Here is a 144,179-nt window from a genome sequence, read left to right on the forward strand (position 1 = left end):
AGTACACCTGAAAAAAAGCGTCTACTGCTTGTATGTTTGAATTTGTGTTTCAGCAATACAGCTAAAAATGACTGAAGAAAGTTTATTTCTTTGGGGTTACATTTTGCTTGACTATCCAGTGTTATGTTTTTGCTTTAACATTTGAAGGGCCTGAGAGGGCTAGCGCTAACTCTCAGAGCTATGCAATCGTTTCAACCAAATGCTGAGAACCCTGGGGAAGAGACTTCCATTGTGGATGTTTAAAAAAAAAAAAAAAAAAAAAATTCTTATAACTGAATGGATGAAAGTCAAATCAGAATTCAGTTAAACAGAAATGCTTCTGAAAATTGTCCTTACTGGGATATTCTTAAATAGATGTTCGATTTGCATTTTCTAGTTTGGGATAAGCTGTACAGATCTAGAGTTCGTGAAGGAAGGAGCCATGTGACAGTCCCACTGTGGTCCAACAGGGGGCGTGGTTTAGTCAGCAAAAAAAACAAACAAACCCTGAATCATGAATTGTAACATTGAAGACCTATACGTGAAGAAATGCCACTTTTATTGTGTGTGTGTTTCGAGACCAAGAGTATGCCTACTGGTTTAGGTTTGATTACTGGTAACATTGGTTACAGTGATGTAATATGTTTTTATTTGTCCTCTGTCGAATGCTGTACAGGAAGCTGCTTTGTCAGCATGTCAAGAAATGATTGGGACTGATTTCATTTATTTTCTTTTTTCTTTTTTTTACGTCCTGTACAGTTCACTTTTTTCAAATAAAATTGCTTGTGTCAATGCATTCTGTTTTGTTTGTTTTTTGCTGTGAATATGGCATGTGTAGTTTTATCTGTACGTAACACATTTATATTTTAACAATCGGACTCCTCCTTAAAGGTAATTTTTTGTTTGAGACGTTTCTGTAATCCTCAAATCAGATGAAAAGATAAGAGATACCGTCGTCATTTTTCTTCATCATCAGATACACTGCAAACGCATACAACAACCAGCCACAAAATTAAAACTCCACACGGATGCAACCATCTGCCGCAACTGGGGGATGAGGGGAAGGAAAAAGGAACAAGGAAACTACAAACAAGTACAAATATGGCAGTTGGACTGGTACTTATATGGCACTTTTCTGCTCTCATTGACCACTCAAAAGACTTAACACTACAAACCTCATTCACCCAGTCACACATGCATCCAGACAAGCACTTTAATCTAATATTCACACACACTACACAGATGCAGTGCAGGGTTATTCTCCTGAACTACCACACTGAAATGACTTAATACCAAAGTGCTGATTTGTTTGATTTTTTTCTGTTCAGCTAAGTATGTAGACTTTGAGAACTCCCAATCATAGTAAATGATAGAGAACTGACAACATTTTATATAAGAAAATTCCAAATAGTCTAAACAATAAAAACTCTCATTTGGTTTGAACCCAGCGGTGTAGCAACAGAGAATCAGAGATGAGCAAAAACTGCTGATTATTATTATTTATTTAATTAATTAATGTGTGTGGTTCTAGTTTGATTAAAGCTGTGGTGCCCTAGTGTTTAAAAGGGAAACTATATATTTGTAACTGACTTTAAAAGGTTTATGTCTCCTGTAGGAATAAATAGTCTTAGGAGTAAATGTGTTATCTTGAAGATAGACTTTTCAGTGCTGACATTTTGGGGCAAATTTACTCTCTAGGATAAGGAGAAGAAAATGGATAGCTGGATTGAAAATTCAGAATGTGGGTTTGGAATATTTCTACATTGTGATACTGCTACTTTTTTAGAAACTTAAAAAAAACTTCCTCTGTTTGAATATTCTAGCATAAAAAGCTGAACCACTATTACTCATAGTATAAATGATGAGTAAGAGTTCTAAAACAGCTATTTTAGAACTCATAAGGATAAAAGGAAATAATGGTGCCCAAAGAAGCCATTTTCTTGCAATGTTGATTGGAAGCCAGTAGGTGTCACCATTTGATCAAACAAAAGGTGGCCCTTCTTTTATATACAGTTTACAACCTTAGCTCTCAGTGACCATTGTCATCACCATCTTCAATCCCAGTCTAGTTTACGTTTAGGTAGCTGGTGGTGCACGAGTACTTCACGGGTTTTAAAGGTTCAAGATTAGCTCTTGTCTGTCCACTTGTTCTTAGACTGTGCACAATGCAGGGCACTGTATTAGTGTTTTAATAGCCATGAAAATGCACAGGTATCTACCTCGTGTTTACGGGAAAATGAAGCATATGATATGTATTTGTGTGACGCATCCCACATTGTTTTGCAGACAGATCCATTCTGATGGCAGCAGGAGGGAGAAAAGACAGATGGAGGGTGTGTGCGCACACGTGTGTGTGCATGTGTGTCCTTAAGTGTGAATGCATGTGTTTGTGTGCTTTTGCCAATGTATGTCTATGTATAGCACAACACAGATGTTGCAGGAACACTGCTGTTGGTGGTTATTCCCCTAATGAAGAATGCAATAGTGACATTAAGAAGGCAATAATCCTGAGGAAGAGGTCAGCTTTTTCCAGTCAAACAATTTGTCTCAAAAAAGATAAAGTTGAAAAATGACTACATCTACATCAGCTATGCTTGTAAGCATAAAGGAACCAAACAAAAAAGAATACAATAGAATCAGACACAATAGGATGCTCTGCAATCTGCTAAGGCAAAAAATAAAATAAAATAAAAAATTATAATTTGCTTGTGTCTTTGTCTTCCCTTTCCATACAGTTCCATAGGCGTAACATGTTATGGATGTAATCTCTAAGAGGATTCGCCCTGCTTGGTATCATGGTACATGTTAATTTCTGCTCTTTATGTTCCTTATTGAAACAGACCCTAGATCTCCCAGACCTGAAAGCCAGTCGGCCAGCCAACCATCATCAATTCACCCCTAATCTCTACCCCCACTCTTTCTATAGCTAATCCGTTGTGTTGGTCATTGTCATCTGATCGTGTGTGACCTTGGCTGCTCGATTTGCTGCTGCCTGGTAGCATAACGTTAACAACTGCTGTCCATTGCAGCCAGATATTAGTGGAAGAAAGTGATGATTCCTATTTCTCATCTAACCTGAAAGGAGAACATGACTAAAAATTGGGTAGATATACTGTATGTGTGTTGAAGGTGGAGCATGATAGCAGGCCGATCGGGTCACCAATCTTCTTTCATAGAATGAAATTGTAAGCTAATTAAGAATAATCCAGTTCAGATATCTGATAATTACATATGTTTTAACTCATATTTTGAGCACAGCAATAAAATTGTTATTAAAACTGGTATGTAAAGCCTGGTATTGGATAATGAAAAATAAAAAGAAGAGAAAGAGGAAGAAAAGAACTGCAGCATGATAATTAGATTAGTCCTTTTTTTTTAAAACTTCAAATAGGCCCTTTCAAAAAAATCTTGCAGAAGATGCACATTTGAGCCATCAGTTGGCTTCCTTTAACATGTAAAGCAGAGAAAATGTGATTTGAAGTTTTAGGAATAATGCATGTGAAAAAAAAGATTCAGGTTTACTCAGTACTGAACTGAAGGCGTCATGGTCACTGCTGTGACTGTTCTTTAAACAGAAGCAAGTAAAATCCATCTTTGTTCCACAGAAATGTGGCACACTATGCATAACAGCTGTACATGAACCTCAACACAGCTTAGCAAATGTGACATGACAAGCAGCGATGGTGTGATCATTACTGGATAACTCACTCTATAACCATGAAACTTATGGCCATAAAAATCCCACCCACACCTCTGAGCTCGCCCCGTGGCTGTTTTCACTCGTCTGGATACTTCTCATTGCAGCAGGGACAAAAGACTGCAATCATAATCATCATGTCTTCATTGTCTTTCAGAACGGCCACGGCAACCTCCGCCATCAGAGTACTCCCGGATTTTCCCGCCTGTGTCCCCACCCACACCTCACACTCCCCTCACACCCTCCAGGCCCCTGGTCGATCTGTCTATCTGCCCCTGCAGTGACTCCTCATTAACACATGAATAAAGACGAGGAAGGGCCTGCTAAGGCTTGGACGCCAACAGACGGCAGCAGATTTGCAATTCAAACCTCTGACCATCTCCTCTCCCACCCCCTCCTCATCCTTCACATTCTGTAACCTATGGCTGGAACTGTCACCAGCATGACTGAGGATGCATGTGTGAAAGGTGCAATAGACAGTGTAGTTCCATGCTTATGCATGCTTTAGTATTAATAGGCAGAGTGCAAATACATGTTGACGAGAGAGAACTAATACCTTCTAATTAAAATAAGGTAAAGTACAAGGGAATATCAGCTTTTAAATGGGAACAATAGCATGGAGTAATATTTGCCTTACAAATATGAAACATTTCAAAGGCCTTAATATACAAGAGAATAACTCAAAACGTAGATAAAGAATTTTTTAATTTAAAACACATTCTAATTTTCACAACTACGAAACATTTAACTACAGCTAAAAAACTAAACAAGGTTTAATTCACACTTTCAAATATAAACCCCTAAACTGGAGTCCCCTCCTTAAAATTTTTGTGACTATCTTGCACAGTGGCAGCTGTCATGTTGACTTATACGAGTATACACCTACCAATTTGCAGTAGCTGTTACACTCCCAAGGTGATAGATAAAGATGCTCCAGGGAGTTACAAATCAAAAAGTGTGTGGCACAGTGGCATTACATGGAAAGGGTGCCTTCCTACTTCCCTCCACCACTCCTCCCAGTACTGCCATGCAGAATTCATGAGTTGGATCACACCCATATTTAAACTCAGCCTTCATTTACGTCCAAGGTAGACGCCTGTAAGATATTTTAAGTCTGACTTGCAAGGTTGTGACTTGAGCTCTTTGACAAAATGTGTCCACAGACAGACATATCTACACAAGAACTCAAAACCGCTTCTTATCATTACATCAAGTAAAAGTAACCGATTTAATTGTTCACAAACAAGTAAATTAATAAAACCAGTAACCTAGTAACTTTTAATGGAATTCAAATAAATGTTTGTATAGTTTACTTACAGTCTGCATATGAATCCATATTTTAGTGGTTTGTTTAATAAATAATAAATATGTTTGTTTCCAACGCAATAATAATAATAATAATAATAATAATAATAATGTATGATTTAAACAGATTGACGGTTACGTCTCCACGTGATTTGACAGAAAACGATAATAATTTGCCGCTTCCAAATACGTCATTTCCGACTCCCCCTCCAATACTTCCTGCATGTGCCGACAATATGGCAGCGTCCATAGCGATTCATCTGGAGTTTGGGTAAGCGACTATCGAGTGTGTGTGTTCGTCTCTGAGTTACACAGACAGAGCCTCGCTGTTAGCTTAAGACGGTTATCGTGTGAACAGGGAGAAAACGCTCTCAGCTGCACAACTGAAAACTGCTATAGCGGAAAGTCCTGCCAGCCGACTGCCTCCTCCACTGCTTGATACTCGTTTACTCAGCACGGAGTCTTTCCCAACGTTGTACCAAAAAGTAATTTCCGGTATTCCAAAAAAAAAAGTTTGCTGGAATTTAAATGGTTATGGATGACTTTTTGCCTATAATCTGTCAAAAAAATATGTCAATGTGACATATCGCTCATGAATGATATCAATTAAACATGAGCTTGAGAGAGCGTTTCTGTCACAAGGACGAAGCTGCAGTCAGTTTTTTTTTAAACAAATAGACTTTCATTTGATCTTTTTTTTGAAATCCGGGTAGGAAGTCTCATTGAAATTAAAATGTATTATTTTTTAAGATGAATCTGGCCAAGAGGGCAGCAGACATCGCAATAAAGATAACATAACAGTTCTCTAAACATTAGTGACCAAAAAGGACTACCGGTAGATCGATGTAGGTACAATTGCAGTCATAAAAATACTTGCAAAACATTTCTTTGTTTTATCTTTATTTTATATGTAACGAATTCATATATCCTGTTCATTACAGTCTATATAGAAACATTGTAAATCACTTTTTGGCAGATGATGGTACTAGACTGACAAACTCGGTAAGTAAGATTAATCTAGAGTGCTGAGTATAAGGTAACCAGTAGAAGTACTATCAACGACTACTGTGAACCTCAGACTTTGGCTAGAGTCAGAATTGCTTGAGAAAATAAGGATTTGAGACTAGCTGTCCTAGACTGATACAAGTGCAAACTGAAAGAAAGCAATATCAAATCTAAGCACACGTAATGTGATTTTCTATGATGCAAAGAGATGACAAATTTAAGGAAACCCCCTAAACTACAGTCTAACGATCTGATGGCTCTGCTACACAGTGGCAGTTTCACTTACAGGGTCCTTGCAAATAACTGTCAAGTTCTGATTGCTTGCCTTCATCCACTGACAATACATTTGCAACCTGATGGCAGTATGTCTTTGGACTCTGGGAGGAAGCTGGAATACCAAGAGAGAACATGTGCACGCATGGGTAAAACATAGAAAGTTAAATTACATCTGAACCTGGCTTTCTGTGAGGCAATGGTGAAAAAAGAGAAAATACTGCCATGAAGCTGTATTGCATCACTAGCCACAAAAAAATGTAACAAAATGTAATGCAATGAAAATGGTCAACCTACAAAGGGCTTAATTCAAAGACAATGTGAAAATCAAAGTGATTAAAAATAACTTAAAATGGTCATTTGTATGGCTCCCACATGCTTGTGTGCATACCTGACAACATTGGGGCATGCTCCTAATGAGATGATGGTGAGACGATAGTGTCTGAGGGTATCTCCTCCCAGATCTGGACCAGAGCATTGCTGAGCTCCTGGACATGGTGATGGAACATAGTGTCCTCAAGGTGTTCTGTTGGATTTAGGCCAGGCGAGCGTGGGGGCTGGTCAGTGGTATCAATTCCTTCATCCTCAAAGAACTGCCTTCATATGCTCACCACATGAGGCCAGGCATTGTTGTGCACCAGCAGAAACTCAGGACCTACTGCATCAGTGTTGGGTCTGACACTGGATCCAAAGGTTTTATGCTAATATCTAATGGCTGTCAGGCTGCCTAGCGTGTAGAAGTCTTTGGGGTCCTTCCATGGATATGCCTCCCCAGACCATCACTGACACACAAGTAAACTAGTCAATGCTACAGGCGGCATAATGTATTGCATGGCTTGTCTAGACCCTTTCATGTCTGTCAGATGTGCACAGGGTGAATCCGCTCTCATCTGCGAAGAGCACAGGGCCCAATATAGGGTGTCAGACCATCGGACTACCCTCATGAAGTCTGTCTCTGACTAAAGAAGCATAAACAGTCTCATCAGTGGCCTGGTGGAGGTCATGTTGCAGGGTACTGGCAGTCCTTTCTATGTTCCTCCTTGCACAAATGACCAGATATGTGTTAAGGACCTTCTATGGCCTTGTCCAGCTCTCCTAGAGTAACTGCCTGAATCCTGGAATCTCCTCCATGATCTTGGGACTGGGCTGAGAGACCGAGCAAACATTCTGGCAGTGGCATGTATTGATGTGCCAACCTGGAGGAGTTGGACTACCTGGGTAACCTCTGTAGGGTTCAGGTATCATCTCAACACTACTAGTAGTGACAATGACCCAAATGTAAAAGTAGTAAACAAACAGTCTGAAAAGATGAAGAGGAACACCAAAGCTGGGGAAACTGATTAGCAGTTTTATTTTAGTAGGTAATTCAGACACGGGCCTAAGTTGGCAGCATAACCTTTAAAGCAGAAAAACAAAGAAATTGTATAGATAATATACACAGTTCACAAGTAATGTTGTTTCATAGACCTGTGGAGGTTACATAAGATTTATGTCCTCTCCACTGAGGGGTGACGGTGTCACTGTGTCTGATTTTATTGGCTCTACAATCACTATCAATCTGCCAGAGACTGCAAAAAAAGTACCCTACATAATAATTAAACTGCATTAGATGTAATCATCTATTTCTACACTATGTTTTGTAGTCTTTTGTTTTACCTATTAAAATAATGTTTTTCTCCCCAAGTCCTTTCTGTTCTACCTTCTCTAACTATGTTGTTATAATTATTTTAAATGTGATTGTAATTGTAGAAGTTATAAATGCCTAGCTTTGGTAGTTATTCGATGAAGTGCCACACACACATTCTTTATTTGCATATCTGCTCTTTCTTTGTATAGAGGAGGAGCAGAGCTGCTATTTAATGGTGTGAAGAAGCATCACGTGACTCTTCCAAGCCAGTCAGAACCTTGTAAGTATCACCAGTCCCCTGTTTGTACACGTCAAAATTAGAGCCTAAAAGACTTCCACTGTTTGCATCAGTGTCTATTAAACCTTAAGGACCATACCATTGTTTCTGAGTTCTGACAAATCAAAGAAAGCTGCTAGTACCCAATATGTGTTCATGGTGGTACATTTATATATACAGCACAGCTTGACTGTTGAAGAAAAAACTGTACACTTATCAGTCTTTGTTTTGATGAGTGGTCTGCAGGTCCTCTGTCTAGCAGTGCACAGATGCACTGCCTTGGTTTGTTAACAGCAGGCAATTTGTAATCCTGTGCATGTGTTAATGAGAACTTTTTAATGTGCAAAAATGTCTAATATTTGCTTTGGAAAGGATAGGCAGGGATTTAAAGAGATGATTATTTGATTATTTCTACATTGCAAGTTTTGTACCTCTGGCTCCAAACAAATTGGATTAATACAGGTCATTCAGCCTAGAAGAAAGGAAAACCTGCTTTCAGCTGGACTTTTTCCTCCCCAGAAAATCAACTTAGGACCAGGGTCATTGAGGAAAATGAGTATATTAAAAATATGGCTTCTTAGAGGTTAAAATGAGTAGTAAATTTATTGAAAACACATGTGTGCGTGTCACAGAAATGGCGGACAAACCAGAGAAATATGTGTCTTTGGTATTTGTTTAAACAAAGGGTGTTCATCCATGGTCCTGACGTTACCACGACAACAAAAAGACAAAAGTTGACCAGAACAGGGAATGTCAGCTTCATGTGACCTTGCTGTGCCAGCTGACCCCTGTGTGTGTGTGTGTGTGTGTGTGTGTGTGTGTGTGTGTGTGTGTGTGTGTGTGTGTGTGTGTGTGTGTGTGTGTGTGTGTGTGTGTGTGTGTGAGAGTGAGAGTGAGAGAGAAAGAAAGAGGTGATGTTTTGCTTTATAGCATAGCTCTGGGTTTTAAAGACACAGGTGTACACACATTCTGACAGAACACTACTCGCCTCTGTTCTCGTGATGTTAGGCATAGCTTCGCTCAGTAGGTTTGCTGATCCTGGAAATGTTGCTACAAACCAGCAGACGTCTGAGTGTGTGCGTGAGAGTGCGTGTGGGTTCAGAGAGGGTGCAACTGGGACAGATATAATGGGTTCTGAATCCTTCGTATTTCTTTTTTGACCCCAGCCGGTGATTGATGACCCTCAACTGAAAAACCCCACCCCCTCTCTTTCTCTATCTCACCCTCTCTCACGCAACAAAACCCCCATAGTCTAAGGACCACGCCATTTTTGCCCGTCACATCAGCAAAAAGATGGATAGCTCATCCCACTCGCACGATTGTCGTAATTGCACAAAGGCAGAAAAGCAAAAAATTAAAAAAGACCGGCACCAAAGGAAAGGAAAAAGCAGCAATGGTTTTAAATCGACATCAAAATGGCGCCCTTTCTCTCCCCTCCCTCTGTGTCTGCTTTTCGCCCACGCAACGCCGCAATCCCAGGATGCATTACGAGCTTGTGACGCACTTTCTCTCTGCCTTGTCTGTTTGGTCCCTCATTTTCTTTTCCCCTCTACCTGGACCGTAAAGCCTGAACCTCGAAGCTTCTCCACAACCTCCATCTTTTCCTTTTTCATCTCCCAACCTAATTTCTATACATTGTCTCTTAACTGTAAAGCACTGCATCCATATAAGTCTTTCTTTTGGGTTCAGGCTGGGGTTGATTTATATTTGTAGGCCTGTGTAACATTTTACAAGAAATCGATTGAAAAGGCAGTGCCTGATGTTTCCTCTTAAAAATAAATAAATAAAAAAAAGCGCTTAATTGATTAAAGTCTGAATTATCACTAATCTGTATATTGAGCTAAAGCAACCCTGCTTTATTTTCTAAGTGAAACTTTTAGTATGTTTGCCTGTTTGTTTAAAGACTGGAATATAAGAGGCAAAAAATGTGAAGTGAAAGAGGGGGAAGAGTGCTTTTATGAGTGTATGTGTGGGTGAGAAAGAGAGAGATGCAGAAAGAGAGAGCCAAAGAAAAAAGTAAATGGCTGAGAGGATGAAAGCGTGAATAAGAGGTAATGGTGGGGAAAAATACTAATAGTCAAAGGCAGGCAGGAGTGTAAAGAAAGGAGTCACCACAAAGAAGGAGTTATGACTGCTGTAGTGATTAGTTCTGTTTTTAGCCCCACAGAGGTGCAGGTCAATATTCCCTGCCTTGTACATTTTGTGTGTGTGTGTGTGTGCACATGTTGCAAAGGGGGAGCTATTTCTTTTTTTATATGAAGTCCTGCAACCACAGAGAACTAGCTCTGTCATTATACTACTGAGTTGGCAGACAGCTCTACAATTAACCTGCACACAGGCTTGAAACTGCACGTGCCTGACCTCACTCCCAAAGATCTTATGCATCACGTTTTATGCCTTTGCAAATCTCAATGTTTTAATGTATTTATATATATGTTAGTGTTATTTTTTATGTGTTACTTTATTCAGTCACTGTTGTTTAATCTTGATTTTATGAAAGAATAATTAAACCCTGAACTCTTTTTGTCATATAGTAGCACATGAGCCCCATTGCAATGCCTGTCTCTGTGTAATCTCTTACCCTGGATCCTGCTAAATGCTAACTGAAAGTGTGCATTATAAATGAGCAGAATAATGCATTGAAAAAAGTAAAGCAAATCCAAATGTGCCTCCCTGTGATCGTTCAGTATTTTGCTTGCATTTTCTGAGTCTGTTTAATGTAAAGCCTGCAGCCTTTGTGCCGTGTTATTATGATTTTTAGCTCTGCCTTTGATCCGTCTAAACTCTCGGATCTCTGAGTGATTCATTGCCTACCTGGTACAGATTCTTCTCTTTACACCTGGCTTTGGAGGACTCATTGTCATCCACTCATCCTCATATGTGCTGCCGCACTCCTCCTCGCTTTGGAGTATTTGTTCTTCCTCTGCACTGTTTATTTCTCTCCCTTTTTCCTTGTACATTTCCGTCCCCTCGTCTCCTCTGTTCATTCGCTCCTGTGTAAACTGGTCAAGGAGGCCATTTCTGCTTAGTTGATAGGGCGTCTGTGTGTATCATATGGCTACCAGCGATTGCAGATTGGCTCTGAATTGTTTTCACGATTCGACAACCCCAATGTACGTCAAGTAGACAGCTTTGATCGGACACACACAAACACGCAGACACATAACCAGAAAACACTCATAAGAAAAAACAATAAATTTCTGCGATTGTGTGCGTGTTTTACTTCTGTTGCAGTTTTGTGTGCTCACGTTAGATCAGTGCACCATATTTAAACAAACCCCAGCTAACGCCCAGACACCTTGAATCTTAACGTTAAAGAGAGCCATAACTCTAATATATATTCATTGTTATTCATTTAGCAGGGATTTACTCTAAAACCTCTCGTTGCCGTTGGCTTTTGGGGCTGTCATTAGCTCAGGCTTTTGTTGAGGGAAGGTCAATCTGATTGTTCAAGAGGTCAGACTCATAGAAAATTCAAGTAACGCTGATGTTCAAGCTCAGACATTGCATTTAATGTGTGACAGCAAAGTTGCTACTCTGAAAATCTGGTTTTGCGTTTGATTTTGTTTGTTTAGTACTTACAAAACAAATCACCTTAATTACAAAGTTTCAGATAAATTGATATTAGTCTTACATGATTTGAAAAAAATCTATGTATTTACATTTTTCCTTACTATTTTAATATAATGAAATAACACATTTCAGTTAATACAATGAAATTTCAGGCTTTAGATTGTCCATTTGATCATTTATACACTAAAATAATTTCTTTTATTTCTTTCTACCAAGGTGAAAAATGTTGCTCTTGGCCATTGACATCAGACAACCTTCCCCCATTTTCAGTGTCCTCTCCTTCCCCCCAACATACACATACACTCATAAATATACATGCACCTACACACACACACACTTCCTGTCCCTTCTGGTGCCTCTGTCGCGTCACATCGACCAGGGGGCTGGAATCATGCACCTTGACCCTTAACCCTTGATCTCTATGACCCCTGTCGTCTGCGTGTGTGTGTGTGTGTGTGTGTGTGTGTGTGTGCGCACATAAGACATAAATCTGTTTACACAGTCACACAGTGGGGACCTGCCTCTGTTTTGGGCACAAAAATAAGTCTTCAATATGTAAAGCATTGCATTTTAGTAAGCAGTCTCTCTTTAGTTTAAGTAAATATTAGTTATGGTTAGGCTTAGGGTAATTCTCCAGGACATGAATGCAAGTCAATGCAACGTCTTGTGAAGTCATGTGTGTGTGTTTGTGTGTTTTCTAGGGGACATGAAGCAGCTGCTGGTCTGGATCCAAAGGAACCTGCTGAAGGAACGACCTGAGCTGTTCGTCCAAGGAGACTCTGTGTGAGTGCACTGGACACACCTGAAGTAGATATGTAATTCATTACATTACACTGTCATTTGAAAAAAAAAAAAACAACAAACAAACTTTCAGACATGATCAGAATAACTCTACGGGAGCATTTTTGCATTTTGGGAACAGTGTGTAGGGGGGCTTTAAAAAAAAAAATCTTTCCAGCAGCTAAAACTGCTGAAATGTTGAGGGGGGAGAGTCTAGCCTTCAGGTTGTAGGTTTCAGTAAGATGATTACCTGTGCACACGCATCACACATGCTTGTGTATTTGTGCTTGTATGCACACACGTGTTTGTGTGTGTGTGTGGATCGTGGGCTCACAGCAGCCTTATAGGATTGGCTGACTTTTACAGCTGCCTTTGTGCAGGACTATTTATAGCACCATCTAACCAGTGAATGGAGAAAAAGACGGGTTACCTATAAACCTTATAGAAGAGATGTGTGTTTGTGTGTGCTTTATGCTTGCAGCACACATTGTTTTCTGAGCAAACCATCATTAAGGTGCTGCTTCATTATCTTTTAAAATGCTCCATGGATCCTGTGTGTGTGATATAGTTTACAAGCTTCTCTTTTACTCTTTTGTTCTTTGTCAGCACAGCTTTGTTTTGGGTGTGCATGCATGCTTTTGCAAATGTGTATTTGTTCTCGCAGGTTCCTCTCACAGAGCATCTAAGAGGTGGATAAAGGACAGATGATCACAGGCATTGTGACTTAGTTATCTCTTCAGTAAAGAAAAAAACCCACATTAGCATCTTTTATTAAAAGACAGTTGTCTGTAATCGTTCACAATTATGACAATTGTTTTAAATTTGTTTGTTGTTGTTATTTTTGGGGCCCTGATAATTTTCATTTACATTTTCTTTTTTTTATATCCTCATTTTCTACCTTCTCTTATCACGTTCGGTTTTTGAGGAATTATGACAGATAATACTTGTAACAATAAGATCAATATGTAAAAATATTAATTACATATTTGTAAATAAATCACTTCAGATAGACAGTATATTACATTAGCAGCAATAAGAACAGAAGCAAAGTGGGGGGGTTGTGAGTCACCATGGCTGTAACATGGAAATCTCACACATATCTCTGACATGTAATACTCAATAGTCATTTTATCATTTTAAGACTTAAAAATAATAATGATAAAAAGCTGATTTGATTGCTTCCTGTCTCTGCATAGATTTTGACGTTCGGCAGAATTCATCGCTTTTTAAATGTGTTGTCCGTGAATGATATTAGTAGAGTTTGTCAGCCTCTGTCAAAGAAATCCCCATGCCATGCACCAACACAAATCTGTAGTTGACAATAGTTATTATTTTATTTTTTTAAAAATATGTACATATTTTAATAAACCTGTGTGTAAAACATTATAGTCGTTTTTTATAATTGTTATTACAGATTGAAATTTGGGAGGAAAAACATAAAAATCCCATAGTTTCGACTTCTGCTTTAAAGATTTTCATCTTTGTGCAATACTTTATTATATTTTTTATTTTAAATATTGGGATTTTTATCTCTTTTGTTTTTATTTTAGGTTTTTTTAGGTGTTTATTTATTAATGTATTTTTGTAGTAAATTGATGAAATGTTTGTGTACAGCATGTATGAAATGAGAGCGAGCTACCTGTTTCTACCTTTTACACACGTGTGTGCCTGTGGTTGAATCTGCGTTGCCTTTGGGAGATACGTCTGACTGAAAATGGTGTTGTGTTTTCCCACAGGAGGCCTGGGATCCTGGTACTTATCAATGATGCAGACTGGGAACTGATGGTGAGCACTGGGAAGTTATGTTTACTGTCAGAATGTGTGTGTGTGTGTGTGTGTGTGTGTGTGTGTGTCCTAACAATATGTAAAATTGTTTCTCGTGAATTTCACTGCATTTAATTTCAAATTATTTGAGATTACATATGCTTGCATCTTCAAAACTAAAAATGCAAAAAAAAGATGGGGGATGTGGAAAGTTGACTTGTTTGGTTGTTTGTTTTGTTTTTATTTTTTCAGTGTGTTAATGTTTCATATAATCAGGAAGAAGCTGCGGGGAAAGATTGTCCTTGGGGTCTCTTATCTGAACTCATATTTACATGAACACACAGCCTGAACACTACAGTTTAAATGAATTGATTCAATTACAAGACTCGGGATGGGATGTAAATGAAAAGTTTGGCATTGATTGGACCCCAGTGGGAACAGGAGCGATTCACACATTTATTTTAATAAACGCAGCTTTTTCTTCAGCGACTTGTGCAGATTTTTTGATTCTCAGTTATTTTGTGTGTTTTCTACACCTCAGGGGGAACTGGACTATCAACTACAAGACCAAGACAACGTTGTGTTTATTTCTACTCTTCATGGAGGATAAAAACATTTTTTTTTTTAAAAAAGAAGAAGGCAAGGATTTTAAATGTTTCCTAACAGTTCAGCCTTTTCACAACATCATCTCTTCTTACTGCCCCACCACCACCACATCCCAGCATCACATCACCCTATTGGATGTTGCAGATGTGTCAACCTGCCCAGCGACAACTGAGAGGATTGATGATGTTTTATGGGAATGAGGAGAAATTCTCATATAGAAAGATGGAAACTGTTAGACTGGTGTAATGGGAAGCGATACAAATCCTGGTTGCACTGGCCATCTCCCAGGCACCAATATCAGTAATCTACACTTACTGGGTCTGCCTTCATCTCCATGCAGACACTCTTCCTGCATGTCTGTCCTGAAGGTTAAAAATTAGCTGCAAATCACCACTTTAGGAAAAAAAACCCACACGTTACTCCCTCTTCCATTAGTGTTTCAGAGCAATGTATTAACATTTAATAAATGGTTTATTACACACTGACTGTGCTTTAAGTGTTTATAAATATGTAAACAATTAAAACCAACTCAAAGATATTTAATATGCTTACATATTTGTTATGTTGCTGTCAATGTGTTCATATACAAACAGCCAGTTACATGTTTGTTTGTATTTGACAAGTCTATTACTTCCTAAAAACGTATTTGTATCCCCTTGAGAGCATTTTTTTAATCTCATGTAAACCTTTTATGAAATGTTTTTCCTCAATGTATTTTGCCCTAAATGTCTAAAAAAAAAAAGGTTAATTTTTTTTCCTTTTTTTTACATTTTTTTACAATTTCATTGTCTTTAAAATTGTCCTTCGTTTTAATATATACATCTATTTGTACCACAGTTTCTGTCACATTTTTTCTGCTACTTCCCCCCCCCCCCCCTGTTTCAACATTCAGTTTATCAGGATTTTTTTTTTTTTTTTTTTTGGCTTGTTTTTTGGGGGGTGAGGGGTTCTAAACCTAGACGACAGAAAAATGCTACCAAAAAACTAAAGTAAAGAAGACGTTCTTTATATAAATTTGTACACTATCACAGCTGTCGTTTTAAATTTACAAATACCGCATAAATCGCTAGAAATTACCTTTTTTCCCGTAGCGATCGACCTCGTATCATAAATCAAGTCACTGTGTGTTTAGGCAATTAATATCGCACCTTTTTCTATTTGTGTTATTTGTATAATTTTTTGTTACAAATTCCAAAAGCACAATGTGTCTTACTACTTCTGCCAATTGCAAAATCTCCCTCCTCCAGCGGAGTCCATTTTTTGGCTGCAAGGTGGTATCACGCACAGGGGCCGCCTATCCAAATGTTTAACACAGTGAGGGTTTTACATCACGCTTCGATAATCCCTGATGATAGCTTATACGTGATCGATTTGAGACCAGCTCGTGTGTTCCCAGCGCATTTTTAGGCTGATTAGACTACACTTGGGAGAGATTTTACCTTCATATAACCAAACTCATGGAGAATATTCATAAGAAGGGGGTGGGGGTGTGTGCGTGTAACATATATGTTTGTGTGTGTGTGGTGAAGGTGGTGGGTGGGGTGTGAACTACAGCACCACTGCGGGAGGTCGAGGTCTAGCCTCCGGGCTGCCCTCCCTTGAACGCCCGGGGCGACCTAAAACCTTTTCGCGGTTGTGGAGTCCGATTTGCAACGGGAAACTAGCCTATAATGGCCGGCAGAAAGGAAATGCTAATGAGGCTGTGAGGGGGTTAGAGAGGAGAAAACGTTGCACTGTGTCAGCTAGTGCTGGCCGAGGATGATGTACTCAGCAATGTGTGTGTGTGTGTGTGTGTGTGTGTGTGTGTGTGTGTGTGTGTGTGTGTGTGTGTGTGTGTGCAAAGAGAGACAGGGGTTTAATGTGAGGAGACAAACAGAGCTTGTTGCTCGAATAAATCATTTGTCTTTAAATATCAAGGATATGTAAAGTTGTGGAGATAAATTCTGGTTATCTTTGGCTGGTTAGTTAAATCTGGTTTGTAGCTACTTTGATATGTGGATTATGAGTGCATCCGGTGAAAAACACCTGAGGTTTGGAGAGCTACCTGGGCCTACATTTCTGTATATAGGTAAGTGTGCACAGTGACTAGCTCACTGTGGAGGATGCTGCTGCTGCACGGTGGGAGAGTCGACCTGGCTTCACAGCTCTGGTTATAACAGTGGAAATAAAAAGCTGAAGCTCTCTCTCTTTCTCAGGTAAACACCTACTTAGTAAACAATGGCGAACAAACATAAAAGCCTTATTTACGCGATTGTTCATTTTACATCAACCTGACAACATGGTTAAAAAAATTATATTTTGAAAATAATATACGAATTTTTGCCATATTTTTTCCTCTTGCTTTTCTTTTTTCTTTCGCTTTGTAAATGTCAAGCTAATACTTTGTTTTCTATGTAGTTTTATCGCATGTAAGTTTATATTGTGATGAAAAAAAAAAAGAAACAAAATTTGCTCTATTTTTTGATTACACCATAGAGAGAAAGCGGGAATACACATTTCACTTAAGCCAATCAAAACTTACTTCATCGTCTTCGAAATTTAAAAAAATAAAATAAAATAAAAAGAAGGCATTAGAGTCTATCGCCACGTTATAATACTAAGTCGCTTACCACCACAATAGCAAAACACTAAGTCTATGGATTGCTAATAAAATAGTTTTTTTTCTTTTCGTTTTTTTACATGAGTAATTGTTACTGGTTTACTGTTCGAAGACATTACACCAGCCACTCTGTTTTAAAATGATTATTTTAGAGTGTTTTGTAAAATAGATAGTAATAAATTACAATAAAAACGCTCTCTCAATATGTCAAGCAGGAGAACATACTTGTCCTCTGTATGTCCCCTGCGTTGGACACAGAAGCGTTTATATAAGAGCAAACATGATGCACTAATCCCCTGGAATTAAGTGAGGTTAGTCTTTAATGTTCAACAATACTGTGTGTGTGTGTGTGTGTGTGTGTGTGTGTGTGTGTGTGTGTGTGTGTGTGTAAGAGAGAGGGAGTGAGTGAAAGACAGGCAGACAAAAGAGATGGAGAGAAAGAGGAAAAAATGCTCATATTTTGAAATTAAATTATGAGCAATTTTCCATGATTTTTGACAAATGTAGAATTAAACAGTTTCTAGGTTGTATTGCTCGAAAATGTTAAAGTTATAAATTCATTTTTGTAAATATTTATGAATTTAAAAAAAAAACCTATGGATAGTTCAGTAAAATAATCGCATTATTTTTGAAGTGGGTATAGTTTTATTCTTTATGAACAAAACAATAACGTCGAAGCATCCAATGGGCCAAGAAGTGCCCCACGTGATTTATGAATGACGCTGTTTGGCTCCAGATATTTGACACCATCAAGCCCTGCTTTTCTTTGTTTTCTATATATATATTTTTTATATAATACTACTACACCTTGACATAAATAAACAACGTAGAATCTTGTGGTGGAAGCAATAGATACTTGAGTTTAGTCTGCTGAGCCCTACTTAGAGATAATGTGCTGTAGATGTGTTTTCAGTTTATTAATAAATTTTTAGGAATTGTTGTTGCTATTTTCCATTACGTGTAGTTTATATGGTAAACGAAAACGTTAAACCTTAAAGTCTGTCTATTAAACCCGTTCACTGCTTAATGTACCCGATGGTTTTTTAGCAATGGCTCGTCTCATCCACAGCGTGCATGCTGCATACAGGCCTCACTCTCTGAGCTCTCAACTTACTGCTTTCTCCTATTTGCCAAAGACAGTCAATACATTGATGCTTCCAGTCGATATTTGCCATTTAAAACAAACAGTCTTGATTAGATCTTCGACAAAGTGTAAATACCAATCGGGCCAACCACAGCACACAGCCCGAAAAACACATTACATGAGGCAGAATGCGGTTTCCTCCACTTTATTATCCCAGTCTCGCGACTTTTTCTACATATCATGCATAAATGTGGTTTGTCCCTTACCTGAAACGAGACAGATACAAAACAAAACGAGATTTAAGCCATTTCTACTGGTGTCTTTGTGGGGTTTGGGGTGTTTTTTTTCTAGAGGCCCACAATTTCGGATGTGGCGCTTGGCCAAAGACAGCAGTGACGAATGTGAGTCTGCAGCAACAGATGTCCATACACAATTCTTGGGGTTGAATATGAGTTTACTCAAGAATTGCGTTTGGACAATCAGCCGCTAAAGACTCTATATATCCTCTGCCAGAATGAAAAGACGAAATTAAGCATTTGATTATTTGACTCACAAATGTGCACGGGCAGTTATTGTATAGGTCCATGGGTGCACCTGCTAGCCTGCCTATTTGGCCTTTGACAGTATTAGCTGCCTCTGACACCGAAAAAAAAACCCCTGCTTTTTTCCCTCCCCCTCGTTTCTCTACAAGATAGGGAGTTGCACTACTGTGCATTATTTTTGACATGCTCACTGCTCAGCACTGCCTCTCGGATTCCTCTTTTCCTGTAAAGAAAAAAAACTGCTATACATTTCAAGCACTGAGTTGTTTCACTAAACCTATATATATATATATATATATATATATATATATAATTTTTTTTTTGCCATTACAGAAAAGCTGTATTACAACTTCATTTGCCTTTCCTTTAAAATCATTGTACACTCACAGAAACTCAACCTTTCTACTGATAAATACTTTATAAAAAGCCCACCCCTTTGCTGTTTAACCACTGATGCGGTCACAATCACTTTCCTCTTCCCTACTTTCTTTTACAGCTGCTGTCTTCACTCCATGTGTTAACACTGGTTGCTAGTTGTAAAGTTTGTCTACCCACATCTCTAGGCCCTTAAGATGGCTGAATGGACAATGCAGTTTTAAATAAAAAGGTATGTCCTTGTATTTCCTCCAGGAGTCTTACTTTTACAGTGTCTCAAAAGAGTTTACAAGCTGGGAATAAGACGAGCCGCTTAGGCTTTATTTCATCTTAAAGTCCGACGTGAGAACGCCGGGAAAACGCCATTTCTGCACCTGTGTAATGTCATCGATTTAGGGAAGGACTCCTCAGTTGATGGTGCCTCAAGATGCACAATGGCTTTCCACGGATGTTAAATTACAAAAAGAAAAAAATCCGCCTTATATTTGAAAAACAAAAATAGAGGTACTTCGAGCGGTTCTTTCTTCTGCTGTTTATAGCTGGTGACAAAACCGAAAAAATTTAAAAGGAGACCCCCTTAGTTCCCGTTGGTGCGTCCTTGGTTCAGTTCCCACGACGCGCGTTCTCTCGGATCTCGCTGCTCCTTTCCAAATGCCCCCCAGCGAGCAGCGTCGGATACTGACAAAAAGCAGCTACGGGGCAGGAGATGTGCGGGCTTCGTACACTCCAGACAGACGGTCCTGTCTTCCTGCCTTCCTTCCACCCGTCCTTTACGGGTCTCCCGGACTGACTGACTGGTTGACTGGATGCATGTGTCTCTGCCCTCCTGGCTTTTCCTTTAAGCCTCTGCAACAATAAACGCTGTGGCCGCGACGCAAGGCGGAGAGAGGAGTGGAGAAGGTCCTCGCTTGGTACTGAATTTGAATAACACCACGGGGTGATAAATGTCCATTGTACTGCTTAAGTAATGAATCTCCGCTGTCCTCTATGTCACACACACACACACACACACACGCTCGCGCACTCACACGCACACACGCCAGCAGCTGCGATGAGGGACCAGCAGCCCCTCTTAAAGATACAACAGCCCTATTTTCTACCCAAAAAGAGATTACAATCCCGACACTGTTTACTCTCTGACCGCACTGCATGACGTTTAGTGTTTCTCTTGTGCCCCCTCTCTTGTGTGAGCAAACTAGTGCAACGCTGTAACCAGGCACTTGGACATAAAGCGGTGCCTTCAGCGCCATGTGCAGCCATTCTGCCCCAGAAAAGAGCTGCTTACTGTAGGCCTGTAAGGAGAGTGTTGTCCGAAGTGACAGAAAATGAGTGGATTATATGATGCTCGTGTGACAAGCGACTGATGGGGTAACAGTGGGCATGTTGTCTTGTGCTTTAAATTTTAATTGTAAAAAATCTGTAGCACATTTAACAAGCAAGCAAGAGAACCAAACTGCAGTATGGTTTCCTTGCGTAAGCGACGCAATATATTGCACTGTACTCCAAATTCCTTATATGTGCTTCCGCAGCTGTTTTATAAACCCAGGGGTTAAATAGTAGGCTACTGCCCTCAATTACGGATACTGGTACCAAATGTGGTATGATCATATTTGAAAGGTAATAAAGGAAGAGAGACAAATTATAAAGGATCTTTGAGCGATTTCTGCTTGCAACACTTAAAAAAAAAGGCTCCCAAACACGCAGGCTTTTATTTTCATGTGCACAAGTTCTTGTTTTGTTTTCGTATAACGTTCCCGTTCGTGGCAACAGCTCAGGTGGTTGAAAGTCTTGTATGTGTGTGCTCCCCTCTTACTTGAAATGAGAATCTGAATCATGCCCATCTTGTTGTCGTGCATATCAGCACTTTTTAACGCTGCGTTTGCGCTGCAGCTTTTTGACGCTTGCAAACGCCTCTCTCTCTCGCTCGCTCTCTCATTCTAATAAATCATCCTGACTGATCCCGCCCCAGGCGCAGGGGGTCCTCCTCTTTAAAGCTCAATCCGTTTTTTCCCCTTTTCATCCCTCTGAAGAAGCCGAGTTAACCTCTGCTGATCCACACAGCCAGAGACCCTCTCAGCTCCAGCCCGCCTCTCATTCATTCAGCCAGTCACTCATTCATTGCTCTTTTTTTTGAGTGTTGAAAAGCAAAACCCTCCATCTCAACTCCGCTCTCGCTCACTCTCCCTCTCTCTGTCTTTTCATGACTTGAGTTGGGAAGAAGTCAAGAGGGTCCACTTTCACTCTCACCTTGACATCCTTCACTTGTGTTGCGCAGGGTTATGGATTTAAAAAAAAAGAAGACTGACTGCTTGGTTATATTAAACATATACTGCATCACAGAGACATCTGCGACACAGTTTCTTTTGGTCTGAAACTTTCTGTTGTTGCAGCTCTGCAAACCTTTTAGAATGTGCATAAGACGTGCATAAGACTACTTTTCTAACTGTTATTTACCATTTCTAGGTGATTTGATCAAAACAAAGGCTAGGTAGCATTTCGCAAAAAAAAAAAAAAAAAAAGTTAAAACACCATCAGCCAACATCAGCTGTTGAATTAAAGCCTTTTAGCTCAGAAGCTTTCATGTTGGCTGTTGGTCTTGGTGGTGTATAGTACGGGTGTGTGTGTGTGTACACAGAAACAGTAGGGGACTGGTGGGCTCCATGCAGGGGCCACTGTGCTTCCCTCCATTCACAAATCAATGTTTAACCCGCTGGCTAAAAGGCTTGGCAGGGGACAGGGAGGCCCAATCAGCGAGGTGGGCTATGAAACCATCCCATCGAGAGATGGAGATGAGAGGGAGGACAAAGGCGACAGGGGAATCCTTAAAATAAACCTCCTCTGGTGAAGGCATCTCCTCCTTGCTGCCAGCTACAGAGGTAGGAGAGTAAAGAGGTTAGAATGAGAGGCAACACTGTTGCAGGGAATGTCACTGACATTTATAGTGGACTAGCTGCTCAGGCAAGCCAGGACGTGGAGTCAAAGGGACAAAGAAGTAAATTGGAAGGAGAGTTTTTTTTAAAAAAGACAAAAGGAAAAACAAAAATTCTCAGGCCATAAATCTTCCTGCTGGTGCACTGTATTGTGTAAGATGATCTTGTTTATGGCAGCTTATAATATCTAGTGGAGAAAGTGATAGCGCTTTGCAAGTGTTAAGGCCAGACAAGAAACATGCAGTTGTACTTTCATTTAAAAACCAATTATGCGCCACACAGTCTCCCATGTTCATAAGCACATTTGTTTATCACATGTCATTGAGTACATGTCTTCAGCTTATTTATATAGGCACTAAAAATTATGGGATCTTGTTCTTTGCAGTCGGGCAGCCAAACCATTAAGAGTGCAAATAACTAAAAGATACATTGTTTGAGTTTTTGGGGGGTTTTTTTGAGAAAAGTTGATTCATCAGAGATCTGAGGTTCAATTTGTAAGAGTAGTAAAATGTTGGATCGTGAAATTAATAAATCTTAAAGAAATCACCAAGTGGTGTAAAGGCTGAAATGAAAAGATTAAGAGAAAATTCTCCTGTAAGTGCAAAACTGAGTGCATCCTTCGACTCTGCACTCAGACAAATACACTCGCTTTACCCTCTTACTTCTTCACTGCCACCATCACAGCCACACACACACTCTCACACACACACACACACACTCCTTCCCCCTCAGCATGCCGCTGCCTAAACATCCCCCAGAATTCTTTGACAGTGGCTGCTCTGTTGCTTGGCAACGGGGAGACGGACAGCGTCATCCAGGGAGCAACGGAGACGATGAGAAGCAAGGAAGTCTGCACTATTCTCACCGAGACTGTACAGATCATGGGGGCAACAGGGTGATCAAAAATATCCAATAATTTGTTTTTTATGTCAAATTTTGAACGACTAAAAGAAAAATGACTCAGTTGCGCAGTTGTACCAATTTTGCTGAGTTTTGCAAGTCATGAAAAATTTGCATTATATATATTTTAGATTTTAATCTTTATTTAACCAGGCAAAAATGAACATATCCTTTCCAACGATAAAAGCTGAAATGAATGGGAGAACACAACCAGCAGACAAAAACAACAGAACAAGACACTGAAGAAGGAAAACAGCTGCATGATATTAACAAAAAAACTCAGATAATGAAGTTTTAAGATCTTCATGAATGAATGTCTCAGTCTGAGGATGTTTCATCGCTTCTGAAAAGTGTGTTGTAGGCTACCTCAAACCAGGTTATCAAGGTTGGTGCACAGGGGTAATATCTAAGGTTAATCATGTACTGGACTTCCTTTATTTAAATAGAGAAGAGATGTGAGCTAGTTTGAGATCTTCGTTGGTAGAGGTTTGTAAACATGTCACATGATGCTGCTGCTTCTTCTTGAGTTTAAGGAAGTCCATCCAGTCTTAGTAATGAAGCACCATGTAAAGGTTATAACTGCTGGAGGGATGTTGGAGCAGATGGCAATGCAGAGTATCCCCATCCATCCATCCATCCATCCATCCATCCATCCATCCATCCATCCATCCATCCATCCATCCATCCATCCATCCATTGTCTTTTGTGTTGGGGAAGCTGTCTTAGCGCAAAAGGTTGAACACACTTGAACAGGTTGCCAATCTATTGAAGGTTTATTTAGTATATTCAAATTTAAAAAATCCATTAAGAGAAACTTGTCAATTTTTTTGACATTGTCCTGCGTCCTGGAAATCTTCACATTTGTGCAATAAAAAGGAGAATGTCGACTGAAAATCCAAACACCACTTTATTCAATTTTTTTTTCCAATTAAAAATGTTATTTTATTTAAAAAATAACACCGGGTCTTACTCATTATTCCTGTTACTGTCAAGATCTTCAGATGAAATTACATTTAAGTATAATGTCTTAAAAAATGAATAAAATCAAAATCCTTGATGTTTCATTGTTGACTCAATTCAGTTTAAAATGTCTATTTCACTTTAAACCAAACTGGCTCAATGTCAGTGTAACTGCGATCATCTTCTGTAAAATGAATCAACTTGACAGGTATCTTAATCGATTATATTAAAACGACCAATAAAAAATAAATGACATCAAAATAATTGATTGCTTTTAAAAAAAAATTAATTAGAACAGATGTGACCATGTGTCACTGACCTCTTTAATCACATTACCTCCAGCATTCTGAGCGTTCGGTCTGAGCCTGAGGTTGTTTGTGCTGACTTGGTGGTGTTGCATGAAGACAGGACTTCAGGTATTCTAGTCCTTTTCTACTGAAGCAATTCTGTTTAAGTGTTTTAGTCAAACAGCACCTGGGAAAACACACACACACCTGCTGTTTGGCCCAGTAGTCAGTTTATCTGCACTGTTGCCACCTCCAGAGCATCCCCTCTTCATATTGCCAGCTACAATCAGAAAATCACATCTGTAAGACTGAGTGTTGTGAAGTTAAAAATGAAATGAAATGCAGGTTTGTAAATGATTCCAGACATGCTCGTTTCAGTCAGACTTCAACAAAACGAGTACCTGTAAAACTCTTGGGGAAAACATGGATCCAAGGCCTAGAATAACAACATTGCAATTAAAATGCTGAACATAATTTTCTGATATTATTTCCTAACAGTAAATGTAAGGATTCCTAAAAATCCATCTGATATGCATCTTTAAAACTGAGCTACTTCCATGTAAAACTTAACTCAGTTAGCAAACATGTGCTGGCTAACAAACATACTTGCTTACTTAAAACTGCAATATCGGTTGCACTTCATGAAAATTTACTTTGGAAAGATGAGTTTTGATTGCACAATGAATCAGACTCCAACCTAACAAATAACTTAAACAGGTGTTTTGTGCTAAAGATGAAAACAAAATACTGAAAACAACAATTTAACAACAGCACCATATAATTTTAAACCAAACCCAATTATGTTTAAAATGACAATATTCTGGAGATTAAACAATAATGGTAACTGTTGTTGTGGCTGTTTTATTGGACTCTGTGCAAAGAAAAAAAAAAGCGGATGCTCAGTTGGATATGATTTCAAATGAACCGCACAGCTCCTTAAACTGTGCAAACATGACACTCCTGAGACACATGCAGGAGGACATGCGAGGTGGGGAGCAGACAGAGCGAGGCTGCCGTAGCTGCTGAGTAAGAGGGTCTGTGCCATGACTGAGCCCCTGAGTGACAGGTATTGACCTGCCCAGCCAAAAGACGTCTCTGTGGGAACGCTATTGATTATTGCCACAGCAATAAAGGTCCCGGAAGCTTGCGAGAATGTCACGACTCTGTGCTGCCCACCAGTTTTGGTCCCAACACACAAAAACAGAAACACTTACACTTTGTCACATCCAAACTTACAGCCAATCATTCGCTCACGCTGACAAGAATTTCCTGGCCCAGCAAAGAAAAGATTAAAGATAGAATAGAGGCTGCGTGACCAGTTAGGACATGTGCGTTCTGTATAGATATGAGAGTTGTGAGTATCTTGCAACCTGCACAAATAGAGCTAAAGCTATGAGTATTGATGGCTAACATTTGAGGTGATTTACGTATATTTTGTATGCGTGCATGCACAGTCCTGGTGTCGCTGCAGCTTTCTTTTGCGGTCTCTGCTGCAATCTGGTCAAAACAATGAAGATTTTCTTTTTGTCATTCTCTCGCTTTTCTTGTCCGTCTGTCCCCGATTCACACACAAACGCCACCTCCACCCTTGACCCTGCAGTGAAAAGTTAGTGCACCCGAGGTTGAACTCTCCCAGATCAGCTGCAGCCACAAGCGCTGAGAAAGTGAGCCTGACATACGTGTATGCGTGCACATGAGCGTGCGTGTGTTTTTGTGTGTGTGAGCGTGGCAACACTTGGGGTGTCATGAATAGGAGAGATTTGACCCTCAACCCTTGTGACCTGTCCACACAAACAACTCCTATGCCCCAAGTCTGCCATTGTCAGCCTTGACTGCCTTCGTTTATTCACAGAGCCCGCCAAAAGAGCCAAAATTCATTATATACGACTTTGCTTATTATTTTCCACCCACACTAATGCATCTCCCCATTCTTTATTTTTTCTCTCCACTGCCCTTTCCATCGTTTCCATTCTCTTTTGTCTGTTCCCATCAGTCCCCTTTTCGCACAGCCTCTGTCCTGTCCATCTTACATACAAGTGAATTTTCCCTTGTATGCCGAGCACTCTGAGCATCAGTTTTTAAAACATTTGCCTCCTTATACTCACTAGCCCCATGGGAGCAAGCACATCTTTTCACGTTTATTTTCTACTGTTGTTCTAGACGAAAAATACAATTGAAGATCTAACTGTGTATATGTGCTTATTTCCCCCCGTACGAGTGTGTTTTAATCCTTTGTTTTAATCTGCTCTCCCGCCACACCTACACCCTGAAGCCAATGCATCTGTCTGCCCCTGCATCTTCTACTTGGCTATTGGCCATGAATTTTCTATTGCCCACATACTGACACTCAATACATTCAAGATGACCTTTGACTCTTTAATATACTGAGGAACACCCAGGCTACTGTACATCTTCTCTTGTCAACAGGCCACTCGAAGCTCTAGGACTGCAATAAATAAGAGCCACAGTGCAAAATGGAAAATGATGTTACAAGCTGTGTTTAAAATTTGGAAGCTCCCCTTTGATTAAAACCACAAACTTCCCAACTTTCTCTGTCAAAGCTCTATAGTATTTAAATGTAAAGATTTACAATGAATATTAGGTTGAACATGTCCCTTAAAAACATTTACACTTGTTTTCATTTTTGTTATTTTTGTTTTTTGTTCATGAAGCCTCAGTGTCTCTGTAGCAGACACTGCGTTTCTTATAAGGCAAATGTCAACAGAGTAAAACTGACCTTGCAACTATTATATGCATGCAAATAAGTACTATATAGCATGAGTGAATGTAGTGGAAGGTGACATACGATGAGAACGTCTCGAAAAGATAACTATTAAGTAGAATAAAATAATAAATGTAAAAATAACCTCGTAATTGATCCTAATTGCAGCATTTGAGAAAACCAAAGGATCAAAGGCCTCAGGAAGACGTGCGCGACATGATGATTCTTCTCTTGGATCAAAACCTCCCTCTGCTGGTGAATCTCTGTAATTGCTACTCTTTGGCTTCATATTACGACAAAGCTGGGTTTATTCAAAATCCCTTTCTATTTCAGATGTATGTATCAGAATATCACACATACAGACTAAATGCCCATACTGTGGTCGGAATATTTAAAAGGCTGTGACTGGTTTACTCAAAAACAATAAATAAATAAATAAATTTTTGACTAACAAATTGCCATGTTTAAATGCCCCCCCCCACCGATTTCTATCCCTGGGAACATTTTAATGATATTTTTAAGGATGTTCGACCTTAAACTTTTAAAACTTTATTCTCCATCTTTCTAATCTTTCCAAGGGTATCCCACCGCTGTAAATACCAGTGTGGCCAAATCACGCCTCTTTCCCCTCTTTCTGTTTTTTTTCCTACAGGAAAAGGTTTATTACAGCGGAATATAACCCTCTCTGGCTTTAGGATTGGGTTTGCATTTCTCTTCAGAAGGGGCCAGCTTGTACATGAAGAAAGGGGTTGAACATTTGGGAAAGCCCTTTTTTCTTGGACTGCTGACGCGTACCGCGGCTACGTGCTGCTCCGGAGCCCCGCGGATTACTTTCCAACTTTAACAGCCTCCACCATGATACTTCACTTTCTAGCTTTGGGGGCCTTTGTTTTTCAGACTGAATGTTACTTTTCGGAGGAGAAGTATCCAGAGGAGTCGAAAATGCAGCCTCCAACCGTGGTTATCGCTATCATAGCGAGAAATACCGGTCACTCCCTGCCATACTACCTCGGAGCTCTGGAGAGACTCAACTACCCCAAAGATCGCATCTCTGTGTGGTGGGTTTCCTGCATGGACTGCCAGGCTGTTTGTAGAGGGGTCTCCTTTTTATCCGTCTATAGCAGCCGTTCAAAAGGTCAATGGCATTTAAATGAGTTTGTGAAAGCAGCAGCGTCCTACCCCTCCCCTGTTCCCTCTGCGCCTTTCACAGTCCAGGCTGCCTTTCACTCCGCCGCATTCGTTTCCTACCGTCGCTCGCTTGGAGTTTTATGTCCCGTGAAGTTTGTATAGAGTAACTGTACCAGCAGTGATTTTACTTCTTTATAATTCATGCTGCATGTTCAAATCTACAAACTCTAGGGATTTAGCTGTTTAGACAGCGCGGAGTGGTTTATTAGTGAGGAAGTAAAAGAGATCCCGTTTAATCGGTGTAATGATGGAAAAAGATTAACTGTTGGTTTAAGATGAGGAGATGACTCTAGTATGTTGAGTCCTACGAGAATATTGATCATCATCGTCATGAAAGTCATGGCAATTTTTGACTTTTAATTATTTATTTGAAACAAAGTAAGAACTTTATTTTGGATTTTCTCTAATCCATACAGAGTCAAAAACAAACATCCACCCACACGAAGATTTAGCAAGCAGCACCTCAGATGCCTTGGTAGCCACCAACAAGCTTCTGGCACACTTCCAGACGGATATTTGAACTCTCTTCTTAGTAGAATTAGTAGAGTTTATTTAAATTGGTTGGATCCAGATCGGGCCTTTAAGCATAGTCCACAAATTGTCAATAGAGTTGAGGTAGGTGCTTTGGGAAGGCCATTCCAGAAGCTTAATGTTGGCCTGCTTTATCCATTCCAATAACAGTTTTTATGTGTGTTTGGGATCATTGTCCTGTTGGAACACTCAGTTGTGTCCAAGTTTCGACTATCCATCTGTTGATTTCAGGCTTTATCTTTACCCCTACCACTGGCAGCAGAGCATGATGCTACCAGCACCATGTTTGACACCTGATAGTGTTATTGTGTTTGAAAGTAACTGTAAATTGTAGTCAAGCTTGAAGGTGTTGATTTTAGATCAGGGGTTTCTTTTTTCGGTTAGCGCTCTCTCAGTCCATGGTGTTGTAAAACTCACTCCAGTGTGGACAGTGACACTGGTGTTTCAGCAACTTTCAGTTCATGGCAGGCTTGAGCCTTGGAGGTTCCTGGTTTGTTCCTGAACATCCTAATCAGTTTCCTCTCATCTGAGAGTAACGATTTGGGTCTTCTTCCAGACACATGAGAGTAACTTTTACATTGTATAATTGTTTGAACCAATGATCTTGGAATCCGCAGTTGTTTAGAAATGGCTCAAAGAGACCTTCCCTAACTGTGTCTCCAGTTGCTGTACAAATATGAGTTTAAAGAAATCATTAAGAGCCCTAATATTATGATGAAGTTAAAAAAAAAGGATGTTACTCTGCAGTGGTGTCTTATTTGCACAAATAAAAAAAAAACAAGACTAACAAAAACCTGGTCATGCAATAGAGCCATTCTGCTAATTGACAGATATCTAGTATCTTTGATATACCTTGTCATTTTGTCCAACCCTACTTCACCACAAGTAAAGGTTTGCTAGAGTGACACTGCTGAAGATAACTCACAGCTGTGGACAGGAACGGGATCCAATGCATATTTTAGTGCAAAAGCTGTCAGCCACTTTGCTCTTCTTTTCTGCCCAGAGGTCATGAAGTGCATTGGGTTAAAAGTAATCAAAAAGTAATTAAAAAAGTAAATTTTTCTTTATATAACCCCTTTCAAGATGAATATCACAAAATGCTAAAAACATAAAGACAAAAAAGTTACCAAAAAGCAAGGTTAAAAATATGCATTTTTAACCTCATTTTTAAAAGAGATCACCAACTTCATAGTGCTATGACTCAGTGGGAGAGAGCTTCAAACTCTTGGGGTATTTGTCTCATTTATTTTTATATTTGTATATCAGCCAGCAAGTCCTGATTAAGTCACCTCAGGGATGTACTGGGGATGTAAGGATACAAAAAGATACCTGATATATGCTGGTGCTTGTTAATGCAGAGCTCTAAAAGTCAAAACTAGAATCTTAAAGTAGACTGAAGTTAATGGGGTGCAAGTGGAACTGAATTAGCGAATTGCAATAATCTAGATGTGATGAAATAAAAGACTGATTATGATTTGATTGATTTCCAATTCAGACTGTGAAACAATGAAACCTAACTTGACAATATTTCTGAAGTGATAAAAACGAGAGTGAACCAGAGCTTTAACGGGAGTATTCAAACTTTAGCAAAAGGGGCAAGGCAATCTAGAATTTCCATTACCTTCAGCACAAATCTGTCATGGGATTTTTGCTTTCTCTTCACTAAGTTGAAGAAATTTGACAGCCAGTCTATCTAGCAGTGATAAGAAATGTCCTTAAAAGTGATGAAAATGTGCTGAAAAGGGAGCAGATATGACAAAAACGGTAAAGGCCCCAAAATAGAACCTTGTGGTGTACCGTAAACCAGAGAAGCGGAAAATGATTGTTCAGATCATTCAGTGGAACTGAGAGACAACATTAAAACGTTTACAAACCTGAAAACTCTGCTCAAATAAGTAGTAATCATTTGTATTGTGTTGTTTTGTATTGTATTTGGTTTTGTTTGTTGATCGAGTAATACACAGGCTGAACATCAGTATTGGGCACTGAATCAAATAAGCCTGTCAGCAAATAATTTGACATTTACCAATGAGAGCGGGAATGCAGCATGGATTTTGCACCGGCATGATGAGGAGCTGAAAAATTCACATAATGTAGATTTCACTGTTCCCCTGGCACAACGAGGGGAATAAGTAATAACAAGAACCAACGCCAAGTTTAGGTTCCCTACGTTTGGTGCAGTTACTTCACCCTCTGCCTTCTCTGTGCTTTCCAGGGCAGCCACGGATCACAACACAGATAACACCACAGCCATACTGAAGGAGTGGCTGACTGTCATGCAGAAATATTACCATTATGTTGAGTGGAGACCAATGGACAAGCCAACGTAAGTCTGAAAATGTTAATGTGTTGAGCTTTGTGTACTGCTGGGATTTGAGTTTGGAAACACCCCCAACTTGATCTTACAGCACACGTGGATCAAAGCAGATCACCTTCAATAGTTGCTTTCTACAAGGGAAATGACAGGAACAATCCCTTTTACTCATCAGGAGGCAAATCTATGATCCTCTGAAGTGTCATCCTGGTATTGACAAAATAAATCAAACAATGTTCAGATTGTACATGTATTGATTTTTCTTACTGGCTCTTTTTGTCCACGTGTTCAGTGAAAGTATTAACACCCCTCTGTAGGCTGCAACTTTGCAGTTCATCTGGTATTCATTTTAAAAGCTAAAAAAAGAGTTTGACAAAGCATATCTAGGCTTGTCTGTACATGATGCTCTGCTTTCTATTAGCAGACTCTTTTATGCCTGTCAGTTATTATTCTGAGTGAGTTCTGCTAAACTTCTACAGTCATGAAACTGTTACGTTATCCACCTGTTTATGCTCTTTTCACAGCACCACAGAACTTATTTACTGTTCTGGTTTTATTTAATCCATTAGCATCGGTATGCTGTATTCACTGTGGTCAACACTCCAGCATGATTCAGCGATGCTGTTTTTGTTTTGTTTTGTTTTTTTTACAATAGAAACCATTCAGCCAATCACATATTTGCTTCACGTGGCAAATTATACAACATTTTACCAATATAGTATTATATCCCCTAATAATACTGTACTTCTGTGTGTCTTAGGTCCTATGCTGGAGAGCTGGGTCCTAAGCATTGGCCCAACAGCAGATACGAATATGTGATGAAGCTGAAACAAGCAGCGCTCAACTTTGCCAGGAAACGCTGGGCTGATTATATCTTGGTACCTTTCTTGTGATAAGTTTCATATTATCTCCTTTCTTGATTAAGCAGATGGGATGTCTTTCTTACTGAGGCTGTTATTTCATCCAAGAAAAAAAAAAAACTTAGCAACTGTAATTTGAATGAAAAATACTTTTTCCTTTGTATTTTCTGTCTCTGTGATTCAGTACGCAGACACGGACAATATCCTCACAAATCCAGAATCCCTCAACCTGCTGATAGCAGAAAACAAGTCAGTCATCGCTCCTATGTTAGATTCTCCGGGGGCGTACTCTAACTACTGGTGTGGTATTACTCCACAGGTGAGCAGCACTTAAAAATGAGTGATTATTTATCCGCTTAAAGGGAATACTTGAGAAAAAAAATTGTTGTTGCTTTCTTGATGAACATAATGCAGAAAAATGACACAGATCTAGGACATAAGTAAGCATATTTTTTTAAATATCTCAATTCTTTAGGGATATTATCGTCGAACAGCAGAGTACTTCCCCACCCGTCATCGTCACCGAGTGGGCTGCTTCCCTGTGCCTATGGTCCACAGCACCCTGCTGCTGGATTTGAGGAAGGAGGGCATGAAAAAACTTGCTTTCTATCCTCCTCATGAGGACTACTCGTGGCCCTACGACGATATTATTGTTTTTGCCTTCTCCTGTCGGGCTGCAGGTCTGTAGATGCTCGTGTGTTATTATGTTCAGCAGTCAGGTTTACTCAACACAGCTGTTGCACTAAATCACGTCTGCGCTTGCTTCACTGTAGAATATTTGTATATTTCAGGACTCAGTGTTGAAAATATACATGAATAAATATGTTTATAATTAATTAAATGATTGCTTTTCGTTGCTACTCAGAGATACAGATGTACCTGTGCAACAAGGAGCGCTACGGCTACCTGAACGTTCCAGCCAAACCGCACTACACCTTAGAAGACGATCGTCTCAACTTTGTCCATGTTCACCTTGAGTCTATGAGTAAGAGCATAGATGATTTGTAATACTAAAGCCAAATAATGACAGTTAAAAAAAGGCACATCAGCTCACCTCTCTTTTACCCCCCCCCCCCCCCCCCCCCCCCCCAAACTAATATCCCTGTTTGTGGAAAAGTCGACGGGCCACCCATGTATCCTTCCCGTTTCATCCACATGTTTCCAAAACAGAGAGACCTCCTGGGATTTGATGAGGTAGGTGAACCAGTTCAAGTTTTTTCAGTTAATGTGTAAAAAAGGTTAACCCAACCTTATACAGGCTTGTTCTATGCAGTAATGAAAGCATGGATGTAATTATGTGTAATATATAATATAATTATACATCAACTTTTTAGGTAGTACTTTATGTTCAGCAAGATTCAGACCAATTATGATGCATGTTTTCACTGAGTGAATAGAGTTTGAAAACATGCCGAATATGCAGTCGACCCATTTGATGAAACTCAAAGATTTATGATGATGGTACACAGTGTCCAGATTTAAATAACGTTCTGGGTCGCCCATCTCCTGCACAGATTTATCTGATTAACCTGCGACGGCGTGCTGACCGCAGAGACAGGATGTTGTTCTCTCTAAACGAGCTTGAGATTGACGTCAAAGTGGTCGATGCCGTGGATGGAAAGTGAGTGGATTGCTCTCAGGTCTTTTCCTCTCTCAGTTTTATAGTTAAGTTTGTCAAGAAATGTAACACCGTGTCAATTCAGACTCTTGGTGTGAGGCCAATTTCAATTCTTATCTTGAAAATATGGACACTTGTGGCTTATAATAAATATCAGCGTTATGGCTACGTATGCTCCAAATTTGAACGCTCTTCTCTTATCAAAGACAGAATTACCAAAAAAAAGTGTGTGTGTGTGTGTGTGTGTGTGTATGCAGTGCACTGAACAGCAGTGACATTAAGATTTTGGGTGTCGACCTGCTGCCAGGATACTATGACCCATTCTCTGGACGCACTCTGACCAAAGGAGAAGTGGGCTGCTTCCTCAGTCACTATTACATCTGGAAGGAGGTGAGAGGACACACACTGTCACACATTTGTCAAATCCCTTTTCTGAAGTTAAAACTCAAATATTTTAATTTATACTTCATAGTATACTATATAAGAAGAAAGCATAATTGTATATACAGTCCTTGCAAATCACCTTTTTACAATATTATGATACAGTCATGTGAAAACAAAACTATAACTTCTTTGAGTTCTAAGCGTTTCTATATCAACTTCAGTAGCTTTTACGTTACCTTTAGCAGTAATAACTTGAAGTAGTGGTTTTCTGGATGACTTAATCGGTGTCTTACATCATTGTGGAAGAATTTTGGCCCGCTCTCATTTACAGCACGCAGCTTCACTTCACTGAGGTTTGCAGGCATCCATTTATGCACAGTTATCTTAAAGTCCACCACAGCATTTCAGCGGAGATGAGGTTTGGACTTTGATTCGGCCGTTGCAACACCTTGATTTATTTCTTTTTCAGGCATTTTGTTGTAGATTTGCTGCATGACCCAAAGGTTTTAACTTTTGGACAGAAGGCCTCATATTTAACACTAGAATGATCTGGTATACAGAGGAGCTTCTGACTCGCAGCACAGGTCCTGTGGTTGTAGAAAAAGCATAAATAATCACCCCTCTACCATTGTGCTGACAGTTGGTGTGAGGTTTATGTGCTGTGTTTGGGTTTTCTCCAGACATCTCAGCGTCCATTATGGCCAAACATCTTCACTTTGGTGTCATATGTCCACCACACATTGTTCCAGAAGTCTTGTGGGGTTTTTTAGATGTAAGTTTGCAAACCTAAGCCGTGCTGCCAAGAAGAGGCTTTCTTCTTGCAACCCTTCAAACTTGCCGTTTGTTTGTGGACATTTGCTGGGATGTCCACAGGAAGATTGTCAGCTGTACTGAATGCTTTCAAAAAATGGACTTCAAATGATTGAAAATGGCTTCACAACCCTTCCAAGACAAAAGACAGCAACAATTGCTTCTTTAAGGTCATGTGTAAGATGTCTTTCCTTCTTGACATTGTGTTAACACACACCTGAATGCTCCATACCACCAAACTGCCAAAACATCTGCTTTTATGTAAGTGCTCACACCTGCTGATGTTAAGTGTATTTGATTCACAGTGCCTGGCTGCTATTTACCCTCTTAATTCATATCTAAGTAAGTTGTCCTTAGCTTCTGCATTATGGAGTTGTTCTCATACAATCAATAATGACATGATGTAATATATAATGTGTGGTTGTTAATCTGAATTTGCATTTACATAAGAACTGCTAAGGACCAGATTATTTTTATGTAAAACCTTAAAATTCAAAGAAGGCGTACTTTCTTTTTCACAACTGTAAATGAAAATAATTGCACTCAGCTGAAAACCAAGAGTCATGTTTGTAAAGAAGATGGATGCAAAATAAAAACCTGCTTTTATGACACAAACCTTTTGATTTATTTAACAGGTCAGGCTTACAGTGTGTATACTTCTTTTTCCATAGATGGTGGACATGCAGATGGATAAGGCCCTGGTCTTTGAAGATGATGTTCGCTTTCAGGCCAACTTCAAGCGACGAATACTCAAAATGATGCAGGATGTGGAGCAGGTGGAGCTGGACTGGGACATCATGTAAGACACATTTTACTCCTAGTTTCCAGTCCAATTCCTGTTTTTGGTTAAGGTTAAATGAGACGCAGGTAAGAAAGCTCAGGTTAGGTTCATTATAAAGTCCAAAGTGCATTTGTACCCTTTGATATAGTTTGCTGGTTTTGTTTGAAATCATACAAACGGAATTAGACAAAACTTCAGACAAAGTTTGAAGTTTTTCTAGTGTAGAATTTGGGACAAATTTATGACTATGATATACAATAATAACTTAATGGAACATATTTTTGTAGAGCAATCGTATTTGCTATAACCATTAACATTTTGTGTACTGTGCAGAACCATGAAGTCCAGTAGGGTGATTTTTTTTTCTCATATTATGAGATAAAATCATTTAATTAAAAAAAAACAAACCCTAATAGAATATCCCAAGCTCCATGGTTAAAGCTCATCCAAAATACTTAAACATGTGATGTTAGCACTTTCTTTTTTCGTACATATTTGGAAGGAAAATGCACGTACAGAGCATGTGCTGAAAAATGTTTTATGCCTGCTAGGCAGAAAAGAACAGCAAGGTGGAGTTTGATTGTAAAAATCACATGCCTTGACCATCCTGGGTTTTTGCTGCTTCTACCCCGCGCCTGATTTTTTTTTTTTTAACTTCTTTAGTTCTTATGATCGCTTTATGTTGCCACAGATACTTGGGCAGGAAGCAGGTGAATCCTGGAAAGGAGGAGCCAGTGGAGAACGTTCGTAACTTGGTGATGGCCGACTACTCGTATTGGACTCTGTCCTACGCCATCTCCCTACAGGGAGCCCAGAAACTCCTCAATGCTGAGCCACTTTCCAAGATGCTGCCTGTTGATGAATTCCTCCCCATTATGTACGACAAACATCCGAAGTATGTATCATAAAAAAGTGTCAAAAATACACTCATGCTACTCTCTGCGCACTTTGAAGTTTTTCTGGTTTTCTTCTTGTATGTTCCATACAGTGACCGCTATAATGAAACCTGTTCTTCAGCACTCTTTAATCTCCTTCTCCTGCGAGACCGTTTAAACTAAAGCAGACCTCAGGGCTAAAAACATTCTTTTCTATAGCTGCCTAAACATGTGTACATGCTTTATATTTAGCCTAGTTTTGTTTGGAGTGTATAGATTAAAGAACTATGTGGAAGTCTGTGGTTTTACTTCACTGCGTTTTTCTGAAAGAAAGTCACTTTGATATGTTGTGCTTGTCAAGCTGAATTAGCGCACCACATTTCAAAATAGATTTAATCTTTCTCAGCATTTTCCTTTTATGATGCACAGGCCTCGTGTCTGCATCTCTTTCTGGGATTAATGGTCTGAATTTTTGTCAGTGTGGGCTGACATTTTCTTAAACACAGTGTGACCGACAGATGTGAGCAGCCAGAGTGGACTCAGTTTTGTTTGTGGTAAAGAAGATATATATTTTTTCCAAGCCTATGTTGTCGCCTTTCTCCATGAATTACACTACTGTATGGTCAGTCCAGACTATTTTAGTCCATACTTAAATTTCTATGGTTTGTTATTTAAGTTTATACCAGTGTTTGTGGCACTAACAGTATGGTCTGTACTTACTTTGGTAAAAACAAAACAAAAATTAAGCTGCAACATCAAAGTTTCTTTATTACAGATTTGATATAAAAGAATTATGCTGCCACACTAATATCAGTCATTTGTTTGGGGACTTTAATTTTGAAGCCTTATATTTAGAACTACAGCATTTTTTGGTTTGTTTATGCCGTTGGCTGCGAAATCAAAATGATGCTTTAATAATGTGTTGTACGTGTATAATCACAAAAAAGAATAATTTTAGCCCATTGATAGGTGGTCGCTATTATCATTTATCATATATATTCAGCTTTGGCAGATAGAAATGAGCTATTGTCAAGAAATGAAAGATGGTAGGATGGTTGACAAGTTGCATCATGTGAATTTGTCACAGACATAGATACCTGCTAATTAAAGCTCACTAAAAATATTCTTTTATATGCACCATAACTAGAGCACAGACAGTTCAGTCACTCTAAATAGCTAAGGCCTACCAGTTGAAGGGGAAATTGTATTTTCTGGTTGGAAGTTGGCCTACTAACATTGGAGTCAATGGGGTTGACTCACTTTGGGAGCAAGCCTCCAGTGGCCATTGTTGGAACTGCTTTTTTAATCATTGCCTTTAATTTTCAACTACTGCCATAATAATACAGACATCCATGGTTCCTCCACCATGATGACTATGGTTATCCCTTAGCGTTCATCTGGCATCACTATGAGGTTCACATTTTTGGTTGCAAAGGTCCAGACGACTGTCTGATGCAATAAAAATGCACGTTTGTCTCTCCGTACAAAGGAAGTCTAACCACATTGGCGATCCTTCAACTGCTGACTTGGAGCCATCATCTGTAAAGCTTCTATTTCATGCTAGATGGTTGCTGGAGGTCTATAAAATATCGACTTCACCTCCAAATGTATCTTTAAATTATTAGTGTAATGGGTGAATCAAATTCTGGCTTTAACAATGATATCCTTGACAGTTTCCCCAACAAGGCAACTGTTCTCGTCATCAGGAACTAACTCTAAGAAATGAAATGCACTTTGTGCCAAAGGATCTGCAAACCAGAAGGCCTGGCTGTGTCTGTGTGCTCCATCATGTGTGGAAATCTGGCCTATAGCCAGCCTGCTTTCTCTGCACTCTCTCTCTTTTTCACACCACTGTGATTCTGATTTGATATGCTTGACTAGTCTGCTGAGAACACTCAACAAATGCACCCCATGCATTGTTGCCCTTCATGCCAAGAGTAACTGAACCATCTCTGAAATTGGCCTGTTGTCACCATCTCTTGTCAAATCAGTATAGTGTAATGAAATCACAAAATATCCCTGATGTTTATATTTAACATTTCAGTAAATGGTGAAAAATTGCTCAAACTGCCCCCCCCCCCAAGAAAAACAAAACTTCCATCTGTAGTTCCAGCGCTGTTATTTTTGTTATTTTTTCTTTATTATGACATCCTATCCTGTGTTTTTAAGTTTCGAATGATTTTACCCAGTCTAAACACTGCCTTTGTGCTCCCTCTGCAGCGAGGACTACAAATCCCACTTCCCCAATAGAAACTTACAAGCCTTCAGTGCGCACCCCCTCCTGGTCCAGCCGTGTCACTACGCCGGTGATCCCCAGTGGGTGAGCGACACAGAGACGTCGACCCTGTGGGATGATGACTCTGTGAGGACTGATTGGAGGGGCTCCCACAAGACCCTGAAAGGGGCTGCCCCGGCACCCGAGATGCTGTCAGTCGCCTACAGGGATGAACTTTAGTGCAGCACAAATGTAGCTGAGGAGAATCTGCAGGTCCACAGGCCATGAGGTCAGAGAGACTGTTACTGAGGAGAGAGTGATACTTTCACTCCACCTTGTGTCATAAAACTGACATGCTCAGTGTCATTTAACCTGAGCTTCTTAGATAGGAGGCAACAACATAAGATATGGTGTTCGTTTCGGCTTTGTGTAAAGACATGCACAGTTGTCTCGGTGTAATAAATGCGTCAACCTGCACAATAGATTTTTCTCAAACAACCCCATGTTTAGAGTGTTTATCCTTCTATGTGCTTTTCTTTTACTTTGCTCAGTCATCTAGTTTAGTTGCTTCATTTAGAGCGTTAATTCATTCTGTATGGTTCGTGTCAACCTGTTTAAATGTACTCCTGTGATAGTGCGTAATCTGTTGATCATATTCTAACCGAGGGTTCAGTAATTGCACTGTTAACAACTCCTGGCAAGTCTGGAAAAAAAAAGTCTGAAATGTATTGGCTATTGTTTTTTTTCTTTTCTTTTTTTCGTGTTGCTATAATCTGTCTGTACATTTCTGTGCTTGCGTGTGTCCTCCACTGGGGACTGGAGAGTTAACACAAATCTCGAATGACCATAATTGATAAGTATTTTGTTAGTAGCTCTTACACATTGAATGTTTGCTTTTGATCAGTTTACGCTTCTTCAGATTGATTTTTTTTTTTTTCTTAACTTAATGGATTAACTTGGATTATCTTCTACTCCCTAGCTGTATTTTAATATTTTCACATTTAGCCATGTTCATCCTTAGGAGTTTAACATGAACTGGAAACAAAATTACCTTCATGTAATTTTGCGCATATTACTGGTTTTAAAATATTACGTCATGATTCGAGAACCGTTTGAGAAGATTTCAGGTTTTATGACACTATTACAACCACGAGAAATTCCTAAAGTAAAAATACTTTTTTTTGAAGGCCCAATTACTTACATAAAATCTATGCAACATGTTGAGGCTTGAAGAGTGTAGCTTTGGTTTTTATCCAGTTTTGGAGAGCGTCCACATGTTATGTTTAAAAAGTATAAATGCTATGTGTTGCTTAAGTGTTTAAAGGTCTTATGAAAGTACAGCCTTTAACAGTCTTTTGTAGCATCGCTGTCGCTCCAGGATTGAGCTGACACTCGTCTAGACAGGGTTGCAGTGCAGGTAACTGATGTCGCAAGTTTGTGGATTTGATCAGGTCAAACTAAACTTGTATTTCATTTTTGTGCGCATTGATGACGGTCTGTTTCGTATATTGTTTTTTTGACATTGAAGATTTGTTTTCCTGCAAATATCTTAACTTATTTGTTTTTCTTTGTGAATCACAGATGAGTTGCACAACATGATGTACGATACGTGGGTCCAGTTTTGTCTCTGGGTCTACTTTTTGTCTCTGCATCTTTGAGCAATAAATTTATATTAATATTACGATTCATTAATTGCCACTGATTTCACATCTGGATAGCAAGCAGCTCAGAATTGAAATACAAATATTTTTGCACTGTTATATAAATGGTTATGGACTGTTAGTTAACAAATGAACATATTTTATTAAATACACAAAGCTACCATGTACTAAGAAGAAAAAACACAAGGGGGTACTGTTTCCTAAATTCTGCTACTGCAGCCAGAGTTTACATACATGCACACCTATAGATGTGTGTGTAGATGGAGAAGTACATAAATGCAGTTTAAGACAATTTTTGCAGTGGATTTGAAATCAGTCATTGTGATTGATGTGCAGACTTTCAGTTTTTATTCAAGGGGATTTACAAAAATTTTGCATTAACTGTTTAGGAATTACAGTCATTTTCATATACAGTGCCCCATTTTTAGAGGCTCAGAACTGATGAAAATCCTTTTCAGCCATCAGCATTAAGTCTAAAAAAAACATTGACATTGTTAAATGTGTTTGCTTCACTGAGATGCTGGCTGCCAGGCCTTTACAGCAGCCACCATCAGTTGCTGCTTGTTTTTAGGCCTCTTTGCCTTCAGCTTGTGTATTTAATAACTGAAAAGCATGCTCTGTTGGATTATGACTGACTTGGCCACTGAATAATATCCCATTTCTTTGCCTTTAGAAATGCTTACACTTTGGTTGTATTTTGTGGTTTTTCAGGCCCTGAGCTGGCCAGTGCATTTATTCTTATTAACAACGTACCAGTTTGTTGATTTGACAATTCCTAAAGTCTTTACTGCCTCTGATGGTTTATTTAGTCTTTTTCTTTTCAGCAGAATAAAGGGCTTGCTCACTGGCACTGATGTGTCTTTAGGTCTCAATTAAAATAACAGTAACAAGCTGTAGACTTTGATTTGTGTAAGATATAAATTCAACACTTTGAATCATTCTTATGTCTACTACATTTGTCATTTAATTACAAGGGATCAGCCGTCACCTGGCCACGAAACTGCTTGTCAGTCATTTGTTCGATTACTTTTCCAACAAATAGGGGCTGTGTATAAAAATGGCAACGATTCCTTAAAAGTTAAAGCATTATTTTGTTAAATCCCCTAAAGCCGAAAGTCAGCACTTCAATCAGTTAATGTTTGATTTAAAAGCCTCTGTGGTAGTGTACAGTGCAGAGGCAAAACTACAAAAACTGTCTTTATCCAACTTGATGTGTTTTAAAGTGCAGGCCACAAGGAAATAAATACAATACTGTACATTTCAGAATTATAAGGGCAGAAGCAAAGTAAGGTTGCGTGATTTATTTCTCGAACATTTCGTATTTAAAGCCACATGAATTATTTGTTTTGCACTTCATTTTACTGCTACCACATAAGAAAAGGTGTTTCCACATTAACAAATGCCAATAAAACCAGTTTTCTATTTTCATTACTTAAAATATAAATATTTACAAAAAATGCCACACATACAAAATAAAATCAGATTCTGGGAATCTAAACCCAAAAAATAAATCCCAGTTAAACACCTGAAAAACTCACAAGGAAGTCCCCCACTCCATCTTACCTGTTGTTCTCCCCTTTAGCAGGTGTTGAAAATCCTGGGAAACTTACCCAAACTCCCAGGAGAAGAAAGATGAGTGCGCACCCTGCCCATGCATTCTGCAGAGGCACTAAAAAACTGCAGAATAATCCAAAGTGCAGGATATTTCTCTTCAATTTCAACTCAAAAACAGTCTGTGCTCCAAGTTGAAGGCCAGGCCATTGAGAAAGGAGCAACTGCTTTGTAACAATAAAACTAAGATGATTGAGAAAGTTCCAGGAGCATCCATACATGTCCATGCAGACCTTTTGCAGAGATTTCCTGACCTGTGAATAAAACTTTCTCCCAATGAAATTATTGTCAAATTCCAGTCCAGCCCTATGTTTCTTATTACTAAAAATAGTGTTTCATCTTGCAGTACTGCCTCTGTAACACTGACAAATAAGTTCACATGACGCGTGGGTTCTTGCACTATTGGATCTGTGGTCTCTAGAGCATAGCCTTTTTGTTTTCTGTTGTTACAGGTGAACTGGGGTTTTTTTTTTCAGGTGTTAGGTAAGGGTTAAATTTCATGAGAGTAAAATTAGAACAAGTATAGCTCGTTTGGATGAATTACCAGGACAAAACAAACCAAAACCTCCTCTCACTACATGGCAGGACGGCTCAGATTTGAAAAATTGGATCTGAACAAACTGTAAGACTTCTAGGACAGATGTCCTTTGGAAGGTACTAGAGGTACTTGGCCATATTGCACAGTCCTGTTGTTCATAAAACGAATGCCTGCAAACCTTCATGAAGTGAAGCAAAGCCGTAGAGACGAGTGGGCCAAAATACCTCCACAACAATGTGAGAGGATGATAAAGTCATAAAGAAAATGATTACTTCCACTTATTGCTGCTAAAGGTGCTTCTGAAAATTATTAGTTTTTCACAGGGCTACACAGAATCCCGTGAAGGCTTTGCCTCCAAATAACCTCTCATGAAAGAACACCTGCTCATCTCTCATCTGTGAACATTGTGTGCAAAAGGGTGAGACACTTCCACGACAACTTGTCCATCAGTTGTTAACTTACACAGCTGAAAATGGGGGAATCAAGTCAACACTGCCATTTCTGAGATACTGAAAAATGTATGTGCATATCACCATGAAAGCTGATAATTTCTTCTTTTATTTCTTTGTCATCTTTACAAGTTACCAGTAAAGGACAGCTTTCTCTCTGCTGTGAAAATAACTTCTGAGAGCACTCTAAAAATGAAGGGCTCGACACAAACGTAAAAAATATTTTCTCAGTCTATTCATGTAACAGTTATTAGCTATCCCCCCCACACCCTCTAGCAGATCATTACATGAAGGAACCTTTTAAAAAAACAAGCGCGTCCATGCTCACAGGTGTACACACGGGTGATCACACCCACAAACTACACCCTTTTTGGCTCCTACCTCAAAGCACACTGTGTTCTGTTGATCTTATGTGCTGCACAATAATGTTTAATATTTAGTATTTACTGTCATATTCCCATATATCATTGTGATGTTGTTTATTCTATTACTCTTGTTCTCTTCTGCTTGTTTTCTTTTTTCTTTCTCAACAGGTGATTGATATATGCATTTTTTTTCTCTGCCCGTTCTGTTGGTTTTTGTTTTTTGCCCTTCTCCCCCGTCCCTCTTCTCAGCTGTTTCTCTTTCCCTCTTTCTTTCTCCCCTTCTTTCCCCCAGTCAAGTCTGTCCCGTATTCAGCAAGTGAAAATAAAATAAACAATAAAATGTGAATCAAATAGACCATTACGGCAAGGCTGGGATGGTCAATTTGGTAAAGTAAATCCGTTGGGCATCTTTCTTTACCTTTAGACAACAATTCTGATGGCAAAAGAGCCAAACGGGACAGGCAAAAACCCCCCCAAAAAAACCATTTATTAGCTATTGACTCAGGTTTGTTATTAATAAGTGACCTTTATGTATATATATGCCTGTATATATTGTGCTATTCTTAGTTAGTGTATTGTCTGTCTTTGTTAATGGTTGTTTATAATGGAGCACTGTAACGAAAAAGAATTTCCCCTAGTAAAGTATTCTGAGTCTGATTGAATCTATTTCTTTCTGTCTTTCTAAGTACACCAGCACTTGATACCCAAGTCTGTATCAAAGCATACACATTTACCTCTAAGCACACCCCAGCTGTCTGCATATACAGTAGTTTATCTGGTTCTCTCTGGAACACTCTGCCACATACCACAGGAAGAGAAGAGAAGCCACTATATACAATCTATGTGCTTACAGCTCAGTGTTCTGCTGCATCTGCTGGCATAGCAGCATACACATGTGCGTGCACACAAATACACGTGGACATAACACTCTGTCCTTAAGACACTGTTATTCAGTCACATAAAAAATTAGTTTAAGGAAATCTACAAAGTTCAAAGGTAGCTGTGGTCCACTTTCTTCGTTTCAGATTCTTATACATAAGATACCAGTGCTGGCAACAGCTCCTATACTCAGCTTCAGTCTAGCTCAAAGCTGTCTAAACTAGAAAGAACCACCTGGCACAGGAGGGACCTAAACTTTGCACTTTATTGGCTGCTGGTTAGGAGGTGGGGAATCATGAGGTCAGCTTGGCAGGCTTCAACTACAGATGTCTCAGGGGTCTGGAGCCAAAGTTTGAATCATTCAGTGTGGCAAGGAGCCTTCTTTTGAGGTTTAAAGTGTTTTTTTCTTCTTCCCCTGTCCTACTGCAGCATCCCCACAACACTGAGTCAAATGCCTCACACAGACAAACTCCACATGTTCAACATATATGTGATGACCTACTTCTGCTTGATTTGATCACTGGGCTGTCAATAGCAGCTGTTACCCTAGCCTCCCGGAAATACAGACACCCACACATTCATGAACCAAACAAACAGAACAAACAGCAAATTGACATTAATGTTTCTCTTTTGGCACATTATATATTTTCTTGAATATTTTCACATAGGAGGTATTTTGTGCATACTTATGTTTATGGGACAAAACCAGCGAAGTCACAAACCTCTGCTGACTCATTTGAGGTACTTGGTCAAGTCTACTTAACCTTTTTCTGGCGTTTCCAAAGTGTCATGTGTTGTTGCTTACCACTTACTAGGCTGCTTGGGTATAATCCTATCTGACTGATCAAATTTCTAGTTGTATGCCAAACCGCATGTGAAGGTAGGAACTACAACTGCAGTCCAGGGGCGGAGCGTGGGGGTGGCTTACGGGGCTTAAGCCCGGGTTGTTTTGTCAGAAGCCCGGGGTATTTTGGAGTGTAATTTTTTCATAGTTAGATGCCTGGCTGACAACTGTATAAAACAAAAAGTACACACAATATTCGAAGCACATAGTGCACACTGTGGGAATTTACGACTGAGCGTGAATCCCCCCCTGATATTGGTATGATCCAAGCTCAGGCACTAAGCGACTGAGCGAGGGGGCGGGGGCAGCTGCTGCCCGTGAGTGCGCTGTTGGAGAGACGGAGCCAGCCATACTAAGGAGAGCTTAAGTTTGACCAGGTACCAAAGCAAATCATTCGTACCGTACAAATAATGTAAATATGACGGTGCATCACGAAAGATTGATATGAAACTGATCACTTGACCAATATTATTTTACTTGCTCTTCAAGTGAATCAACAAATGGCGAAATGAAAAGCCGAACAAATGCTATTTTTTAGAGAGTCTTAGCTTACGTGTGTTTATTTCATATTTTCAGTTCTTACCCTCCCCGACTAAATCGGTTTCAGTTATGTACTGAAATATAAGAATGGACATTAGAGGCTTCTTTCAAAGAAAAAACTCGGGTAAATGTTATTTTATATATTATGCTTTGTATGTTGTTCAGTATATTTCTATGCAAAACAAGAGGGATTTCAGTACACAGCAGGATATTCACATTTGTAACCAGATATTTACATACACTTTAGGGAGAAAACATAAAACATTTTTACTGTACAACATCAATTTAGAGTAAACTTTTGTTTTAGATAAATATTGAAATATATTTTGAATTAGTTAAATGTCAGAATAAAGAGAGACAGAGCTGTCTATTTTTTATCACTTTCATCAAATTTAGGAGTACATGTACACTAAGTTTATTGTTAATTAATAAGAAAACTCCAGAGGATTCCATTCTGAGCTGAAGAAGCTTCTGATAGGTTAGTAGAGTCCATGTGAGTAAACTGGTGGCACAGCTGTGGATGCATATAAGGCAAAACACAGAGCCTGTTTCTGTGACATGGGAAAATCAAGAGATGTCAACCAAAACACCAGGAAAAGAACTGTGGAGCTCCATAAGTGTGGCTCAGTTTGAATACAATTTGGTGCCATTTGCAATTAAAAAAACACAGACAGTTTCTCTCTTTACTCTTAAAGTTAACAAATATGTTTTTATATTTATCAATCTAAAAAAATAAACATTTAATAATAATAATAATAATAATAATAATGGATACTTTATTGATCCCCATGGGGAAATTACTTGTTTTTCTCTGCATTTGACCCATTCACTCAGTGAAGCAGTGGGCAGCCCACTAAGCAGGCGCCCGGGGAGCAGTGTGTAGGGACGGTACCTTGCTCAGGGGTACCTCAGGGTAGCCGTTAAGTGGATTCGAACCGCCGACCTTCCGATCATGGGGCGACCACTTTACCTACTGAGCTATCCCTGCCCCCAGTCTGATTTGATGTTACAATTAAAAAAGTGTTTGTTTTGATCTGAAGAGTTTGTAAATATCTGGTTTCAACTGTATATTTGATGATTGTCAGCACAAAGAGGGAGAGAGAGGAGCAGAGATTGAGATGGCGAATGAGGACAGAACAGAGATGAACAAGAGCAGGTGAGACACACATGTTAGTCAAATGGTTGCTTACTAAAAGTATCACCGTATCATAGGTCCTCATGTATCTCGTACCTAGTGTTTCTTTTTAGGTTTGTTATTTTTCAAATTCTATATTTATTAAGTTATGCAGGCTTGTTTGCACAACAAGGCTAAATAATTATATAAACTTTTCTCAATCTAAATATTGTACTTTGGTAGAATTAAATAAATAAGTGTAGTGCAGGTCTATGATGATTTTTAGTGCTACTATCATCTAGTTCTGATTGTGGTTATGTCTTGGTTAAGTCCCCCCCCCCTCAAAAAAAAAAAAAATCCCACATGCATACTACCCTTTAGGGCTAAGCCCCGGGTGTTTCAAATGTCTGGCTCCTCCTCTGCTGCAGTCTAACACCGCTGCAGCTCACATTTATCTGACAGCTACTGAGCTGTGTCTTGTGGGCCACGACAGCAGTTCTGTCGCTCGTTGGTCTGCGGAACTACTTGACCGTTTCTCACCATAAACCCACTCCCTTAATTCTGGAAGCAGCCCCTCTCACTACTTACCTCTTTCCTCGAGTGTGTTTCCGGGGCAATCTTGGACAAGCGGAATCGAGCGTAAGTGCGACATGAATGTACATCCAAAAGTTGCTGCATTATGTAATTTGCATGCTCCGTTGTTTGAGATCGCAGAACTTCACGCCACGTTGCTACCTGGAACTGCTAATGTAGTTTCTTTTATTTTGAGACTTGTCGTTTCCAGGCGAGCGCACTCTGTGCATCGCGTTCTGTACGTTATTGCATAAATTGCACATTTACCCGCTAAAAGCTTTGTAATACGCATTAAGTGCGGGGTTATTTAGTGGTGAATGTGCTGCCGTTTTTGCGCCCAGGTGCCCAAAGTGTTTTTTCCAAAATCCTTGTTTGGTCAAACTATTGGTGTTTGCACGTGGCTGAACATTATATACTCGATCCGCCAAGTCTTGCCCACTAGATTTACTAACCCTGCGCAAATTTGCGTAAATTCCCCTGAACCTGAGTATAATAAAGTTATTTACATTTATTTTTCAGTTATTATGGTTTTCACTGGGTACAAAATGTTGCAAACAAACAAACAAACAAACAAACAAAACAAATCCTAGCCAGAACAAGCAGAAAATACTTCAGAAAAGAGTTTTTGTACATAATGACTTTGTTCTGAAACCTTGAGTGTTACAACTTAAAACTTAAAATGTCCCTTTGTGTTGTCTTACTGCACACAGGGGTCATGGCCTTCCTTAGGAGCGCAGTTTGGCGAGTGTTCTCAGCAGTGAGGCCTCCTCTTTCTCCGCTGTGCCGGACAAGCACTCGGTCCTACAGCTCGGAGCCCACCAAGGAAAAGAGTGTTCCCTACGAGAAGACACTCAAACAGGAGGATGGAGCCTCCTCAGGACCCACTAAGCCATTACCCAGGTTAGATTGGGTTTTGAATGGATAAATGGATTGTGTGGGAATGTTTTCAGAAATATATTCTTAAGATTATATGCAGTGACTTTATACATAAACAGCTGATTAATCTAATGGTTGAAGTGGTGGATTAATACGTGATTGTGAAGAAAAACTAGTTCATGGAGGAATGGACACAGTGATGTACAAGTTCTGAACAGAATATAGATGCTCTGTTGATACTTTGCACTGGGAAAGGTTTGTATCAAAACAAGAGTGTTTATTGTTCGTTTAATTTAAAAAATGGAGTTATTGGTCATTATTGTTGCTGTAGTTTAAAGATTGGAAGCAGGGGGAAAGAAAAAGGGACTGTGTTGCACTTGTGAATTGATAAGTTAGTGCTAGCTCACAGGCTGGTTGGTTACCTTCATATGTCAAGAGTAGCATCAGCCTTTTTAGTCTTTTCATATACCTCCTCCTGCCTCAGGTCAGCTGATGCGGTGGTGATTGGAGGAGGAAGCCTGGGCTGTCAGACCATTTACCACTTGGCCAAAATGGGAATGACTAATGTAGTTCTACTGGAGAGAGACAGACTGACTGCTGGCACCACCTGGCATACTGCAGGTAACAGTCTGTAACAGTACAGAGAGCTGTGTTTGCCTGAAGTTATACATCCTACTTTAATAGCAGCGTTCTAATAAGAAGTTTTAAGAGTAAATTAAGCACTCTTTGGTAATTTTGTGTAGTAATTATTATCAAGTGTGTTCACCTGCATGTGCGTGATGTGCTCACTAATGTCCACTAAGTTTTTTGCACTCCTGTGTCCCTCTGTTTATTAGGCCTCCTGTGGCAGCTGCGACCCAGTGATGTTGAGGTAGAGCTCCTGGCCCACACCAGGAATGTGATTAGCAAAGACCTAGAGGAGGAGACGGGTCTCCATACAGGCTGGATCCAGAACGGAGGGCTCTTCATTGCTTCCAACAAGCAAAGACTTGACGAGTACAAGCGCCTCATGTCGGTAAAGACAGAGACATGTTGGTTGTGAACATTATTAGGAAAGCATAGATTCACTGTTCAGTAAACAGAGGCAAAACACATGAAAATGTGTTTGTATTCATTGATCAGTCTGTTGATCAGTTGTTGTTGATCTAGTTCATGAAACATTCGACTGCTGCTCCTCCTTGGGGCTTTTAAATGTAAAATTGATTGTGGGTTTTCTAAAAAAGTTTTTTTTACTGCTTAACATGAGGTACATGAGAGAGAAAAAAACTTAATTGACCTTAATTGTGTGTGTTAGATTTTCAAAGTTCACAAACAACACTACTGTTCCCTTTGCATATTATAAAACTAATACAGAATGCTATGCTGCCATAGCGGCAGACTCAACTTATAGTTACAGTATTGAAAAGAGTCTTTCTGTTTGCTTTATCATGAAGATAAAGACTTTGATATGATTTAAAATGATGGCAGATTTTTCTCTAACCACTTATTTGAAATTGGAACAAAGGTGCCTTTAAAGTAATATTTACATTGAACACGTCATCTCCCCATTTTCTTTTTTCTAGCTGGGCAAAGTTTATGGTATTGAGTCCCATGTCCTTTCACCGGCTGAGACGAAGGACCTGTATCCTCTGATGAATGTCGATGATCTTTATGGAACACTGTATGTTCCAAAAGACGGCACCATGGACCCTGCAGGTACCTGCACAACCTTGACCAGGGCAGCCACTGCCCGAGGAGCCACGGTAATGTCTACTGATCTGCTAAATGCCTCTTTAGTTGATGGCCAGCTTTATTCTGTTTCTACCCATAGATTTCAATCTACACACACACAATCTGTGTGTGTGTGTGTGTGTGTGTGTGTGTGTGTGTGTGTGTGTGTGTGTGTGTGTGTGTGTTGATTTTGCATGTCTTTATATTGTGAACAGCCCAACTACTACACTACATTCTTAAGCTTTGCACAAATGACTCACATGTTCCGTTACTTTTCCTCTGTAGTAATAAGTAAATACGAGGCTTCTCCAGTCGGACATCTATACGTCTGTAATATTACTCGACTGATTCCCTGTGCATTGTACTTGCATGGAAAAAAGTGCATACAGCATTTCAGTTTTCCATTCTTTAAATCAGGTGATCGAAAACTGTCCTGTAACTGGCATTCAAGTGCGAACTGATGATATTGGTGTGAAGAGGGTAAAGGCAGTGGAGACACAACACGGAACCATTGAGACACCTTGTGTGGTGAACTGTGCAGGTTTGCTGGCTTTCTTTTTCAAAGATGACAAATCCACAAATGTAACACAGTGTAAAGCAGTCTTTATGTAACCTGCAACTGCTCTCCTGATGTAAATGTATCCTGTAAAAGTGAAATCGCAATGAGCAAAGGAAAATCCATACACTTTTTAAGGATATTTGTTTGGTGTTAAAGGTAACACACTTATGACATTTTTGCCTTTCTGTGTTACCGCAGGTGTGTGGGCCACCAAGCTGGGAGAAATGGCCGGAGTCAAGGTTCCTCTCATTGCTATGCATCATGCCTATGTGGTAACAGAGAGAATCGAGGGCATACAGGTATGACCACCGTTCCTGGAGTCAGTGCTATCAGCTAATGTCAGAAATTGCCTCAAGAGGCTTTACCAGCCTGTAGATCCCTTCGTGCCTTTAGACCATTTGATTAAATGAGGAAGACTTTCCTAAAAAAAATCTTCAGCAGGAGGGCAAAAAAGGATTGAAGAAGTCCATAAAAGCAGTCGAGGATGGATACCTCTTAAAGTCGCAGCATTGCAGATTTACATCATAAATATTCAAAATGACAAACAAAAATTGTAAAGATGTATGAAAAATGACAACCCGTTCTACCTCCTAAAGCCACGTCCCGAATGATATTACAAAAATATAAAGTTAACGTTTTGTTTACATTTTTAACTTATTTGCAGTAAATGCTGCATTTGACAATGTTGTGTTACTAAGACATCATTGAATAAAAGAGGTGTTTCATTTTAATACATTTTTTTTTAATTTGTTTGTGAGTTTCCTTTTTACAAAGCAAGTTACTGTGATTTTAATAGGTTTACCAAATCTTCTCCGGGGGAATCATGAAGAAAGTTCAACATGCTTTGTTTTATTTGGCTTTGCCAACATTATAGTGAAGCAATCAGGATAAGTGGGCACACAAAGCTGTTTATCAACTTGAAAAGTTAAACCAGGGTTTTGGAGTCTAGCTAGGATTGTGTTCATATGAAAGGGGCGTCTGACCAATCATAAACATGGACAGGTCTGCTGGCAGCAGAAAGAGAAAACTACGATTTTAGCAAAATGCTGTATGAAGAAGTAAAACGCATGGTACAGGCTGTAAGCAACAAAGCTGCTGCAGTGCAGAGAGGAAAGGCACTGTGTGTGTTTGTGTGTTTTAAGTGCCTTAATCTGTATTTCTGGAAATGATCTACTACACTGATAAAGTTTAATCTCTGTGAACCCAGAAAGGAAAGTGACCAAAAACACTGACTGTTACTTACAGTCAGTGTTTTTGGTCACAGGATATCAGTTCTCTGTCATTAAAACATGAGAAAATCTGATAGATTATAATTGTTACTCTGTTAAATTAATAGTTAATGTGTTTAGGATACTTTAATTTGTATTCTTTCAGCTACAGCCCTGGTGTTGTGTAACAGTGTGAGAGCAACTATAGAATAGAGTAGGTGCATAAGTTTAAATCTATTTAGCATTTTCTCTAATGCACACACAGTAAAGTATGGATATAGGCTCAAATATTTGCATCCACTCGCTTAAATCTTTTAAGAAGTGGTGCTGAGGGTTCTACAATGTCGTTTAACTTGAGGAGGCCAAGGTCTATTAACTTCTCATTAGTGATCATGATTGACTATAAAAGTTAGTTTCTCTTTACCAGCATAAAGTGGATTTGTTTGACAGCACTCACTTGTTTGACTAATACCCAAAATAATGGGAAAGTCCAAGGAACTCTGTGAAGATCTAAAGAGAATTGTAGAGTAACACAACTTGTACATAAGTAAAAGTTTTTCTCATGTGTCACTGAGGCCTAGAATAAGACCCAAGCTGTCACCCTCAGGTAAAAAAAAAATTGGTAAGGGTGTTTAGGAACAACCCAGGAACCCTGTCGTGAACTGGAAACTGCTGGAACACCAGCTCACTGTCCACAGTGAAGCCAATCTGAGAACTTAGAGAATGCCGACCAAGAAAGAGCGGTGAGTGCTGGCCTTGTCAAGTTAAAAGATATTGTCAAACCTTCAGCGCCACTTATTAAAAGATTTAAGTAAATGTATGTGTATTTTTTTACCGTGTGGATTATTGAATTGAATTGATATACCTTTTATTAGTCCCACAAGGGGAAATTTCATAAGGCTGCCGACCTATTGCACGCAATGGCGGCACCATCTTACCCTCCGACCATACATACATTACACAAAACATCACATGGGGAAGACAGGTCAGAGAGGTATAACAATGGGAAAATGCACCACACGAGGAAAGATAAGGAGAAAAAAATAACTCCCCCCAGACTGAGCTCCAACAGGGAGATCAGTTTGATTCCTTCCTTAATTCTTCGATAAGTCAGGGCCAAGCCAGCTCCGATTCGCCAGAACCCTGTTACCATGGTTCCGAATACTGTAGGTAGATATCTTCAGCACTCAGGCTCACCCAAGCCCAAACTTCTCGTTGAGAAAGGGGTGTCAATTGCATTTAGGGACCAGTTGATCCAATCCATAATTCCTCTTTTAGGTTTTAGAGAACAGACTGTGAGAGAGTGTTCCAGGGAAAAGTAATACAAAAAACACGAGACTAGACAAGGACATAAGAGGCTAAGCAGGGAAGCTAAGGAAGAGGAGGAGAGGAGAAAAGTGCGACCGCCTTCGTCAAGAGCAAGAGCAGAAGATTAGAGAACATCCAAACTAAATTCAAACGTGTGCACCAAGTTCTCTTTCCTTCATTGAAGTCATTAAAGATGTATGCTGTACAGTGTTTCCCCCAGGGGTTAGTTACCACAGCGACGTACTCTCATGAGAGTTGACGTGAAAAACAACAGATTGTTTGCCAAAAGCGGGCGAATGTTTCAAATAACTCATTTCCTTTCATAAATACCAGACATATTATGGTATTGTTTCACTGCTACTTGGTGGCAACTGTTGCACGATGGTGTGTATTTAATGGCTAATTTATAAACAGTTTTTCAAGGTGGAGGAGGGTAATTCTGTCTGCATTAAGGTTATATAACCAGTAGGGGGCACTATGACCAAACAGATTTTCAGCCTGCGATGGCCCAGACTGTTGTTTTATTGTTTGCAATAATTTGTAATAGAAAAGTAAACAGAATAATTTGTGTGTATCTTTATATTAATGGGATGATATGTGAACCTGCATCTACTGGGGAAGCCCCTGTGTGTGTATACTTTATAACAGATGTTCACATGATTCACTGTATCTCTGTGATTGCGAGTCTTACGACTGTTAGATTAAATTAGTGTACACATGCATGACTGTGCTCATCTTCTCGAGGCTGGTGGTTGTAGGCGGTCTGTCAGCTCCCCTGTATTATGTAGTTTAAGAGGAGCTTAACCAGCATTACTGCTACATCACGTTCACAGACATCAGCCCACACACAAAATGACACACTCGCACACTTGAATGTCAGGAAATCTGTTCCCACCAGAGTGTGCAACTTGTCAGGTCAAACATTTCATGTCATCTGTGTGCCTTTGTGTGACATGTAACCTCCTGGGAGGCTGTGGTGGCTTTAAAGTAAGGGGAAAAGAAACCATACCAGATTGTGTGAATACATGAAGGACAGAAGGTAGTGCAATGTTTAGTATTGATCACATGAAGGAAGCTGGCAGCTGCACCCAGTGCACAAGAGAGGGGAAATGAGCAGTTTGGCTTTTGTTATTTGGAGTGAGCGGTTTTTAAAATGTCAGCTTGTTCGCTGGTATTTTGGTTTTACCCGGAAAACCAGTTGGTGGGTAGAAAAGACCTCCATAGTGACGTGAATACAGATGAGACAACATACCTAAAATGTAACTATTTATTGAACATTTTTGCATAAATATTTATTAGAACACAATGAAATGATTACATGGTATGTTAGACACGATGCTGTGATGCATAAAGAAATGCTTTGGTTTATTAAGATAAGTCATTGTATGGACGACTGCTGCTGTAAACATTTTTAAGGCTGTTTTTTAGTCCCATGTTGTGATGCCCCTTTTGTACAGCTCTTAACATCTTATAAAAATGTAGCACTAAACAAAAGTGCACTTGTCTTTATATTCAGCTTCCAAGGAACCAGACTTTATTATAATTATTTAAGGTAGGATTTTTAGACATTTAAAAAAAAATCTTGACTGGTTTTTCATTCTTTTTTTAATCCAGTCCTTTTATCTGACTATTTCCAGATTTTTTTCTTCTTCTTTTTTAATCCACTTAACCAACTGAACCCACTTAATCACTCAAGCATTAAAAAGGTATCAAACTCTAGGGATTAACCAGTATTGTGTCCACATATATTAGACAACTTAGCAAAGACACATTTTAAATTGTATCTTTAGGTGCTTTGTTTCTAGCAGCCTGTTGCAAGAACACATGAGGTCATAAAATCAATAAAAATGCCAAAGATAACATTTTGATAGGAATTAAACTGTATTTTTGGCACCAACAAGGTGATTCCCAAAAAGCTATTAGCTGAAAACCTGGCAAATGCTGACATAATGTGCAGTGTATTCTTAAAAATTGGTGAAGAAGAGGCCAATACTATCTACAGGAGATGAGCAGTATCTGAAAGTCATGTACTTAAGAAGTAGGAAATATCCAGCAAAGACTTGACACAGGACCTGAGAGATGCATCTAACCCTTTAGTTCACCGAAGCCTCATCAGTAATGGTCTCAGTGAAAGTTTGGCTGTCAAGAAGCCATTGTTAAAGAAGGGAAATATAGGAGAAAAGGTTGAGGTATGCCAAATTAAACAGGAGCATGACCAAAAATCAGAGGCAACAGAGCTTATGGAGCGATGACAAATTGCTGTCAGCAGGTACAGAAGAAGTCAGGACAGAGAGACAAAAGTAAGTGTCTACATCCATCTCTAAAACAAATTGGAGGCTCGCATTTCAGCGAATGGTATTGGGGATGTTGTCAAAACGTATGGAATTATAATTGCACTTGAATCCACCATGCAGTATCAACTGGAAAGATTGTGGCAGCAGCTTCGTGTTTTTTAGAATGACAAGGAAACTCACTCTTGTCCATGTTTCAATAAGTCACTGCACCTGTTTTCCATTTTCCTTTAGAACATAAAGAAATTATTAGCAATTTAAAATTTTTATGAATAGCTTTAGACCAGCAGTCCCCAACCCCCGGGCCTTGGACCGGTACTGGTCCGTGAGTTGTTTGGTACCGGGCCATGAGAGTTGAGGCTCAGGTGTGAAATGTATGGTTTTCAGGGTTTTCAGCGTTATCTTGTTATTGTTTTTATCGTTTACTCGGTCTTCCTGGGTCTTTTCACGTGTGTTATGAATAAATCTTCTTTTTTTCGGTACCAGTACTAGTTTTATTTTGTTGTATTTATCCGCGACACCTTAAAGTCCAGTCCGTGGAAATATTGTCGGGCATAAACCGGTCCGTGGCGCAAAAAAGGTTGGAGACCTCTGCTTTAGACAGCCTTTGGGATTTCAGTCTCTGGAGCCTATCCCATCCATCCCTGAGCTCTTGTGACCCTGAATTGGATGTGCGATGAAGAAATTCACTCAATGGAGTGAATGTAGATTTTTATGAACTTGGAGAATTTAAACAACTATTTGGTAATAAAATTACTTTTTGTTTTTTTTTCATAAAAACCGTCCTTAACTGATTGTGTTCTCATTCCTTCGTGTTTTGATCCGTTCACTTTCATCTTCCCAGAACATGCCAAATGTCAGGGACCATGATGCGTCAGTGTACCTGCGCCTTCAAGGTGACGCTCTGTCTGTGGGCGGTTATGAAAGAAACCCCATCTTCTGGGATGAGGTAAGCTTGAATGTCATCCTGAGGTTAATTGTCAGATTCTCTTTCTATTCGTTTCAGTGAGTGCTGTGATAAAAAATTTAGCTTTGCTCGACAAAAAAAATCAAATACTTTAATTAGGAAGCTGAATAAACTCATCCAGTTTATATACTTATGTGTCATTTTGACCTCATCTCTTATTTACCTTGTCTATTACTTTCTGCTGTATTAGTTTGGAGGTCAAACTGTATTCATAACAGCAGTCAAAACTCTGTGTGTGTGTGTGTGTGTGTGTGTGTGTGTGTGTGTTAATTTTAAAGGAAAACTGTAAAAAATATTTAACATTCAGGGGAAATTGTTATTTGTTTTATTCCAAAAAACTGATATAAAGACTGATAGTTTGTGACCATCCTGCATAGCTTAGCATTAAGACGGAGGTACTATAAGAACAGTTAGCAGTTTTCTTCCATTCTTTATGATCACATCTTTTTACACTCCAATTTTGCTATTTCTCCCATAGTTTGCAGGATGCTCAGACTTGGTTTTAATATATGTATCCTATTTATTTTATTTTTTTTATGTTTTAGTTGTTTGTCTAGGAAGCTGAATTCAGGATGTTTATGTGTGCTTAGCCTGAATACAGAACAACAGTAAGCCACTAATCTGGTTCTGTTTAAATTAGAGATGGACTGATCCGATATTACGTATCGGTATCGGTCCGATACTGACCTAAATTACTGGATCGGATATCGGAGAAAAATAAAAAATGTAATCCGATCCATTAAATATCACGAAAGCACCTCACAAAACTTGCAACGCGCCGTAACTCGCCTCAGAACGTTAGCAGTATGCATCACGTGATAGAGCGGCTGCCGCATGCGGGACCTGTCGTGGTCTGGATAGCATGTGGAGCTTCGCTAGCAACCCAGCATTTCATCTCCGACAAAGTTATCCCCGAGAGAAGTAAAGCAAGTGTGTAAGTCCATCTCTGAATGTTTGTAAAGCATTCCTGCGTTAAGCTTAACAAACGATATATGGAGCGACTGCCTCTCCGGCTGCTACTTCAATCATGAAACTGCTTAACGATCAGCTGATCGGCTTTTCTGTCGGGAGTCCATCTCTCTTGTTTGTTTTTGGCCCACTTTGCACCAGAAAGAGGAAACCAGCGGCTGAACAACAGCAGCACGTTTAAGCTTGATCAGCTGTTGTTAGAATTTATTTATTATTACTTTCTACTCAAGGATCTTTTTCTACGTAGCTGACGGCTGGTAACTGTGCAGGGGCGGATCTAGCAAAGTTTAGCCAGGGGGGCCGATAGGGCATTAACAGGGAAAAGGGGAGCAGAAAGACATACTTTTCTTTCTTATTGTCATTTAAAATGTCTAGCTTTTAATAAATAATTATCTGACACCCAAAGTTTTAATTTGATGCAAAATGAATAGAAGTCCATTACTGTATATAGTAACTATTAAGTCTAATATATATACCCTAGTAAGCTATAGTACTTTTTCCTTTGGGAAGGTACCATCTGTGCAGTCTGCAATTTTGTTGAAGAAAGATGTTGAATCTATTTAATATTTTAATATATTGAAAAATAATTGATTTCTGTGCATTTTTTTTCACACTGCATCAAATTAAGGTTGATTACGTCGATTAAGCATCATGAGGTGGAGCGTGAGGGGTGGTTCCCTATTTTTTATTTATTTATTTTTGTTGTTGCTGGGAGTTGGAACCCTATTAGTTAGGTTGCTTAATATTTATGCTAAGTACTCTTTAAAATACCAGAATAGGGAGGATGGTGTAGGTTTAAGTTTATTAGATTGATCAGTGTTGCTGAACTATGAAATATTTTTTTTGCATACAGGTATAACAGAATAGCTTTAGTGTAGTTGTTGTTTTAAACTTGAGTATGAACTTATACAAAATGCAGCAAGATATTTAAAAAAACAGTTTTGTTGATTAAAAAACACTATATCGGATTCATATCGGTATCGGCAGATATCCAAATTTATGATATCGGTATCGGACATAAAAAAGTGGTATCGTGCCATCTCTAGTTTAAATATTCCTACAGCCTACTGGGTCGACTTTATAGGTTTTTAATATGACAGACAAATATCAATTCTCTTATCATCTTTCTGTAAAGACACAAAGCTACAAATGTTGGACTTTAAGTATAAAAACTTGAGTAGCCATTATAAAGGAAAGCGCAACAAACTGTGTTTATGATGCTTCTGAAGGCACAGGAGTAGGTATAGTATACCTAGTAGGGAAAGAACAGGATTCCCTTTCCCCCCCCCCCAAGTTCTGTTGGAATCTTTGGCTTTTGTTGGATGATTTCATCAAATCCAGTGCCTTCAGGTCACTTACGCGAAGGCGAAGTTTATTAACCTTGATGCAAATAATGAAACAAAAAAGGGATCAAACGCTGACACTTTTGGAAAGTTTATTTTTCTCTAGAAAGTTTATACAGAAAACTATACTTAGAAAGGAAAAAACTAGTCCTATATTTGTATCCATTAATAAAACTGTTGCAAGTCTTATTGCCCACACTCCACATATATTTTATTTCTAATGTGCACAGTGATGAGCACAGTGCTCAAGAGGGGATAAGTCTATTGGATTTTAATTACCTCATACTCATTCTTTTAGCACAACCCCTGACAAACATTGTATTTTTAGCTCCGCTTGGGGTGAAATTTGTTTTATTGGAACATTAAAACCAAAGTACATCTGTAAAAGGAACTGAAGGCTCTGAAGACTAATTATTCGAACAACACTTTGGCAACTAGAAAAAGTCATTGTGCAAGCAGTTGCATGTTCCATGCAAAGACCGACTTTAGAGAGAGTTTGACTTTGGAGATTGATCTTTTTAAGAGCCTTTGAACTGACAGGTGGTCTTGGTCTTAATGGATTTGTACTTTCTCTCAAGGACAGGTTTTTAGAGCAGTTTGTTAAGTGGGCTGGCAGGAGGTTTGGTGGCATGCATTTATGCATTAGATACTTAAAACTTTTCACTCGTCATGCATTCCTTCTTGATTTATGCCTGTTTTTTTTCTTTAAGACTTTGGTCTTTTATACTATTCAGAAGTAATGAAAGCCATTAGACGTTTTCTGCAGGTCACCGATAATATCTTTTTGCCTAACTTCCTGGCTTTCTGTCCTTCTGGCTGGCTGGCTGCCTGTCTGCAGATTCCTCAGTGGTTTTTACATATTAGAGGATTTCTTTGAGCGGAAGCAGCTTCTTTGTTCTCGTTCTGCAGCAGCTTTGATGTCTTAAAGCAAGTGGAAGAAGAAAGAATAGATACCAAAAGGAGAATTAGCAAGGAGACGTGGAGAATAGAAGAAGCGGAGTGATTGAAGATGAGCTAGATTGATGGCTTGGGAAGGATTGGGAGAAGTGTGGTGCCTAGGACAAAGGTATCTGCTTCTCAGATACCCCAGTTGAGTGTCAATGCCCGGTAATAGTGCAGAACTCTTTGTTCACATGAAAGCAGCTACTGTCAGCTTAGGCATCCATATGACATTAAAGTCTTAATCGAAGCTGAGAGTGTCACAGCAGATGGTAATTGTGAAGCCAAAGGAATTTCCTTCAGTACGTCCTCTGTACTTGACTGTAGACCATAACCATCTATCTAACTTAATCACTTATGTTCAACATTTATAAAAACGGGTTGATATTGTTATCCAGTGTTCTTGTTTTGTTTTTGTTTAGGCATGTCTGTTACATAATTAAAAAAAATTGAGGAAAGTAAAGTAAAAGTAGATGAAAGAGTGAATCAGGGCAGGAATTGAGAGAGAAATACGTGACTGATAAAATTGCTGGACAGCTCTGGTGTGCTGGACTTTCCACTTTGAGTGCCCTGAGTCAGCCAGATTAGTGTTTGATGGGAAGGTGGGGGGTGGGGGGTCGTCTGTGCTGCTGGCCATTAGTTGTAGGAGTTAAAGGCTGGATTTTGGTGTGGCTGAAAAGGAGGGAGTTACAGAACTCCAGATTGGAGCAAATTAAAGCTTGGACAAGATACTGAGATGAGAGGAAGGGCTGATTTGACAGATGTTTCTGTGGTGAGGAAGAGTTGATTTAACAGATGCTACAGGATGTGTTGTGGCTGCAGCCTTGCTTCCTCCAGTCACATATGAAGAGGATAAAAGAGCACAGCAGTATTTTTGACACTGGCACTGCGGTGGTACATCAGCATTGAACATCACAGTAGTAGTGCTGACTGTAGCCTACAAAGACACACAAAGAAAAGGAAAAATATTAAAATGCACCATTATTCAGTGCTCGTTTTACTGCTCATTTGCATTTTCTCAAAAATCTTCAATTCAATTTTTCTAATTAGATGTGGTCCCTATTTATGTGATTTGGTGTCTTCCTCAAACAGAACTCATTTTCAGTGTGAAAATTCGTTTCAAAATTGGTGTGTTTTAGGGGTAAAAGAGAGAAAGTAAATGTGTGCTGCTATTTTAAGGTTATTCAAGGTTTCAAGGTTATTGGAAGTAAGCCAGTCATTTATTATCAGTGTGCCTTTATTTATTTATTTATTTATTTATTTTTCAATATTTCCCAGGTGTCTGATAAGTTCGCCTTCAGCCTGTTCGATCTGGACTGGGATGTCTTTATGCAACATATTGAGGGTGCAGTCAACAGAGTTCCTGCTCTGGAACAGACTGGCATTAAGTCCACTGTCTGTGGACCAGGTACGTACACACACACACACACACACACACGCACATGCTCAGTTGTGTTCCCATCACCTCATGGGGAATTACATTTACTGAGGTCGTTTCCTGGAGACTTACTCTATCTGCAACCTCCTAACATTAACCCTTCCACTAATCTTAAGCTTAAAGTCTACATGCTAAGATGTAGATATGTGTTTAACATTACAGGGATTTATGTCCCTAAAAACAAAGCAGGTCATCTATTTGTGACTATGTGTAAGCGGACATATATATCCCCACAGGAAAAATGCAATCATGCACACATACAAGCACTAGTTCAAAAGAAGCATTAATCTTTGAGCAATTCCTCCATGCCTTTCCCTACAAATCCTTATGCATTACAGCAGCAAACAAGCAACTTTCACAACACTTTGGATGCATACTGTGGTTGCCCATGAATATGTAAACTAGCGAGCTGTATGCCATGTTTGCAGAGGAGATAGTTTGATTAGCTCGAGCCTGACTTCCTGTGCAGGTAATATCACATTGCCCAGCTGGTTATGTGAGCTGGTCTGTAGCCATGCTTTGTGGTTTCTGATTTGAGTTTTTCATTATTTTAGCCTGGAGCAGCAGTTTGGAATAATGATCAGAATGATTTTGTGAGGATAGAAAAGTAAAACAGAGTGATAAAATGAAAGTACAAAAGACATTTAGAAGGAACTTTGACAAAAAGCAAACATACAAAAAAGAAAATGTTAAAGGGAAATAATAATTGATAACATAAATTTTACAGAGATGAAATAAAGACGAAATGATGGAAGAAAAAATAAAGATAGAAGTCTGAAAAGCTGTCTGTTCTTCTTATCTGTGCCCTTGGCTTTAAGTTCATTTTATGTTTACTGGATAAGCTTGCTGCGTTAAACAAAACATTTTCAGAGTGAGAAAATGTTACTAACGAGAAATGAGAAGTTACTAAGGCACCTTTGGCATTTCCATGAGGATACAGCAGGCTAAATGAAGGAGAAATTTCAAATATAAATCGAATATTATGAGTTCCATCAGTATGTGCAATTCACCACTCAGAGAGACTTATTTATATAGACAGAAGTATGGAAAATTGAGTTAAAGGTTTACGGTGTTTTCTTTTGGAATATTTAGCAGTTAGTCTAATGTTGCTAAAAGACGTATTCACACGCATGTGTTTGTAGGTATGTAAGAGAAAATGTCTTTCTTTCGGCTTAGTTCAGTTGAGTAATAAAAGTACTGATATCTTAATGTATCTGCTGCAATTTCTCTGTTACATAAGACATTGTTAGTTTTAAAGTTTGCGTGTATTGGATTTTTGAAAAAGTTATTATTGCATTGCAGAACTTGGCTAAAGTTGCCTTTAAACAACTTCCAGCTCTCCAAAACCACCCATCCGATCTGTGGTTTTTAACGCAAGTGGAAATAGAAAAGGAGACATTACGGTTTAATGAACAGCCAGCCTGCCGTTATGGTTAGGAGGCATTTACTGACCACAAACGGCTCGCTAAGTTTCAGTGTTGCACACAGCTGTTCTAAAGTCTCAGAGGACCAAGCCTGACCAAACCTAAATGATAAATGGTGGCTTGCCAACTAAAATGAAAAGTTCTGAGCCTTAGCCTTGTCACAATTCCTCCCCACACTTTTATATCTTGTGCAAAACTAACACATCCTGTACTGTCAGATTGTCCACCGAATATAGAGACGCATTTCTTATTATATCCGCTAACATGTCAGATGATTCGGCGCTCAGACTGCTGATATCATGTTAAGACTGAAGACATCACATCTTTAAATCATCTAATTTGTGGAAGATCTGCTGCCATGTTTGATCATGAATATTTTAAAAACTACTAAAGACAAAAGCCTGAATTTTTCACTGGCCTTTCGTTTTGTAAAAATGAATCAGGATCTGAGATTTTGGATAGATATATCAAACATGACTATTTAAAATATGAAACACAAAATCAAGCTGCCCTGCAAAATACCATATTTGCGCAAACACTAATAAAACATTGCAAAAGGAAACTAGAATTCTGAATGGTTTATAGTCGAGTTTCAGAATAATGCAAAATGAAACTTTTTGAATAGATTAACACGAATTCATGGTCATAAAGTGCTATTTTCAATTAACTTTCACAATGGATTGAGAAAATATGACAAGTTGTATCACAAAGACAAAAATATCAGTAGTTAGTCTCGTCCGATTCTTGCAGGATTCAGTCTGGAAGTCAACTGCCTGATTCCTGCTTGCCTGTAGCAACTGTGGCATTAGGATTTGGGTTGGGTTAGGGGGTTAGAGTCTTGCATTGGAATACAGATCACAAGTGGACACAGCAACTTTACATTGCTACTTACGTGAAAGAGGCTACTAATCCCGTTTTAACTACTTTGAATTGTTGTGCTATATTTATTTTCATATGTGAAAAGTCTTACATCAGTACTTGTTGGGTTCTTTGCATTGTTATCGCCTCTTAGTATTTTAAGCTTACCCTGAATTATAAGATCTCTGATGGGCGTCAGATCTGGAAACGGTAGGTAGAGTATGTATCAAAATGAAAAATATGCAGATATTTATTGTTACTGAGCACATTATTTTACTGATATTTTTGTTTTACACTTTGTCATGTTTACTCAATGCAGCATGAAATTTGGATTCCTTCTTCATATTTGTGACAAGGAATTTCATATTAAAAAGTATTCTACCTGCTTTATTCTGCATTATTGTGAAATTGGGTTATATACACTTCAGAAAATGTTAGTATTTGTATGTATGCAACGTGATGTTTGTTATTAGTGTGTGCTCGCATAAGTGACTTTTTTTTGGGGGGTTTTTCTTCATATCTTGAGTAGATAATACTGTGACTTTTTTTTAAATCTCTCTGTTCAAAATTACAGACCCTGATTCATAAGAAAGGTCCGGGAAAATTTCAGGCTTTCATCTTTTGTACTTTTTGAGATATTCATGCTCAGACATACCAAAAAAAATATCCATCTCTAATTTTTAGGCAAACTGGAGATGGATGAGCATAAAATCTTCTCAACATTTGATGATTTGGCATGGAATGACCCAAAGCCAGAGATGACACTGATAAAATAGCCAAAGTAGTCAAATATCCATCTATCAGTCCTTTTTTTTTTTTTTTTTTTGGCCTGTCCCGTTTGGCTCTTTTGCCATCAGAATTGTTGTCTAAAGGCAAAGAAAGATGCCCAACGGATTTACTTTACCAAATTGACCATCCCAGCCTTGCCGTAATGGTCCATTTGATTCACCTTTTATTGTTTATTTTATTTTCACTTGCTGAATACGGGACAGACTTGACTGGGGGAAAGAAGGGGAGAAAGAAAGAGGGAAAGAGAAACAGCTGAGAAGAAGGACGGGGGAGAAGGGCAAAAGACAAAAACCAACAGAATGAGCAGAAAAAGAAAAAAAAATGCATATATCAATCACCTGGGTCACCTGCTGAGAAAGAAAAAAGAAAACAAGCAGAAGAGAACAAGAGTAATAGAATAAACAACATCACAATGATATATGGGAATATGACAGTAAATACTAAATATTAAACATTATTGTGCAGCACATAAGATCAACAGAACACAGTGTGCTTTGAGGTAGGAACCAAAAAGGGTGTAGTTTGTGGGTGTGATCACCCGTGTGTACACCTGTGAGCATGGACGCGCTTGTTTTTTTAAAAGGTTCCTTCATGTAATGATCTGCTAGAGGGTGTGGGGGGGCCACAGCCCCGTCCTCCAGGGCATGAAGCAGGTATGGAGGAGATCAAGACTCCAGACATCCAGAGGCCCCCAGAACACAAGAGACCAAGGAAGACCAACAGAGGGGCAGCCGCGCCACTGTCCCAGAAAGAGCTGAGGAGAGTCCCAGATGAGGGCTCACTCAGCAGCCGCGGAGCAGAAGCCAGGGGGAGTTGCAGTGACGCGCCCGTGAGCTCCGCCGGCAGCCAGCCGTGCCTGAGTGACCCCACCTCCGAAGTGGCCCGAGCGAGCCCCAGGCTCCAGGCCCCGATAAGCGGCCGCCAAGGAGTGAGCCGGTGTGTACCTGGACGCCCATCCCCGGACACAAAGAACCACCAACGCACCGATGTCTGAGGGAGTCCGCCACTGGCAGGGGAAGTGGTGGTAGGGGGAGATAGGGGGGGATAGGCCTCCATACCTCCATCTATCAGTCCTTTTTCTTCTGCATATCCAATTCTGGGTCATGCGTGGACTGCATCCTATTCGAGCTACCACAGGAGCTGAGACTGACTCCTGTGACGAATTGGATAGAAACATTTTGTTCCCACCTTTATCACAAAGTTTCTCTTTGTTATTGTTTCAGAGTCATTCACAGCAGACCATAAGCCTCTGATGGGAGAAACACCAGAGGTCAGAGGTTTCTTCCTGGGCTGTGGCTTCAACAGTGCTGGTAAGTTCTGCGTCAGCTGACAACTGACAGTCTGAAGAAATAAAATAGTCAGAGGTGAGAAAAGAGAGGAAGGGAGGCAGGGAGTGAGCGAGAATCCCAGAGAGTGCAAAGACATCTTAGATTAAATGGTTAGCTTCATCAACTTTGCCTTAAAGAAACAATACATACACTGCACTCACTGATTATTTATTATAAAGTACTTCATCTTTAATAGCTTTCCCTTGAGGAATCTATGAAATGATTCTATGAAATGATTCCTCAAGGGGTGACAAAGGTCGAAGAAATCTTCTTAGAAATCAAATGGGCAAAAATAATGAAGAAAATAAGGGAAATGGCCAAAGAATTTTTTTCTTAGACTCTGACCTAGCCTTCACCAGTCTCTCAAGGCACAAATGAATAATAGAGTGGTTTTCATTTTTCAGCTTTCATCGAGAACATACACATACACGCAGGCACACACAGAAACAACCCGAGTAACTCCATTACTTCACTCAGGGATGAACTTTCTACTGACATTAGAGAAGGAGGAATGCGAGGATCTCAGCGGTCTGAAAAACAGAGAGAGGGGGCGTAAAGGGTAAAGTAATCACCATAAGCATTAAGACAATTCAGACAAAGCCTTTTTTTTTTCTGCACAAGAGCAAAAGACTATGGGATCCGGCTCTGCAGTCCTGACAGACGCTTGGGAGACGCAGTGAAGTGAAGACCTGATGTGTGGGCATCTCGACACTCATATGTTACACAGACCTCCCTCTTCTGTATTTTCTTTTCTTTCAGAGGTGTAGTTGACTCGCTGCAAATTAATGAGTGGTCCTTGATGTTTACCACTGCTTTTCTATTCCGCAACCACTTAACCATGAAATATTCTGTCCACCACCCTGATCAGAGTACTAACACGTCCTTCGAGTACTGCCTCATATTATACCTGAAAACAGTGGTAAAACTTGCCAATAGGCTTCTTCTCATAAAAATAATAAATTGTCATCAGTTTGGATTATTAATTCATGGCAGCTCAGTGAGCAAAAAGTTAAATGTTCAACAACCTCATGTGAGAGGCCGACCCCCATCTGTTATTCTCTGGTAATTAATAACTATAAAGTGAGCTTGGGACTGTTGGCATTACATTTTCTTTTCAACATTTACATAGAAACACAACCTGCCTGTGTGAATAGAGGTGGTTACAATGCTGTCGTACCCATTTTATTTTTTAGTGTAATGCCGGGTACTAGCTCAGTGAAATGGGCCTAGTATTACTAATATCACACCTGAGTCATTTTCACACATGCACAGCAGCCCTGAACTTTCCTAAACATTACATGGTGGAGCTGTGCTGCCTGCTCTATGGTACAAAATCAGTGTAATGTCCCATGTAGCTTATGTGTGAATTAAGCACGTAATTGTCATGCGAATTCACAGACAGTGAGTGGGAGTCGTGAAGCTGGTCTCCTGCGTGTGTTACCCGCTCACCAAAGGGAGTGCTTCCTGTAGTGAGAAGACTATTTGCACGTCTTGCAAGTATATACTTTTAAAAACTAGAGTTTGGGGAAAGCAGCGGTACGACCAGCAGCACAGAGGAGAGCAGGCATCAGTGATGCAGGTACTGTCTAAGTTGGAGATTTAGTATGACGTGTAGATGTATTGCAGATGTGCAGTAAGTGTGGGAAGGCTAAAGCAGCTTAAATAGTGTGCCCTGCATAAGAAACTGGATGTGCAGAAAGGCATTTGGAGCATCAGTTGATGTGGGCTGCCATTGAGATCAGCCGATCTGCTGGGACTGAGCTTGACTTCGTAGCCTGCCTGAACTGTGCTCGATTCGCACTCAGCATCCACACACACAAAGGAAACACTGATGTGCCATGTCGTCCCTTCTTCACACTCTCTGCATCTGTCACTCTTTCTTCCCCTGTCTTTATGCCCCTCTGACAAGGAAACGGCATCTTTCGCATTTCCAGTGACACGGCTGTCTTGGCTCAAGGCCGGGCACGGAGAGGCAGGAAAGTTCAGAGACCAAGGGGTCACTTTTGATAGATAGTCATTGAATGCTCTTTACTTGCTGGAGCTAAATTTGGTCTCCAAGCAATCACCAAGCCTTCAGACTGGTTGAAGTTGTATTTGTTGCCTGGCAACCTTTGGATACTTATTCTTGGTGTCAAACCCATCATGCTTAACATTTAACTGCTCTTGTTTATAAAGGCATTTTTTCTTCTTCTTTCTTTTAAAGCTATGAACTGCAGCCCCTCTTACCCGGCTGCATCCTTGTCTTGCTAACAATCACAGGAATAAGCACCTTTATTATTTCTTATTGTGCACAATAAGAAATAATAAGGATACTGGTGCTGATGTAAATCTTAGAAAAAAACTGTCTTCTGTTTTTTGGCCAACTTTGTTGGCTCATAAAATGGAAGCATTAGTGTGAACGTGAAGCCAAAAGAGGATCAAATTTCTAACTTAGAAAAATTATTGAAGAGGGCATCACGAAACACACTCTCTGCATTCTGAGGAGAGTATTGTTAATTTCAAGGTGAAGAACATACTGACTCTAAAGTTCTAGTTATTTTAGTGCTGATTATATGTGCTATATTCAAATAACCAAAGCCCTTAAGTAAAGAGTAAAGCATTTGTGGCAGTACTTGACTTTCTATATGTTAGAAGAGAAGGTTAAAAACACTTAAATGTGTGAACTGTAATATATGAAATTGTGTATGAAGTACATGACGTTTTCTCCTTGTTGTGGAGGAGCTTTGGCTCATTCATCTTTACAACTTCGCTTTAGTTCCTCGAGGTTTGCAGGCGTTTGTTAATGTACAGTTCCTACAGCATTTGGGATTATTGTTCTGATGAATGACCCATCTTAGGCCAAGCTTTAGCTATCACACAGATGGCCTCATATCAAGACCAGCATTCAAATGTTTAGCTAAATATGAAGACTAGGATTTTAGAGTACTGACTATCCTGGCTCTGAGGACTAATTCATTTAGTGTATCTTGTTTGTCTAACTTCTGAATAACACATCTTGATATGCAGCACTAAATGCTGTTTTAAAATTTTGGATTAATGCGCTTGCTAATCTGCTGAAGAGGATATTGGAAAAGATTAAAAAAAAACAATTGTGCATGTTTTCCTGCTCTTTCTAAGCATCGGTGGTATTGCTGGCAGCACCGCTGTAAACGTCAAGAAGAAGAATTTGACACCGAGGAGATTAGATGACACATAATGACCGTGAAAGGGGCAAATATTTGCACGGCATAAACGCGAGGAGGAAAAGGGACGGGTTAGAAGGGGACGACAGAATGAGTGGAAGCTCAAGCACGAGGATTTACAAGTATGGAAATTCACACATCAACCCAGTTATCTCGAGTGACATTTATCAGTGCCACCTCGCCTTGCTGGTTGTCCCCACATTGTCTTGGGAGAACTTCATCAACATCCTCTCACCCCTCCTCCCTTTATCGCTCAATCCCTGCACCCATACATCCATCTGTCTAGCAAAACAGCCATTCAACTGTCCACCCGGGCTCGGAGTGACAGTGCCTGCAGATGAGTGAAGTAATGAGAGATAGAGGGAGAGGGGACGCTGTGAGAGATGGAGATGGAGGGATGACAGAGGGTTGCAAGGACACACTGTTCGTGCTGCTGCATATTGATGCTGTGGTTGCAACACATGGGAGAGACATACATACAGCACACACACATACGCTTGATAACTGCAAATTACCAGCAGCACAATGCAAGCGGGGGGTTGCTAAAAGGGCCCAGCTCATTAACCCGACAGTTTTGGGACTTGACAGATAAAATATTGAATTGCTGATGATTGTTTGTTGGTTGGGTTGAAAGATGCACAATGCTGCAGCCACTGGGTGCAGATGATGAGGTCACATTGCTCGGGGGCTCCTGTGAGCAAGAGTCAAAAGATGGAAGAAGGGTTGAAATAACCTTATGTGGATCATGTGCCACATAGGAGCCATAGCAGAGGACATAAACTGCTCTGTTTCTGTTCTTTTTTTCCTTTCTTTTCTACAAATTAATGTGACTCTGTCCTCTAGGCGGGATGTAGGTGAGCAAGAAGGGGATTAGAGATCTGCTGTGACTTATTCAGAATATCCACAAAATAGTCTGTTTCTTTAAAAAAAAAAAAAAAGTTGAGGACAAACATGGGAAAGATGTATATAAGTAACAAAAGAGTGAACTTAGATGATAGTTCTGATGAAAATTTAAATTGTACAAAAGCTTAAAAGACCTCCCCATTTCCCTTCCTGAGGAACAGTTTCTTGACACCCTTCAGATCATTTCTGATGAGGCTTTGGCGAACAGTAAACAGATCAGAAACATCTCTCCGGTCCTGTTTTGGGTCTTTGCTGCATTTTTCCCTATTTTAAATACTATTCATAGAATAGATAGTTTGTTTTATTCTTTTATTCTTCTTTGGTCCTCCACTTCTTTCTTTGATTCTTTTCGAAGGCCACACTGCACACAGTGCCAGAATGTGAAAAGTCTTTGGAAATCACGTTGCTGGCTTAAAAAACGATTTTGTGTCTGTTGAATTGTGCTATCTTTGGCATTTTCAATAGATTCAACTAAAGAAATCAGGGAAAAAAAAGATGTTTGTGTGATAGACTGCTAGTAACAAAATGCCTAAAGATGAAACTAAAAATAGATTTAGCAAAGTTGTCTGTTATGTGTACTAGTTCATCCTTTTTGGTGGTTACCTGATTGATTTGCAGGTCAGTGTTGAGTGCCTTAGCAAGCAACTAAAAAAAGCATTCCCCTAAAAATGATTAAGGACTGGACTGAAAAGGAGTGATGTTTCTTAAGACTTTTGCACAGTACTATTATTATTATTATTACAGTTTAAAGCTTTGGACATTTGTCTGTGTCCTTTCTTTTTAATTTAAATCTGTTTTAGCATTTATTTTATGGGTTTTGGGTTGTCTTTAATTTCAAAAAGTGTGAATAAATGCCTGTTTTTAAATGATCATTATTTTCCCCCCTCTGGTCCTCATTCAGGGACCCACAGGGAACAATTGAATCCAAAGTGGCATCTTTTGTTTGGTTTGACTATCATTCCATCTAAATGTTATTCCCTTGGGCTGTGGAAATTTATCTGACTTTGCATTTAAAAAGCAGTTAATCAGGTACAGAAATATTGGCACTCATAATATTCACAGGCTCCGTCCTTTAACCAAAAAACAAACACATTCAGTTTCAAAAGACAGTAAAGAAGCTATAATCTTCAATTATTTTATTCCACAATTACATTAAACTGGTTAATATTGTTTCAGCATTAATTAAAATGAGCTGAATTTGACCGGGAATGCTTCTCACATCAACATCTCTTTTATCCTTACACCTTCTGTTTCAGGTATGATGCTGGGAGGTGGTTGTGGTAGAGAGCTGGCTCACTGGATCATACATGGCCGCCCTGAAAAGGACATGTACGGCTATGACATCAGGTACATCACTCCACAAAATCTACTCAAAATTCTTCAGATTATCACTTTAGCAAAAGGCAGCAGGAACTGCAGCAAGTTTTAATGAAGTCTGAACGATTGTGACTTTTAATGAGCATCTTTTGAATCCGTCTCCCTTCTTTCTCAGGCGCTTTCATCACTCGCTGACAGACAACAAACGGTGGATCAGAGAGAGGAGTCACGAGTCGTATGCTAAGAACTACTCTTTAGTGTTCCCCTTTGATGAGCCGCTGGCCAGCCGAAACATGAGGAAGGATCCTTTCCACCAGGTAGGTCAGTGGTTTGATCTCCAGTGCAGACAGTTAATCAGTGTTTCATGAGGAGTTCAAGGAAGTGACCCACATGCTTTGTCTTTGTGCTGGGAGTTAGTCACACTCCTTTCAGCTGTGGTGTGAGTCACGGATGAGTTTGAGATAAGCGCAGAAATGATAAAAGAACTACTGTATGAACAGGTAGTCTAGCAAATGGTGACAGAGAGCACAGGACTCATGCACGACTCATAAAAAGTTTAAACCTTTTTATTAAAGTTAGGCAGGCAGAAGCTGGCAAGTAGGTGGGTGAAGGGGAAGAAGATACGCATGATTTTTTTTTCTTTTTTTCCTTTGAGATAAACATTAAGCCTAACCTTGGCTTCCTTAAAGCTTTTTTTAGTTGGGTAATCGTCAGGGCATTTACTTACTGTGTCTGTCTTGATTTAGACAAACATGCATGCTGGTTTGTGGACCAATATCCAGTCCATGTTTTTCCCTGCATGTAACTTGACCTGTCATTTCCGATTTCTTCCCTATGTTACCCGTCTAACTTTTGCACTTTTCTCCTTCAGTCACTCAGTTTTCTTCATCTATTCATTCAGGTTTTCGTCAGATTCACACAAGTCTGCTTCCCTTTTTTCTTCTTCTCGTAATTGTGTTGCTTTAGTTATTCTCATTAAAGTCTGCATTTTATGTGTTTCCCCTTTCTTTCTCTTTCTACACTTCTGCTACCACAACATCTGGCTGGCTAGCTGAGACAGAAATGTGCAGATAGAACAAATCTACATATAAATGATGCTGCTGAAACCCTAGCTTGTCACATTTCCATGTGTGTGAATGTCATAAAAGGGACTTAAAAGACTTGTGAGAGATATAGGCATACAAGTGTTTGTAAACTCGAGGTTTGGGACACGGGGATCTCACTTTCTTATTCCGTTGCCTTTGTTCAAACCTAGAGGCAGCTGATTCAAGCAGAAGGCAGTTAGAGGTGTAAGTTATCCCCAGCAGTTACATTTAATAATGCAACCCCTGCCAACATGAATCTAAATGCTACACTTAGTTTCAGTAGCCTGGTCTCAGATGTCTTTCAGCTTCCCCTCCCTCCTGAGCCTGGCACAAACTTTTAATGGGCCCCACTACCACACTTTATGCATTAATGATCCACTTAGACATGCTTTCCTATTCCAGAATTCATTTACATTTAACGGTTGCAATTTGTACCCCCACTCGGAAATGTAGGCATCTTTTCATGAAAGATTATTAACACAAATTCCATTAGTAACATTGCCAATTTGTCTTGTAGCTTATATCGTGTGCTTTCTCAGAGTTTGCTTCGTTTAAATATATGAGGGGGTTTTCAACATCTGGTTTTTGCTCTTCACTATGAAATAAAAATAATTTGTAATCATTATAACTTAAGTTTGCCTTATAGTCATTGGAAGATCTTGTTGTTTACTTGGATCTATGAGTATAGGTTTCTTTGTGTTGGGGAAATAGTAAAATGAAGTCAGATTGAGCAAAAAGTCAGTAAAAAGCAAAAGAATTTAAGCCTTACTTACAGTCATGGTAAAAAGTACATACACCCTCTTTCAATTATAAGGTTTAAATATTATGATTTAATCTGGTCGTTAGCAGATCTTTGAATCAAGGAAATAAAACCTGAGATGAACAACAAGAAGTACCATTTTACACCATGTCATCGTCTATTTAAAAGAAAAATTATCCAAAATGCAAAAGCAGGTTGTGGAAAAAACAAAGTACACCTTACTGCTTCCATAGCAACTAAGAGGGCAAATAGCAGCCAGGTGTTGCTAATCAAATGCACTTGATTAACTGATCAAGTGTAAAGTTTTGGCAGGTCGGGAGTAGTCAGAAATGTGTTAACACAGACATCAATGATAGCGGTGAAGTGACTGTTGCTGCTTTCTGTCTGGGAAGGCTTACCGTGCTATTTTGAAGCCCATCCTTGTACAGTGAGAAAGGTTACTCAAGTGGAGCCAGTCTTCTCGGGGGTGGATGTCCCAGCAAATTCACCCCAAAGCCAGACCGTGCAACGCTCAGAGAAGCTGCATAAACCCAAGAGCTACCTCTCGCGTCTACCGTGGACTCTTCTGTATACTAAATCCACGTATAGGCAAAATTGGGTCATGCGACAGGACAATGATCCCAAGCACAGCAGCAAATCTGTAACAGGATGCGACTCAAGACGTTGCACCGAGTCAGTGCAATGACTGAAGTTTTAAAGAGTGGGCCAAAAAATTCTCTATGGCTAAATCTATTACTTCAGGTCAATAGTGATAAAGGTGGTTTGTATAAGCTTTTGCATCATGGGGTATACACATTTATTTCACACAAAACGAATGACGTGGTGTATTATATAATATAATTGAGAGAGCGTTTACTTTATTTTTTTTACCATCCATGACTGTCTAGCACAACAACAAGTAATCTTTTCATGTGTAACACACCTGTGACCTTTCCTATTTAACACAAGACAAAGGTTTAATGTATTGTGGCTCGGAGGTACTTAAGGGTTGGATCAATCGGGGAAGCTATGCAAGTAATGAGACTGTCTAGCTTTAAGAGGCAATATGGGATTATTTCAGAGCACATGCAGGCCATCTCTGACACTGCTGCTCACACGTTTTCTCCACCTCGGTAGCACAGATGGTAAATATAGCCTAGTGTGGGAAGTTTTGGCAAGAGACTGCTAGATGCCTGCTAGGAGCAGAGCATAGCAGAACATACCTACCGACTGTGGGCGACTGTCAGTTTAACAAGGAGCCCTGATATATCTTTTCTAAAGACTGTTCAAGAAATAAGAAGTTTAATATTTCTGCAGCAATTTATGGAAAACTAACAGTGTACTTGCACTCTCATTGATTCCTGTGATGTTAGATTAGAGTTTTATTGTTTAGGCCAGACAATCTTTTCTCTTTTTGACAGAATGTACTGTATTATCTTTATACTGACAATGGATCAAAAGACTGGGTGTGATGGGGGGGAGGTTTGCTTGTTGTGACTAAACCACAGAGAATTATTATCACAATACCTCTCAGCTAGAGTTTTTCAATTCATGCTGGAGAACAGAGCTTAAAGGAAATTGTAGTTCGATCCACAGGTGTCCAGAAATACAGCATCGACTGTGTTCATGTATGTTTTCTTCTTTTGGAAATTGTCAACTGTTTGCTCCCACTTTCGCCCTCATTTAAAGTGTGAGAGTATGTCCAAGTTTTGTGTTAGTTCATCATGTTGACCTCTAGTGAATAAATAGCAATTCTTCAAAGACAGACACGAACTGCTTTTGCTGTACTGTGCTCCGTATGTGTGGTTGTTTTCAGGTGCTCACAGAGCAGGGCTGCATGTTCCAAGAGCGGCATGGCTGGGAGAGACCTGGCTGGTTCAACAAAGAAGGACCTGCTCCTGTGAGAAACACACTTACACTGCACATATTCTGAATGCTATACATAGTCGCAGGCACACTTTTATATAATTGCCCCGGTGATATTTTTCAGAAGCCATGCTGGATAGAGGCTGTTAGAACATACTGACTGCCAATAATGGATGATGCTACCACAGTGTCTGGCTCAGTTCTACATCTTGCCTTGTTTCGTGCGAAACCGTAATGATTAATTAGCTTCTAATTGTTTTTTGTGTCATATTGCACAGGTTAAAGACTATGATTATTACGGAGCTTACGATGTGAAGAGGAATGAAAAGTACAAATACGATGAACTGCTAGGTCAAGAGTACACCTTTGACTTCCCTCCACATCATGACGTGGTAAGAGACAGTACTAAGAGTAAATGGTATGTGTGGCTGAGCGTGGGTGATCGATAGTGCAGTATTACCATGCGGTCAGATGAGTATAAACGCACTGAAGGCTTCTAAGGGGAAGTCGGTGAGTTTAATGGTGTTTAAATGGTATCGAGGGAGAACACACGCTAACTCAGCAGCTTGCAGGATTAAATTAGAGGAGAGAATGCTAACCTTGATTTTAAAATCTCTCTTCACTGCTGTAATGAATGTTGCTTTCAGGGATCTGACAATAACATGCATTCTTCTTAGAAACATCATGCTTTGCAGAGTTGGGACAGTTTGTTTTTATCCTTTTGCTATCATGTTCTTTTTGTTTTATTTTTATTTAGATTAAGAACGAGTGCCTCTCATGTAGACACAGTGTGGCTGTGTTTGACATGTCCTACTTTGGAAAGTTCTATCTCACTGGACCCGATGCCAAGAAGGCAGCTGATTGGCTGTTCACTGCTGATGTCAACAAGAAGCCAGGTCAGAGTAAAAAAAAAAACAAGAAAGAAAGATTGACAGAATAAAAAGGGCAGCTACGTGCATAGAGTTATGAAAAAGATGCCAACAAGCGAGGAATAGCAGCCTTCTACACAGGACTAAATACCAGTATGTAATGTGTCTGGTATGCTGTTAACAGTGGCGACAAACGTCTCTACTGCTTCATTTTCTTGTATTCTTGTCACAATCAGCAAACTGACAACCGTGTCTGAATCCTACCATTGTGCAGATATGAAAATGGAAAGCTGCGTTCTTTACATTGCTACTTTTTTGGCCCCAGAGCCTTTCCAAAGGTGAGATCAAGTTCTGAAGAAGTGAGAAGACAGATAATCCTTTTAGTTTTAAGCCTCTCTGTTACTTTCCTGTATGGATTTAAAAAATGTATGACACCGGCATCTGCTGAGGTTCGGCGCACTCGCATCTTTATAACTTGAACCCCCAAGTGTTTTTCTCTTTCTGTTTGTAGTCTTCAGACCTGATTAAAACTAGTAATAACATACTTTCTAAGAGTGCATGAGGGTCTGTTAAAGACAGCCTGTATGACTAGGTCTGTCTCTACCTCCATCTGTACATGTGTGGTCAAGTGCCACTGCATTGAAATCATTCCAGATTTGGAAAAAAGAAATACATTTCTTGTTACTTATCACAGAAAGCAAAGTCAAAACAGCTAGAAGTCTGAGCTAAAGTAAAATGAAAACCAAGGGAAAGGTTAACCCCTCTTTTTGATGAAAGAAACAATCAATCAAAACAATACTTTTGCACAGTACTCTGCTACAAAAAAGCAGAGTTTTATGAGTTAAGAGGATCAGAGCCACGATTATTGTTCCTTCAGAACAACTAAGTTGTGAACTTAGTGTCAGTACACTTGAATGTATTAAATATTCATCCCTGTTCACACATAGAGCACGCTTCCATCAGTATGTTTCCACTCAACAGCATGCTTAAAATACGTCTGCAAAGTCTGCAGCACGTATTAATTGTTTGTGTGTGTGTTGCAGGTACCACTGTGTATACCTGCATGCTGAATAAAAGAGGAAGGTCAGAGGCCGACCTGACTGTGAGCAGACTGGAGCCTGGTGTGGCCAACCTGCCCCTGGCACCAGAATCCAGCGGTGAGAAATAGTGTGTAGACGTGTGTGTTTCACAGTTATTTGCTGCACTCTTTACCTATTACTGTTATTTCATTCATCTCCCTATCTCCGCATCACTATTTGTCAGCTTAGCTGTTGTATTTTGTTTATTGGATTTAATAATGTGCTATTCTGTTTTATCTTATTTCAGACTTATTGTTATTTTTTTCTCTGTTATTTGTGGTTCTTTCGCCCAATCAGTACTGTTTATCCACATTTATTAATTCTTTTTACTCTTGTCTCACTCAAGAAAAGAGAATATCATGAAAGATGTGTCTCCTTTTGACGTTACACAGCAGTAGCTTGTTTCTTTATGTTGTCATTTTGACTCCACTACATCAAAAAAAGCCTGGAAAATAACATCTGTTCAGGTATCCCTTATTTCTATTACCACAGCTGCTGATTGAAAAACCCCAGGGAAGCACATGAATCACAGGAGATAAATTAATTTGTTAAGTAATTAATGTTGCGTAATGACATCTTAGGTGGGAAGCGGCAATTAAAATGCCATGAAAAAGTTGCTGCCGCTCTATTAATTATGCAAATTTCTTGACAAGTCCTGCTGAATATATCTACATAAAGTAAGTGGAAGGATTCAACAGAGTCAACTTTCAAAACATCTTAATGTAATAAACTCTGTTATCTCATCATCAGATCACCTAATGTAGCTGTCAGCTGAGATTCTTCACACTTGTGATTACAAACTGTATGCTATAGATAAAGTGGTTTCATGTGTCTTTCTCTTTCTTATACTTGACCTGATCGCCATCTGACTTTGCTCCAGGTGATGCATATTACCTGGCCATTGGAGGCGGTGTGGCAGAACACAACTGGAACCACATTAAAACAGTTCTTCAGGATCAAGGCTTTCGCTGCCAGTTGACGGACCACTCTGAGGACATGGGGATGATCAGCATCCAGGGGCCCAAAAGGTGAGGAAAGCAAGAGGGTTAGAAGTGAATGTTAACTCTGGAATGACTTATATCCAGATGAGAAATGAACAAGAGAACAATTGAAGGTGTGTATCCAACTGTTAAGAGACTATAGGGTACTGAGACCTTTGATATCAACTCTGACCTGCAAAATCCTTGTAAACCTTGTGAAGTTCAGGACACCTGGGGTACCTTGCTCAGTATGCAGTCTACTACTGCATGATACCACCTCATCGTACATTTATTGGTTAGATTATTTTTTAGGGCTTCTCAAGTTCACTCTTCTGCACCTCAGAGCTGAAAATAATAAATCCCATGAAGGTTTGCATCAGCTTCCAAGTTGAACACTAGTGATGAGTTTCAAGGATTAAGTGTTAATTCTGCTGGCTTACATAAATAATTTTCAATAGACTCTGTCAATGATGCAGTTTGTCAGAGATTTTGAGAAAACGGGTGCAGTGATTTATTGAAACATGTGCAGACACAACGGAAATCCATTATATAAGGCAAAAACAGAGTTGCACTAATGGAAAGTTCTGCAGGCTTCTTGATGGACATTCAAAGCTCTTCTTTGGATGCTGGATGATTTTTTGCTCGCTTCAAGATGATCACAAGCTGCTTCAATAATGTTGAGATTTCAGATTTCAGTTCATCACTCCATAAGACCTGTTGTTACATAGCAATTATTTCTTCAGCTTCAACCATCAACATCAGCTTGATTTCTTAATCTACGGATTCAAATTTGTGCACGGTGCAAGTAAAAATCTTACTGCAGATATGGAGGGAGATCAATGTTTTCTTTATCCTTCCCACAGTTTCCCTTTGCTCAACACTCAAATAGTGAAGCTACACCACCTTTACCTATTCCTTATCTTATTCTCTGCACTCCACATCTATCTTTTTCTTCCCCTCTCACCTCCTCTCCTCCCCAGCTCACCGCCCTCTGTCTTTGTTCTTCCCTCTCACCAGCAGCAGGGTTAGTCCACTCCGTTCCCTGTGTGGGTTTTGTCGATTTTTTTTTTCTTGAGGCTTTGCTTCTTTCTCCTGTTCTCCTAAGTTTCTTTTCTCTGTCTCTGTGGATTGTATCCACTTCTTTCTCACACACACCCCCTGTGCTCAGTGTCATCTTCACTTTTTTTTCCTAGGTTTTTCTATCCCTCTTGCTTTTATTGCTTACGTCAAACTGGAAACCACTGCGTCACTGCTAGATAGTCCAGTGTGTGCTCTGTGTGTATGTGCTCTCTATGTGTGTGGTGTGTGTGTGTGTGTGATTTTTATATGCTCATACACACAAGACAATATCTATGATGATTACGGAGTTCATTGACTTTTCTTTAGCATCCAAAACACATTTATTTCATGAGTGTGCATATTTTCACCCGTGAATGATTCCGTGTGTGTGTGTGTGTGTGTGTGTGTGTGTGTGTGTGTGTGTGTGTGTGTGTGTAATTTAGAAAAGACTGGCATCTGTGTTGCCTCTCTGCGCACATTACTGTAATCATTTTTAGCTCCTCAGCATTTTGGGGGTTTTGTTTTCTTACGAAGCAAATTGATCCCTTTAGAGCATGAGGAGAGGAGCGATTGCAGCATTTATGGAAATGTGTTTGCCCGTGTTTTCCCTCCCTGAGTCGTCTCATTCAAATTCACTCAATAGGGGAGTCTTTAAACTTGCAGCCTTTCTCTCATGCAGCTTTGGCAGTGTGTTCCAGTGGGCAAAAGTAGTGCTTAACCACTCGCTTTTGCAATTATGCACCTTGTGCGCTGTATAATGGATGAAATTATGTGACGTCCTTTAATCGAGCCTTGTTTGTGTGGATGCGGATTCTCAGACGCACAGCTGAGAGCCACAGTGATGCGGCAAGTAGGAGAAACAAATTGGTAGTTGCGAGTGCCCCTTTTGCCAAATACGCAAACACACATACAAAACAGAGCAATTCACTGATTATATATAGCTAATTAGCCTTTGCTGTTGGGCTCTTAAGTTCAGTGAGAAAGGGATGGGAGGAACTGGAAAATGGCACAAAAAAAATTCTTATTAGCCCCACACATGCATTGAGACCTCCACACATACATATGTTAGAAACCCTACATATTCCAGCTATATTTCTGCAGGGGATTTTAAGAGCATTCGTTTTTTGTTTTTTTTTCCGCATTTATTTCTTTTGAATTAGAGGACACCCCTCCAGTTGCATTTCTAACCCTTCCCCTGATATCTTCATCCCTGGCTTCTTGCCACAATATTACAAAAAATATCTCTTTGACGAGGCCTCACACATTGTATTCTCTACCTGCCCACTCACAAACATACAAATGTACAAGCAGCACAGTGAGCTAAACTTAGCCCCCCCCCCTTTTTTTTTTTTTTTTTTGTTACTGTTGACTCATTTTTTTTATGTAATATTGATTTTGTGTGTGTGTGTATGATTGTGGGAGAAGAGCTGGTACATTTTTGGATTGTTCCAGCATTATTTGTGCTGGTAAAACGTATACCAAAATATAAAAATAAATACATAAAAAATGTCAACAATAATTGTGTTTCTGCACTCTGGTTGCACAAATACAGAAAATGTGTTGAATGACTGCCAGAGTTTCTTCTTCTTCTTATTGGTGTTTTTTTTTTTTTTTTTTTTTTTTTTTCTCTTTTCCCTTTTTTGCAGCCGGGAGGTATTACAGGAGGTTTTAGACACAGACCTGAGCAACGAAGCTTTCCCCTTCTCCTCACACAAAGTTGTTATTGCAGCAGGACATCAGGTGACAGCACTCACACACCCGTTACATGCACACACACATGTACACGATGGATGCTCTACATTTCTCTGCTTCAAAATAACCCTGTCTGTCTTAGTTAAATGAAGAATGCAGTTAATTAAAAATGCCACTATGCAAATTGCATGCTGTTGAGTGAAACGGTATTTTCTTTTCTTTTTTTATTTAAAAGGTTCAGTCATCAAAGATTGTACACTGTGTGTAGGAGGAACAGATGGTGTGTCTCAAGGCGTCCTTGTGACTTCCTTGCATGTCGAGTCTGTCCAAAATTTATGTATTTTTTTTCACATTCTACCTTTTCTTCCTCCGTCCCTGAGGTCTACTGACTCAAAACAAAGTTTATAAGGCCGTGGCTTAGAAGGACATGGGAAACTCTTTGTATTCATACCATGGTACAAATAAAAGACCAATCGCGATTTTTAAAACATTTGGTTGGTATCTTAAGGGAGGGATGGAGGTGCAGTTGCTATAAAGGAAAGGGAAAAGGAGCAAAAATGATGCTCATGTACTCATTTTTAGCTGTCTTTTTATAAATTTTTCAAGAGGTGATGCAGTTAAGTGTGATCAGCCTCTGCCTTTGACCTCCACAGACTTCCTGCCCTCAAAAAAAAGAAAAAAGAAAAAGAGCATGTTGTACCAACACATGCAGCGACACATATGTCCACACACATACTCGCTCTCTTAGTTGGTCTTGCATGAATTATGCAGCGCTCTGGTGGTTGCAGTCAGCATCTTCTCACAGCTCTGCAGGAGTGTTTGTGTTGCTTGTGTGCAAGTGTGCCACTTGTGCTGTCTTCCAGCTGGTTTCTGGCCTTGTCTGGGTGACATTTTAATGGCTGCACTGCTGTGAGACCAGAACCCTCTGCTCCCCTCATAGCTCATTAGACTCTCTCGCTCTCTCTCTTTCTCTGTCTCTCGCTCTCTCCTAATAGCAAATGTGCAGCGGGATGGAGGGAGATACAAATTTATGTGTAGATGCAGTCTTGTACATATGTCAGCCTTTTAGCTATCTGTCTTTGATTTTTTCCAGGTAAATGTATAATTGCTGGTCACTCATGTGCTTCAGGGTGTATTTTGAATATATGCAGGCATACATGTACCTTCCCCAGAGCTTCATGCGTACATATGGGACTCAGGGTGATCCCTACATGGCCAGATGGCCTGGCTGTCACTACACCTACTGGGGAAACTGTTGTTTTCTCTCCACGTTTTTTTTATTTTATTTGCTCTCTCTCATATTTTTTTAAAAATTTTTTTTTTAGATGTGATCTTTCCATCTCCTTTTCTCTCACCTGAATTTGATGTGATTTCATTTTAAAGAGCAATATGGGATTTGTCACCTGTGTGTTCTCATATTGTTTCATTGTAACATTGTACACTCACTCGCCACCTTGTTAGTTACATCTGTTCAACTGGTCATTGCTGAAAATATCTAATCAGTCAGTCATGTGGTAGCAAATCGACACATTTAGGTATGCTGTTGACCTGCAAAACAAGCGCGTCCATGCTCACAGGTGTACACACGGGTGATCACACCCACAAACTACACCCTTTTTGGCTCCTACCTCAAAGCACACTGTGTTCTGTTGATCTTATGTGCTGCACAATAATGTTTAATATTTAGTATTTACTGTCATATTCCCATATATCATTGTGATGTTGTTTATTCTATTACTCTTGTTCTCTTCTGCTTGTTTTCTTTTTTCTTTCTCAGCAGGTGATTGATATATGCATTTTTTTTCTTTTTTTCTTCTTTTTTTCTTTTTCTGCTCATTCTGTTGGTTTTTGGTTTTTGCCCTTCTCCCCCGTCCCTCTTCTCAGCTGTTTTTCTTTCCCTCTTTCTTTCTCCCCTTCTTTCCCCCAGTCAAGTCTGTCCCATGTTCAGTAAGTGAAAATAAAATAAACAATAAAAGGTGAATCAAATGGACCATTACGGCAAGGCTGGGATGGTCAATTTGGTAAAGTAAATCCGTTGGGCATCTTTCTTTGCCTTTAGACAACAATTCTGATGGCAAAAGAGCCAAACGGGACAGGCAAAAAAAAGCAAAAAAAAAAAGCATCGGAATGAGGAAGACAGATGATTTATGTGACTTTGAGAACTGAAGATCTACTGTACTGGGATTTTCCCCAGAGAACCATCTCTAGGGATTGATCTTAAAAAGAGAAAATAATCAGTATGTCTGAGCAAAAATGGCTTGTTGATGCTTTGCTCGAGGCCAGGAGAATGGTCATACTGCTCTGGGCAGATGGGAAGGCAACCACTTGTTACATTCGAGGTAGGCCGAAGATCATCTCAGAGTGCCAAACATTGAGGTAGATGGATCTGCAGCAGCAGAGGACCATTGTACAGGTGGCACTCGTGTCAGCAGAGAACAAGAAACTGAGCCTACAATTTGCGTTAGCGCTCCAAAATTAGACAATAGAAGTTTGGAAAATCATTATCTGGTCTCAGTCTGAATGTCTGCTGTGAAATTTAGATGGGGCCAGAATTTAGAGTAAACAAAATGAAAACATAGATCCATCCTGCCTTGTATCAACAGCTTGAGGCTGGTGGTGTTATAATAGGGGTGGGGGCATTTTTTTTGTTGACACATTTAGGCTTCTTAGCACCAACTGAGCTTTGTTTAAACACAACAGCCTACCTGAGTATTGTTGCTGACCATGGCAATATGGAGACATATTGCCACTGAACAATATGTTCCCATATTGAACAAGCTTCTGGTTGTTCAGTGGAACAACCAGAAGCTTTCCTACACAGCCAGGCTCCACCATCAGCTAGCAGGTCCAGCCAGCAGGCCACAACCAGGCTCTACCACAGGTCTATCTGTCAGTCAGCATGTTATCCTCAGTAGTCTTTTTTTCCTTTGTTTTTATTGACAGCTTTTTGTCTACATGATGTCTGTGGAGCAAGAAAAACCATACTTCTTACTCCTCTCAAAGGGAACAAGGTGGGATTTTACATCTTTTAAGCTTCTCAAATGTGATCATCAGCAGAGATCTCATTTTAACTGATTTATTCCATATCACTGGTTTATTTCCCAATTCTCTCACCCCCCAAAGAGATTGGGCACTAAGAGAAATCAGTCTGTAATCCTACAAAAAAAAAATCTGTGAAAAGAAAATGTTTTATTGTTCTTCTGCTTCTTTTATCTGGAAATGTGCAACCTAATCCCGGTCCAGATTGCAAATGCTTAAGTACTCCTTGTGATTTTAAAACTCGAACAGGTCTTGGTATCACTCATTTACATGTCAGAAGTCTTCTTCCCAAACTTGATTTTGTGAAAGTTTGGATGAAAGAGTTAGATACCAATATTCTTATAGTATCAGAAACCTGGCTTACAAAATCGATTACTGACAAAGACATTGCAATAACAGGCTATAATCTTTTCCGTTGCGACCACCTCAGAAAGGGTGGCTGTCAAGAGATTTATTTTAAAAGACACTTCTTCAGCTGAGAGTCTAAGAGTGAAGACACACACACGCTGCAGATTTTACTTGCAAGGGCGGTCACAGAGCGCTCACACGAGAGTGGGGGGCCCTGTGATCAGCGCTCTGTTCTTGCACTTGTCTTTATTTATTTTATTTTAGTGTGTGTGTGTGTGTGTGTGTGTGTGTGTGTGTGTGGTCAGTCAGAACTGGGGAAGATTCAGATAGAAATATCAGAACACGTTTTATAAAGAACAATCAGTTCTGCATGAAGAAAGGTCATCATGCAGTATTCTATCACACGTAAACTTATATCATTAAAAGCTTATACTGACTACTAAATACAGTTTTCCATTGACAGTGGCGGTGTTGCAATTTATGTAAAAAGCAAATTCCATGTTACTGTCTCTCCCTTTGCTGAAAGGAGGTGATCCTTCAGATGTTACTACAGGCCCATATCTAAATTGTGTGTTCTAGCAAAAGTTCTAGAAAAGTTCATTAGTGAACAACTGAAAGACTTTTTGGACAAAAATTCCTTTCTTTCCCAACATCAGTCAGGATTGAGAAAACAACACAGCACAATAACTGCTGCTATTAAAGTGGTTAATGACAACGTTAATTTAATGGACTGCAAAAAATACTGTGCTGCTCTTTTTCTTGACTTGTCAAAGGCTTTTGATACAGTTGACCATGCTATTTTATTAAATAGACTAAACAATATTGGTCTATCTGTAAATGCTGTAAGTTGGTTTTCAAATTACTTGTCAGCAAGAAAACAGTGTGTCCGTGCTGCTGCGTCTTCTTCCTCTTTTCTCCCAGTATCCAAAGGAGTTCCACAGGGCTCCATATTAGGGCCATTGCTATTTTCTCTTTACATAAACAACCTTTGTGATAATTTGTCAAATGCAGCATTTCATCTTTATGCAGATGATACAGTTATTTATTGTTCATCCCCTTCAGTAGCACAAACCCTGCATTTTCTGCAGTCTGCCTTTGATATAGTTCAGTCCCATTTAACTCAACTTAAGTTGGTGTTAAATCCAGATAAATCCAAGTTCATGTTATTCTCAAATGGCAAGGAGTTGTTAGCTACGTCTCCTAAGATTAAAACAATTCAAGGAACTGAAATTGAAATGGTCACACCTTACAAATATCTAGGGATCATTATAGATCAGAATTTGTCATTTAAAACTCACATCCAAAGGCTTGTGTCGAAGTTAAAACTAAAACTAGGTTACTTTTTTAGAAATCAATCCTGTTTCTCCCTCCAAGTGAGAAAACACTTGATTCATAGAACTTTTTTACCTTTATTGGATTATGGTGACCTGCTTTTTATGAATGCACCTGCCCACTACCTAAAGAGGTTGGATACTGTGTACCATTGTGCTTTACATTTTATTACTGGCTATGGAAATCGTGTACATCATTGTTCTTTGTATGCTGCTGCTAAATGTCTGTCTTTGCATATTCGCAGACTCTCCCATTGGTTGATCTTTATCTATCTCTCGTTGGGCTGGTTCCATCTTATTTATGTGTTTATATGTGTAAAAACCACAACCAGTACAGCCTTTGTTCCCATAATACCATACAATTGATTATCCCAAAAATCTGAACAGAATTGGGGGGGAAAGGCTTTTAAATACGCTGCCCCTGCTTCCTGGAATAATCTGCAGAAGGAACTGAAATGATCAGAATTGGTTACCTTAAAGGAACGAGAGAATAACTCTTTTACTCAATGTGATTGTTTTTAATGTACTCTTAATTTGATCTGTTATTGTATATTTTACACATGTTGGTATGGGATATTGTATTTGTTTTAAATGTTATATATTTATGTGGTATGTGTATTTTAACTTTTGTTGCCATGATGCCAGGTCTCTCTTGAAAATGAGATTTTTAATCTCAATGAGATTTTTTACCTGGATAAATAAAGGACTAATAAAAAATAAATAAATCCCATTATGACCACTGTGCACCCATCTTCTGAAGGCTACTTCCAGCATGTATCGCATCATGTCACAAAACTTAAATCATCTCAAACCAGGGTGTTGAACATGACAATGACTAATGACTATACTCATGGTCAGATCTCAATCCAACAAAGCACCTTTGGGTTCAATCAGGAGATTCACATCATGGATTTGTAGCCAAAAAATCTACAGCAGCTGTGTGATGCTGTCATGTCACTACGGACCAAAATCTCTGAGGAATGTTTTCAGTGCTTTGTTGAATCTGATACAAATTAAGGCAGCAGAGTCAGTCTTGTTATGATTAAGTGGCATATTCTGGATTTTTAAAGCTGTTACTGATAATGCAACTTGATTTCAGATCTTTACATGTATTGCTTGTTTTGTTTTGTTTTTCCTCCCTGGTGGTTAACGTTGTAATGAAGACACATTGCCATACTTAATTATAATATATAACATGTACATGTACTGGGACTTCTTGTTACATTACTGACACATTATATATATTATTGTAGTGAAAAGGGAACTGAAGGAAGAACTTTTTATTTTCATCTCATACAACTTAAAAAAAAAAGTTAAGATGGACTGTTTATCAAAGATAGACATTGCCTGGTAAATGTGACATCATCTCAGAAAACACTGCCGGGGTTAGCACAGATACCTGCTATATGTAAAATGATACATTTCATTTTTCAAATGCTGAGGTTGGCGTTAAAACAGCAGTGCTAATAATAATAATGCAGACTTTTAGCCTGCAGTTTTTCAGTGCTTCAAGCCCAAAGCTATCTACATGGTTTAATCTTATTTCACTCCCAGTTAAAAATGAAAATGGCTGTCACTGTTGTAGTAAACTGCATAAAATATTAGATTATTATAACCACTACATGGCCATTCTGCTGGCTGACATTTTTGCTTTATTAATTTCACACAGTTTTCTGTAAGGGTGTGAGGGCGCTTTAGCTTACATAATACCATAGAAGAAGAAACAGAAGGAGAAGATTTGTGTGCAGATTTTCACTTTGCAAAAATGAAATGACAGGATACAGTCTGTACTCGCAGTCTTCATCAGTTGTCAGAAGGTAAACAGATTGCAGTTGCTTCTCCTGAGCCGTTCGCTGGAGTTTTTTCTCCTCTTCCCTTTTCTGCATTTTTTGCTGTGAAGATGATGAACGTTAACACGATCTTTATTGAAAAAGACAAACTATAAAGAATGACACACAGATTGCAAAATGCTTTCCATTTTCCTTTTGATTCATAGCAACGTCTTTCATGCCTTCAGTATGATTGTATTTTCCCTCCTGTCCTTTCTTGTGCACCTTGTATCTTCGTACATCTGTCCTGATTTTTCTCTTCTGTTTTCTGGCTTTCTGTGAAGCTGCTTTTGGTATTAAAATGAATTCCATGTAAATTTGGGCCTCAAGGATGAAGTGTGTTTGTGCATGAATGAGCACAAAAAGAGTATGGCAGCTCTGTCCTCTTTGTGCATCTCTCCATCTTCTAAGCCTCTTCTCTGACCCCTCTCTCATCACAGGTGCGAGCTATGCGCCTGTCATTTGTCGGAGAGCTCGGCTGGGAGCTGCATATTCCCAAAGATTCCTGCCTTCCAGTCTACCGTGCTGTCATGGCTGCTGGTGCAAAGCACGGCATCATCAACTCAGGCTACAGAGCCATCGACTCGCTCAGCATAGAGAAAGGTAACTTGTATTTAAAGGTCATAAATCTATAACTATAATATCCAATCTAGCTCAGGTAGGATTTAACTAGTAAACAAAACAACTGAGTCTACATTTCTTTTAATAATCATCCAGCATTGAACTTAGCCAAAGTTTACTTTTAATAATATTGTACCAAATATGCAGGAAACATGGCTTTTACTCTAATCTTTTGTGTTTCTTGTTTTTAAGGGTACAGGCATTGGCACGCCGACCTGCGCCCTGATGACACACCACTGGAGGCGGGGCTAGCCTTCACCTGCAAGCTGAAGAGTTCAGTCCCTTTCCAGGGTCGTGATATGTTAGAGAAACAGAAGAAGGAGGGACTGAAGAGGCGCATCGTCTGCTTCACCACTGATGAGTCAGTAGAGCTTCTGTCGTGACATGATATTTTAATCATCAGAAAGAAATTAAGAAAATTAATTAAGGGGGGGGCATTTATAGATGTAATTTAAATATTTTCAGCAGCACAGCAACCATCCATGTTATTCCCAGGCAACAGGATCATTATATTTAAAGATGGTGCAGTGAATAAATGTAACATTGATTTGAAAAATCAAATAAAATCAAATATATGTTTTATTCCAGAGCGAAAGATGGGAACAGGTGAAGCAGTTTATAAATGTTATCTTTAGATATATTATGTTTAAGTAGTTCTGACTATTAATATTTAAGATTCATAACCTTATTTTATGAAGTAAATAATACACCAAAAAAAATACAAATCTTTTCATTTTCTGAGACCTGAGACTGTATTTATACACCAAACAACCACATTATTAAAACCACTGACAGGTGAGATGAATAACATTGATTATCTCGTTACAGTGGCAGTTGTCAAGGAAATGAGGTATTTTAGGTTGCAAGTGAACAGTCGGTTATTAAAGTTGATGTGCTGGAAGCGGGAAACTCTGACCGACTGACAGCAGTCAGTTGTGATGGCGGGGTCTGAGTTTCTCAGAAAGGTCTTGTGGGCTGTTACTGGTATGCACTGGTTAATATTTATCAAAAGCGGTCCAAAACAAACAAATCCAGTGAAACGGCAACAGGGTTGTATTGTTGAAAACTTGACACTGCCTCCAGTCTTTCATTGTCAAATGTCAAAATCTTTGCAACATTGTTTTGAGATAAAGCTGTTATCATTATCTGCATCTCTTACTCTGTGGCTTTTAGGAAAGTCCCGATGTTTGGTCTGGAGGCTATTTACCGCAATGGTGTTCCTGTTGGTCACCTCCGACGTGCCGACTATGGCTTTTATATCGACAAAACTATTGGTTATGGATACATCCGCAATCCAGATGGAGGAGTGGTAAGTGCCTTAAAAGCACCAACACACTGCAGTGCCCACACTTATTCTGACCACATTCTCTCCCGTTTTCCAGTGTTTGTGTTAAAATATGAAAATGGCAGAGATCTGCGCTGTTGTGAAAAAAATGTGTCGAGTTTACTAAATCCTTGAAAGTAAAGTGCAGAAAACTAAAATGATCACACGAGCCGTTGTCATAACTGAATATCAGACAGCTTAGATTAGTAGCTAAGGTTGCGTGCAGCAGTTGACTTCTGTGATTTTAATATCTGCTTAGATATGTGTCATATGTCCCTGCATGTATTTCTGCATTTAAATTCTTCTCAAGGTTTTTCTTTGATTAGTAATAAACAAGTAGTATGCACGCGTATGGTTAGCGTGAGGCTCCAGGACATGGAGCATGTGTCTGTCAGCGAATGAATTCGAGACACGGTGACAGATTAGTGGGAGAGTCGGGGAGTCAGTCAGTGAAAATTAGCACTTGGTGTTACGAGCGAGCTGACACTGAGTCATGAGGGAATTGATAGCTTCCTGTGCTTTAAAACTCCTGCAGTCACATTGTCCGTTCTGGAATAATCTGCCTGCTCGGAGCAGTATTTTATACAACCAACAAGTAATGGTGTTCCTCCTCTATGACTTGTCAGATTTTTGTGATACTTGCACACAAGCATTTACAACCAAACTGTGCTCAGGGTCAGGGTTTTATTTGTCATCTTACGGACTATATACAGAACCATCCATCACAAATCGCACAGTCACAAATGGCATTTGTATGCAATTTGTGAATTGTGATGGATCGTGAGCCTGATGAGCTGCTCCGTCATTCTGGTTTACAAAGTACGTGGATTCTTGCTCATCTCTTTTTGCTCCCTTGTCATTTTCATCTTTAATGTGTCCTTGTTTGACACATTTGAAATTCTCCTCCCCATACTTGCTTATCGTTCTGTCTTTTTTGTGTTTTATGACTTATCATTTTCTCTCACCGTCTCTTTCTTCATCAGGTTAGCGCTAACTTCATAAAGAGTGGTGAGTTTACCCTGGAGAGGATGGGAGTAGTATACAAGGCCAAAGCACACCTCAAATCTCCTTTTGACCCTGAGAATAAGCGTGTCAAGGGCATCTATGATTGAGATCAGACCACACATGTAAAAACTGACGGAAAAAACACCAGCTACAGAACGGCACCAGAGGTGGAGGGATTTACAACCTTTTGTACGAGCAGCTGTTTTTGTCTTCTGTCAAATACAAGTTCATCTCAAATGTTGTTAATTTTGTTCTGATTTGATGGGACTCATGTGCATATGATCGATTTTATGCTCATTTGTAAAATGTTGCATGTTGAAAGCTGGTGAAAAATGTGCATCAGTAAAAATCAGATATGACTGGATTGTTAAGGGTGCTTCTGTTTCTTGTCTCCACGTTTTTATATCCACTCTGAGAGTAATAGCACACTGTTTGAATCGTCATGCAAGTACTAATACCATGAAAACGTTCAAGGGATACACTGATCGTATTATCTCTAAGAGTCGAGGGATTTGTGGTCCAGATTGCCTTCATCTTTCCAGGGTTTAACTTAAGAACTTTAATAACGGATGATGTATTTCAAACCGTTTTTCTTTTTTTTTTTTAATAATAACTAAAACATCTGTTGGTTGTTTATGTCAAAGGATCAACAGCCAGAAATAGTAAAGACAGTTACCTCTTAATCTGCAACTAACCCTGTTAGTAGAGTTTTCAGTGCAACTCTTTGGATAGAACTTGGTTGTGTGTGTGTGTGTGTGTGTGTGTGTGTGTGTGTGTGTGTGTGTGTGTGTGTGTGTGTTCTAAACAGTACAAACAGCTGATACAACAGATATTTGGATGTTTTTATCCAAAGTAAATATCAATAAATATACTTCTCAGTTTTTGGGAAGGTCCTTTGAAAAAGCTAATCAGGCTGAAGAGAAAGCTATCCTTTATTAGAAGTACTTTGATATTAATGGCGGTGTTAATTTGACCTTTTACTTGGTTATACTAATACTCTGTAATGGGGAGTAAAATTATTCTCATAACAATACAGACATTTACAGAGAATACAATAACTGTTTGTGCTGATAATGATGACAAAATCCAGAGGCTTTTTTTTTTGTTTGTTCTCTAAATCTGAAGCAGTCATCCTGGGAGAGAAAGGAAGGCAAAAAAAGAAACACCCAAAGGCACGACGTACCAGGGAAACAAGACACTAATGAAGTAGAATAACAGAAGACAGCAGTTTTCAGAAAACACTTTTGGGAAAAGATCTCCTTTGTCTTCTGATCCGTCCCCTCATGGTCATGGCATTATGTGTTAATGTACCGCCTTTTGTTCTTTAACAGAAGTTTGCTAAATAAGGCGAGCAGTTAATTTATGCATAGGTAAACCTCTCATTTTATCTTTGCTATAATTCCTAAATATTTAAATTTGAAACTAATAGTAACGCAAGACATGACTTTATAGATGTCATGCTGGGAAAAATTAAGTTGTTGATGAATACCTTTTTTTTTTTTTTTTTTTAAAAAGACTAAATGCTCTTAATGTACAGAGAATCTTATCTTTAATGTAGGTGCTGTTTTTTTAGTTATAATTATTCTTAGTGTTTACACAAGCATCTAAATCTGGTTTGACACTCATAAGACAATGTTTTGTTTACTCTAACTTACACGAATACACTTGGAGTCCAGCACACACACTGTGAACAGCTCAGAAAAAGGTGTCTAAATAATGGAAGGCATTTGTATGTGTGTTTCCTGCTTCTCCCGCCGATGTTTGTTGAAACCAGTTCAGCACGAAATGTTTACTAATGTGGAATGATTCATCGATTCTGCTCACAAGGCCATTAATCATTGCAATGGTTGTTCTCAGGAGCAGTCTAGGTTAATAACGAGATTTATGTGGGAAATTTGAAACATGCTGATAAAACACTGCAGCTCTTTTATCACATTGTAGGTAGAGTTTCTGTTTCTTTTGTTTGTTTGTTTTTTAGCTTCTTCCTGTAATATGATTAAACACTGAAAACCTCTCGATGGAAAACTGGCTTGTTGTTAAAATTTATCTTGTTATTGGATGTTTGGATGTACATTTGGACTGTGCGTTTATTATTAATGCTTAGAGAGGAAAAACTTGACCAGTTTAAAATGAATAAAAAATGAGAGGTGGAAAGATGTGGCGGCCAGTCAAATTATAAAGCAAATGTTAACCCTCATTCATTTCTTCTGTCCAAAGCGATTTGTGTATTAATAAATGTCTATTTAACATTCAACACTTTGTGACATTCATTATTCATCCATCCATTTACTTTAACTAAGGAAAGGATAAAAATGTGTTTATTTTTAATTATTTTTATTTAATTTCTTGCCTTTGAATAACACTCAAGTCACTTATTATGCTGTGTTTAGTACAGATTGTAATTATTTACCAAATGACATCATGTTTCCAGCCCAAATGTTTTGAGTTGGTCAACAGGATCACAGGGAACAAACATGCAGATATGTTATGTCTCTGCACAAACGTAACATGTCTGTTGATAACAGCTACAAAAAAAACTGCCAGCATTATTTTAATTTAGTTTGATACCTGCCATTCCCAATTTGTAGAGTTTTAAATGGTTTCAATGGGGGGAAAAAATGTGATTGTTACTAACAGAATTTATATGTACTAACGATAACACAGACTGCAGGAATTTATATAAGTATATAGTTACAGCAAGTAGATAACAAACACATAAAAACCAAGGCAAACTGAATAAAATTGTGGGAACTTGTTTGGGTTTCCACTCTTGAGGTCTCCCTTTTCCTCGGGCTGAAACATCCTGCGAACCCCCTGCTGCTCATATTGAAGGTGTAAGGCATCAGTTGGTGCGAAGCGTGCCTCGCTTACAGGTGTACTGAGGTTTTTCAAGGACGGAGGTCACCGCTGGTATGGGCTGTTTGTCCCAGTCACCCTGGAAACACACGTGATATGTTCTTAAAATCAAATGTATTATTTAGTTCTCGGTGCTTTAAAATAATAGCCAGACGGTTTAGACAGATTTTATTGAAGTATTAACATTGCCGCCACTGTCACACATTCCTCAAATTCACAAAATTATGAAACGCACATGAAGCTTTGGGACATAGCTTTAAGACTGAAAATGCTAAATACTGTTAAGCTAAACCAGGGGTAGGCAACTCCAGGCCTCGAGGGCCGGTGTCCTGGAGGTTTTAGATGTGTCCATGATCCATCACAGCTGATTTAAATGGAGAAATTACCTCTTCAACATGTCTTGCAGTTCTCCAGAGGCCTGGTAATGAACTAATCATTTGATTCAGGTGTGTTGACCCAGGGTGAGATCTAAAACCTGCAGGACGCCGGCCCTCGAGGCCTAGAGTTCTACACCTGTGATTTACAGGAAACACTGTGACTATGTACTACTACTTTTCAGAAAAAGAAGCTGGTGTGACTCTGATACATTTAAATACGTTCAGTGGCCTTTAACTACATCTTGCTATTATCGGGTCACAAGAGAAGGCCATGGTCAGCAGAAATACTCAGATAGGCTGTTGCATTTAAATGATGCCCAGTTGGTACAAAAGGGCCCAAAGTGTGCCAAGAAAACATCCCCTACACCATTAGACTACTACCAGCCTGAACCACTGATACAAGGCAGAATGGATCCATGTTTTCATGTTTGTATCAGCAGAAATTGAGACCTGTCAGGCCAAGCAACATGTTTCCAATCTTCTTTTGTCCACTTATGGTGAGCCTGAATGAACTGCAGCCTCAATTTTGTGCTTTACAGTAGCTCGCCTGTTTCAAGATTCAGTGTGCCGTGTGTTCAGAGATGCTCTTTTGCATGTCTTTTTTTGTAAGTGTTTAACAAGTGGTCATCTCAGCCATACAATTTTCTGTAAACCTTAGTGATGGTTGTGTTGGAAAATCCCAGTAGGTTGGCAGTTCCTGAAATACTCAGACCAGCAACAAGTATGCCAAGTTTAAAGAGTAATTTGTGTTCTGTATGCAATGCCTTGCACAGTGCTTAAAGCAGGTGCTGTTGAGCTTTGGTTTTTCTTTGTTGAGCTTCACATGTTTGATTCATGTTTTGTTAAAAACAAAACTTGGATATTTTGCATGAGCTCATCCCTAAATTGGCTCCACTGCTCATTATCTCTTGCAAAGTTTTCAAGTGCCAAACAACATCTGCTGTATGTACTCTGCCATACAGAGTGCTGGCAGCTCAAATACTAAAACCGTGAGCCTGACTATAAGTGCAATTGTTGAATTACTGGGTTAATTTCACTCATTACGGATTCCCCGAAAAAAAAAAAAAAAAAAAAAAAAAAAAAAAAATATATATATATATATATATATATATATATATATATATATATATATATTTGCAGTTTTGGCACCATTACTGAAATATGCCAGATAAAAAGGTGTCAAACTAGTTAAAGAAGAGATGTACAGATATACCTTATTTCTAGAGAGACAGAATTGATAATACTTCCGTATTTTAAATCATAAGATTAGATGGAAAAATGCTGCTGGTGCCATTTTTCCAAAGTTGCTAACCACAGTATATTCGCTGACGGGGCTACTGACTACTGCTATGAGAATACACAATATAATTTGAGAACATCAGATGTAGAGCATCTGTGTTATCGACACATTTTTTTCTGGATCACAGGCAAGTGACTTTCATTACTAGAGCACAAGCTTTTCATTTTGATGTGAAAGTTTTGCAGATGCTACTGACAAAATGTGGGGATTTTTCAGGTAAAAAAAATCAATCAACAGCTTTGGCCTTAATGGATTAACTAAACAAATCCTCACAGCAGACAGATTTTCTGTACATTTAGCTGATTCAGAACTGTAGCTGTGTACCTTGTGGGTTTCTTTCATAAGCAGTCCTGATTTTAATCTGGATTTTTATGTGACGTATTTGGCCTGAATTTTAAATTGTGTGCTGTTTCCAAACCTAGATCACCTAAAATCCGTTTATCCTTTACTTGTCTTAGTCATGCTCTGTTCGTGTATCCACCGAAACGCTGCAGTATGGTATATGTAACTGCTTTTCACTAACTGCACAAGTTAAGTTAAACTTAAAGACTAAAGCAAAATTTCTGACAGAAAACCTTGATCGAGGCTTCTTCGCAGTTTGTAATTGATTTATTCTCTCTGATCCAAACAGCTTGTGTGCATCTGAGTTGATTTTACAAGTTAACAAGCTGTCTGTTCAGCTGCTCTGACTCACTGTCCCACTGATGTCTTCTTTTGAACTGGCCTAATTGGTGGCTTGGCAGTCTATTGTAGCGGGTGTATGTGTGTGTGACTGGGGACTTACAGGAAAGAGGCGTGCAGTCGACTGATTGCAGTGCATCGAGATGGGGGCTGTGTTATAAAGCGAGTCCAGCACTTCTCCGGTGAATTCATCCCACTCTAGTTGAGAAAACTGCTCCGTCACACTAACCTCACCACACACACACTGGTCATTTCCGTGGAACCTGCAGGGAAGGAGGGTAGGATGGAGAGGGGGAAGAGAGATTTGAAGGAAAGTCAATAAAAGAAGGAGGCAGAGTGAGATTGAGAAAGGATTAGGAATCTGAGTTATCAGGACACAGTTTTACTTTTGGACAATGTAATCACCACGCGTCCCCAGGAGGAGATGAGCTGAGAACAAAAATGGCTTAGTCACATGTGAGAGGAAGAGGGAAAGGAGAAAGAGTAGCTAATCGTTTTAGGGAGCGGGAAATGTTGTGTGCCTGCACTACCTGTTAATGAAGTTAAAATATTTCTGCAGGTATCCTTGGTCAACGTGGCTCTTGCAGAGCTCCAGCTGGGTACGGGGGTAGTAGTGAATGTAGTTGACACACATTTCCTCCATGATGCCAAAACCACCCTGAGGAGACAAAGATATTTCAGACAGTGAAAATATAGTACACAGAGCAGATACAGGGTTGCCAAGACAGCGAGAACAAAAGAAATATGTTGAGTTTTGAAGGAGAAAGATGGAAGGAGATTAAAGAAGCTGCTCGTGGTTATCCTTCTGTTATTCACAATGATCAGGGTGAAATCCAGCAACAAGAAAAGTGTTTTCATATATTCAGAGTGCGCTGCTCACCACTGTAGGCTTGCTCCTATCTTCTGTGTTATAAGTACACTTTGTTATAAGTACGTCACCCTGTGGGATTAAGCACAGATATGAAGACATTCCACCACATTTTATATTTAGCAAACAACACTGATGATACTTTAAGATTACTGCCAGAAAATCCATGCAGTGTCCAGTCAGAGGTCTGCTGCTGCTATTCCCAAGAGATGGGCCAAGCTGCCTCTTCCTGTTGGACTTCTGTTTAAACGCTTTCTACAGTAGTAAGCTACTCTAATTAAAAACTTCATAGGCGAAGGGGAAATCATATCTACAGGGCTCTAGCATTAAAAAAAACAATTTTGGAAGACAGTAATCGGAATCTGTTCGTAGAACAAGCACTGTCGTGAAGTAAACAAAAACATGTTATTGCCTTTTGTAATTTCTGTTGAAAATACAGCCATTTGTTGGATACTTACAGGCAAAATGTTCACCATTTTCCTAAGAACTCGGATTGTCTGTATGAAAACAAAGACAAAAAGAAAGACAAAAATAGAGTTTTTCAAAATTAATAATAAGTCCTGCAAGAAGCTTCTGGGTTTAAGAAGCTTCTGGGCTGTAAGTGATGATGTGATGGTGAATGGGTGTTTGTCTCTATGTGTTAGCCCAACAATAGATTGGTGCTATAACCTAAAAAGCAGTCTGCTGTTCAACCTATGACAGGCGTAGGATAGTCCCCTGGATGGATGGATGCATGCATGGATGTATGTATTGATAAAAGAGTTCACATTTACCACTGCAAAATGCAATACTCTGCATAGCATCTTAATTTTAGATATAACTGGATACTCTGTGTACAGCACAAATGCAGTAAGAAAAACCAGTGGCTGCTTTCCTTGGAGGCACCTTTCACAGTTATTAGCTTTCTCTGTTAAAAGGTCTATTAGCTTGGCTGAGACTGGTTTGATGCGGTTCTTATTGCTCAATAAGGCTGCAGGTGAAACTTAATCGGACATCAGCAGCAGCTGGACGTTTTATTTGAGAGTCTGTGTCCAGCTGTGTGTGTGTATTTGCCTCAGGATAGTGTGCATAAATAAAACACAGCAGATGTCAACAACTGATTAGATGTTTAGTTGATAGGTCTTTGCATATAAGGCATTATATAAGGCATCCATCTATTACCTGAACTGCACCTTCACTCATTCATCAATGCTTTTCTCTAATATAAAGCCGGAAATGGAGACAAATTGTGTCTCTTTGCTGCTGCAAAGCTCCTGTAAAGGGAACTATTCAAAACCAGGATGCTGCTGAAGCTGAAGACTACATCACTATCTAGTGACGTCAATACTGATGTCAGTGCTTATACAAGGTTGCTGATGGTCTTTAGATTTATAAAAATGTTAAGTGTTCTAAGTGTGAGCTTCTCTTTTGCTCCTGTTTTTTGGACAGAAGTGACTTCTGACCTTCATCACTAGATACGCTTTTTTGTTTTTTAAGAATAAGAATCTTTTTCAGTTACATATTGACTCTATTTTGAAATAGTTTTTCTAAAGCACATGTCAAAACTTGTTGAGCCTTTGCTCCCCAAAAATAAAAAGCTACCCGATGCCTACAGCCAATTTAGAATCGCCAGTTAACCCAACCTTCATATTTTGGACTGTGGGTGGAGCAGGCACAGGGATGATGTGCAGTACTTTCATACTGAAAGATTTCAGCTGATCAGTAAGTTGGAACTTGCTGAGAGACAGGAGTGCTAATTTGTACACCACTGTGCCATCCAATGTGTCCCAAGTGCTTTTTAATATTAAACCCAACATGTTATTAACCAGCCAGTGAAAATATACTGTAAAAGTATGTGATTTATTCCTATTTTAACAGAACATTATTAAATTACTCAGCATTAACCACAGGAAATTAGTAAGTAAATGATGAAGAAGTACTGTGATTGACTCACAAACACGTTGTGTACATCATTAACAACATGCATGATTGCATATTTATTTGCATTTTTAGCTGTTTTTTGCCTCTCTAGCTTGTCTGTGTATCTTATGGCCTGTGTATAGTGTACACGGGTCACTTTACCACAGTCCAATCAGACTTTACGGCAGTAAAACAGCTTCTTTTTTTTAAATGTTGGAGAAAGTAGTAAAAGGGTAGAAAAAGACTTAATTTACCAAATATTTGTTGTGAATAAGCTTTGAAACACACATCTCTTTGAGATCTAAAATAAAGGCCACCTTAACCCAGTCTAATTTTAGACACAGTGTGCAAAGGTGGAGTTCCTCTGCGTAAACAGAGCCCTGCTATCTCCCACCTGGTAGTGCGTACTGAAATGCTGGTCTTCCTGTACCACCTCCAGCTCTTTGCCTCCCCTCACCAAAATCGTCCTCACCCCACGCCCCGCCAAGTGGGTGTGCAGCTGGGAAGCAAATACATAGATTCCACCTGAAGGCAAAGCCTGGGTAGACAGAGAAAGAGTCAAGCTCCAAGTAAAACTTTTTTTTACCATAGAGACAAAGAGAAAAAACTTGGGAAAAGAAAGACATGTCAGCCAAAATATCCCCCCCAGCATTTTAACTATAAATAATGAAGTAAATCTGTACATACTGTTTGGGTACACTTGGAGGTGCAGTATCCACTGAGGTAAAAGGTGTGTTGTTTAGGTGGGATAGCCATTACAGGAGTGTAAATGAGGCCCAGCTCCATGATCCCTGCATCGTAGCGCCTCAGGCTCGGGGTGTAATACAGTCGTATCCCTGATGAGTCACGCCGGCCTGCGTGAAGAATATTAAAATATTAGAACACATTTAGCATATCTTAAGTTAACTACTTACTTTTAGATCATTTTAAAACATTTGATAGCCAGAATAGTCTTGTATTATACCAGACTAAGAATACACATAAGGAATTTATTTCAGGTGCTGTTTGTGTGCTACAGCAACAGATCTTGGAAGGAGATTAACAGAAACATAAAAAGAGGATTATAAGGTAAGGTCTAGTTAATATGTAATTATATACTGTAATATGTAGTATGTATGTTTGGCCCAGGTAAATATGACTCCTCCTATTTTCTGTCAACTGTTTAGACAACACAGTATAACAACCTCTAAAACGCTTGCTATGTGCAATTTGTTAGCATAAGATATTAAAAGGTGATCTTGGTGATATTTCTGAAATTAATTTAATAATTCAAGAGGAACCCTCTTGGTCCAGGGGTCCAGCTGGGGACCTTTGTTGAATGTCATCCTCCACCCCTCGCTTCCTTGTTTCCTGTTATTGAAGACCTGTGGTTTCTAAATTATTTTAAATCGCAGAAATACTGTATTATAAGAGCCAGGGCTGAAAAAGTAAGAAATACTTGGAAGATATCTGTGTATTTCAAGGTTTGATTGGGATAAGGAAGACAAAGTGAGTCTGCACTGACAGAGTTCAAGACAACCCTGTGGATCTTGGAGAGAGATACTGCACAGAGAGTCCTGCTGCTGCTGCTGCTGTGTGTGTGTGTGCGTGCGTGCGTGCGTGCGTGCGTGCGTGCGTGCGTGCGTGCGTGCGTGCGTGCGTGCGTCAAAGAAAGTGAAAAACATTCTTAGAGGCATGCGCCTGAAGTTTGTATGTTCACATATATACTGTATGTACCGGATATAAGGAGAGGGTTGTGGTAATGGACCTCCAGACGGAGGAATCTTGAGGAACCTGGTCCACCCATAGCCAAGCCTGCATCAGGGGGATAGTAGAAAGCCTGCAAATACACATAAATGCACACAAATACACACATATGTATGATTAGTTTTTTTTTTTAAGATCATGTCACAGGTTTTTTTCACATATCATACAACACGGCAAAAACGTTTTCGGGTTTCCTTTAATAATTTTTTTATATGCTTGCAATATATTGTTCCATTTATCCATAAGCATCATTCTTCTGTTCTCTGAACATGTGATCGCTTCGTCAAAGCAAGCTCTCCTTGTCCTGTTCAATAGAATTCTTGCTGAAGCCCGCAAAGAAACAGGGATACCTATGCACAACCAAGTACATAGTTTAAATCTGTAAATTAATTTACTTAGCACAGGTTATTACTGACAACTGAGAATTTTTTTTGTCATGTCATGTATAATTATGACTTAAATCATGTGTATCTATATTTTTCTTATAGAAAAAGAAATATTTTTTTACAAAAAAGAAAAAAAAATACTACAAACAAAAAAGGCTGTATTCTTCGGGATCATATCAGAGCCACTGCCTTCATCGATTACATAGAGAAATCCACGTTAAGCTTTAATCTTGCTCTCATGTCATAACATTAAATCCTCTGAAACATGTCCCTTGCACACAAACGCACCTTTTTCTTCGGTGCTATTCTCCCTTTTTGCATTCTGATAGCATCATTCATTATTGATTTTCTTCACTTCAGAACTTCCTTCACTCTATTTTTCTCTTTTTCTCTTGTTTTGCATGGCCACGTTTCCCTTCTGATGCGGTGCCGAGGAGAATGAAACAACACTATTAAGAGGTGATGAAAGAGGCCTGAATATTTCCCACCTAATCTTGTCTCCACAGCTCACAGCTCACAGAAGGCATCCTGCTTGTTTTTGTTTAGCTGGCAGATAATCCAATCGGAGAGGGGCCAGGCTGCCTGTGATACAGTGGGGAGTAGTGCAGACAAATATGTTGACAGCCTCACCATTCCTTGTCTGCTTTGCTTCTTGTGGCCAGCAGTAGGCTACCAAAGTATGGTAGATTAATAGCTGATAGATGACCGACTGACTATGTAGCTGACTACTTCATAACAAGCGTCACCTCCCCTGTTTATGAGAGGTCCTTTCAAAAATGTAAATCTCCCAAAGAAAACGACACAAATCGTGGAACCTGGTTAAAAATAAAACAAACTGGCGATATGATGATGTTTTATCACTGCTATGCAATCTTTTAGTGACTTTCAGAGGTAATAAGGACATGACTCCAAAACTCTGCAACCAGATGCCACAAAGAAAACTTCTAAATGTTATAATTATTATTAGATTTCACTACATAATAATTAAAGATGAATGAAAAGCTTAATGGCATTAAAGATGCTGATTTACGCTCATTTGTAACTCTGTATTTTTATACTTGGTGTTTGTGGGATTCATAGTTTAGTCCTTATTTATCATATACTGGACCTTACATCATCCCCTCTAGTTCGTCTGCTGTCTGAAACCAGACAGTTTAGCTCTCCTTGGGTTGGGGGCCCCATCTCTTAAAGTTCTCAGCCACCTTTGGTGGTGCCTCCCATTGATGTTCCTGTACACAATGCCAGCCACTTACTCGTGCCTCCGTGTAAGCATCTTACATCCTGCTACTATGTGGTGAATAGACTCTGGGACATCTATGCGCAGTGTGTGGCAGACTCCTGTCTCTATGGATGTGGTCCTTAGGGCCTGTTCTTGTGCTGGTATAATCAGAGCTCTGTAATTTCCTTTAGGCCGACATTTTGTAGCCACTAGCAGGATTTTTTTAATGTCAGTCACTTCAGTCAGTGGTACATCTTATGCAGGGACTTAGTCCTCCACTATAGTTCGTCTTCCTGTTCCTCATCACTGTGTGTCTTCAGCTGCCTACGGCACTTGGTGTACAGTGTGACCTTGGCAATGGGGGACAGCAGAGCTCTGAGCAGAACTCCTTTTTAACTTTGGTTTGTTCGCTACCAAACCTCAAACTTTTTAGGTGCTAAATGTTCCACACTGACTTCTTTGCTCTGAAAACAGCTGTCTTCTACAGCTGGCAATGAATTTGTTGAAGGTAAAAACTGTGGACAGGGAAGTGAAAGCAATGAGAAAAAAAAAAGGCAAGCAAGTTTTCGTAGAGGGGAGGCAAGCCTCAGAATAAGGTAGCAGTTTTGTGATTGAAAAGAAAAACAAATCACTAACAACAAGAATCTAAGTACTGTTTGGGTTGCATCTGTATTTTTCTGCTTCTTAAAAAGCCATCCCAACCCATGTTCTCTAGTAGCAAACACTTGGAGAATTCAGCCTCACAATGATAGGAAGAGCCAGCGTTAAAGGGTAGAAAAGTGGCACTGCTATAAACGGCTCGCTGCAGCAAGCCAAGTTATTCCTGTTTCAACTTTTCTGACACCTTCTCCTTACCTCCTCACTGCAGTTTTAATTTGTGTCTCCTATGACGATATTTGTGCTTCCATGTAAGCATGAATATTTCTGTGTGAGTGTGCATCCCACATGCAGACTGTCTCCAAGCTCTTAATAGATATGTGCTGCGTGTGGGCTCATCTATACAAGATTTTATGCTGGCAATTCTAGGCTTGGATATCACTTGCGTAGGAGTTTTTGTTTATCTCCTATTATAGGTACAAGCTTTGGACCAAAAACTTTCCCAACTCTGTGTTTCAATTAAGCACTTGCTATATGTATTGAAAAAAAAAAGTTTTTAAAAATAATGTTTATGTGGGTGTCAGTCTTTTTTAAATTATTTTCCCTTTGTGGCTTATCTGTTTTGCAAATTGAAGACATTTGGGTTAGGAATTTAAGCTTATTTGTATTTCATACTGAGGCAAGGTAATGTCATTCAGACAGGAGTAGGAAGGTCAGTATTTCCCATCATACCTCAGCCCCCATAGCCCATGCAGCTAGCACGTGTCGGCAAAAGTTGAGCTTTTTCGGCTTCATTTTGTCATCACAGGAGCCGCTGTACCCTGGAACTGCAGGGACATCCGGAGAACACTCAAACACTTCTATGTGATGCACGATGGCCTCGTTCCCTGGAGTTATCGCCGACTCGTACTGAAAGAAAAAAAGAAACCGTATGTGTATTTTTATTGCTGCAAGACATGTCAATACTGCTGTGGCAGGAAGTCACAGGCTGAAATGTATCTGTTTTTTTCTGCTGTCATGTAACATTAAAGGCATTACGTTCCCATATGTGCCGAGGATTTCTTAGTAATCTATGTCACTAAAAATGCCTGTGAAAAGGGTTATTTTTTGTGTTGACACTTCTGCTTTGTGGCCATGCTGGGTATTTTGTTTGATCTAGCTTGTAGACATGGAGAATAACAGCTGCCTGTGCACAATCATCTGAAACACCCCCTCAGCTGTGTGTAAAAAGACTATTCGCTGAATATTTCTGTTTTTACAAGCTTTTTTTCCTTTCTTTTTTACCATAACAATGTGGTTCTTGGCCAAATTTTCCGGCAGGTTGTGGATGTAGCACCAGTAGGTGGTCTCTTGATTTGGTATGATGACATTTGGTGCCACTACATCTAACATTTGTACGTCTGGAGGCAGGGTAGGTGGCGGCGTGTCGGGACGCAACATCAGGACTCTCTGTACGCCGGTGCGGATCTCGGACAGGTTCAGCTTATCCAGTGAGGCAAGTGGTTTATCCAAGAAGCCGTAGATGATGTGCACAGTCCCCTCCTGACAAATTAGAGCAATCACAAAAGAAAGAGTGTTTAATGGCCACAATAGGAGAATATGAACCTCCATGATGTGCATTTCTACTTAAGCGTCCCTTCATTTTTATTAGGCTTTAATGCCTTCTGAGGCAAGCACAGCAAACTTTTCATTATGTTGTCATAGTGATGAGCCTTGCTTTGGTGCATCTGACTTAAAAATCTAATGTGGTGCCATGGAAACTATAATCATTATAATGTTCAGAGTGTTTTATATTCACACCTTAAATTAATCAGGTTCACAGCAATGAAAATACTGCAAAAGTGCAGGCACGTGCAGACGCATGCACATAGGCCCTTTCTCATTAGCATGCACAGTGCAAAGACAATGTGTTACATTGATGCACTAACTCAAATACTTTCTGTCTGACACTCATGACTTTTCCTCCTTCTTCATCACCTTCTTGTTGTTTTGGCTTGAGGCCAAAACCAGCAAGTAAAATCATGCTGTAGTTCAGTCAGACGTGATCTGTGTAGCACCTTGTCATACAGATTATTGCCATACAAAGTGATTTAGAGGTGAAAAATCAAAAAGACAGCAAAAAGATAAACACTACAGTACTGGGGTTACAGTAAATAATTTTTCAACTTAGTCATTAAAGGCAATTAAACAAACAAAAAGAAAATGTGTGCTCTCAGAATAAAACAACGCCCTTAATTTGAAGAATATTTAAAGCACTTCCTGGATTTCAATTTGTTGCATCTTCAAAAAATAAAAATACAATAACTGAGCCTTACACCGGAGTATCGTTGCACTGGTTTACTGAACCTTACTTTCAGGGCATGTACAGAACATGAGCATCCATTTTCTACTGCCTCCTACAGGACACACTCTTCTTCCACTTCCTTACACATTAATGTAACACAGAACTAATACTGCCTCTCCTGGCATTACCATTGTAACAACACATTCATTCTGTTTCTTTCAGAAGAATAACAGGAACTTAGGATGTAGGTATCTATGAATAATAACTATTATGTATACTCATATATTTATATAACCACTTATTTCTTGCGATACCACACAATTGTTTTTGTTTAGAGTGCTCCTTAGAAGGGACACATATAAATTAAAAAATATATAGAAGAGTTTAGAGGCGCTGTCTTTTAAACAATATTTAAAATGCATTTATTCTTACAGCGTAGCCGTCTTCAAGTAAGTTTCGACAGGGAGTTAAACAGATTTCATTGAATCAATTATTCTTTTCTGGCATTGTTCCACAGACAGGAATTTTCTCCTCCAATCCTCCAATGTGGTCAAGATGGTATCTAGCCATCACAGGAGGTAATTAGCATACCTCTAGCCTACATATGACAAACAAGGTTTTACAGTAAATAAAGTGATGAGCGGCAAATTAGCATCAGCATGCATCTTTGTCTGAATTTAAATGACACATTACACGTCTGCTGAATTGCCAACATCTCCTTTCAATGTGAAGAGGCGCCAGTCAAAAGAGACTAAACCAACGGGAAGGTTTTTAGATTTACAAATTACAGACTATTAAATATCCTGGCTTACATGAGGACTTCACTGCCTTTTTAAAACCTTGTTTGTCATTTAAAATGCTTTTATAGTATGTGCAATCAGTTTTGTGTTGCTTAAGAATTTGAGGGCTTGCTGAAAACCACTGGGAGGTTTTTTCAGTTTGAACAACACCCATAACTATGCGGTTCTTCAGTAATAGGTAACTTACCTGCTAATTTCCTAACTGAGTTTATCTGATGACTTCTGGCGTGCACTCCTTTTCCTCCGTTCACCTTTACTTGGGGGAGCAGTTCAGATTTAGCAGTTTGTAAGATAAATTGTTGCTTTGGGGAGTTTTATGCATTTATTTATTCACTGCATTCTAGTGGGATAGCCGTGACGATAGCCAGCCTCTCTTTCTGAAAACTGTAATTAACAGTGTGAGCAATATTTTAATAACCTTTGGTTTTAAAAAGGAAAGCAAAAGGAAAAAGAACTGCACCATCAAATTCATAAATAAACCACCTAAAGAAAGAGTCTCTTACTAGGTTTCTCCTGAGTACCAGAGCTTTAAAGAGCAGTGACATACACTAAGAATATAAACTCTTCACACCTCTATGACGTAGTCTCTGAGATCGCAGGTACTGAATGGTCTTTTGAAGAGCAGGTAATATCCTTCAGCTTTCTGTTTGGCTTCAATCAGGTCGTAGTCTTGTTGGCTGTCTAGTGATACATGACCCTTGCTGTCACTCCAAGCATCCTGCAGGAGAAGACAGAATAAGTCTGGTTAGGTTTTGAATAACACGCAACAAATAGCAAAGCAAAACATTTGAGAACACAGCGATAAGTTAGAGTCAACACTGAGCAACCTATTCTTAACTGAGGGTTAGTCTAGGTTACATTCTTTCAGGGAATTTCATTATTCTGCCATTAATGAACAAATTTCGAGAGAGTTACGAGTGTGTGCAAAGCATGTAGCTGCTTGTTTCTTAAGTGGTGAAAAAGTTTTGGAGTTGTTTGGCAAGTAATTATAATCCAGTTAGAGAAATCATTGAAAGTGTGCCAGTTTGTGTTTTAGAGCCATCCAAGCCTGGTGTACACAATATTCTACTTCTCTGCCAGGGGGCTTTGCAGCAGCTCAGCTCGCTCTATCCACTTCTGTTATGTTTCTCACATTCATACCTGGCCAGAATAGCACCTAAGATCTCTTTCTTTATTTCCGTCTCCCTCTCTGTCGCTCTTATATAACTGTTCTGCACACACTTCATAGACTTTAAAGCCAGCAATTCTGAAAACATACAGTATGTACAAATCAGGGGGAAAATGTTCACATTAAACAATATGTGCTATGTATGCATGTGTGGAATTCACAAGCTGTGAGCTCTACAGATGGCTGAGACACAGAGTTATACAACTATTTTAAAAAGTGTTGAAGTTTATGTGTTATCTAATCTTTTTATTTATTTGTTGTTGTTGTTGTTTTTAAAGGAATCTCCGCTGCGTGTGAATGAGTGGAGGAATCTTTTGTCCCTGCCCTCTGAAAAAGCACAGATCAGTGTATAAGTTATGATAGAGGTCTTTCAGTCCTGGGTCACACAATAAACATGTTGGTAAATGCAGTGGGTAAAATTAATGTTGATTGTGAGGGTTTTTTTCCTAGTGTCATATAAAGAAATTAAGACTTGAGACTTTTGCTAGCTTTTTTTTAGCTGCTGAATGCTCCAGTGTGTGCACAAGGTAGGCAACACTTTCTAACATCCTCTTTTCCCCCTGAGCAGGTAGGTGGGATTTTAGAGCTTCCATCCAAGCGCAGGTGAGAATGATCCTACACAAGGAATGAGAGTAAACAAAAAAAAAGATAACATTTCAGAACAGACAACCAAAGAATGACAGGCTTGATACAGATGAAGAGCTATTGAGACTAAACTGATAATTCTCTGTAGTTTTATCATTTCCAAGGACTCTTTACACATCGTCATCTGGTACAGACCATTATCAATTTTTTTTCATTGTTTATATTTGCTTTAATACTCTTGAAAAAAATTCCAAACTACCGGTACTTGCATTTGTTTTATGTTATTTAATGTTACTATATCTAATATAGCAGCTGTAAATGGCTTTGCATTAACAACTGTTCATAACTGTCATACTGCTGGACCCACAAGTTTTGAGTTCTGTGGACTTTGAAATCTTATTTATTATGTTTTTTAGCTTTTTAAATGTCTTATTGTTTTCTTTCTTTTAGCTTTAAGTTCTATTGTGTGTTTATTTCATCTTCCATACACACTGCTGTGAAGATCATAGCAGAGATTTTTTTTTTTCATCAATCTATTGAAAGTCCGGAGTTTCTGAGTTCCTGATTGTACAGAAATGGTTCAAGCTTGAGTAGCCAGTCACTGAAAAGTGTGTGAATATATGTGCGTGTGTGTGTGTGTGTATGTGTGTGTGTGCGTGCGTGTACGCGTGTGTGTGTGAGTATGTGCCTGAGAGGGAGCAAGAAAGAGAGGGAGGGAGGGAGACAGTGGAACAGCAGTGACCTTTCTTCTGTGGGTAATTTTGGCCTCCTGAGGGAAGAACGATGGAACTGGAGAAGAAAGAAAGTCCGACAGGAGGCAATCGATTGAACAAGAAAAGACTTACAATGATGCGAGTGTTACATGTAGATTGTAGATGCTTTTAAAAGGTGGGAATGCTAGACACCGACATTTATGGAAATATTTCAGAATTAAATGAAGGCATATCTTTGAAATTAAGTATAAATTATACAAATTGTTTAAATTTTACACTACTCCTTATTAATTCATAAACATTCTTATTACATGTATCCCCATTTTAAACTGGACAATTCCATGTCAAGATCCAAAAGCATGCAGCTTGTTGATATATATGTAAAATAAATGTATTGTACTTAATTTTTTTCCCCATCTTATTGAAGGAAACAAGAAAATTGTCTGTAATAGATATGGATTATTGGAACGTATTAGCACCACATGTGTTGCCTGTAGCTGAAAAATAAGTGATATTCCATATTTTGATAACTACACCACTTAGACTCTGTTCTTATGTTACTATTATAAAATATTAAAGAAAAATATCTAAAGGAGAAGGAATGAGAATCTAAACACATTCTGGTGCTTTCGTTAATATTTCCACATAAACTCTTTAGGAATACTAAAAGAGGGGGGAAAGTGTAAATCCAAACATTTTTATAGCTATGTATATTATTTTTAAGGACAGCGTATTAGAGAAAAAGTTGGATTTTGTTTAAAGGCTCAAGTCTGGCAAAAAGAAAATGAGGTAATATACATACACATCTTAATCAGCACAGGATTCAACTTTGATATGCTAATATCTGCTAATAATTCCCAGATGAATTTCAGCTATTAGTGCTGTTTGAGTGATTTCCAATTAGTGCAGACCGCCTGCATCCTTTGTGACTATGTGATCATGAAGCACACCATCCGCCGGCTCCTTCTGGAAAAACACCAATCTCACACTCCAAGGACCACAGGCAGATGATTTCTGAGAAAGAGGAAAATCTCACCTCTTTAAGGACTTCTGTGTAATCCCTGAGCATTTATGAATATGGCAAGCTAACTTGCAATAAAAATTGGCAAAGGGGGCACGATAGACTCTTTTACCTACTAAAATTAAAGTCCTTTTTACAGAGTCTTATGAAGATAAAATACACACATCTAGGGTTTACTTACTCCAAAGTAGCTCTGGGTTCCAGAGTCCCACAGTACCAACAGGTCAGCATTGGTCAGCTCTCCCCGATCGGACATCCCCAGGACCACCCCGTGTCTGAGCTCTGCAACCCTCAGCTCCATATAAATCTCCTGGTTGGTGTAGCTGACGTTCCAAGCCAGCTGGAGCTCCCCACGTGGATCAAGGGGCACCCGGAAAGGCATGGGGAGAGGTGGGAGAGGGCGAGAGGGGTTCGGTTTAAGGCTGGACACTTCAACAGCATTGCTGGGCGCCTGGTAAGAAGCCACCAAGATGACCATTAGAGCAGCCAGGGCAGTAAAATACATGATGGTTATGTCCTGAAGGCGAAGGTTTTTGCTGAAGATCCGCATCCCCAACGACAGATCGTAATGAGCTTCAGTAAAACAGCGAACAGAGTCTCTCAGGTTTTCTTTCCACCTCTATTTATTTTCTTTCTCTTTAACCAAAGTTGAACTGGAGTTCAATCCAAAATGTTTTGTGGAAACTTTTTCTCCAGAGCTGTAAAATTCTCCAAACTCAAGCACTCACTGTGTTTCTCTTCTTTGCATTCTGGCCACGGCAGAATCCCTTTCAGTGGTCATTCGAGGATTGTTGTTTTTTCTTCACATGTTTTCTATCCTCTCAGGCTCTCGTTTTCTGAAAAGTTTGACTTTCTTTTAAAAACCACCAGTTTCCCAGTGTTTAGGTTTCTCTGTCTCCAAACCTTTTTGGGTATTGTCTCTGAGCAACTGCCCGGTCTCTGTCTGTCTCATCCACCTCTCTGGTTTTTAAGAGACTCCTCCCTAGTGATTTGTCTGTTTTTATCCAGCCTAATGGTATTACATTTGTTGAGGAAAATTGGATTGTATTCTTTAGGCCCTGGGGTCAACCATGATTCTGCACATCTGCCAGACCCTAATTGATCCAAATTCAACCATGGACATTATCAGCGACAATCAGCTTCAGCTAACCAAACTTTATTGCTGACTCCATCTTTGTCGCTTTGTCTTTTTGCTCGGTAAACATGTATCATATTAAAATTTTGTTTTATACCTAGCTTTTTTGGGTATTTAAAAAAGCAGATTTAGGGGGCAGCAAACGGTTCGGGAGGAGTAAACAGGGCATTAACTTATTAGGCCCATTCCTTAAGCCACTGCCTGAGGCTGCAGAAGACCTAATCAAGCTGTCAATTATGGGGTTCAAAAGCAGAAAGGACATGGTTTTAAAGGTTAGAAAAGTCCCTGCGGAAACCTGTTTGTGTGTCGTGTATGTCTGTGTTTGCATGTGGCAAAATAGAGGACGAATTGGAAGAATGAAAGACTGCTATCACAGTATTTCTACCTTCTGCATATATTTGAGTATTTTTGCATCAGATAAGGAAATAATGGGATGATATTTGAGAAGGATTGTCAGGCTAGCTGGAAGTTACTGCTGGCAAGATTTACAGGAAAATGCCGGGCACGTATTCCCCTTATATATGACCTTTTACATTTCAACGAGCCACTGGTGAGCTATACGGGTGTAATCCAGAACCCAGTGGCTGTACTTTCAGGTTTCGGGTACAGGTGCACCCTTCTGACTGTACACACCCCCAAAAAAAACAAAAAATATTAAAGTACTGACTTTTAGTCTGGTTTCCGGCTATTCGGATGGATGGGCATTTTACAGGAAATGCAATTTCTGTTCCACATTGGTTCAGCGCACGTCTATCTTTTCTATAGACGTAATTAAATCACTTTCCCTAAATATCAGGGGCTAGTTGTCTTCAATCAATATGCAGATTTTGTGTATTCAATATTGCACATGATTTCTGACTACGTTTTTTTTCCCAGAAGAGACTCATTATGAGAAAGGTTTAGATCAGAGCAGACAACGGACAGCAGATGAGAAAGGCTGGTTAATGTAATAAACTCTGTTACTCCCTGAGGCAAAAAAGATCTGTGTGTCCTTTTAGTGTCTCTGGCCTTCATTTGAGGCTCAGTAAGCCTCTCTCTCTTTCTCTTTACATCTCTCTCTTTCTGTAAAATAATTGTCTCTTTTTTATCTTTCACACCACCACTTTTCAGCCTCCTGTTTCTGCTCCATTACACTGCTCTGTATTCACTACTGATCACTCTGTTCCCATCACTTCTTGGCTTCTCATATCTCATACATGCGCACTTATCTTTCTGCTGCCACTACTGATGTGTCAGCAAACAAAAACAAGATGAGACGCCGTAAAGTCAGCTGGGATCTGGAAGGAAAGGGCGAGGGGAGTGGGGAACAGATTTAGAATAAATTAGGCTTCTTTGTCTGATTATGTTTGCTTTGAAAAAAAAATGAGGTTTTTAGTCTATGTCATGTCTAGATCAATGCGCATATTGCCTCCAACACCTCTGCACCATGCAATGATTTTCTAAAAACTAAATGATGAAGACATTTTGGCTCTGGATTTATCTTTTTCAGAAGCCCTGCAGCATCTCCCAAACAATAAAGCTCCAACTTTGCTGCTGGTTCAGGGCACATCTGCTTGCTGACACCTTGAAAGTAGAGGGTGAGTGTGTGTGCATGTGTTTTTATGTCTCTCTGTGTGTCATTAGTGGGTGGATGAGAGTGGGTGAATGAGCAAAGGGTCTGTATGAGTGTATGTGTGCATGGCTGGGTCTGGGGCTTGCTGAGCCTTCATCCCTGGGACATGGTCACCACTCCCTGCTGGATGCTTCTGCCCCTCCCTGAGATGCAGGTCCTTTTTGGTTCTCAACTCGTACCAGGGTGGCTGGCCTCTAGTAAGGTTGACTGCCCATTTGCTATTGTTCTCTGGGACTCTCACCCTTTGGCCGTGGACACCCCATCTGGGGCCTCCCTCTTTCTCCTGCTTGGATGGATGTTGCAGGTGTTGCCAAGATGTGTCGCCTTGGGTCTTTGGTACTCTTGGGGGCTGTTAATGGTGTGGTTGTCCTGGTTCCATATGCCTCTGGTTTGGTCTAGCCATTTTAGCTCGCCGCTCTTTAAGGACATCGTCACTTTAAGCCAACTCTCCCCTCATTGGCTGCCCTTTGTCGATAAAAGGTTTGATCAGCATTGAGAGCATACTGAAGCCTTTTGGCCTCGCAGGGACTAATTATACAGAAGATGACTTTATTATACAAAACTTTGTCCATTACTAACACGGGCATTTACCAATGTAAGACTATATAATAAAAAATCACAAAAGGCTTTAAATGTGTTTCCCTCCACCAGCTTTTCTCATGGGTTAAGCACACAAAAGCCTGTGTGGAAGCACAATGAATGAAAGATTATAGAAAAAAGAGTTTTGTACTTCACTACAGTGGAAAAGTTAATTAAAGCAGAAATGCAATGGAAAACAGCCCTGCATCTCACAATAGACTTTTTCTTTTGAGTGACATCTGTTTGTACTGCATTCACTACATTCACTTTGCTACCTGTCCTTTTAATGTCTGCCTTTCTGTTGTATTACATCTATTTTTCTAGTTTGTTATGTATTCCTGTTGTCTTATTATTTATGTTTCCTGCACAGTTGGTGTGGAGCACCCACAATTTCACTGTACATGTACAGTGACAATCAAGGACTATTCTATTCTATTCTATTCTATTCTATTCTACTCTACTCTACTCTACTCTATTCTACTCTAGTCTTTATGAATATATGAGAATATTTTCAGTTTTCTACATCAGTGCAACTTTTAAGATTTGACATGTAGTCTTTTAATCATGTCATTGTCTTGCATCATCATCTTCTGTTGCTGTGATTTAATGAGCTGTGACTATAGGGAATTTCATTCCCTGGATGGGAAATTAAACTAGATCATATTAATATCAATAAATCAAATGAATACATTTGTTCTACTGTTGGCATGGGATCTGTTTTTGAGTTATATCATACTTGAAGTATTTAAAGTAATGCAATATTTGCTGAACAATGACTGTTACAACAACAAGTGACAATGAGGGAAAGGCTGTGTAACTGGCACATACTGACTGTGTTAAAGTTAGCTAATGTTAGTCACAATGAGCTACCAGAGTAAGCAAAACTGGAGCATCAAGCCCCAGAGTGTAGCGAAGTGAGAAAGATTGTTTTATTGATTGTGAATTTCAATTTTCTGTTACTCAACGAGGATTGTTTTACTTCTTCTTTCTAAAGTTACATATAGTGTCACTTAGACTTCAAATGCTCACGCAGTGATCCTGTGATTCGGGGCCCCTAAGGGTGTGGGGCTCCAAGGCAGTAGCCCACTTTTGCCTGTCTGTTTGCTAATCCAGCTTTGAGGGGGGAAGAGGACTGTACTAAGATGTGGAATTAAACTCCAACAAAACTGATGTTACTTAGTGCACTTTTATTAAATTCTGCTACTGAATCAGAAGCAGAAGCTTTCACAGACTGGCCACTCTGACACACATCACCTTGTTTGCAAGTGTGTATACACACACACACACACACACACACACACACACACACACACACACACACACACACACACACACACACACACATGCACAGAGAGAGAGAGAGAAAGAGAGAGAGAGGGAGAAATGGATAAAAGCCAAATTCACCTTGACGTGACCACTCCAAGCAGCCATCTCATTCTCTGCTTGTATAAATATTTCAACACGGCAGACTCTCAAAGTGTACTAATCTCCAATGCTTTCAGTTTAGAAAAATGAATGCAATAAAAAGTCACACTGCTATCCTTAATATGATAGCAAACTACCTCTTGTCTGATCAAAACGAATGAAGCCAGCAGCTTTAGGGTGAATTGGATAATTGGAAGAGAGGCTGGACTACGAGGTAGGAAACGAGAGAAAGAAGTGGAGGGAATAAGAGGTGAAACAATTTAGATTCAGAGGCGGATCAACATAGAGAATATTGTGGCACATATGGATCTCATACAGTCTTTCTCATCCACAGATATGTCCTAATATGTCCTCTAGTCTTGAGGATTTGTTAGGGACTGAATAAGGAGAATTTTACAGAGGGACACATAAAGAAGGACTTTTCTCAGGACAGTTGTGGGATTCTAAGACAAGATAAGATAAGATAAGATAACCTTTATTACTTCCACACGAGGGAAATTTGTTTTGTTACAGCAGAAAGTAGATAGTGCAAAGTTACATAGAAAAATTAGAAAAACACTGGAATAAGATAAGAAAAAGATAATGTACACAACTGTACACAATAGAACAGAATAAAATGAAATACTATATACAATAGAATAAAATAGAATAGAATAAAATAAAATACAAATGCTATATCAATTGAGTATAATACAACGATGATAGAAAAGAGTGGAGTTTAATGAATGCTTCGTTCCCGACAGAGGAACGGTTTGTTTTTCCAACTTGGCTGAACCATGGGGATAGGACACGTGTAATTTTTTAAATTATCTTTATAGATTTGGCTGCAGCATAAGCGTATAGCATGAATGATTAACTGCGGTCACTGTAAGTGGGAATCTTAATTAATCTCCTCCCCTGAATGTGGCAGGAGTTTCAGGGTCCCAGTGTACATAGTGAAGGTTACTTCTGGCCACCTCCTCACCATGCTCTTGTCAGCTGTTAGTTTTTTTGTTGTTGGGGGTTTTTTTTGGGGGGGGGGGGGGGGGGGGGTTTGGACAAGTGATAATGCAACTAATTTTATATCCAATGCAGTTGTGTATCAGTGCATGTTTGTAAGTGGGCTTCAGAAATTTTGGTGACATCTTTTAACAGAGGAGCTTTGCATGCCTCACCTCACGCACGTCAACTTGGAAGGCGAAAATCAACAGCATGTTGTTTCTCTCTTTTAAATCCCCCCTTCTCTCTAAGCACCCACAGCCAATCTGAGCCTGTGACTAAAGCGCCATCTCCCAGACTGTACACTCCAGGCTGCATTTAGTAGTCTCTGGGTGTGCAGGCACTGAGCCACCTCTGGATTTAAAGCGCAGTTTACTCGTTTCCGCGCAGTTCCGGACATCGCTCTGAAAGAATCAGCAAACGTACGGAAATCCAACAGCTACCAATACTCTTTGTGACCACTTATCTGCAGAGACTTTGTGGCTTTCTGCTGCTTAGTCGCATTTTTTAAGCGAGAACGTTCACATGCGGATCATACTGTGAATAGGAAGAAAGGGGGAAAATCCGGCGGAACCTGGAGTAGCACAACAACAAATATCTGACCTCGACCTCCCTGGACGGTACTGAACTGGATGTTGAAATAGAGATGGCGAGATTTCGCATCACCCCGTCTCCTCCTCCAACACACATGCTGCCGAGGCTGATGATGATGTTTGCGTAGGAGTGTTTTATTTTGCGGACAGCTTCGGTTAACCAGTAGGAACCGTTCAAACAACTCCAGACAATCGGTGGATGGAATTGTGTGCTGCTGCCTGCCTGCTTCAAAAGCATCTTCCACAGATCACATCATACCATTGTTACCGGAGTGCTTTTCAGTGGTCTCTCTGCAAGTCGGGAACTGGAAAGAAAATGTTTTGCATGGCAACGCTGTGCGTGAAGAAGTAGTCTTCAGTACAAAGAATACGAATGTTGAAGGTGGACATTTTTTGTTTGTTTGTTTGCAAAGGGCGTATCTGCTAGTTTTTAATTATCAACTAAAGAGGAACCAGGCCCGGTGGGTTTTATTTTGACCTGAGTCGAACTCCAGCTCCACTTTGATCGCAGGCACTTCAGCGTTTAGTTCATATCTTTACCGACATTGGAGGCTTTTTTTTTTCTCGGCGTATTCACCGGTGTCATTATTCGTCACTGAGGGTGACAGACTACAGCCTGCCGAGGTCGGGACCTGAGCCCCAAGGAGCCACCCCTACCCTCAATGTGACCCGGCGAATTCCTCTTATCTCTGAAGGTAATGCTTTACCCTTGAAGGAAGAAAGATTGTGTTGTACCACGATGTTTCCTTTGTGTTTCTTTATCGACTGTGATTATCAAGTCACGCATGTTGTTTTTGTTTTAGACATGGAGATAGATAGATAGATAGATAGATAGATAGATAGATAGATAGATAGATAGATAGATAGATAGATAGATAGATAGATAGATAGATAGATAGATAGATAGATAGATAGATTCTAATTTCAGCACCACGGAGAGAGGCAGATACTTTCCATATGTTAGGTTGGGAGAAGTCTACTCTTTTCCACATTTCAAAACTTGAAAGTTGTTTACATGCACTGTGTACATGTGGAGTGTTTTTCAAAATCTTTAAGTAATTTAACACAGAGAGATGCCTGTATGTACAGACACAGTATAAAGGGTAAAGGCAGAGGGCAGCTTCAGTGCTTTGTATAAAACACATGCTGGCTGGCTGGTTTGCCACAAGCTGACAAAACAGCATGGCTTGTGAGCCACAGCTACTGTCACCAACTGTTAGCTATGGTCATATCCAAACTGTTGTATGCAGATATTTTTAGGCTTGGTGCAAATGGATCTCCAGCAGCATAAAAGCCCCGCAATGCTAAAATATCTCACTACATGGAGTTAAAATGACAAAATTCCTTAGGGAATGGCGCACATGACGCAACCCACCCTCTAGTGATTGTTTTGGAAACACTATGGTGCCTGTAGTAGCAATTAGCCAGCTAAAATGTCAACTAACCAGTGAATTTGGGCAAGCTTTAACAGTGTTTTGGTCTAATAATAGAAATTATTTTAGTATTTTTTAAAACTTTTTAAAATCACTTTCATTCCATATTTTTTCATGTTTTTGCTGTTAAGTGGATGGTTGGAGGGATCAGAGGAGTGTAAGGAAAAGTTATTCAGTCTTATGTTAAGCTCTATTGGATGCTTTAACTACCCACGAAGCAATAATCACTGTTCTCTACTGTCTTGCTATATCCGCAGAATTAACTTGAAGTCACTGCTTCTGTGTGTTTGTTTACTTGAGCTCATATTTCCAAATGTCTTACTTTCACCTGCACTTGCTGCACTTCAGCTTTGCTATAACAGTGATGGTTGGACACTTACTTAGAGTTATAACTTGCAGACCTTGCCTACATGGCAGTTCACTGGTACTTCTGTGAATCTGAGACTGTTACTGTCACATGTTACCATATTACTTTAAGCTAGTCAGTTTCTTACAAGAAAAAAAATATAGATTGTCATTTTAGAGGGCCTGAAACAATCAACAATAAGGTGGGGCTTGTGTTCCCATAGCGACCTCCTCAATGGCCCTCAGATTAACCTTGGCCCCCAGGGAGAGGTGTTATATTCCAGCATGTGTGCACACACAAACACACATTCAAACACACTGAAGTCCCCCTCTGAGCATAAGAGACTTGTCTGTCTTCTGCTGCTCTACAAGCCTTATAGTTTTCACAGCAGCAGCAAGATGAGGAGGACAGAGGGAGCTGAAGGACAAGCAGGATGAGTAGGATGGAAAAGCAAATTTCAAAGACAAACAGGTGATGAAAAAAGAGGAGGAAAGGTGTAGAGAGAAGAGCATATAGAATACAGAGCAAAAGGAATGGCGAAGCAGAGAAGAAGGAGCAGGGAAGGCTTGAATAGACAAGTGTGAATGCAGTTACAGAGGCACGTCTACTTTTTCGTGGGCTTTTTCAAGTGTATTCACATATCAGCTTAATTACTGTTAAAATGCATTATATTGGGAAAGGGAATCATTATGGCTATGCTTTGGCTGACATGGAGAGGGGGATTGGAGTGGATGGGTTGAGGCCGGGGGAAGGGAATATTGCTGTTCACTGATCATATTAAACAGTCACCACCCGTTCCGCCCTTCCTCCATGCATCACTCGTCCCCTCCCCCTCAGCATCACATTCTGCTCTCCCCTTTCAGCTACACCCTGACATGCTCACACATCCCACTCAGGCACAGATGTGTTCCAACACAGAGCCACAGTGTGGCCAACACACATTCAGACACAGGCACATACGTGCACACGGGCTGTTGGTCAGCTGGACTCATCCCTGTGAGTGATTTGTAAAAAACTGAAGCTCATTCAAAAGAGAAGACGAAATGTGAGGGAGGTGTGGAAAGAGAACATGAAAAGGGTGTGGAGAAATAAAAAAAAATCCTGTGCTTCTTTTATGACAATCCCTGTCTATTATATTTGTGCATGCCTTTGGAGAGTCATAACTTACTGTTCTTCCATACAAGGGTGCTGCAGTGGTTAGCACTTTTATTTCACAGCAAGAGGGATCTGGGTTTGAATCTGCTGGTCATCTGAAGAGGTTACATTGAAGAGGACGCGATGTCCTCTCACTATTTAAACACACATGATTATCTTTTTATCCATGTTTTTTCAAAGACCGAAGAGGCACCTTTCACCTTTGACTTTTGAATCAAGTCTCAGTGTTGCTTAGATATCTGGCAAAATCATCTTCAGCGAGGTTTAGAAGGCAGCAATCATGGTCTGAATGCACTGCTGTGCCAAACACATTTGCTTTGCCAAGAGGCAAAGCAAATGTGTTCGCCAATTTCTCCTTTACCATATGCCTCATTTATATAGGCACAGGGTAGCAAAGCCAGAAATGACAGGTGGAAGAAAAAAGAGAAAGAAACGGGGGGAAAAAAGGAAAGCGAAAGAGAATGAGTAAAATAAAAAGGGGGAACATATGAGAAAAGATATAAATAAAGGACAAGCACAAATAATTTCACCAAGTTTTTACTGTGTGTAAATATAAGTACCGTAAATGTCGGGCTATAAGCCGCTACTTTTTGCACAAGCTTTGAACCCTGCGGCTTTTAGTCAGGTGCGGCTTTTCTATGGATTGTCCATGATTTTTGTGATATCGTAAGACGATTTGTTTTGTTTGTTCCGCTGTTGTACGGCACTACGTTGCCTGGCGGAAGGATCGGGGTTCAAGAGTGGTATGTTAGTCACATGTCCGTCCGCCAGGCAACGTAGTGCCGTACGAAGTAGCGCGAAAAACAAACTTCAAAGTAGCGCTACGCATTCAGCGGGAGGCGTGGATGATGAGCGGCGATAAACTTGCAAGTTATGCCCAAAAAGCAAGTTATGCCCAACTCCACCGGTGGATTCTGACAGCGTGGAAAAGTGTGAAAACATCCACGATCACCAACGGATTTTGAAGGGCTGGACTGCTGCATGATGGAGAGGAGGACACCGCCACGGCCCTTCTGAGGGTGTTCGACTCTGACACTGACAATGAGGATTTCTTTGGTTTTGAAAGTGACAACGAAGGAGAGAAGAAGAGTGGATGACGAAGCCATCCTGAGCCTGTTTGTATCCGACACTGGAGAAGAGGACTTTGGTGGTTTTAGTGCGCAGGAAGAAGAGAAAGATGGTGAATGACTGACTTTTCTTCTTGTTAAAGCTGTGTCACTGCACCTGAGCCTAAAAGGTAGTCTGAATCTATTTTTCTGGTGTGCTGTAGGCTACTGTTATGTACTACATGTGCAAATATGTACCCATAACTTGTTTTTCAAAATATTAATAAAAGTGATGTCTCCAAACAGCCATCTCTTTCCTGACAATTGCCTTTGTGCATATTCTCTTACATATGATAAGTCAACATTGAAACACCTGCGGCTTTTGGTCAGGTGCGGCTAATGTATGTACAAAACAGGATTTTCCCCTGATTTTAGCTTGTGCGGCTAATATTTAGGTGCGCTTTGTAGTCCGGGAAATACGGTATATATGTATAAATTATTAATGTGGCATTCTTACACAAAAATCCAGTAGCATCTAGGGAGCATCACTACATTTACTTCACAAATGTGTCAATTTTAGTCAGACAAGTTGTAAACAAACAGTTGTTTACCTAAAACAAATTCCAGTATATTATATCTACAAACTCGTAAACACCAGTTAAGTAGGTTTTGTAGGCAAGATCATAGTTGATACTGGCAGCAGTTGTTCAGAGATACTTCTATTACTGTCTTCAGTTTGAAAACCTAAAAGGGAACGATAACAAAGGAAAAATGGGGAATCTCCCTGATAATTTACCAGCTAAAAATCAGTGTTGATGACTCAGCTGGAAGACCCGAGCTACAAAAATAAGATCCATTCTGTAAAGAGACAACATTTTTCAACTGTTGGGCTAGTGGCCTGTCTATGCCCTTCAGCACTGTATGTATATTACATAAGAAACCTAATGGTAAGCGGCACATTGCTCAGACTAAGTTTACAATTTGCATTGCATCTGTAATCTACAGTATTCATTGCAAGGGAGCCTCGGGGCGTTCTCATTACAGGCTTCATGGTCCAAAGCTCTTTCCCAAGCCTCTACGCTCATCACTGGAGCATGCAAGCATTGCTGTTAATGTTAAATCTGAAACTAAAAAGTGCCAAATGTCTGCACACTCCTTTGGAAATTGATGACGCGAAAAGGAAAGACAAGCAAGCTCAGCAATGTCGTGAATTGCGTTACCATAAAAGTTATTAAACAAGACAAAAGTAGACATTAGAAGAGAGTATCTTATTCATAAATCTTGTTCTCTCTTTCCAATGTGTTGTATTGTATTACTCTTTTTTTTCATTATTCTGTGCTTCATTTTGATCTGCTTGGAGATTTACATACAGAGAGTGAACTGGGTGAAGTCAATTCAGGTACAGTCAGGTTGAAACTTTTAGCAGTAAACCACCCACTCAAAAAATGAAATAGGCGATGCTAAAATGTCACTCTGTAATAGCCCCGTCGCCATAGTAACTGGAGACCCATTCATACATTTAGACACACTGCTTCTGGAGCGCTGACCATTAGCACTAACAATCAAGCCATCACCAATCTTAAGCTTAGCACATTTCCTTCAACCGTCCATCTTTACGTTCCACTAGACGTGAGCATTCGTCTCAGCCTCTGACAGCGCCCTATGCAACCTTTGTATGTCTCTTCTTTGTTCTCTGCTTATTTCTGTATTTCAACACCCTCCTTTTGCTTGTGCCTTTCCCCCGAAATTACTGCTTCTGCTAATTTCTCCATTGAATTTACTTTGGTGCATGGATTTTTGAAGTAGGGAGCTGGAAGGTTGATCCAGCTGCTTAAGACATTTGCATTCTCACATGCACCTCTGTGACGTAATTTTTAGAAAAGATCAATGCTGCAGTAGATGCATAAAAAAAACGCAAGTTGTTTTTTTTTAATGAAAGAAGCTTGATGCTACAATCACACAGATGTGAGCAGTATATTGTTTCTAAAGCGGCATGTTCAGGAGGAAGAAAAAGCAGAGGAACTTTGTGTCAATGCAAAATATTCATGTGAGTCACAGTTTAATTTTTTTGTGACTGTGTATATTTTTGTGTGTATCTGGTGGATATGAGCCCCCATAGGGCATTTTTTCCCCCCATTTGCCACAGCTGTGTGATGAATTCACCCGTGCTTCAGATGTGTAGTAACTAGCGATCCTCCCGAGAATTTTCCAAGTTACGTAACTTCTTGTAAATGTGGTTGTTTGACAGACTCAGAATGTGCAAAGTGTTGCACAGCAGGATCTATCCATCTCCGTGTCAGCTGCAGTGTATTTGCCTGTAAATGGCACTATTGTTCAAAGTGATGCTTAAAACAGGCCACACCACTGCAAGGCAGTGTATACCAGCTGAGCACAGAGTAGAGAGGGAGACAAAGGGAGCATGGTAAATGGAAGAAAAAGCTAAAGATTCAAAGAATGGGCAGAAGGAGCAGGTGGAGGAAGACAGAAATAGTGGAAAGCAAAAAAAAGGAAAGAGGAGTAATGGGGATATAAACTAATGAAGGAGAAGAGCTGACCTTAGAGAAAGCTTCCTGGTAAGCACAGAAAATAAAAATGTATACACAGCCCAGTTTAGCCTATTTAAAGTTGAGCTACAACCCAGTCACTGTGAAGACATGCACTAATAACAAAAACATTGGAACACTAGCAGGGGATTACTGGGCCTTCTTTCAACACCGATTCTCTTCTCTTCTACTCACAAACCATATGTTGGCATCAACAGCAACAGCTGGGGTTTTGGAGAACTTAGCGCTATGATGATCAGAGTATGCTGTTATAATGTGAATTGACCTTCATTACCTCTTGTTTCACTACATTTACCGTGGTATCTGGCTAGATGTATGTGAATGTGTGTGTCCCTCAGACGCTGCATGGTACATTTAATGCATACATTTAGATGAAATATCAGATGAAATATCTATTATCCAGTGTGAGGACATTGCGATCGGGTTGCCTGTCCTTGGCTGAAGAAAAGTTGAGGACTCAGACTGTAACAACAACCTCCCTCCCTCCCTTCTCTCACACAAGGACCACACACATGACTGTTTTTGAATTTAAGAGAATACCTTTTAGAGAAAGGAGGGAAAAATACATGGAAAGTGTTGCGTGGGCTGTTGAAAAGATTTCAAAGAGAGGAGATTTATGCTGGTAAAAGTGAAGCGTTTCAGGTTGCTTCAACTTAAGTTAAAGTCAAAAGTACTGCAATGCCACAAAAACTATACACTCATATAATCCTACTTGTGTCACTCATGCTTTCAGGACCTTGGACTGATCAATGTGGGCATGTGCTTTTGTTCACCACACGCTTCTTTTTGACAAACTGACAACCTGTCACATACTGGGCGTAAACATGCAAGAAAACCTTACACAGCATGGGGTTTGCATGCACCGCACCTAACAAAACTGAAGCCCAAACTTACGATTACCTCTGAGCTGTGAAGGGACTTCAAGCAGAAAGTTTGAACCATTTCCAACAGATTGGAAATGGTTGTTTGACATCACGGCTTATGTGTTAGAGCATACGTGTCAGTAGACGGCCTCTCTGAGATGCACGGATGCATTTCTCACCAGCCAACCAGAACTAACTAACCGGCTCCCAGGTCAAGAGCTAAAATTCAGTGAATCATGCTGTTTGCTCAGGAAGACATAGCAGAGTAGGATAAAATTTCTCACTGCCGAGTGTCAAGGAGCAAAGGTCATTTAATAGCTTCCTAGCTAATTAAGGGAAATGAAAATGGAATTATATGTATTTAAAGGCATAATAACTATGTAGCCTTGAGGAAGGTGTGTGTGTGTGTGTGTGTGTGTGTGTGTGTGTGTGTGTGTGTGTGTGTGTGTGTGTGTGTGTGTGTTTGTATGTCCTAACAGAGCTCTGAGTGTTACAGCAAACTGTCTCTGTTGTCATTGCAATTCCCCAGTGGAAAAAAATAATAACTGAAATAACTGAAAATAACTGAATCTATAAAACTAGCACCCTGTTTTTAATTCAAAGCAGGTTGCACCTTGCAATTAACATCTTTAATTATCAATTCCTCTCACATTGTTAATAAAGCATGTGCAAAGTTCACTGCAGACTTTAAAGCATTTCAACTTGTAATATCACTGCATGATGAGCTGGAGAATTTAATTTAAGATCAAAGCAAGGTTTTATGCATAACTACTAACTATGCATAACTACAAAGTCAAAATTGATTGTAAGCCATTTTTATGAATTAGGAGTAAACCAGAAGCAGTGTAACCAACAAGTGACCCAAATTGAATAGGCATCTATATGTGCACCCCACCTCGATTAAGGGGCTTTGCTTGGTGCTAAGACTTTAACCCTTCTCTCCACACATACGTACTCCATACATTCTCTTGACAGGAACTTAAAGCTTTCTAACTTGCGGGACTAACAACTGCTTTTCAATTCATCAGCTATGATTTCAACCGACTGTAAGATCTGTTAGTCGACTTCAGCTCTCTGTGGCATCAAGATTACAGCCTGTCATTCACAGACAAGTGGTATGATTTTCACAGCGGAGGGTAGAACAGGGTAGGGCTGTGGGGAGGAGTAGGAAGTGCAGTGGCAGGCTGACAAAACGTGATTGTATGCAATTATTTTAAAATGATTTGAAAATGAAAGCTAATTTCCTTTAATATGAGAGGGCAGAACAATAAACTGACAGATAGATAGATGTCGTACTTTTTTTGTCCCATTTTTATCCACATAGAAAAGGGAAACTATAGCTTTTACACTGTTCAAGACCCTTGAACACCCTGCTGAGAAGTGTGGGGAATAAGTGTGTCTGCCTCTATCTTTCAGAATTGCGTGCACTTTAACTTCTGTGCTTCTTCCACACTGATGTGATTAAGACACTTTACCTGAGCAACTCACAAGAGAACACCTATAATGAAATCACTAGAACTAATGGCTTCCTCCTGTGGATTGTAAATGTAAAAGGACATCATCAGTGAGATTTGTATCCAACAGGTAAATAGCCTGTTTATAGCTTCATCAGAACAAAAAGTGATATTATTTATTCCATTTGAGTGTCTCCAAATGAGAAGTTTGTTGTTTTCAGCATAGGGATATGCAAACATTTTGGCATCCTTTTTTTATTATTATTCGTCGTTATCTGTAGTGGATTTCTCCAAACACTGAGACAAAACCTAGCATTTTCTTGTTGATAAATGCTGAAGTGGATGGTGCTGCTTTGAAAGCACTTGGAGTAATATATGCTCACAGGACATTGCTTAGTAGGGCTGGGTGAACATTTGGCTGCACAACTGACTTAATTCTTCATGAAAAAGATTCAACAAGGTGTTGAAAATATTCCTCCGAGAATTTGGTCAATATTTGCATGATAGCATTACACAGTCATTGCACATTTGTCAGCTGTCAAATTCCAAAGGGGCCCTACTGGATTGAGATCTTGTGACTGTGGAGGCCATTTGAGTACACTGAACTCATTGTCATGTTCAAGAAACCACCTCAAGATGTGATTTATTGCTTTGTGGTATGATAAAAGTGGTTTAGCATGGTTCTATGTGTTGTGCATTCAGAGATGCTCTTCTGCATAACTTTGTTATTTGAGTTATTGTTGCCTTTCTATTAGCTCAAAGCAGTCTGGCTATTCTCCTCTGACCTCTGGCATCAACAAGACATTTTCTCCCAGAGAACTGCTTCTGAAATATTCAGACCAGCCTGCCTGGTACCAACAACCGAACCATGTTGAAAGTCATTTAAAATCACTTTTTCCCCCTTCTGATGTTCTGATGTTCAGTTTGAAGTTTTGGAGTCTTGACCATGACTACATGCCTGAATGCACTGAGTTGCTGCCATATGACTGACTGTTTAGATATCTGCCTTAGCAAGCAGTTGAACAGATGTGCATAATTACTATCATACTAGTATTATAATATCATGATATTGTACCATGACATCGCCAAATATATACTCCTAAAATAAATTGGGACTGCTGTTAAAAAACAAATAGTCAACGTCTAAAAATGCTATTAGCAAGGAAGGAAAGTCATGCTCCATTACTTTAGTCCTTGCACAACACATTTAAAGTTATAGGAGTACCTTCTACCTCAGTTTGCAATTTGAACTGGAAGAACAACTAAGCAAGGTCATTTAGATAGATGAGACACATTTAGCAAGCTGTATAATTAAATGGAGAGACCCCCAGGTCACTGTTAAGTCCTTAAGATGTCCTCATGGTGCTATATTCACACAAGCCAAGAGCCATTTTTATGATATATCATTCATAGAGGGGCACTAATTACAGACATGTTGCCTAGGTAATGCTAGGACACACAGGATGGATGAAAACGATTGCTGTCTACCAAAGAAAAAAGCACCTCAGTTATCCTGAGCTTTACCTCAGGATAGGTGTGTGTTGTCATTATTCTTGAAGGTGGATGCAGGGACACAAATGCTGGCAAAAGATATTTTGTGCACCAGGTGATATTTTATGCGGGTATAGACTGAGTCAGGGACACAGAGTTGAGTAATGCCAGTCAGGGTCAGTGCCACCCGAGAGGATAATGTAGAGCAGGTTCATTTAACAAGGCTAAAGGAAAAAAGTAGAAGCCATTTAAAAAAAAAAAAAAAAAAGAAAGAAAGAAAAAGAAAAAAGAGTGCACTTCAAACTCATATTAGGAAAAGTGGATGTGAATTTTTTAACATTTGTCACTGCCTGCATGTGCTTTCACATGTTAAACAAACTAGAAACTTAAGTTGTAGTTTTTCATGTAGTTTTTAGTTAATTTTTTAAATGTAATTCAATATTTCAAATTTGATTGCCACATTGAATTTTATGATTATTGCTCAAAAAAACTGGCTTTGATTGCAACAATCTACACAGCCATACTCTTGCAGAAGTTAACCTTGGAAGTGTAGGAATAAGGTTCATCGATTGCCATAGATAAAAGATTAATGCAACACTCATAGACTCGAGAGAATCACTGCATTCCTATAACACTGATGGACTGATACTGAGCATTATTAATCCAGATTAACATTACCCACAGCTCAGTCAGAGTATATATTTTGCTAATACAAGTAGTCTTCAGTTTCAGCTGACATGTTAACTTGTTGCAGTTGGGGGTTTTTTTGTTGGGGGGGGGGGGGGGGGGGGGTTATGCAGTACAAGACTTTCCTATTTAAAATTGATAGAGAAAGCGGTGGGGGACACAGACAATCTGGCTGTGTCAGTAATTCAAAAATAAACCGGGTAGCATCTGCAGCACTTTCTCACAAATTTACATCCAGGACAGAATTTTTGAGAAGAGGGTATGGACTGGTGACCCCACCTTTACCCCTTTGTCAAATGGAAAGGCCCTAGCCCCAATGTGACTCTAAATTTTAAACATGATAAAGAAAATGTATAACAAGTAATTATCTATTTTGATTATGCAAACAATTTCTGGAGATGCTGTATTAGAATTTCAGGAGCAGGACCACGCCTCCAAACACGCTCCTTCATCTATATAGGTTCACCCAGTTCTGCAAGCTACTAAAACGCTGTCAAACCTAAAATGAGGACGTGGGCCCAGCTAGTGAATGATTTATATGCAAATCTACATACAGCTCAAAGAGATTTCACAGAGATACACAAACATCTATCTATCTATCAATAAGAGCTGCTCTATGGTGGTAAAACACTGTATAATAGGAAGAAAAATGTCTGACATCCTTCAAATCTGATCCAGTGGAAGCACGCAGTTCACGCATCTCTCACACACATCTACGCTGGGAGGAGTTGTGATCTGAGAGACAGACACGAGTGATGCAAGCGAGGGGACACGTTAGCATAAAAACACAAAATGATTAAGATGAAAGATGAAAAGACAAAAGTACAGATGTCATGGAAAAAACAAATGCCAACAAACACAGGTTCCTGTTCTCTTTTCTCATTTTTCCTTCCATCCTTACCTTTGCCACATGAGCAGAGCAGTCGACGACAAGACTCATTTTAACAAAATGAGAAATCCTTGATTCAAAGCTTCCAGTTTAAAGTAACACAATGTGCTGTCCACTTTTACATTTCTCTCTATTTCACTTTTTGATATCATGACATCATTAGAAGCATTACTTTTGATTAAGTTCACAGTGTGGTCGGCAGAAATTTTGACTGTGGAATCATCTGAAATAACTAATTAAAGTTATGAATGCAAAAGGAACACATTTTCTCTGTGTGTGTCATGCCTGTTAGATCACAGGTTTCAAAGAAACGTTTGCAAATGATACACCTATGCATCCCCACTCTCCCGTAAAACTTCTCTCTCTTTGAGATGCACTTCAGGAATTGAGTTTCTGACCTCATTTTCCAGGTCACAGGCAGGAGGACAGAAGAGAGGTACAAAAATGGAGAAGTAAGGCCACAAGATGTGCTTTTTACAAAATTAATACAGAAACCAAAGCCTCAAAACGAAATGACGAACAAAATGACATAATGTCTTCCAATAAAAGTATACATCCTGCAGGTTGAAATTATGTCATTTATACTAGTTGAATGCTCCCTGATTGCACAGCTTATTAAAGAGCAAGGACTCATTACGGGCCAAAAAACTGTAATCAGACAGAGTTGATGAGGCATTGTTGTTTTCTGCGTGTCCCTATATTCATATTTTGGAACTTTGTTACCAGTTAAGATTGTGAGATTGAAAACTGGAGCTACTGGAGCAGAAACGTGAGCACTTCTTTCGCTAAATAATGCATACTTCTCAGGAGGCTTTGGATCTTGTCATTTCCGTAAAAAACCATGTGTAGGTACACTCTGTCGTTGTAAATGTGTGTAAAATCACCCTTTGACAGCTACCATTATAACAGAGCTCTTCCCATTGTTCTCAGGGCATGTTATCGTCTCTTGTGTGTGTTACTCGAATCCACCACCTACTGCGTACTTCTTCCCCACTGAACTGAAAGCCTGTCAGCAGCCATTATTCCAAGCAAGACCTTTTGCTGTGATCCCTGCCATGTTTCATCGAAGCGTGGCATTTTATTCCAAAGCCCTCTGTCTGAGCATGTTAGCTACTACTAAAATTATTGCATGTGAGTGTTTGTGTGTGTTTGTGTGCGAGTGTGCACACGGCTATTCTTCTTTTGCCCCTAACTCTTGTCATTCCTGTGGACGAATACCAGCAAAAGCAGCTGAGTGGACAAGATTGCCTCTCTCCAGTATTTCACTATTTCACAATGGGGTCTGGATTGCGTATATGCACGCGTCTGTGCGCGCACGAGCGTGAGTGTGTGTGGTTAAATAATTAACACTGTTTGTCGCCTTGCTGCAACACATCGCTCACACACTGATCTGATTAATGTAGCCCCAGGAGATACACAGCACCAGCCTAGCCTGCAGAATGAGAAATGCTACATGCACGTGTGTGTGTGTGTTTTTGTGCACACCATAATAACTTTCATGAAGGAATATCAGTGAGAAAAGTCAGAAATCAGCTCAGTCCACAAATCATCATTTGAGACAAGACAGAAAAGGATTTGTATGACACCGAGTCAGAATTATGTGCACGCAGTCCTGATCATGCATGTGCTCATTCTTTTGGCCTGGTGCCTGACAAACCACTTCAATTAAGCAAGCTGCAACTGGCACAACAGTAATGTCTTTTACAAAGGAACTTTTCTGTATAATGCACCTACACATGTAAGGAACATTTGATTTCACATATGGACTATTAAGGGCAACAGTCTAATGTTGGCAGTCCAGCTAATTTTTCTCTTACGTTGTTCATGCTTATATATGATGTGTGCTGATGTGTGAGGTGTTGCTGAGAATCTCACACAATGTTGAGATGCCGAGGATTGACGATGGGGATCCCGGACCTGGCAGATCCCCCTGGTACCTCTGACAGATGGTGATAAGACATATGACCGCAAGGCAGCTGTTTGGAGCGTGGCTCTATGGTTTGATTTTTTAAATTATTCATAAAATATAAACAAGTCCTACAAATAAAAAAAAGAGGACCTATACAGACACTCTAGCAGAATAGTTAGTAATATATAAAAGTGGTTGTGACTGTACTTTTGTGATCAGGGCTCCTTGACTTTGGAGCATGCTCTCTGAGCAGATCCCACATGCAGAGTCAGTGGTTTCTTCTTTTTTTGACTTACTTGTGTTGTCTTCTTTTAATCTTTATTACAGCTTTTATTCAGTTTTTCCTTCACTGGTATTTATTTATACTTTTGGAATGTTTTATTTTCTGTTCTTTTCATTGTAAATTTATCTCACTATAACTGGAATTTTATCTCAGTCTTGTTTGAGCTTAATGTTTGGCTTTAAGATTCATTTACATTTAGAGGATGCATTTTTAATTGTCTGTAGACAAGTGTTATTTTCTAAAACAAACAAAAAAAACAACTAACTTTCTAGTATTTTATTTTAAAATTTAAATGTAATTTTGATCATTTCCTTTTGAAACCTGTTTTTGTAGGCCGTGTACTGCTCTATGTCACCATCTGCTGGTGAAACAAAAAAGACACTAGTCAAGGTTTTCAGATTGAAAATTGATATTAAGGTCTAAAAGCCCAACACTGATGATCTGGTCTCATGATGAGTTTGCACTGAAGGGATTCAGACTGCTGAGTATAAGCAGCACTAATTATTAGGTGCTTGAGAATCTGTGTTGGTTACTTAAATGAGGCCACACAGGTCTGCACACATAGTGGGATCATCTGTTACGCGATGTTGTCTTCAGTCGTCCTTAAATCTAATTCCACCTTTATAAAGCTGTGTCCTGTGGTCTTAAAAGGATGCAGGTAAATGTTGCAGACTAAATAATACTCATTTATACTGCCCCAGCACCCTAAACATATAACTTTTTAATTCATGTGCCCATCTTTTTATTATTATCATCATTATTATTATATATTTATTATTTAAGAAGTCTTTAACTTTAATAATAACTGATTATTAAAGACCAGCATATCATATTTTAGGCAGAAACTTTTTTTTGTCAGAGCAACATTGGCTTTCATCTTCATATTGTCCATGAACATCCAGGATATTGCCCACAGATTCTGGAGAAAGATGATAAATATTTAACTTTGTTGACTTGCTATTCATTCAGCTTATCTATTGCTTGAAGCTGGAAGGTGGCAGACAATTGGTCTTTAAAACAGCTGCTTGCAATCATCCAAAAGAGCTCCTGCAGTAAGAGTGGCCCAAAAAAAAGTAAGGTTGCAGGTTATAAAATCAAATAAAACAGGGTATATTTTTACAGTATTTTACAATAATAACAAAATGTTAGTGTAGTTTTAAGCTCATCAATAAATAAATAAAACTCAAACATTTCAAGGTCTGATAGTCTGCACGCAAATCATTAAACTACTAGGCTTAGCCTAGCCACTGTCATTGTTCTGTCACTTTTCTTATGCACTCTACTAAATAAAGGTGCAAAACATTGATACACAAACGTTGCTTAGCGCCACCTGAACATCCTGTTCTCTTATTTTCCTGGCAACCATATTGCCATCGAATCACCTCGTTTCCCTATCAATTAAACTAGAAGCCTTTAAGGCCAAAACGCTCTGTTCTTTCTTGTCCTCCATATTGATTTGGTTGGTGTACTGTGCGGCCTGCAGATTGAATTAGAGTCCAGCTGAATTGAAGCTTGAGTGAGGAGAAGCTGTGCTGTGTTTGTCGATAGGGCTGGTAGCTACCATAGAGACATCTATTCTGACTTTATAAAGCATCTCACATCATGCTGAGAGATTATTTTATACAGTCTACGGTTTAAACAGTTTCACTTAAATCTAATGACTGTGTGAGAAGGTCACTGTGTCAGGTGTCATACTAAATACCAAATGCCCAGTGACACACAGCTGACAGTAAACTTAATGTGAGTAAGCTGATGGATGCTCAGCATTGCTCGCATCATGTTATGAAAGCAGAAGTCAGGGTAAACTGGATACTGCAAGATTTGGTGGCAGTCCTGTTTATTTTTAGTATTTCCTTTTTAGTGTTTGCCCATGTCACATTCAAGTTAGATCTTGACAACATAGACCTATGCTGCAGTGTGCTTGTTGCTGTTAATGGCTTGCACCAATGAGTCATAGCTTAGCAACAAGCCTGCTGGCCTATTTTTGGTTTCAAGCAATTATCCACAATGTAGTGTGTTGGTGTGGTTCTATGACACTTCCAGATTGCGGCTATAATGAAGGGAAAAGGTCTGTGCCCTCATCTGATAAGTGCCTTCAAGGTTTTTCAAAAATATTACATATCACTGAGGTTGAATAATAACATTTGAATTATACACCACTGTGTGATTACTTTCACTATTTTAGCGTCTTAAATGGAACCACGGAGCTAATGGACCTGTCTTCTTATGATATTCTGTAGAATTCCCGCTGCATAATTTCCACCTTAATGTGAAATGTAAACCAAGAAATTTCAGCCAACAAGTATCGATCAAAAATACTCCAATCTGACTTGTGGCTTGGAAGCTGTGAATCACATACAAGAAGCACTGTAATATGCTATAACTTAATAAATCCACTTTCAAATTTCCTGGGTTTGCATTTGCATTTCTCTTTGCTATGACCTTTGACTTAATATCCGAATTCACAGGTCACGGCTGTTTACTTGCAACAGTCCTGCTGACTGATCTTTTGATGATCTGCTTTGCACACCACCTCACATTATATTGTTTTTGGACGGGTTCCTATCAGTTCTTTGTTGAACCACAGCAGCATGAAGAATATCTCGGTGAGCTTGACTGCAAATTTTACTTGCCGCGTCATTTCTCCAAACTGACTGCACCCTGTTGTAGTTGCATCTCTCCTCATCTATCTGTGCAACCGTTTACCTCGTTCCTCTCGACATTTCTGCAATTCATCCTTTTTTTCCGTCCTCCCGCTAAACAGATTCTCCCCCTCACTCACACACTTCGTGTTTCAGTCTGAGATGCTGTCTATATTATAAGCAGCACTTGTGGGATGATTCTATTACATGTCTCCTAGCTGCTGGATAATTCAATAAGCACCACTGAGATGACACACAGTTATAATCTACTTAATGAAGCTACTGAACTGATGAATTGTGTGCCTTTTTGCTCCTTCATTTCACCCCGTACCCTCCTCTATGCTCCAACTCTTTCCACCCACCACCACCCCCTGTCTCTTCCTTTCTTCCCCTCCTTCCCTCCTCTTCCTCTTTGCAGGGTGTTGATGGAGAGCAATTCGAATGACAGCCGGGACTGTGGTCATCACTGGTGGAATTCTAGCTTCGGTTATATTACTCCTTATCATCGCAGTACTGTGCTACTGTAGGCTGCAGGTGAGACTTCATCATCTGTTTTGTTCATTCTATTTACTTTTTGCAGAACTGCAGGTAAGAGATTGTACTTTGAGTTGAGTAATTATGCTGCTTTAATCTGTAAAACTATGCTAATGCATTGTCAATTGTATCTGATTCTAGTGGAAACGGAAAACCAATTGAGAGCAAGGTTTTCAAAAAAAAAATTTAATTACACAACTGATCATTCAAAACATAAAACGGACAGAGGACAAAGACCCCCGGCTCTGTCAGCCCAGGATTAGAAACTCATTACAATTATTGTAAGTTCATCACAATTTGAACAATCTTATTTCATTTTTTGTTACCAAACAAATTGTATGAAAAACAGGAAAGGAATCTTAGCAATCACCTAAAGTAGTTTTCAGCGGTCTGTAGGCGAGCTAAAAATCTACCTAACGTTGTTGGCTGCTGACACACATCAATACTGGCATTCATTTCCACACCTGTGCAACTGAGCAAGATGTGGACAGCAGGCAGAATGGCAAAGATTTCAGTAGTGAACCACAGCCTTGGAGTACAGTATGTGTTGGGACACGTCTTTCTTTTCTCCCTTCAGAAAGTAGAGACTGTCATTTTTGGCACAGTAACAACCATGCCTCATTTTAGCAAGGTAATAAACAAGGCCAAGTGTTTGCCATATGTACTGACTTGGACATCTTTAAGCAGTGGTTGATGAGTTGCTGCTGAGGTAGTTGTCTTTCCCGTCTCTGCTGAGGAGCTGTTAAAGTGAAGGTTGAGCTCTTGGATGCCTCCCTAACAATCAACTCGAGGAGGATACCTGGTGGTTCCACTCTTCTTTCATATCACAATTATTAAGGCCTAAGCTTTATAAATGGTTTTACACATTTGCTCCTTGTCTCACAGAGAATTCCTCAGTTTTCTCGATTTTCATGCTAACATTCAGCATTACCTGTGGGAGTTTGCCACAGGTAGACTTCCCTCAGGTTCTAATTTATCTGAACCGGTTTTGTCGTGCAGTAGCAAAATCATTTTAATTAAAAATATGTTTTCATTTCTCTCTTTAAAAGAAAATAGCCCCCAAAATCATTGTTATTAAGTGTGAATTAGTTAAATTCATATTACGTGTACAAAAAGTGAAGGGGCCTATGAATAGTAACTTAGTGTGTGTGCTGTGGGAGTGAAAAGATGAATAAGAAGCAAGGTTTAAAGCTTCTCAGATAAAAGCACTACATAAATGCAGTCCATTTACCGTGATCCTCTGGGAACCCAGGTAACATAGCTAGAAGGGAAACTGTAAGATCCTTTCCTGACAACATTTCTCTGGATCAAAAGTAATCCCCAAATTACAGCAGATATTAGATGGCAAGATGCCAGGAATTAATTTGAAAGCTAGGTCATACCACAACCATAATACCTCAGCTGCAAACTGGAGTCTGTTTACAACACAAGAGAACCCCTCAAGAGATAATTGAGTGATCATTGAGACAGCTCTTTCTCGTGCACATTTGACATCATTTGGTACTTTTTCTTCTTTCTTCTCTCGTCACCACTTTTTTCATCTTTGCCCATCTCCCACTTTTGTCCCTCTGTTTCTATCAGTATTATTGCTGCAAGAAGGAAGAGTCTGAGTCGGAGGAGGAGGAGCCAGACTTTGCCGTTACATCTCACCTCCCGCCGGTTCACTCCAATCACAACATTGTGGCGGCTACAGCCGCCGCCTCCTCCATCCCAAATGGCCCTGCCCTTTTTTCCACCCCTCCAATGGCCAGGAAACTGACACGATCGCAGACCTTCTGCCCATCCTGTACACACTATGAGATGCCTTTCTACCTCCAGCCACCTCAGCCGCAGCTCCACCACCAACCAGATGGGTTGAGGAACGGAGGGGACCGGATCAGCTATCGCAGTGTCCAGCAGCAGGATCTGGACCTGCCAGTGCCTGTAAACATTTCAAACTATCGTAAACCAAACCTTGCCCGTTCAGTTACCATGAGGGACATGTTCACACGCAGCTGTAGCATCAGCACTGATGTTTAGCTGGGTAAGGTTTAACTCAGTTTAAGCTGATTCTTACATTCATCTGAATGGCCTGGGCTGGACTGGGCTTGAGTGAGACTGTGTTTTTGTCGTCTTGACCTGTGTAGTCCGATCTAGTCTGGTCTCATTCTACCTGTCACTTTTTGCAGAATGGAGGACTCAGCTGGCTCTCAGGACAGTTTTTTCAAAGGTACTATGCTCAGGTCCTCACACTTGGGCCAAGACAAAGTGTTTAAAATGTTAAATTACCAACAACATAAACTTGTTTTGAATCTTTTTTTTTTTTTAAAGATTAATTAATTTCTTTTATGATCTGATAAAGTCTGTGTTGCCCTACTTCCTCTGGGCTCCTCTACCGTGGCCTGTAGGATAGGCAGATTCATGATGTGTCAAAATGATGTTCAGTAGGGATTTCTCTCTTCCAGAGCTGCTGCAAACAAAATATGATTAGGAAAAGTCCAGTGTTTCCCTCTCTTATGATGGGATTATCTGTCTGGTCCTCCATCCACAGATTATAGAGGTTATGAAATATCACTCACAGCCAGTGGAGGAGGGAGCGGGTTGTTGTGTTTAGCTGCCACCCCGCAGACATTTTCGACAGACGTAACTTATGCCATAACATTTTAAGACGTAAAGGGCTCACAGAAGATTTCCCTCATCCTTTCATAGAGTTGCATAGTTTGACGAAAGGCTGGTTTCTTGGAGCATCAAAACACAGTGTATATACAGTATTTTACACTTCAGAAGAGAAAAATCTCTGCATTCTTGCAGGCAGTGTGGACTAGGTGCCAAAAAGGTTTTTGATCTTCATTTGTGTGCATATATGTGAAGATACCGGCAAGCGTGTGTGTGTGTGTGTGTGTGTGTGTGTGTGTGTGTGTGTGTGTGTGTGTGTGTGTGTGTGTCTCAATTAATTGTTAACAAGTTTTATTCCATCCAGTTATACACAACAGGTCATCGATGTGTACAATGAACCCAGAGGTGGGCTGCAATAACATTTTATTGTAAGGGGTGAAGCGATTATATTATTTCTTTAACCTAAATTTGTCTTAATGCAAAGAATGACCCAAACAGATTAAATAACAAAGAAAATGGATTTGCAACTATTTTGTACCTGTTTATTTTACTAATTAATGCTATAACACTGACTCAGTCAGAAACACAAAACATTTTTACAGCAACACCGTAAGCTTCCAATGTGAACCCGATTATAGTTCTTCACTGAAGTTAGTGAACGTTCACTACATTCTTTGTGTTCTGTCTGATTTATTGATGTATGGATTCCTGGGCTAAAGATTCACCTTTAAAGGCACATCTATAAATATTTAAGAGGCCATAACATACACTGTAGTCTCTCCCCTTTTTCCATTCATTGGACTGAGGAATATATGCTCTTGCTCCAAGGTACTCAGTGTTCCTTCTTGGGATTGTTTTTATTTTCTGCGCTTGGCTGACCGGCCTGGCTGGAGGGCTAATTTTCTGACTGGAGGAGCAGTTGGTGACTTTTATGGACAGAGAACACACTAATAATAAGTTAAATCATTTACTGCTTGAATTCAAAAGAGGAAATGCCCGTGGTTGTGGGAGGGACTTGAAGTTGATTGGATTGTTCTTTCTGGACCCACCTACCACTCTCTTGCAAATGGATGGTAAATGCTGTTGTACTTCTTCTCCCTTTTTCTGTCTTTTTTTTAAATTACTCATTTGTTTTTTCCAAACTGTGAAACAGTGAGTAATTTGGGGGTTTTTTAAAGTTTTTTTTCCTTTGTAAAATGTGCTTTCATGCAAATACACTAAGCCACAGTACACACGTTTGTAAATCTAACTTTGCGAGGACATTCATTTACGTTCCCCGGTCCCTCATCCTAACTGTCACAACTAGCTGCCAAATCCTTACCTGTGTAATCTGAACCTCATTCAACTCATAACCTTAAAGCCAAGTTAAAACAACAAGTTAAAGTTGAAAAAGCGGTGAGGGGCACAAATGACGTCCATCCCAGTACTCTCTCAATTTTAAACTTGTCCTCACAAAGATAGCCATATAAGTACACTCACACATGCAGACATGCAGACACACACAATAGTTCTCAATGTTCTTATTTTTTAATCTAAAACTATGTGACAGTTGCACAGGAAATTTAGTGCCATAAGGAAGTATAGAAGAAATTTATTATTATTATTATTATTATTATTATTATTATTATTATTATTATTATTACAAGTGTACAAGTGTATTGAAATGCAGTGTTGCTTTTACCTTGAAGTATTTGAATTACTTGCTTTATTTTATGATTCAGCTGGTTTTTCAGACTCGGTACAGTACTGCAGAAAATGTTTCTGTTCTTGTTTCTAATATATAACTGACAGACACATTGTTGCTAATAAAACAGTATGAAAATCTTCCTTTTTCTCATTCTCATTCATCTTCTAGATGAGTCACAAACCTCAGGGGTCATTTACCGCATTCATATTTGTGCATGAAGATGCTTGCGTCGGTGAAGTTTTATACAAAATTGAGGCTTTTCAGAAAAAGATTTCATTAGTGTGCATTAATGTAATCAGAATGTGTATAGCACACTGGACACTACTAGTCGCATGTGATCTTCTAAATGCAGGTTAAATATCAGCAAGCCGAAGCGCTTCGTGTGGAGGAGAATTCTCCAAGCAATAAATGTAACTAATTTTGTCTTGCAGGAATAGTTTTGTTGAGATTGCTCTCTAATGGAAAATGATTTTTTCTTTGTATTTCAGGGTTGTTGTTTTTTTGGTTTTTTTTAAACAGCAATCTAATTCTGTTTCATTGGGTGTGTATGTTGCCAGTTTGTTGTTGAAGGACTCAATGAGCTGACATCTGTGGCTTATATTGGCTCAAAGAGGGATATTATTGTTATTGCCATGGACCATCTGAAAATTGTGCTCTCTAAAGCTTACATAACAACAACAACAACAACAATCTTTATTTATAGAGTACATTTAAAAGCCTTGGGCATACCAAAGTGCTTTACATAAAACAATAAAAGGTTCAAACATTGATAACGGATAAATAAAAATAACGAGTTATGTTCATAGATAAAAGCTACCAATAAGAATGACTACAGCACATGGGTAATAGCAAGATAAAAGCTGTACCACCATAATAAAAGACACCAATAGAAAGATAGGAGGGAATTAATACAAGAGGTAAATAGGTCACAGCAAACAAACAAACAAACAAACAAACAAACCAGCAATTAAAAAGTGGAGAAGGCAAGTTTAAAAAGATATGTTTTAAGCTGTGATTTAAAAGAATGAATAGAATCAGATGCCCGGATGCCAATCGGGAGATTGTTCCACAGCACAGGTGCAACAAGAGCAAACGATCGATCACCTCTAGTCTTAAGTCGAGATCTGGACTGAGCCAGCAGTAGCTGTGACGATGACCTTAAAGCCCTAGCAGGAGCATAAGGGTTTAAAAGGTCCTTAAGGTAGCTGGGTGCAGTGTTGTTAGTAATTTTAAAAGTAAACAACAAAATTTTAAATTGAATACGATATTTGACAGGCAACCAGTGCAGATCGGCAAGGACAGGAGTAATGTGGGCAAACTTGCTGGTTTTAGTTAGAATGCGAGCTGTAGCATTCTGAACTGTCTGTAATCTCTGTAAAAGGGAAGAGTGGAGACCACAATAAAGTGAATTACAATAGTCTAGCCTCGACGTTACAAAGGCGTGGATGAGCTTTTCGAGATCTTTATGCGGGATATAGCGCCTAGCCTTAGAGATAAGACGAAGCTGGTAAAAACTAGATCTGACAACAGCAGACACTTGTTTGTCAAGTGAAAAGGAGCTGTCAAATAAGACACCCAGATTCCTGACAGTATCAGAGAGAGAACAACTAAGAAAACCAAAGGCATCCCGGAGTTTGGCACGAAGGGCATTACTACCAAAAATCATAATCTCGGTTTTCTTCTCATTAAGGATAAGAGAATTCGACAACAACCACTTCTTGGCCTCAGACATGCATTCTCGGAGGCTATTCAGAGACAGAGCAAGATCGTCGTTTAGCTCAAAATAGAGCTGGATATCATCTGCATAATAGTGATAAGCAATATGGTATTTCTCAAAGATGGCACTTAAAGGAAGCAAGTATAATGAGAAAAGGGTAGGGCCCAGCACAGATCCCTGGGGGACACCACAGCAAACAGGTAAACAGGTAAAGCTTACATGTGTAAATATATCTAAAGGTGAACCACTGAACTTACTAATATTGTTTTTCAATATCAATTTCAGCTATGCAGCAACAGATCAAACAATAACATAAGAAAGCAGTGATTCCTGCTGAGGCTTGGACTACAGCAGGAGCAATAAAGTCTGTTTATATACAGGTTCTGTCTGCCCTTAGGCAACAAGGTGAAAGCCATGACAGCAAACACAACTTAACGGGAAGGGTAACAAGCAAGAATCAGGAGCAGTCAGATGAAAAAGAAACAGTTAGAGGCTAGGAGATGATGATTAATGAAAAACCATTCAGACATGTAGGCTAAATGATACAAAAAAGAAAATGCAAATCTTTATTTGGGCAATAAACTGAATGAGTCAGAGAGGCATGGCAAGTAATCATACAACAGGAAAACAACTGAAAACTATTTCAGAGAGGAAATAGGGGTAGTTATTAGAAGGATGAGTCAGAGGACATGAATGAAAAATAGCACATACCACAGAACACACAGACAGATGGAGGCGTAGAATAGCTGATTTCCAATCCAGAGCTCCCTGGCTCAAACATGAATAGCTATTTTGTGATGGCATTAACACAACAGAACTGCTTCAGACATGAAAAACCTTTCAGATTGTGATGGATTCCCTTTGATGTGGATATATATTCAAACTCCTACTTATTTCTACATGAATTGCCAGCACTGTAACAGGGAATTACTGTCACACTAGCATTCCACCCACAAGACAAACTAGCAGGAGATGTGTTTTTTTCTCTTTACAGTCAGCATAATTTATATGTAGTGATACTAGCACCAACAGAGACAATAGTGGACCATAAGTTGCACGGCAGCTGGATAGCAAAAAGCTTGATTTGCAAAGGTTCAGTGATGGTGTATTTATGTTGGTTTGTTATACATTTACATTTTCTAGAGGGAAAAAGGCTAGAGTCTGATCAAATTTGATCTCATTTTCATGTCAGCATTACTGCTTATGGAAAGTAAGAATAATTACAGATCAGCTATGAGCCCAGCTCTGTCAAAAGTGAAATCAACAAAGGCACGGATGATGGTCTGAAAAGCTAAATATAAACAGATTTCACTCCTTCTGCAAGCTGCCTCTAAGATTTATTCTAATCAAATACCAAAAATCTATTTTTGAATGGATCCCTTCAGGCTATTTATTTACATCTGTACTTGTGCTATATTTGTGTAAATGAGAGGTTGTGCAAGCTATATGAATTATTTAGAGGAATAATCACCTGCAGCGTAAGTAGCACGGCCTTTCAAAGTTTATTGATGTTTTATAGTGTGCTTTGCATCATCCACTTCAACCAGGAGCAGTATGCTCACTCTAACGTACTCTGTCTGTCCAGTGAATATCTGCAGATTTCTCTTACTCTGTGCCTATGTTACGATCCCTGACCCTAATTCCCCAGCAGGAGGAGCTGGGAATCCATGAATTATGAACAGGATAGATAGGAAATTTTCCAGCTAATATTCCAACCCAAAGCTTCTTGCCTTTTCTCTTTTTCCTCCTCATTGCCCAAACTGTCATGTTCCTTGCACTTCACCTTCCTATTTACTTTTTCTTCTCCAGGCAGACCTTTTTTATACTTCCTTTTCTTGGGGCCTGTTCCACTATGCTTTCTTCTATGTATCTTATAGGATTGAAGAAAATATTGGATTGAAGAAAATGAGATTTAGACAGAAAAAAGTTAGAAAGAAAGCAGTTAGTTAGAGTCTGTTGGAGCTGCCGGCATCAAATGATGCACCCATGTATGTCTCCAATAAAATTCACACACACACATCAGTATTCTTGAAGTGTGTAGGTGCACTTCGGTCCAACAACTCACATTTTAAATGGTTGATTTATTACAGCAATAGGTTACACTTCGAGTTTGGTGTCCAGGCACTGAGCTCATCACTCCCCACAAATAAGATGCACATAGAAACAGATGAATAAATATCCCTCCACCCCAGTGCTCACAGGTGGATGCTGGGTTGGTTGAGGGAGTGAAACAGCACCCCTTGCATCGCTGCATGGTGTCAGAGGGAGAGATGAGAAGTTCTGCAGCTTCATTACACTGCCAATTTGGGAGGGTGCATTTGGTACATGATGAGAGGAGAGTCTGGCATATTCGTTTTTATGATACAGTGCAGTACAAGTTGCCTGCCTGAGCTAGTTTAGATGTTTTCTTTGGTTTTAAACATCGACACTATGACCAAATGTGGCAACTGTAACCAAATATTGCACAGCTGGTTGCTCATAAGGTATTATTTCTTGTAAATATTCCTTTATATTTTCATGCAGCTTGTGGGGATAGGTTAATTGGATAATCCAAATTGCCACTAGGTGTGAATGTGCGAGTCAATGTGAGTGTGAATGGTTGTCTGTCCTTGTGTGTTAGCCCTGCGACAGACTGGCAACCTGTCCAGGGTGTACCCTGCCTCTCGCCCTATGACAGCTGGGATAGGCTCCAGCGCCCCCCGCGACCCTGAAAAGGATAAGCGGAAGCGAATGGATGGATGGATGGATTTTCATCCCTAAGACTCTCTGCTACCAATGTGGACATCACACTGGCTGCTAGAAATACAACCTACATTTAAAACCAACCATGAATTGATGAAACACTTTGCTCAAAGTATAATTATAACATACAGACATACACTGGCATTACCACTGTTATCTTGCTATGAAATCCAAGCAATTTATCATTAATGCAGTAATTTGTATATATTCCCTTAAATTAACAAAACTTAGACTTGGAGATAAATGATCTTGTCGGGAACAGAAACACACATCACTCTCTGATTTTTACTGCTGTGTCAGAGATAGGCAGAAATAGACATCCTCCATAAATCTCTCTTTCCCACACGCAGACATGACTGCATGCTGGAGCCATTACTGCCCAGTGTGTGTAATATTGCAATTTCTGAAAGGAGGAAAGGGCATTCCTCCTGTCTGAATTTTTCATTCCCCATGCTCTCTGTTTCTGTATAACAACCAATAAATAAGCAATGAATCCCGAGGACATAACACAAAATGGACTGGATTTTATGTCCACCACACCCCAACATCAGCTCCCCCTAGATACACAATTTGTCTGTCTTTCTCTTCCTGCTTCACCTGCTTTTTTGTCTCTGTGAAGACTTTTTCTATTTGATGTTTTTTTTTGTTTTGTTTTTTTAAGAGTTAAATCCTTTAATGTATCCCTCGTCCTTTTGTACTAACCCAGTGAACTGAACTGGAAAAAGTCTGGCCCAAATATGTGGTGAAAAGTGTGTGTCTGTGTGTGCGTGTGTTTTTGGATTGAACGTGACCTTTTGCTTTGATAATCTACCACAGATTTAGATTTAGAGTTCTGGTGGCTTTGAATCTATCTGAGAGGCAGCTTGTTTGGTGAGCCGTCTAGAGTAAACTCTATTTAGATTAGTCCATGAATATATGCCACAGCATATCTCTCTGATTATGCAATATTCTTTTCAGTCAAGACGTGTGTGGGTTGTTTCAGACAGGGGATGGGAGGGGACGAGGGGGATGAAAGAGAGCCTGTAAGTGCTGTGAAAGGAAATCAAGTGAGAGATGAGATAAAGAGGGAAATAATGGAGTCAACTTAAGCAGTACTTTAGCGCCATCTGATGGTGAGTGCAGACATTGGATCGTTGCAATATTAATATTTTTTGGTCATAAAGCAGGGGTGGACAATTAACTTTCTCAAGGGGGAACTTGAGAGATTGGGACTGTTGTGAAGGGCCCAACAATCAGCTGAAGTTTTTGATTTTAGCACCATTGTGCAGCCCGCCACAACAGTCCCAGTTTCTCATGTGGCCACTTGAGAAAATTAACTGCCCAATGCGTTTCAAGGAAACTATTCTTCGAACCTTTTAGACATAGTGGTGGCATCTGTGCTGGACGTGTGACTGGAAACATTAATTAACTACTGTTTTACTCCAATGACTATATCATTTTAGAATATATATAAAGCTCAAAGAGAATGTATATTTAAAAAAAGAGTCAATAAAAAAAGAAATTCTAAAAATATACACAATGGGGTCACTATGGACTGGCCCTGGTCACTCACTATGCACCCCTCAGGTGAACTCTATTGACATACTTGTACAACTACAAGTAAAATAAAGTCATACAATTTGTTAATGAAAATGTCGTTACAGTAACAGCAAGTTATTGGTGCAATAATTGGAGCAGGGTGGCTGAGGAGCGGACTGATTTTGGAGCACGTGGACCTGTTTTAAGTCTCTTTTGGACTAAAAAAAAAGGTCATAATCACTTGTAACTTGCACTTGAAACCGATAAAGTAATGTCTAAGCATGGATCAGTTTAAAAAGGCGTGCAAAAATGTGTTTTTTGCGAGATACAGGGAGTTATTATTTTAACATTTTCGAAATACAGCCACATTACATTACATTGCAAACAAATTTGAGCATACTGTGTGTTTAGGGTCATATATGCACACTGGTTCAACGACCTGTTTTAATGTTTTGTTGTTGCTTGTTTGTTTGTTTTGCAATGAAACAGGAAATTGCAAAATGAACTGAGTCCAGTGTCCCCTTGGTTGCCAGGCGGCGTTTACGTCAAATGAAACAATAATGTATAGAATGCAACAATGTAATTATAAATACTTAAACACGTCAGTATCTGTGGACAGTCATTAACAATAAAATATAAGGTATTACCCCAACAAATCACCTGAAACTGTGAGGACTTTGAGTTAACTCTGGGTTGACCAATAGTCTCTAAATCCCGCCTCTCGTTTTCAACAACCAATCAAATTACGCTATCAATCTGTTTACCATTAGCCGCGAACTGCAAACTTCCTTTTCCGTGTTCAGCTGTCCGATGTTGTATTAAACCAACACTAACACATATAATTCCTTAAGGCAATATGAACACGGAGCAGTCCGTTGAAACTATTTGTGAAAGTCACTGCCCAGTTTCGACACCGGAGGGAAATGACTCAAAGAAAGGACAGCTAAAAAGGTAACTGTGAGGATAGCTTACCATTGTTGTTAGCGTTAACGCCAGCCACCAACTACAGAGCAACTTGTATTTGCAGCCGAGCGGTTCATCTGGGTGCTTCGTTTATTCTGTTCACGTTTTGAGGCTTGATTTACATGTAAACTTTACGTGTTGTTTTCTTTCTTTTTTTCTTTTCTTTTTCTTTTTTGCTTAACACATCAAATAAAATAATTTGTAAAATAACAGCAAGCTTCTGTAAAAGAAAAACAGGCAATTTACTCGCAGGTATTATATTTTTAGCCATATCGTAAAATATAATTCCTGTCACCTAGCCAAAGCTCCAAGTTTAATGTTTTAAGATGAAGTTTACTTAACTTAAAACACAAGTGACATAATGTGTTTATTGTGTACTTAAACAATTGTCCGATCTTGAGTACCTTTACTGCAACTAAGCTATTGTTGCTGTTGTTGGCTTAACATAATTGCATCTAATTGTATCCATATTTTTTCATCATTAATTCATTCCTTCTTTTTGTAGAACTCCATTATCAAAGTTTAAGAAAATACATTCCCACTTCAAGTCACCTGTAAGTAGCTTTCCTGTCTTCTTTTTCACACACACACACACACACACACACACACACACACACACACACACACACACACAAACAATCACCCATAGCATGCCACACATGCCTTATTCTGTTATGATTGTCACAGCTTCAAGTACTTGAGAGTGCTAAAGTCAGCCCTGCAGAGGAGGTGGAGGAGCTAGAGAGGAGAAGAGAGCAGCTGGATACAGAGATAGCACAGCTGGAGGCTGAGTAAGTACAGCTGTGTTGTTCTTGCTGTATTTCTGTCTTGAGGTCCAACTTGAATGCTATGGGTAGTGATGGTTCATTGAATCATTAGATGAACAGAACTCAGATTTAATCGTCCACCTGCACATAGCAGTTTATCTTTTTTAGATGTTTATAATTTTGTGCCTTTGCCTGCATATGACCTTTTGCATAAATCTGCTGAGACCATGCGTGCGTATATGTTTTTAGGGGCTATAGAGTAGAGGAGCTGGAGCATCATATTGATAAGTTGCATGAATACAACGACATCAAAGACATTGGGCAGTCACTCCTGGGTCGTATAGGTAAGAGAGAAAAAGAAA

The 144,179-nt window shown here is 39.5% G+C and overlaps 7 protein-coding genes across 12 annotated transcripts in view; 6 read left to right on the forward strand and 1 right to left on the reverse strand.

Annotated features, from left to right (window-relative positions):
* Positions 1-775, forward strand: part of sh2d3ca (SH2 domain containing 3Ca) — a 55,625-nt gene extending 54,850 nt beyond the window's left edge. For all 3 annotated transcript variants that reach the window (XM_004538301.2, XM_004538302.2, XM_004538303.4), the window contains one exon: positions 1-775. This exon is cut by the window's left edge and continues 1,366 nt beyond it. The gene's annotated coding sequence lies outside the window, so the exon portion shown is untranslated.
* A 4,396-nt stretch (positions 776-5,171) lies between these two features.
* urm1 (ubiquitin related modifier 1) lies at positions 5,172-15,371 on the forward strand. Its single transcript, XM_004538300.3, has 5 exons — positions 5,172-5,252; positions 8,096-8,166; positions 12,438-12,519; positions 14,253-14,301; positions 14,822-15,371. The coding sequence occupies exons 1-5, from the start codon at positions 5,218-5,220 to the stop codon at positions 14,888-14,890; spliced, it is 306 nt and encodes a 101-aa protein (XP_004538357.1). The 5' UTR covers positions 5,172-5,217; the 3' UTR covers positions 14,891-15,371.
* Positions 15,372-27,947: 12,576 nt separating this feature from the next.
* Positions 27,948-40,542, forward strand: cercam (cerebral endothelial cell adhesion molecule). Its single transcript, XM_004538299.2, has 12 exons — positions 27,948-28,343; positions 31,220-31,330; positions 32,079-32,196; positions 32,363-32,497; positions 32,654-32,858; positions 33,044-33,163; positions 33,296-33,372; positions 33,693-33,799; positions 34,054-34,186; positions 35,662-35,789; positions 36,463-36,666; positions 38,867-40,542. The coding sequence occupies exons 1-12, from the start codon at positions 28,141-28,143 to the stop codon at positions 39,099-39,101; spliced, it is 1,776 nt and encodes a 591-aa protein (XP_004538356.1). The 5' UTR covers positions 27,948-28,140; the 3' UTR covers positions 39,102-40,542.
* Positions 40,543-44,970: 4,428 nt separating this feature from the next.
* sardh (sarcosine dehydrogenase) lies at positions 44,971-90,074 on the forward strand. Of its 2 annotated transcripts, none has more exons than XM_004538296.4 (22): positions 44,971-45,105; positions 48,146-48,335; positions 48,796-48,932; positions 49,148-49,326; positions 49,874-50,053; positions 50,439-50,562; positions 50,779-50,879; positions 56,232-56,336; positions 60,884-61,013; positions 65,338-65,424; positions 70,784-70,874; positions 71,020-71,161; positions 74,485-74,568; positions 74,813-74,926; positions 75,292-75,430; positions 76,447-76,560; positions 77,363-77,510; positions 80,168-80,261; positions 87,201-87,363; positions 87,574-87,742; positions 88,555-88,690; positions 89,689-90,074. In XM_004538296.4, the coding sequence occupies exons 2-22, from the start codon at positions 48,151-48,153 to the stop codon at positions 89,815-89,817; spliced, it is 2,751 nt and encodes a 916-aa protein (XP_004538353.1). In that variant the 5' UTR covers positions 44,971-45,105; positions 48,146-48,150; the 3' UTR covers positions 89,818-90,074. The 2 variants fall into 2 exon arrangements, with proteins under 2 accessions (XP_004538353.1, XP_023008826.1); XM_023153058.2 differs by lacking the exon at positions 44,971-45,105 and adding an exon at positions 47,291-47,501.
* Positions 90,075-91,209: 1,135 nt separating this feature from the next.
* dbh (dopamine beta-hydroxylase (dopamine beta-monooxygenase)) lies at positions 91,210-109,141 on the reverse strand. Of its 2 annotated transcripts, XM_004538297.3 has the most exons (12): positions 108,392-109,141; positions 105,295-105,441; positions 102,924-103,181; positions 102,372-102,548; positions 99,408-99,510; positions 98,379-98,545; positions 98,086-98,229; positions 96,251-96,289; positions 95,805-95,864; positions 95,455-95,582; positions 95,028-95,187; positions 91,210-92,645 (listed from the first exon to the last, which is right to left on the reverse strand). In XM_004538297.3, the coding sequence occupies exons 1-12, from the start codon at positions 108,758-108,760 to the stop codon at positions 92,553-92,555; spliced, it is 1,845 nt and encodes a 614-aa protein (XP_004538354.2). In that variant the 5' UTR covers positions 108,761-109,141; the 3' UTR covers positions 91,210-92,552. The 2 variants fall into 2 exon arrangements, with proteins under 2 accessions (XP_004538354.2, XP_004538355.2); XM_004538298.3 differs by lacking the exon at positions 95,805-95,864.
* Positions 109,142-114,163: 5,022 nt separating this feature from the next.
* fam163ba (family with sequence similarity 163 member B, genome duplicate a) lies at positions 114,164-136,238 on the forward strand. The gene is made up of 3 exons (XM_004538294.5): positions 114,164-115,227; positions 131,713-131,828; positions 133,410-136,238. The coding sequence occupies exons 2-3, from the start codon at positions 131,736-131,738 to the stop codon at positions 133,845-133,847; spliced, it is 531 nt and encodes a 176-aa protein (XP_004538351.2). The 5' UTR covers positions 114,164-115,227; positions 131,713-131,735; the 3' UTR covers positions 133,848-136,238.
* Positions 136,239-142,865: 6,627 nt separating this feature from the next.
* swi5 (SWI5 homologous recombination repair protein) overlaps positions 142,866-144,179 on the forward strand; it is an 11,146-nt gene continuing 9,832 nt past the window's right edge. For both annotated transcript variants that reach the window (XM_023153151.2, XM_012917016.2), the window contains exons 1-4: positions 142,866-143,038; positions 143,556-143,604; positions 143,738-143,841; positions 144,067-144,161. In XM_023153151.2, the coding sequence (XP_023008919.1) occupies positions 142,944-143,038; positions 143,556-143,604; positions 143,738-143,841; positions 144,067-144,161 (343 nt within the window). In that variant the 5' untranslated portion in view covers positions 142,866-142,943. The remainder of the gene's footprint in view (positions 143,039-143,555; positions 143,605-143,737; positions 143,842-144,066; positions 144,162-144,179) is intronic.

Source organism: Maylandia zebra, linkage group LG7 (genome assembly GCF_041146795.1).
Source record: "Maylandia zebra isolate NMK-2024a linkage group LG7, Mzebra_GT3a, whole genome shotgun sequence".
In the NCBI taxonomy this organism is placed as follows: domain Eukaryota; kingdom Metazoa; phylum Chordata; class Actinopteri; order Cichliformes; family Cichlidae; genus Maylandia; species Maylandia zebra.

What these genes read in the sequence shown, in the direction of transcription:
- urm1 (XM_004538300.3), top strand. Translation starts at nt 5,218, where the DNA reads ATGGCAGCGTCCATAGCGATTCATCTGGAGTTTGG. An exon ending in TTCGTCCAAGGAGACTCTGT is followed by an intron (nt 12,520 to 14,252) that starts GTGAGTGCACTG and finishes GTTTTCCCACAG; the next exon opens with GAGGCCTGGGATCCTGGTAC. An exon ending in ATGCAGACTGGGAACTGATG is followed by an intron (nt 14,302 to 14,821) that starts GTGAGCACTGGG and finishes TCTACACCTCAG; the next exon opens with GGGGAACTGGACTATCAACT.
- cercam (XM_004538299.2), top strand. Translation starts at nt 28,141, where the DNA reads ATGATACTTCACTTTCTAGCTTTGGGGGCCTTTGTTTTTCAGACTGAA. An exon ending in GTCGATGCCGTGGATGGAAA is followed by an intron (nt 33,800 to 34,053) that starts GTGAGTGGATTG and finishes GTGTGTATGCAG; the next exon opens with TGCACTGAACAGCAGTGACA. An exon ending in GAGCTGGACTGGGACATCAT is followed by an intron (nt 35,790 to 36,462) that starts GTAAGACACATT and finishes ATGTTGCCACAG; the next exon opens with ATACTTGGGCAGGAAGCAGG.
- sardh (XM_004538296.4), top strand. Translation starts at nt 48,151, where the DNA reads ATGGCCTTCCTTAGGAGCGCAGTTTGGCGAGTGTTCTCAGCAGTGAGG. An exon ending in TTGTGTGGTGAACTGTGCAG is followed by an intron (nt 50,563 to 50,778) that starts GTTTGCTGGCTT and finishes GTGTTACCGCAG; the next exon opens with GTGTGTGGGCCACCAAGCTG. An exon ending in GCAATCCAGATGGAGGAGTG is followed by an intron (nt 88,691 to 89,688) that starts GTAAGTGCCTTA and finishes TTTCTTCATCAG; the next exon opens with GTTAGCGCTAACTTCATAAA.
- dbh (XM_004538297.3), bottom strand. Translation starts at nt 108,760, where the DNA reads ATGCGGATCTTCAGCAAAAACCTTCGCCTTCAGGACATAACCATCATG. An exon ending in TCAGAGACTACGTCATAGAG is followed by an intron (nt 103,182 to 105,294) that starts GTGTGAAGAGTT and finishes CTAATTTGTCAG; the next exon opens with GAGGGGACTGTGCACATCAT. An exon ending in CATGGGCTATGGGGGCTGAG is followed by an intron (nt 99,511 to 102,371) that starts GTATGATGGGAA and finishes GTGTATTTGCAG; the next exon opens with GCTTTCTACTATCCCCCTGA.
- fam163ba (XM_004538294.5), top strand. Translation starts at nt 131,736, where the DNA reads ATGACAGCCGGGACTGTGGTCATCACTGGTGGAATTCTAGCTTCGGTT. An exon ending in TGTGCTACTGTAGGCTGCAG is followed by an intron (nt 131,829 to 133,409) that starts GTGAGACTTCAT and finishes TGTTTCTATCAG; the next exon opens with TATTATTGCTGCAAGAAGGA.